The sequence below is a fragment of the Cyprinus carpio genome, chromosome B23 (assembly GCF_018340385.1).
Source record: "Cyprinus carpio isolate SPL01 chromosome B23, ASM1834038v1, whole genome shotgun sequence".
In the NCBI taxonomy this organism is placed as follows: domain Eukaryota; kingdom Metazoa; phylum Chordata; class Actinopteri; order Cypriniformes; family Cyprinidae; genus Cyprinus; species Cyprinus carpio.
This window is the reverse complement of record NC_056619.1, coordinates 9615454-9750593: the sequence shown is the minus strand read 5'-3', so window position 1 is coordinate 9750593 and position 135140 is coordinate 9615454. Positions and strand designations below refer to the sequence as shown.

At 36.7% G+C, this 135140-nt stretch overlaps 4 protein-coding genes across 9 annotated transcripts; 3 read left to right on the top strand and 1 right to left on the bottom strand.

Moving 5' to 3' along the window:
- The first annotated feature begins 4366 nt into the window (after positions 1 to 4366).
- LOC109046442 (40S ribosomal protein S21) lies at positions 4367 to 6609 on the top strand. The gene is made up of 6 exons (XM_019064185.2): positions 4367 to 4485; positions 4828 to 4910; positions 5109 to 5172; positions 5450 to 5521; positions 5899 to 5964; positions 6553 to 6609. The coding sequence occupies exons 2-5, from the start codon at positions 4861 to 4863 to the stop codon at positions 5956 to 5958; spliced, it is 246 nt and encodes an 81-aa protein (XP_018919730.1). The 5' UTR covers positions 4367 to 4485; positions 4828 to 4860; the 3' UTR covers positions 5959 to 5964; positions 6553 to 6609.
- Positions 6610 to 7481: 872 nt separating this feature from the next.
- LOC109046846 (acetyl-coenzyme A synthetase, cytoplasmic-like) lies at positions 7482 to 24381 on the top strand. Of its 2 annotated transcripts, XM_042751155.1 has the most exons (19): positions 7482 to 8268; positions 9231 to 9426; positions 10627 to 10718; positions 10842 to 10945; positions 11072 to 11144; positions 11812 to 11887; positions 12357 to 12465; positions 13472 to 13519; positions 16974 to 17111; positions 17201 to 17371; positions 17521 to 17654; positions 20305 to 20437; positions 20541 to 20597; positions 20934 to 21014; positions 21123 to 21231; positions 21316 to 21384; positions 21693 to 21869; positions 22882 to 22956; positions 23031 to 24381. In XM_042751155.1, exons 1-19 carry the CDS (start codon positions 8142 to 8144, stop codon positions 23156 to 23158), a joined length of 2097 nt encoding a protein of 698 aa, XP_042607089.1. In that variant the 5' UTR covers positions 7482 to 8141; the 3' UTR covers positions 23159 to 24381. The 2 variants fall into 2 exon arrangements, with proteins under 2 accessions (XP_042607089.1, XP_042607090.1); XM_042751156.1 differs by lacking the exon at positions 13472 to 13519.
- A 38464-nt stretch (positions 24382 to 62845) lies between these two features.
- On the bottom strand, positions 62846 to 115432 carry soga1 (suppressor of glucose, autophagy associated 1). Its single transcript, XM_042751237.1, has 14 exons — positions 114256 to 115432; positions 112065 to 112289; positions 104631 to 104789; positions 85299 to 85358; positions 83775 to 85088; positions 81789 to 81917; positions 80172 to 80297; positions 79801 to 80031; positions 77266 to 77412; positions 76962 to 77129; positions 72278 to 72538; positions 68260 to 68330; positions 66724 to 68176; positions 62846 to 66460 (listed from the first exon to the last, which is right to left on the bottom strand). Exons 1-14 carry the CDS (start codon positions 115120 to 115122, stop codon positions 66308 to 66310), a joined length of 5364 nt encoding a protein of 1787 aa, XP_042607171.1. The 5' UTR covers positions 115123 to 115432; the 3' UTR covers positions 62846 to 66307.
- A 6314-nt stretch (positions 115433 to 121746) lies between these two features.
- On the top strand, positions 121747 to 134940 carry osbpl2b (oxysterol binding protein-like 2b). 5 transcript variants are annotated; one of them, XM_042750081.1, is made up of 15 exons: positions 121761 to 121866; positions 122751 to 122814; positions 126000 to 126134; positions 128313 to 128436; positions 128647 to 128722; positions 129178 to 129312; positions 129571 to 129668; positions 129850 to 130032; positions 130968 to 131075; positions 131167 to 131256; positions 131605 to 131731; positions 132607 to 132729; positions 132916 to 133039; positions 133144 to 133234; positions 133309 to 134940. In XM_042750081.1, the coding sequence occupies exons 3-15, from the start codon at positions 126098 to 126100 to the stop codon at positions 133409 to 133411; spliced, it is 1419 nt and encodes a 472-aa protein (XP_042606015.1). In that variant the 5' UTR covers positions 121761 to 121866; positions 122751 to 122814; positions 126000 to 126097; the 3' UTR covers positions 133412 to 134940. The 5 variants fall into 5 exon arrangements, with proteins under 5 accessions (XP_042606017.1, XP_042606015.1, XP_042606016.1 ...); XM_042750082.1 differs by lacking the exon at positions 121761 to 121866 and adding an exon at positions 121956 to 121974; XM_042750084.1 differs by lacking the exon at positions 121761 to 121866 and adding an exon at positions 122083 to 122101.
- The last annotated feature ends 200 nt before the right edge of the window (positions 134941 to 135140 follow it).

The window sequence follows — 135140 nt, the reverse complement described above, 5'->3', positions numbered from 1 at the left end:
ATGTTTCAACCATGCTACCCATCAAATATTAAATATATACGTCTAACTCTACATAACGAAAGTTGATTTCTCGTTACAACGACTTAATTTTCTCGTGATCTCGACACAATGACAGTTTTTTTTGTGATTGCTATAATTTGTGCAGTATTGTTCATTATTGACATTTAATTAATTCATAAATGTTAAATGCTTGAATCAATATGACTATTTTGTGCATTAAGTTCTTGCTAGATGCATGAGTTTCACCAATGCGTTCTGTGTCATAAAATAACTGCTTATCAAAACCAAGGTTGACGTCACTGTATTCTGTTTGCACCTATATCTTTACCTAGGCGAAGCAAAATTTGCTGAAGTATAGCCTACAGTAAGAGTGCCTGGTTGTCCATCAGATGCCTGTCAAAGTTAAGTTCGTTACTATAGCAAACAGCTAGATCAAACAACCATTGTTAAAAAAAATTGTCATTGTGTCGAGATCACGAGAAAATTAAGCCGTGATAACGAGAAAACAACTCGTTATGTCGAGATCACGAGAAAATTAAGTCATTATAACGAGAAAACAATAAGGAGAAAAATAAATAATGCATGGCCGCTTAGAACTTCCGTACAATATTTATGGTACTTTTACGTAATTTTGTGCCCTTTTTCCTACGACTGACCTTTCTTATTTACCCCAGTCTGTCAACACATTGAGGGAACACCTGAAACAGATGACAATGTTTACTATTTTCTCTTTTTGCTTTGATAATGGATGTGATTGTCACACTCACTTTGCCTGGGGACAGTATAGCAGACTGAATATGAGAGGCAGCTCTCTGATTCCACTATGGAAACTATAAAACAGGCAATCCATCCACTGGAGACTGTAACACATGCAAATTTGTTTGGGAAACACGTTGGTGGTTCACGTCATTGCTTGATTCGGCTCACAGTCAATATAAATGCAGCTCGGCAGCCAAAAATAAGTTTTCACCTAATTCCTGGACTGTGGGACGAGATTAAAGCTGATCTCATGATGATGCCTGTATTGCTGGTGAGTAACCTGATGATTTTTACTTGAGAAACATTTGACTCCCTAGTTCTTCTAACACTTTTGTGTCTTTCTTTGTACTTCAAAACTAAGGATACTATTATTTAGGTGGTTATTATTTTAATTAAAATTAGTATTGTTGTTGTTGTTTTTATATTTATGTTGTTATGCACTTTCTATTTCAAATTATATCAAAAGTTGGTATATTATCTAGATTTAGGTGACAAGTATAGACGAGTAATGTACCTACCTTTATTTAAAATAATTAATTAATTAATTAATAAAGAGAGAAAGTATTTATGTTATATATTAAATTGATGCATTTTGTTATTATGCACTCTCTATATCATGTTATTGTCTCATTACAAATGTTGGTATGTTATACAGACTGTTAGGTGACTATATAAGAGGTTTACAAATTTTTACAAATTTATTATAAATTAGATTTTTTTGTTAGTTTGTTTGTTGATAAATATACATTTGTAAATATTTATGTGTGTATGTATATATATATATAAGTTTTTATAGATATAAAAATATTAATTTTTATAAATATATACATATAAAATAGTTTTTTTTTTTGTTTGTTTGTTTTTTTACTAATTTAAAAAAAAAATGTTGGAGGTCATATAACTGTCTGATTGATTTTCAGTTGATGTTGCTGATATCAGGATTGTCGAGCGCAGATTATAAGTGCTCCACATGCAACTGTACCGCAGCTGAATTTCAAAGTGTTGCAAAAAATCTTGGAATCCCCATTTTAAATAAGGGTATCAGCAAAACATCACTGTCTCCATGGACATATGAGTAAGTAGAGTTCCTTTTGTAGATCAACATCATTCTTCTGTTAATGCATGAACTGAAAATGTGTGTAACTTATCATTGTAAACTGTCACTTTTTCAGCTGCGCTGTGGATATTGACAGGATTCCTTTGTTCATTTGTAATGCTGTATGTGATAAGTCATGCATCAAGCTTGTGCATGCAAAACCAGCAGGAATCAAAGTGCGCATAAACACTTTTAGACGGTATCCTTGTAGCAATGGCAGCTACAGACTCTCTAAGGAGGATTACAGTTTGATTGTTGGATGCACGTGTATTATATAATACATTTTAAAGAAGTAATAAGCATGATAACAACTGTAAAATTGCTTTATATCTATAAATATATAGGCCAGTATCATTATACCTATGTCTATACCTCATATATTGTGACATTTAACAAAATACATATACTGTATATGTTACTATAAATGAAATGATCAGAGCAACTGAAATGAAAGACTAAGATAAACTGCAATAGCACTTTTTTTTTCTTCAATTTTCTGTGGTGAATGTGGCCCTCCAATAATGAAATATAAAAATCATTCCATAGCTAATATTAAATTAAATTTAAGCTAAAAAAATAGTACATTTAAGTACTATATATATACATATATATATAGATATATATATATATATATATATATATATATATATATATATATATATATATATATATATATACATACATATATAGTATATATGTATATTTATATATATAGAAATCCTGCACATCTCTGTAGTTGGCAAGAAATCCTGTATTTATTAAGGGTTCAATTGTGTAATTTTCTTGTTTCCTGTTTCCATCACATCTGTGCTTATTTATAGTTCTGTATTGTGTTCTATAAATAAATAAAAAGTAACCAAGCAAATCATTGCAAAAATGCAAAACTTTTTTTATTCCAATGGGGGGTGGGGGCAGTTGTGGTACTGATGCAGAAGAATGGGCTTCAAATGAATAACATTTATTTCATTGCATATTCTTCTTTTACTTAGATTTCTTTACTAAAATTGCAGATATGGTCATTTTGATACCTTCAGCAAAAGTAATATATGATTATCATTTTAGCCTTCTTTTTGATATACTACACAGATACTACAAATAGGTATGTGTATTTATAGAAGTGTGTTTTTTTTGCCATTCTCAAAAGATCCTATTGATTTTATGAAATATAAACACTCACCACCGCTAACCTCTTTCCCACATAATAAATTTGCATGAGATTTTTATATTTTCCGTCATGTCACCTGTACTAACAGTGATGATGCTTCAGGACAAACGAGTTCAAGTGTGCTCTATTAAGACATCATTGCTAGTTCACCCAAAAATTCAAATTTGCTGAAATGTATTCACCCTCAGGCCCTCCATACATGTTGACTGACCTGAGGGTGAGAAATTTTGCTCACCTATAAGGTGTAGAGTCAACGTGACCTGTAAGGCCGTAGACAGAGGAATGACTGAGAGGAATTCCCTTTCTATCATCGTAACTCATCTGACGGTGCGTGGCCAGGAGAGCACACCAGCTGTTCACATCTCCCACAGACTCTCGTAATGGCATTTTGCTGCAGGCCTTTGCAAGCTAGTATCTATTGTTTAGCATATGGTACATGACATCAAAAACAGAGCAGGTGGCAAATAGTGTTATTTTAGTAGGTTCATCCAATAAAGAGCACTCAAAAGAGGTGGTCGTGTACGTGGGATTGTGCATTCTTTTTTGAATTGAAATTAAATTCCAGTGAATTGTTGTTGAATTATGTTTAACGTGACATTTCAGCGACTGAATAGCTCGTGACATATAGGAATCTCTACAGTGTCTGCACAAGAATGCCCTGCAATGAACTCTGTACAATATAGACCTCCCGTATAATATTCTAGCTTTTAATATCTTTAATACCTTGTGTCCGTCCACCTTGAGATGCCCATCCTAAAGTCTAGCTCCTGCGGTCAGATCCATCCCAGACTTGTGGTCCGTTTGTGAACATGAAAATTCAACTAATTCCTCTTATTGAATAGATTCTCACAACTCTCTTTTTAATTAGAGCTCACTGTATCATAAGAAACAGACCTATACTTTAACACCAAAGTCAAGTCAGTGCTATCTTCAATACTATGTGGATGCATTCAATCTGTTTAAATGATTTTTGTGCATATGCATGTATGTATGCATGCTATTTATTGACTTGAATGAAAGTTTCACCTTCCTCTCATCTACTTAAAATAATCAGTGAATATATAGGCTACATTTAGCTATAACCGAATAACTCTCTTTCATTTGAAAACTTGTCCAGTATATTATAATTTGATAAACATGATGAAAATGGGCTGTGTTTGCTTTGATCTGATGTCAAACTTCACGAATTTATGTAGGCTATCACAATAATATCAGATTAGATTATACTGGACAATTAATATTCTTCATCCTAGTTTCCGTAGCATAAAAACGGATTTATTTCATTTTGCTTTTTATAAATGCAGTATTGTTTATCAATGATTATTTACAGATATTAGTTTGTATACTCTCCCCACCTCGGCGTTTCTGCTAAAATAAAGTCCTCGCACTCTTATTCTGTCTTTCGTGTTACGTCACTTCCTGACCTTTTCTCTTTCCTTTCCGCCTCGGCCATTTGTGATAAACGGTAAGAACGCCATGAGCTCTAGTTCACTATTATGTTTTTTACAATTTTGAGCTAACGTTTACAACATTTGTCTCATATCATTGATGCACTGGGCTGTTTTACACAGCGTGTGTCACGTATTCGCCGAGTAGTCGGTTTTCTGCGTGTTTTATTGTGAGTGAAAGGCAGCAGGGCTGAGTCTCTACACATGTGGGAGAGCAGAGCCCCTGTATTTGAGTTAACTAACGTTACCCACGGTTAAATATAAACCTCACCTCTGCCCCAGCTTGTAAAGAAGGGTGCTTTCGTGTGAATAAAGCTGATTTCTGCTTGGATGTGTCCTGATGTGATTGTTTGCCGCAGACTGAGCTGATTGACAGTCATCAGAGAGTCGAGATGCAGAACGACGCTGGAGAATTCGTGGACCTGTACGTCCCCCGCAAATGGTGAGTTTACGTCAAATTAAAGGTTTTTTTAAAGGAAATATCTTTTTTAAATATTTGTTTATTTAAATAATAATATGATATGTACGCGCCTGTCTGTTCGTTTGTATCTAGCCACATATTTAAAGGTTAAAGATTGTGTGAGCACACACGTTTATACGACTTGAGAATATTAAACACTTTGTGTGTGTGTGTTTCCAGCTCTGCTAGCAACAGAATTATTGGTGCCAAGGATCATGCCTCCATCCAGATCAACATTGCTGAGGTTTGACACTATTTTGACCATTACAAAACTAGTCTTTTTGTTTGTGTGTATATACACGTTATTAAATTATCAAAAAAATGCAGTTTAATTATAGCAAATAAAATGTATGTGAATATAATTGCTTAACAAAAATAAAAAATGTGTATTTTCCATTGACAAAACTGTTGGTATGTATTTGTAGGTGTAACACGGCAAAATTGCCACTGTTAGATGCCAACAGGTGTATTAGTCAACAAAGAGTTGTGGTTTTTAATGAGCTGCTGCTGATTTTTTACAGGTGGACAAGGCTACCGGCAGGTTCAATGGACAGTTCAAGACCTACGCCATCTGCGGTGCTATCCGTAGAATGGTATGTTCAAACACAGTGAAAGTGTCTAAGATGTAGAAGAATTTGCTTCTCAATCCAAACAGATTTGGAGATCATTAGAGTTATATCACTTGCTCACCAATTGATCATCTGAAGTGAATGGGTGCCGTCAGAATGAGAGTCCAAACAACTGATAAAAACATAATCCATCAGTTCACATCTTGAGAAGTGAAAAGCTGTGTGTTTGTTAAATTCATCAAGATATTGGAGTCGTGTGGACAAAACGATTAATTTTTGTGTGAACTGTTCTTCTGCATCCTTGTATGTAGTTTACTAAAACGTGAAATTTGAGATGTGTGCATATAAATGATTCGGTTACGTCTGGTGTGGTCTTGAGACGTATGCTTTGTCATCTGCAGGGTGAAGCTGATGACTCCCTCCTGAGGCTCGCGAAGAACGACAGCATTGTGGCGAAGTAAGCCCATGTCAGTAAACTGCTGCTTTTTCATCTCCTAAATTATTTTTCTGGCAGGTTTTAAATGATCTTTGAAACCACTTAAGTTTGTGGTTATGCAAAAAGATGCTTTAAACTTGCTGAGAGATTTTCCTGTTCAGCAACTGATATCTTAGTTCTTTAACCAGCGTCAGTGAGCACTTTTAGGAGTTAAGGGCATTGCACACTGACTGCATGTTGTGTCAGTCACGTTTACACACTGCCTCTGAAACTTCTGTCATTAAAAAAATAATAATAATAATTGGACAGGTTCGATTTTCTGCATATTTCACTTCCGTAGCAAGCAGTTTCAGAGGTGTTTGCGTAGAAGCAAAAGCCAGAATTGTATGCAAAGATCTTTACAGTGCAAATATGTCCTTCTGTAGAATACTTTGTATCGAAACCATTTTTAAGAGTCTCTTTAATACTGTAGAAGACTTCTTAATTTTAATAGCTGACATAATGACAGAATTTCTACAGTTGATTATAAAATGTGTGGTATACTTGTAGACCCATATGCTGAACTGTTTGTTACTGGTGGATGCTGATTATGCTTCTAATAATTGTTTTCTCTTTACAGGAACGCCTAAAAAGGAAGTTTCTTTGTAAAATAAAAAAAATAAAAAATAAAATTGGACAGTGTTCGTGTTTTTAATGGTGTGTGTGAGTCCATGAGAATTATTAATGGCTGCTTGTGTCTTTAAGGGGCATGAATAATTAATGATGAGATTTGAAATTTCAATTTTCAGTTTTTATATAATTGGATTCCATTAATTAACCGTTATAGGAAAAGACAACAAGCTGTGGTGTTAAGAGAGTATGTTCTGTATTTTGATTGGACAGGATATAGTTTCCTAAGATTCATTGTCTGTTATTAAAAGTTGCAAATGATTTGCATGTGGTGCACTGAGTGATAAAGCAAAGTTTTGGATAAGTTTTAACTGCAATAGAGAAAACAGAAAGATGGAGATGCTCAGTTTTGTATTTTATGGGAAAGTGTTGTTTTATATTTAAAGAATGGTAGGGGGTTTCTGTTGTGGGGTTGTTGTTTTTTTATATATATATATATATATATATATGCATGCATGCATACAGTACACACACACACACACGCTGGGCCTCCGTCCGGTAGAGGTCACGGTGAGCTCAGTGATGCTTCTATGGGCTGCAGCAGGTTCCTCCTCTAGAGGGCGTTTGGAGGCCCAGACCATCCTGTTGAAAACGACAACGCTGCATCAGAACAGTGTTTAATACTAATATCATCTACGATACAGATGAGCGCAAAGCCACGCCCTTTGCCACTGCTTTTAAATATTATTCGTTTAAAGATTCTAATTAAGCATACTTGAAAGTTTAGTAGGAGATTGCAATTGGATTACCAAAAATAATAAGAGTTATTCTTTAAAGGCGATGTTGTTACTATACCATGTTTTTCCGTACTGGAAGTTTCTTTCGAGTGAAAATGTTGCAAAATCCACTCAACGTATTGTTCAAAATAACAACATCCGGTCCATCAAAGGACTTCCGTTTCGCGTTGATTGCTCTTCTAGCCGTGTGCGGTATTCTACGCTTCAATGGCTGTCCTCCTGCAGACACACCGATGATCTGTAATCCACGCGTGGAAGAAAGACTAATCTCGTGCTTCATGCACGGCTGTTCTGAATGCATGTTTGATTCAGATAAAGGCTGTATTTCTTCTCTAATGCCGGGAATTATTTCCAGCTTTAATCGACCTCAAACAAGATAACCTCCAGCTGCAGGACCCTGCTGGCTGTCTGACAGCTCTCAAGTGCATCTAGATTTTTTATATATGTCGTTATATATCATCTGAATGTAGGACTTCTTGTAAATCCTAACTTAAGTTTATTTCGTCTACGATCGCCGGAGCAACATTTAAGTCTGTTATAATAATAATAATAATAATCGCAAATCCGGTTTTTAAACGCGTCTCGGACCGCTCGGCCGTCGTTAAAACCCAACAGCAGCAGCGTCTAGATTGAACTTTTATTTTGTTCAACATTTCAGTCTCAGATGCACACAGCGGCTGTATGGGAGTGAAACTCTCCCACACGGAAGTGACTTACACACACACGTTAGGCCAGTGATCGCTTGTGTATTTCTAAGTGAAGTTGTATTAACTTAGTTGCGTCCATTGAATTGGTTATTAAAATGATTCCTGACAAGGCACCAGGCGAGGATGTGTTACACGCTTCAGGAGACCTGAAGAAACAGGCGCACATCCCCAGCTTTGAGAAATACAAAGAGCTCTACTTCAGATCTGTCGAGTCTCCCGAGGGTGAGTTTCACTGGGCTGGTCATTAACGGGTTAAAAACTGCTATTTTGGCTGTCTCTCAAAGCATTGTGCACTTGATAGACAGCAGTTTTGGACATCAGTAACCCACCTATGATGCTGTATTTTTAATTTGTTTATTATTGGGTTGTAATTATTGCATTTAATCTGTTATTGTAGGATCTAACCAGCGGAACTCTATTTAGTTGTTCCTGTATATTAAAGGTGTTATTGTTAGTAGCAATATTATTAAAAGTTAAACATTACTTTTTACCCGCATGCACTTCCTAGAGAAAAAAAAAAATCACATTCCCTTGTAGATATGCTTTAATAAAACATTAACCCCTGTTTATATGAGTAAAACTGAAATAAAATATAAATAGGTCTATTTGTTTTTAATAATAACATGGTTGTTATTGCTTGTTATTGCAAATATGCTTGTTGTTTTATCATTAAAATACATGTTAAAAAATAAAAATTCATACTTTGCCCACATGCACTTCTTAGAAAGAAAGCACCACATGCCCTTAAGATGTGTTTAAAATCATTACCCCTTTATAGTAATACAAATAAAATATTGTAATAGTGTTTTTGTTGTTGTTTTAATAATGAATAAATATATTAACAATGTATTATTGTTTTCTTTAATTGAAAAAAAAATCTTAACTTAAAGTGTTTATACTAGTACAATTGACATATAATGTTTTTAATAATAATACTACATCATGAATGCAGTTGTTGTTGTTTTTATTTTTATTTTAATTATTAAAAATCCTTACTTGGCTCAAAAGCACTTCCTAGAAAAGGCAACAACACATTTTAATTTACTTTAATTTATTTTTTAAACATTATTCTGTGGACAGTGCCATTGAAAGCGGGGAGATTTGTCTATGGTTCTGCTCTGGATACACAAGTTATGAATCTGCTGTGCATTAATGTTCTGGTGTGTCCGTCCCGTTGTGTCCAGAGTTCTGGGGAGATGTTGCCAAAGATTTTTTCTGGAAGACAAAATACACCGGGAAGTTTCTGGACTACAATTTCGACGTAACCAAGGGTGAAATATTCGTGAAGTGCATGGAAGGTGCCACAACCAACATCTGCTATAATGTTTTGGACCGCAACGTCCATGAGAGGAAACTGGGTGACAAAGTGGCTTTTTACTGGTTAGTATTTGTGACGTGTGTAGTTTAAATGATTCGGTTTAGCCCGAAAGGTGTGCATGTGACATTATGGTTTAAATAAATGGTTTAGATCCCTTCCAGGTTACCTGAGTCAATATAATATTACTGGGCCTGAGCTATTAATACACTAAAATGGCAAATGTTGACAGACAGGGGTAAGTCCGAGCAAAACAACTGAGATAAATTCAGACTCTCAAGCTATTTTAGTAAATCATGGACGCTTGAATCAGGTCCTGCATGTAGCGCTCCACCCAGAATGAGGTGCGTCTGCAGTATTGCATCTTCATAGTTTATTTCTTCATGTGCATATCTGTGCTGGATGCTGCCCATGCAGTTCATGAGGACTTTTTTTGGCAGTCATTGAAGACTTTATGTGCAACAAATGTTGTCTGGGGCTGTTGCTAATTCTCTGCTTTCGCAATGCCAGTTTAGCAATTGTGAAGTTTTCAATCGTTTCTTGTTACGACATAAGTCCAAAAATCATTTCAGAATTCAGTTGGAAAGCTCAAGTGTGGATCTCTTCTGCAGTTGTTGTTGTTTGCCAAACTTTTCCTTTCTGTGTCAGAACACGGTTCTGTTTTAAGAATGTCAGCAGACATACAAAGTCAAAATAAAAAAGTTACTTATTTCCTGCAGGGGACATTTAAGGGCACTTCTCACACCAAAATAAGTGTTAGCAGAGGCTTACAGTAATTAAAACAGATTAGAAACAAATGTTGAGCATTAAAATGTAAAATACATATGAATCTAAGAGATGCACAAACATGTTTTGTCAACCTGCTCAGTGTCTGATGTTCAAACTTTGCTGTTTAACACGACGTGACTTGTAATGAATGAACTATGTTAGAAAATATGATTTAAATAATCTCATCAAAGCTCAACAATACTTCATTCAAAAACATCAAAAAATAATATAAAAAAAAAAACAGTAAAAATGTGAAATATTATTACAATTTAAAATAACCGTTCTCTATGTTTATATATTTAAAAATGTAATTTATTCCTGTGATGCAAAGCTGTATTTTCAGCATAATTTCTCCAGTCTTCAGTGTCACACGATCCTTCAGAAATCATTCTAATATGCTGATTTGCTGCTCAGTTTGCTGTGTAATATTTTTGTGGAAACTTTGAACAATTACTGTTGCTTATGAAAGTAATATTTCTGGACATTGTTTTGGACAGGGAGGGTAATGAACCTGGAGATGAAAAGACCGTGACATACAGAGAACTGCTTCAGCAAGTCTGCAAGTTTGCCAATGTCCTCAAGTCGCAAGGTAAAACACAAATGTTGGTATAATAGTGACCAGCAGCAGGTTAAAGATTTGACAGTGATGTTGTGTATTAAGGCGATGTCCGATGTCGGTCCCTTTCTCTTTTCTCTCTCTCTGACCTTGCAGGCGTGAAGAAAGGTGACTGTGTATCTATTTACATGCCCATGGTGGTGGAGCTGGTGGTGGCCATGCTGGCCTGCGCTCGGATTGGAGCGGTCCACTCTATAGTGGTCAGTCATGTCTCATTTAGATCTTAGCTGTGTTGACCAACCGGCTCTTTATAACACACATAAAAACAAAATACCCATACTTACAAACAACATTGTATTTACTCTATTTTTGTATTGACAAACCAGTTTGCTGGTTTCTCCGCTGAGTCATTGTGTGAAAGGATCATGGACTCTCAATGCTGTATTCTTATAACAGCAGGTAAGGAAAGCATGCCAAGAAAATCAGAAGTCATTTACTCAAAGTGTGTAATCTTAAAGCAGCTAATCCCAAAGTTAATCAGCTGCATTTCCATTTACTTTCCATTTCACATTGTTCACAAATCTAGGGATTACAGATTGAGTTAATCGTATTGCTATCAAAAGCTGGTTAGCCTGCGGCTGTGATTTTTATTTTTATTTTTGAGAAGTGACAGGGAGCTAAATGCTGAGATTGGCAAGTTTAGAAAAAGTTTTTGGTATAAATTTGACTCCATAATCCATCATTAAGTTGTTTTTAAAGGCTGGAAGGTAAATTAATACGTTAAGTTCATGGGCTCTTCGCATGGTTTATATATTGATCCATCTTGTTGCCAAATATCAGGATGTTTGCATTATCTGATTGTAATTGTAAAAGAGATGTTCCACTGAAATGATTAGTCTTGATATTAGACTTTTAGGTAGAGATTAAGTCTTTAAGATTGCATTGAGGTTGACACACAGTTCATGAGCTTATTAGAGGATTGAGAGTGGATCATAACCACAAAATACACATCTCAGCCATGATAAGACCAGCAATAAAAGTCTTTGTCTTTTCAGGATTATCTGTGAATATTAGATTTTAGGTAAAAGAAAAGTTAATAAAAGTTGTTTTATTGTGTGTTTCCCAGATGGCTTTTACCGCGGTGATAAGCTGATCAATCTGAAGCTTATAGCTGACGAGGCGCTACAGAAATGCAGGGACAAGTATAATAACCAATAGTTAACTAGTAAAAATAAATTGTTGTACAGTGCTTATCATATGTGCATGTCCTCACAGTGGCCACTTCATTAGGCTCAGTTTGTTAAACGTGGAAGAGCAGAAGTAAAGGACCACCAAAAATGATGCTTGTTTCCAATTTGGTTCACTAATACAGTTCTGATTCAGTTCCACTTTATAACTTTGGTCCCTGAATGATTCTTTAAAAAAAATATTTCAAGTAAGAAATACTGGACTGGACAGTGTTTGGAAAATGGCATTTACTAATCCTTTTAGGTTTCAACACAACTAATAACAAAATAGGAAATATTATTACGATTTAAAATTACGGTCTTAAGTGATCCTTCAGAAATCATTCTGTTTTGAAATACTGGACACCTAATTAAGTGGCCACTGTAGCAGTGTATGTGTCTCTTTTCAGTTCTCTTAATTCTTTCGTGTCTTTTACTGTGGCAGGTCTTTCACAGTGGAGAAATGTATAGTGCTCAGACACCTCACAAAAGAAGATGAGGTTTTGTCTGGGTCGCTGTCGCCCCCAGTGAAACGCACATGCCCTGATCTGCAGGTGAGCTTAACCCCTGCACCACAGCTGTACAGCTAACAGCCTTCACACTTTCCGATTTTTTTTTTATCTTAATTTGTTTCTTGCTCATTTGGATATCTCCACATTGCTACAGGTGTTTTTGTAAGAAGTCCTTAAGCTCACCAAGGCTGCATTCATTTGATCAGTAAAAACATTAATATTGTGAAATATTATTAGAATTTAAAATAACAGTTTTCTATTTTAATGTATTGAAAAATTGAATGTATCCATGTGACGGAAAAGCTGAATTTTCAGCATCATTCCTCCAGTCTTCAGTGTCACGTGATCCTTTAGAAATCATTCTAATATGCTGATTTGCTGCTTAAGAAACATTTCTGATTATCATTGCATCATCAATGCTGAAAACATTTGCGCTGCTTAATATAAATTTAATCTAAGTTTTCCTCATGAGAATATGCGCTAACCATTAGATTTGAATTGAACCACTTTGATTTGAATTTAAACGGTTTTGAGTTGCTAATGATGCGTTTTTACACCAGAGCCCTATGAGCTGACTTTCTAAAATAGGTTAAAAATGCTTTATGAAAATAAGTAGGCCTTCATGTATTATAACACCTGAATCAATGGAGAGCTGTCTATGTAAATGGGGAAATAGATTCAGATGAAAAAGTACTGCAGTATCCCTTCGTTCTGATTTCTCAAATGTTAACTCTTGTCCTGTGGAGTTTTGTATCGTCCTGAGTGTTACCGATATCTCTTGCTTATTTAACAAAGTTTCGTCACTGCTGTAAATCCATAAAGGCCTGGTGTGATCTCTCTGAGCTGTTGTGCTGAAGACCTTTGAATGTAGTATGTGTGACATTCCTCAATGCAAGATGACCGGTTTTAAAACCATAATTCTAATAATGTCAGTTGGACTTTTATGTGAAATATCTTTGGCATTTCATTTCCTCCTTCAATGTGGGTCCATGTCTGTGTGTCCTTTTCCTCTTTCAGTCTAAGTAACCTCTGCATTAACCCCCTTTAGCAGGAGAAACAGAAAGAAAGAGTAAGGAAGGTCCGTCTCCCCCCACAGGTATTTCATGTCTCCTTTGTGCATAACTTGTTTTGTTTAAACTCCTCCTGTCTTATTAACACGGGTTTGTGTGCTTTGGATGGCTTGAGACTTTTATTACTATCCTCACATTCTCACAGAACACAATGTGTGTGTGTCTCTCTGTGTGTTTGCTTTTGCAAATGCAATTTGCACCATTTGCACATGCATCAGACTTGGTGTTCAACAATAAGCATATTCTGATCCATAAGCTGGCACTGAAAACTGTTCACTGTGCCTAGTAGAAGTACTGATAGTCACATGTTTTAAATGATCTCCTCACCTAAACTTCCACTAGTGCATGATTTCATCACAAATGTATCTGGAAAGCTTTTATATCATTATAGTGAGTAGAGACTAATAGCTCTCTCTTGTCTTGTGTTAGCAGTTGTATGTGCTGAAACTTTTTCTGCTCAGACTGTCTAATGGATTTGATAGTTCTCTCTATGTAGTCAAACACTAACTCTCTCCTATGAGCTTAAATGAACTCGAGTGCACTGCTCACGTAGTGTTCCCTCAGTCTCTGAACTGTATGAACAACTAGATTTGTAGAGTTGTCTGTTACGTTCATGTCTCTTTTTGTTTGTCCGTTAGTGTTTTTGTGTTTTGTGTTATTAACTCAACCTGACATATTCATACTCTTTCACTTTCACTAATGCCAATGACTAAAACAAAAGCATATCTCTTCCTCCCCTCCCTTCACTTTGGTTAGATTGATCTGAATGAATCAAATAAGTCTGACTGACATAAATGCAAACATGAGCCTCTAAGTAACATGCTACATGCATTATTTGCATACAACATCCTTTATATTTCATCGTTTTGCTGCTTTCAAGTCATTCTGGAATGAGTGTATTTACAAGGTGAATGCATTTTTTTCATCTCAATGACTTTTCCCCTATACAAAAAAAAGCTCATTGTAATCTGAAAGGGTTAAAAAAGTACTTTTTTTTTTTTTTTTTTTTTTAAACTGTGTGGTTAAGCAGTCTTATGGTCACCTAAAACTTCAAAATTATTTCTGATAAATATATTGAGGCTGCAACTAAATATAAATATTAGTTATGAAAACTTGAACTAAAAAACCTTAAATGAAAATTAGAAAAGCTGTCTTGGCAACTGATTTAAAATGAAAACTGAACATATACCTAAACAGAAAATAGAATAAAAATAGTTAAATAGAGATAAAAATGGCAAAAGAACATAGAAATATAAAATAGAAATAGAAGTTTAAAAAACTAAAATGATAAAAGCACATAACAAAATTACTAAAACTTAAATTAAAATGAAAATGAAAACAACATGCCTAAATAAAAAAAAAAAAAAAAGCTAAATAGACAAAAAAAAAACTGTGTTCCCACGGGTCCTTGAAATCTATGAACATTTTTGAATTTGAAAAAAAAAAAAAAAAAAAACTCAAGGCCCTGGAAAGTTTTTGAAATACACATACATACAGGTCCTTGAAAGTGCTTGAATTTATTTTGTGCAAGTTTTCTGGAAAAAATTCCATATTATTCCCCCTGGTCCGCTAATGTGTTATTTCGCCAACACTTCATGGCCTATGCATATTAGCTTGCTTGATTTACATTAGTTACACGTATTTACGTGTTACATTAACTGTTTCCCGCCTGAGGTACTTTGACATGACATTTAAATTACGTTTACATTTAATCATTTAGCAGATGCTTTTATCCAAAGCGACTTACAAATGAGAACAATAGAAGCTTTTAGGCTCATGACGTTCACACTTGCACGAAACTACTATGATGGTACCTCAGCATTTCACAGACACGCCATGAAATTAATGTTGAATTGCTTTGCTTCTTAAGATGTTAACTCATGAGGCAAGAAAAACATAAAAGCATATTCATAAATCTTAAATCTTCTGGTTACATGAGCCTAAGCTCTTCCCCCATAAAATCCATGCAAAATAGGGTTGCCAACCGTTCTGTATAATACGGAATTGTCCTGTATTTAAGGCATCAGAGAAGCGTTCTGTATGAAAGCTATAAGAAATGAAGCTTAAAAAGACCAGTTTTCAAAGTTTATAAAGGTCCGAACCTGAATTCTTCAATATAATAAGGATTCAACTTTATATGCAAAATTGTTTTTAATAAACATGCTTATAACTTTATATAACGATTCAACTTTATATATGCAATCATATTCATTGTCATTAAGTCGTAATTGCATTTACTCTCTGAACTGTTAGCTACATAAAGTAGCCTACTGCATTTTTATGCAGCTAAATGCCCAATGAAGCAGTTCTCATGTACATATTTTCTGTTTCTGAAATAGTACTTCAATGTAACCTAGTCACTTCAACTTAATTGCAAGAATCTTGAATTATAACTGCAATACGCTGTTACAGCAGTGAATTTATATTACTTTATTTATATCATGCAGCACAAACGTCCTTTGTGTAACAAAATGTGTGCATATTTATGCCTAACAGTTACAGACGAACTACATTCATGTTCATATGCTGTTTTGTACTCATTTATTCACTAGTCTGTTGTGGCTTAGTCAGTTGAATGCTTTTTTGCATGGTTGTGTTTGACACATGAAAACTGTAACAATGTATCTTACAAGGCAACACAATGTAACCTTGCTCTCACTTGAAATGTGTCCCCACATTAAGTCCTTGAATTTGAGTTAACCAAAACTTGAAAACCCTTGAAAGATCCTAAAACTTTAATATAACAAATTTGTGAAATGCATGAAAAAAAAACAAATGACAAAAGCACATAACAAAATTATTAAAACGTATACTAAAATTAAAATGAAAATTCAACATATCTAAATGGAATAAAAATAGCTGAATAGAAATTTAAAAAAAAACTTATAACAATGACAAAAGCACATAACAAAATTGCTAAAACTTGAACTAAAATTAAAATTAAAGCTGAATGTGTACAAATAAAACTAATTTAAAATGTATAAAAAAAAGTGAAGTGGCACTGATCTGGTTGTGTAACACCAACATAATTGCTGCTGGTAGAGATTTCACTGTATAAAATGTGTTTGTAAATGGGGAAGTAACTAAAATGACTTTTTATAGATGATTGTGACATCAGAAAATATTACTCATTTAGCCAGTTTGAGACGGGCTACCAAACTACATTTCCTTTTATCCTCTGTGAAAGTATGAGAATGATAAAGCACATATAAGTATTTACACACTTGATGTACATACTTGGCTACAAGACACAACTGAAATCACTTGAACACACGTAATGTTACAACTACAATTTTGAAACAAAGTAGGGACTTCTCTTGACTTGAAAACAGCATTTGTTCTGTTCTTCTCAGACTGATTTGATAACATCAGGATCCTTAAATTTGGCATTGTTCTCTGAAGTGTGACACCAGCGAGAGTAAACACCAGTTATACGGGACGAGCTAACTATGAGCGCTCTCTGTGCTGTGATTGGTGCAGGTGCCGTGGAATCCTGAGGTTGATTTGTGTTGGCACTCTCTGATTGGTGGAGCATCAGAGGAGTGTGAGCCTGTCTGGTGTGACTCAGAAGACCCGCTCTTCATCCTCTACACCAGCGGCTCTACTGGGAAACCTAAGGTAGATCCTCCAAACAACCCAGTCCTCCTTCAACTGTGTGATATTTGCTTTTCATATACATCTCATATCTTTTTGTACCACTCCACTAGGGTGTATTGCATACAGTGAGTGGATACATGCTCTACACTGCGGCCACCTTTAAGATGGTGTTTGATTATCAGTATGATGATGTGTACTGGTGCACTGCAGACATTGGTTGGATCACCGGTCACTCATACATCACATATGGGCCGTTGGCCAATGGCGCAACAAGTGTGTTGGTGAGGGGGACGTCCTGATAAGCAATTTTTGTGTCAGAATTTGCATTTTGCCTTGTTTAGTCACTTTCTTTAATTGATTAAAACATATCGACTCATCTACGTAAGCATTTATCGTTGTATAATATGAATTTTTAATCTTCTGTTTTTAGTTTGAGGGTCTTCCCACATACCCGGATGTGAGCCGAATGTGGGAGATTGTTGATAAATATCACATCTCCAAGTTCTACACAGCACCCACCGCCATCCGGCTCTTGATGAAGTACGGCAGCGAGCCCGTTCAGAAGTACGTTTGGTGTCTGCTGTGTCTGTCCTAGATTTAGTACACTAGAGAGGCTTTCCACGGTTGTGAAAATGTGGAAAAAAATAAAATTTAAATTGTGATTTCTGAGCCTGAAACAGTCATGGAAATTAATAAAGCCTAAAAAGTAATGGGGGAAAAAAACGTATGCATATAGGAACATATAGGAAATGAAAATTACCATTCAAAAATTAGTAAGGGGATTTTTTTTAAATAGAAATTAAACTGTTATTCAGCAAGGTTGCAAGGCAAGTTTATTTATATAGCACATTTCGTTCACAATGGTAATTCAAAGTGCTTTACATGAAAGTAAAATAATCATGAAAAAAAATCAAAACAAGGAATTTAAAAACTTTGAAAATTATAAAAAAAAAATGATTTAAAATGAATTTAAGACAGATAAAAATAGAAAATTATTTTACATAAAATACAGTTCAATACATATACAGTGCAATACATAAAATACAGTGCAATACATAGAATACAGTGCAATCAGTTCGGACAACACACAGTGCTCATTCAATAAATGCACAGCTAAACAGATGAGTTTTGAGTCTAGATTTAAAAGTGGCTGATGTTTTAGCACATCTGATCTCTTCTGGAAGCTGATTCCAACTGCGGGCGACAAAGTAACTAAAAGCAGATTCCCCTTGTTTTGTGTGAACCCTTGGTATTTCTAACTGACTCGATCCTAATGATCTGAGTGGTCTGTTAGGTTTATATTCAGTGCATTAAATTGATTAAAAGTGACTAGAGACTTTACCACTGTTACCAAAGAGTTCTATTACAAATAAATGCTGTTCTTTTTTATTCATTATAGAAAAATGAAGAAAATCATATTACAGTTTCCACAAAAATATTAAACGGCACAACTGTTTAATATTGATAATATGAAAAGTTTTTGAGCAGCAAATTAGTGTATTAGAATGATTTCTGAAGGATCATGTGACACTGAAGACCATTACAGGAATAAATTACATTTTTACAATATATTAAAGTAGAAAACGGTTATTTGTATCTTAAATAATATTTTACAAAGGCTGCATTCATTTAATAAAAAATACAGTAAAAAAAATGTGAGCATTAGACAATATAAAGGCATCTTTCAAAAACATAAAAAGATCTTACCAACACCAAACTTTTGTTGTTAAAGGGATACTCCACCCCAAAATGAAAATTTTGTCATTAATCACTTACCCCCATGTCGTTCCAAACCCGAAAAAGCTTAGTTCGTCTTCGGAACACAATTTAAGATATTTTGGATGAAAACCTGGAGACTTGAGACTGTCCCATAGACTGCCAAATAAATAACAGTGTAAAGGCCCATAAAAGCTTTGAAAGTCGTCGTCAGAATACTCCATCTGCCATCAGACGTGCAATCTGGGTTATATGAAGCAATGGGAACACTTTCTGTAAGCAAAGAAAACAAAAATAACAACTTTTTTCAATAATTTCTTTTATTTAAATCATCCGCGCCACAAGGATGTGCTGTGTTCTTTCAAATAAAAGCTAAATACACGTAGAATCAGCGTATCCTTGTGGCGCGGATAATATAGAAGAGCATATGGTGATATGGAGAGACACAGAGGAGACTGTTGACAAAGGAATTGTTGAATAAAGTCATTATTTTTGTTTTCTTCGCTTACAAAAAGTGTTCCCGTTGCTTCATATAACACAGATTGCACGTCTGATGGCAGATGGAGTATTCTGACGACGACTTTCATACCTTTTATGGACCTTTACACTGTTATGTACTTGGCAGTCTATGGGACAGTCACAAGCCTCCCGGTTTTCATCCAAAATATCTTAAATTGGTGTTCCGAAGACGAACGGAGCTTTTACGGGTTTGGAACGACAATTTATAAATCTAAAAATGACAAAAATTTAATTTTAGGAATTAACATCCACTTAAAATAAGTTATTTATATAGTTTTTTTTTTTATTATTAATTAATTAAATTTCATTAGTGGAAAAGAAAAAATAGAAAGCTTGATAAACTTGCTTGTAGAATGTTTATTTTTAAATAATGTAAAATATTTTCATTCACATTGTGTACATATAGTACATACAATATCGTGTTTACAGTATAAAGTATAATGTTTAGGAATAAGTATTGACAGTATTATGAATGTGTATTAGTTATTGCCATTGCCTGGTAATCTGTTATGCATCTAGGACACTTTCTCCCATTTGATGATAAGACTTGATGATAATGATCATAAGTACGATTAAGATACTGAATAGTAACACTTGATAGTAGTCATCTTGTGTTTTATGTGATTGCTCTGTATTCTGTTTTGTACTCTGTTTGCTTACAAAGTCTGTAAACAGAGCAGCGTTTGTAAGTCCATTCATTGTGCATTGTGTGCTTTTGCATACAACTAGTGCCAGGATGTGCCATCTTTCTGACCTCAATCAGCAGTACACAACCTTGATACAGTATCAGATACATCTACTCATTCTTAATGACTTTTTCCCACATTTTACAGTAATCAAGCTTTTTTTGGCCCTGCATAAACAACTTTTTTTGTCTTTAAGACTAATCGATGTCATTTAAACTTAAGTGTCTAGATCATTTTTGATACATTCAGGTGTGCCTTAATTTCTGACCAGTTTTCATGTTTGTTGTCATCAGGTATAAACGGACCTCGCTGAAGATTTTGGGGACCGTAGGGGAGCCCATAAACCCAGAAGCCTGGCAGTGGTACTACAGCGTGGTGGGAGAGAAGAGATGTCCGGTGGTGGACACCTTCTGGCAGACTGAGACGGTATGAACTGGATTCTGACCTCTCAGAACAGAGCAGTAACATCAGTGTTGTTTTGAAACTGTCTACTGTAAGGTCACTTGTCTTTTGTTTGTATCTTCCTCAGGGTGGGCATGTGATGACCCCTCTGCCGGCCGCTACTCCCATGAAGCCTGGCTCTGCTGTGAGTGAACGTGATATGAATGAATAAATAAGTTTGGTGTTGGTCAGATGTGTTTGTATTTGAAAGAAGTCCCTTATACTCACCAAGTGACTCCTTTCACTAAGAGAAATCATTCAAATACTCTGATTTGGTGCTCAAAAAACATTTCTTATTATCAATATTAAAAACAGCTGGGCTGCTTGATATTTCTATGGAAACTGAAAATAACAGCATTTATTTGAGATAGAAATTTTTTAACATTATGAATGTCTTCATTGCCAAATTAAGCATAGTGTAGTACAGTATAATTACTTTTATTAATTTCTGTATGGTGATTGATGTTTTCACATATTGTAGACATTTCCCTTTTTTGGGGTTGTACCTGCTATTCTGGATGAGTCAGGGGAGGAACTTGAAGGACCAAGTGAGGGCTATCTGGTAAAGTGAATTTAGTGTTTTAGTTTTTCATGGTTTAAACTTCTTAATGCTAATGAATCGGTTAAATGTGAAATTCAAGTTTAAAACACAAGCGCCTCTCTTCCTCAGGTGTTTAAACAGCCTTGGCCAGGTGTGATGAGAACTGTGTATGGGAACCACGAAAGGTTCGAAACCACCTACTTCAAGAAATTTCCTGGATATTACGTGACTGGAGATGGTAATTCATATTTAGTTTTACTGTAAGTGGGCATCATATAACTGTGTGAAGTGCTTTAGTTAATGATGTAATGTGTCTGTCCAGGTTGTCGTAGAGATAAGGACGGGTACTACTGGATCACCGGAAGGATAGATGACATGCTGAATGTGTCTGGTGAGTAGAGGATGAGGACATTCGTTTGTTTATTGTTCTTTTAATTCAATTACATAATCCCAAAATTTCTCCTCTTTTGTAATTTCCCCAATGTGGCCTGGAGCTATAGATGCTGAAATAATGCAGATTAGTGAGTTTCGAAAAAAGCTAATGATGAAATTCAGGCCACACTTTCCAGTCATTTGTCTCTTGCCTGTTTTCTATCTCTACTGAGATTAAGAAAGCAATAAAGTAGGCTAATTACCAACAAAATGGCCTGTAATAGAGCAAAAGCTTTGATATATTGGTGGTGGATCTATTTCTTCCAGGGCACTTACTGAGCACTGCGGAGGTGGAGTCAGCTCTGGTGGAGCATGAAGCTGTGGCTGAGGCAGCGGTTGTGGGGCGGCCACACCCTGTTAAAGGCGAGAGTCTTTACTGTTTCGTCACCCTCAATGACGGAATCAACTACAACCAAAAGCTGGAGGGGGAGCTTAAAAAGCAAGGTGTGTTTACTTAAAGGAATATTTCATGCAAGAATTACGATTCTGTCATCATTTAGTCACTCTCATGTAAAACACTTTTCATTCCATTGATTATTCATACGCATTCCAAAGTTGGGTGAACGTTTCCCTGCGAATTCGTATCATATGAAGACCAATAGAAGGTCAGCGTGGACTCTTAGCTGAATTTTAAAAAAAAAACACTAACTTTACAGTAAAGTGATGTAGATTGTGTATTTTTACTTTTTTGGATGAATTATGTTTTTTAAAAAGATGCTTGGAAGTATGATGTCATTACGGCCTTTGCATTGTGTGGAGAAACTTTGCACGCACAAAATCTAGTGCATTTGAACTGCTCTTTTCAATACAACAAAAGTGATTTTAAACTGTCAAACCTTAATAAGGATAAACAAAAGTTTGTGTATACTGTATAATTGCTGTCAAAATTAGCGTGTTAACACAGGCAATTCATTTTTCCAGTTTAGCGACGTTAAAAATATTTAACGCAATTAATGCAGGGGCGGAGCTAGGGTTGGCCACGCCTCTCACAACTGCTGCTTCTTTCTCTTTTTTTCTTGACAAGAATTGCATTTATTTAAACGTAGAACATCGTTATGACTGCATCAAACAGGAGACTTTACAGACACACTCTCTACTTCGTAATCATTTCATATTAAAGCACGACTGAAACTACCAGCATGCATGTCAGATCCACGTCACGTTCAGCAGCTGCAGCTCTTAAAGTAATAGCAGCCAAATAACCTACTAACCAGCTGCTGTGATGTCTGTTTATCAAAGAACAAAAGAGGAAATTAACAACATCTGTAGCTTTAAGGATTCATCTATATTTAATATAGAATTTAGTGTTTAATAACTTTATATATTTGTATATTTCCTACTTGCTGAAGGACACAGGTAAATATGGCATTTATTATAATGGGTTTATGTAAAGAGGGTTTTTTTTCATGAATTACAAATAATGGCTTTCTTTTCACTTCCCTTTTTTCTCAAACAGTGAGAGATAAGATTGGTGCCATAGCTACACCTGACTACATTCAGAGTGCACCCAGCCTTCCAAAAACCAGATCAGGTATTAATATTGAGCTGTTTATTATTAAAGCCTTAATTTTTATGATGTTCAAGTGTTGTTCTTTGTTTTATTAGGTAAGATTATGCGTCGTGTCTTGCGGAAGATAGCGCGTAATGAGCGGGATTTGGGTGATGTGTCTACGTTAGCAGACAGCTCTGTCATTGAACAGCTGTTTGAGAACCGCTGCTGTACTGCTGTGTGACCACCAGGGGCATCCAACACAACGCCACCGTCCGGCCCCGACACCAGCTTCAGTTCTGGAGGGAAGAGGATGAGTCTGAGCTGTGGAGTTTAGGATAATGCTAGTGGGCAGACAGAACGAAAAAAGCTTAGAGATGTATTATTCCTAATGCAATTCACCGACTTAAAGTAATCTCTTGGAAACCCCAAGGTTTGGCATAGAGTTTTAAGGACCCAATTGTATGTTAGAAAACATTGTTCCCACCCTCCACCGAAAATTTATTTTTATTATGTTTATAATTTCCGTCTCTGTCTCCATGCATCAGTTCATTAATCTTTATATGACTATACTGTCTTGCTTTCAATGTGCCAACATAACCTCAAAACAAGTTTTTTGTTCATTTTTATTTTTTTTTTCACTACTAAAATGGGATTTAAGACTGTATATGTTCTAATTTTGTTGTGTACTATGTAATAGCGCTGTTTAAAATCTCTCTGCTTTGGTCAAAGGTTTCATTTTAACATTTAAAGCTACACATTGTATAGAGCTCTCTATACAAGCCAAAGCACACATTAATATTTACCAGAATAACATGGTATCATGAAGGTGTCACCAGTGTTAAAACTTAACTATGGATATTTTATTCCTGGAACAGTTTGCAACTTTGTGCTAAAAGTTTGTGCCTGAACTGATATTATATTTCTTCAGGAAAGTTATGAAAGCCCTACGATTGACTGCATAAAGGCTGTGTTCATTTGAAAAAAGGCACTTAACAGAAGTAAATGACATTTCCGACCATTATGTTGGTCTTGTTGTAGTCCTGATACTTAGACCTGTTCAATGGGCTTTCCATTTTATCAAATCATATTTCAAAGTGTTAAAATCAGTTTTTTATATTGTGAAGGTATCCTCTCAAGAAGCTTTTGTAGGAGAAAAGTGATCAAATTCCAGCTGTTATATGAGTGTAAGGTGCTCTCATGCATCAGTACTGTATCTCTGGACTGTGTTTGTTACTATTATCAGATTGATTTCTTCCAGCTTGGCATTAACTCGAGTTTTGGATATTTCATAGCTCTTAATGTGGATGAGTATTAGCTGTCAAGGCTTTTCTCAACCCTGTAAGCATTCACTAGCCTACATGATGAGCGACTGTTTATTTTCCTTCTCACTCATTTTCTTATAATCATTTGAGTAGAGCGATGTCTCAAACAGAACTGGGTGCATTAAAGTGCTGAAATTTTAAAGTGGTTTTTGTTCTCTTTCATGTTTATGGTTTCTGCATGTGTCCTTCCATTCTAGTTTTTATTTTATTTTCTGGAGGAGTTGCTTAATAAATTAAGTCATATTGACTTAATAAATAATCATTATCTGCTGATATTGAAAGAAAATGATACTTGTATTAAGCAAAGATAAAATGAACAAATGTGACAGTCAAGTAAAGGCAGTTTTTTTGATTCATCAAAGAATACTGGAGAAAAAAAAAGGTGTGAAAAACAAAATGTATCACAGTTTCCAGAAAAATATTAAGCAGCACATCTGTTTGCAATATTGATATGTTTCTTGAGCACCAAATCAGCATATCAGAATGATTTCTAAAGGATCACGTGACACAAAACTAATGGCTCATGAAAAATCACAATCACATGAATACATAAAAACAGAAAATAGCTATTTTTAATTGAAATAATATTTTAAAATATTCTTGTTTTTGCTACATTTTGGGGCAAATTAATGCCCCAAAGATTTGAATATCTTAGAAGATCTTACTGACTGCAAACTTTTAGTGTAAAGCGTTCAGGTTTCTGACCTTTTCAAACAGTTTGTTTACCAACCTAAAGTAGCATTCTTATATATTATTATTATTATTACAGTTCTTTTATATTATTCAACGTTTCATGCACCAAAACCACCCTTTCTCTGAATTCTGTTTTTGCTGCTGTACCTTTAAGACTTAGACTTCCATGTTGAATGATTTTGAACTGAATCAATTAATGATTCATTGTTTTGGGCTTTTTTTAATTAACCGGGTGATTCAGATTCTAAATTCAAACTGAATGATTCATTCACAAAATTCGACTCACTGAATCAGCCTATGGTCAGTTAAAAGCTGAACTTAAAGATTATCAGTGAATAATGACTAAAATGGTCATACAGGTTTGAAACACCACGAGGGTGAGTAAATCATGATTTGCTCTTTGATATGCATGTATACCTACGTACTTTACTATATTTTTGTACATATTCCAACTAAGTTACACATAAGGTCAACAAACCTCCACAAGATGGCAGTGATTCCAAACTGTTCACTTCAGGAACACAAAAAGAAGGTCCTCTCTTTCTACCAAGTATCCACAGCAGGTTTAATATAATTTTCCATTACATAAAACCCCTTTTCTGCATGAACTACACACATGTCCAGTTAATGAACCCATAGGTTCATGTTTGCTGGTCTTTTGCTGGGTGAAAAGCCCACTGACCATCTGTTATTCAAGCCGTGTGAAAGTGATTGAATAATTCATGCCAGACTGCTCAGTTTGCTGTCTGGGGATCGTGAGGATCAGAGGGTGTGTGTGTGTGTGTGTGTGTGTGTGTGTGTGTGTGTGTGTGTGTGTGTGTGTGTGTGTGTGTGTGTGTGAAGGTAGGGAGTGAATTAATGTTACTACTTTACTGTCCTCACATATGCGTTATAAACAAGAGATGATGAAGTGATATTTATATAACAACGTATGGTTTGATAATCATTTTAGTAATTGAGGAAACAGGTGAATCCATACATTTGGCTACAAGAAGACTGAGTGGCACTGAGCTAAAGTTTCTCATCCTATATTCAGCGAGAATATATTTAATATACAACATTTGTCTGCAGCTGGTGAACTCGTCTTACTGTCTTCACGAACCTCATGTTGATGTTATTGATTTTCATAACACCAGGCTGTGTGTAATTCTGCCCTGTATTCAGTTCAGTCCATTTCAACAGTATAATAACACTCTTTTACACACTTACACTTCGCCCTCTTCAACAGGTTTCATTTTCTAGTTTTTTTTTTTTTTATTATTATTACCACTTTATTTCTACTTCCTTTCATCTTATTGATCTTTGTTCTACTTCAGGGAGGCAAGAAGCCCTGTGTCAGATAACAGCTCAATATTCTCCAGGAGGTTTTGCTGTACGGCTGAAAGCTCTGCGGCGTCCTTGTCTTTTGTGTCTGTATGGCTGAAGGGCGTCAGGTCTCGTGTTTGTGTGGACTGGGATGCACTGCAGCGAGAGGCAGGTGAAAATCATACAGTTTAACATGCAGTCTGGTTTGACCTGAGGCTATTTCTTTGTTGTTGGTGGTGTTTTAATAAAAAAGAAAGCCCTTATGTTACTTCATTGACAGTCATAAGCAATTAAAAGCACATTCATTTTGGTATTCCATGTGGAAAATAAATGTCATATATATTTGTATATTATATAGTATATATATTTATATATAGGCCTAAAGTTTGGCTCAGTAAGTGATATTTATTTTGATACAGGTTTTTTTTTTTTTTTTTTGTAAAATTAATAAAAAATGAATGAAGAATGCATTAATTTGACCAGAAGTGATAGTTAGTACATTTAGAGTTTTACCAAAAAACTGCATAGTGATTTCCAAAAAAAATATTAAGCTGTACAGCTGTTTTCAACATTGATGATAATAAGACTTTTTTTTTTGAGCAGAAAATCAGGCTATTGGAGTGATTTCTGAAGAACCATGTGACACTGAAGACTAGAGTAATGATGCTGAAAATTCACAAGAATACGTTAGATTTTTAAAATACATTAAAATAGTAAACCTTTAAAATTGTAATAATATTTCACAGTATTACGGTTTTTACTGTATTTTTGATCAAGTAAATGCAGCCTTGCTGAGACTTCTTTCAAAAATCTTTTATATAATCTTATGTTATACAGAAACAATTTACATATATTTTTAATGTCTAGTTCATCCATAAAATAATTTTAACATTAAAAATGTGTAAATCATCCTTTTAGCAATAAGACTACTGTTCCAGATGGAACTGTAGCCCTATTAATACACAAAGAATAAAGCATAATTTGTCTGAACAAAATTTCATATATTTATAGTGTCATATATAAAAAGATAAATATGCACACACACACACACTGCTAGCTAGTGGGTGAAAAAAAATCATACATCAAAAGTAACATAAAATAAATAAATAAAAAGAAATGGGCCTACAGCGCTCCTTATCAGGCATCATGATAAGCACAGTTGTTATTTATTAATAAGTTCTTTATTATGGCGAGTTTCCCCCGAATCTTGACCCTGACTGACCCCTATGATGTCACTCGTCACCTGGTCAGTGTCTGTCAGTCAGTTACTCCGACGTCGAAGATGTCTGACAAGAAACGAAAATATCTTTTTGGCCATGAAAAACGACAAAAGAAGAGAAGCAAGAAGTTAAAGGTACATAAACCTGTAGGCTTAATTTTCCGATACCTGTATGGAGAATCTGCAGTCTAAAAGTCTTATATTGGGATGCAAACACTTACAGGGGGACCTATCAATGCGGTTTTGCGCTTGTGTTCTCCGACTTCGCGTGCAGCCGTGCTCGAGCGCAAAACCTCACAACACCCTCCCCTGTCGGTGATTGGTTGGAACACTATTTGTTTTGGTTTTGACTGGTTGGTGAAACCAGTTGTTTTTGTGTGCAGATCTCAGAGCCTAGGCTGCCTACAGAGACGCGTTTTTTTATGGCCTGCTTATGGGACAGGCAGCTAGCGGATCGTTAGGAAAGATTAGATGAATGTGATCATTTATGGTTGGGCCTTTTTTGGTCCTGAAATCGCTGATACAACCTTTAATTCAATTTTTTTGTTTTTTTAGCAAATTACTTTTTCCCAAGGAGACCATGTATGCATGTGCACGCACACAAATACACAAGTTTGGATTTTAATAGTTCTATTGAAATGTTACCTAATTCTTATTATTGTTACTATTAATCTTGTTTGTGGTGTTTTAGATGTTATTGTTAATTTTGTTTATTTGAAAAGTTCAAACCTTTAAATGTTCTATTTATTATTTATTTTATATAATATTTTATTTAAATGCTATTCTATTTGCTCTATTTCATTTACATTATATATAGGCTGTTGTTTGTGCCTCTTAAACTCTGGTGTCAATTAAAAATGTTTCTTTGATGGTCAGTGAAAATCACTTTATCAGTCTTTTTATTCAGCAAGTTCATCAGCGTGTGTTCGTTGCACTGCACTGCCATTCAGCTCAGTGGTGTCATAATTTTCCTGTTAGACATCAAACATGGAACACAACTCAAGAACTCAAGGTCTTTTATTGTCATTCTGTACATGTTGCCACATAAGAACGAAATACTTACTCAGGACCAGCAGCGCAAAAAAGATAATTAACATACAGCATACATAGAATAATTAAAACATAATTTAATAGACTAAAAAAATGTAAAAATAACATAGTAGATATAATATGTACAGTATAGTTATAAGGTAGTCATTGCTTTTCTTTAGGCCTTACTTAAAACGGTCAAAGGGGCCTCCTACCATATTTTGCTTAGGGCCCCCAAAGGTCTAGGGCCGGCTCTGCACACACACACACACACACACACACACACACACACACACACACACACACACACATATATATCTTTTGAATGTTTTCTACCATTAAATGGGCCACTTTGAAGCATATAGCAGTAACACAGATTTCTACAACTACAAAAGAAAGTATAAGTTGATAACTTAACATCCATAAAGATTCTTGCATATGCATTGATCAGATTAGCTGGCCCTGATATTAATCCATACACAATTAATTCATTTTGACATAAATGTCATGGTACTGTTGTCAGCTTCATGGAGGCCCCTCCACACCCCATATATATCTTCAGGTTGAGCCTCCTGTTGAAGCTGTCTGCATCGTTTCGTCTGGCAGGCTGTGGGACACCCAGGGTGGTCTCTAGGGTGTGTGTGTGTGTGTGTGTGTGTGTGTGTGTGTGTGTGTGTGTGTGTGTGTGTGTGTGTGTGTGTGTGTGTGTGTGTGTGTGTGTGTGTGTGTGTCTGTGTATGTGTGTGTTGGCCCAGCTGTCGGCAGCATTTGACCACTGAACATATGCGGCACGGATCTGCTGCCATTGTTTCTCCTAATGGGCCTTCATTATACACACACTTGTCACACTCTGGGATACAGACAGGCCTGGGACAGGTGGGAGAATGGAAGGTGGGAGAAAGCCGAAAAGATACAGAGCAAGGAACAAAAGGAGTCATGAGGGATGCGAGAACATGTACATGCTAAGAATGACAGAGATGGATTAACAGTGAGGACAAAAGGGCAGAATGATGATAAAATATAAGCTTTTCAGGGGGGAAAGCAATGGATAATTTGTTAAAATAGTATAATATGATAAGATATTGCTCCTAATAAAATGACCAGACTTTGTTGATTAATTTTGAAAAGGATAAATTGTCAACAGATTTTTATAATACACAGTTTTACCAAAAAAGGCCAAATAAAAATTACACAGGAATAACTGGAAATAATAGAGATGGATTAAAAGAGCAGAACAACGACAAAAATAGGATTTTTTCCACTGAACAAAAATAAATAAATTTGATATGATATAATACAACAACAACAAAAAATTATTTATAAACATAATATTTGCATATTAAATATCATTAATAGTATTATTTACAATAAAATGATCAGAACTTTGTGGGCTAATTTTGAATAATAGATTTTTAAAAGACATATGTTTTAACAAATTGTGATGGAAACACAGAAATGGGTTAGCAGTGAGGAGAAAAGGGCAGAACAATGACGTTAATTTTAAATAAAATGGCCTTGTGGAGTCATTTTGAATAGAATAAAATGAATATTTATAAAAGACATGGAGAAAAAAAAATAACATAAAAAATGACTATGTGTGAGCCTTTTTCTCATGAGAAAAATCTGTTTGCTCTCGATTTGGTATCATTACTGTCTGCAATCACTTAAGATATTAAAATGATCTAATTTGTTTTCCAGTATCCAGGTAATCCCCAGAAAGTCTCCAGTGGACTTTCCCATTCATTTCCCGGGACAGGGTGACAACAAGAGTGATGATATTCCCTCTAAAACCCACTTTCAACATGAGGAGGAAAAAGCGCCATTACCCATGACATCTTTCAGTTTCCCCTCTGCTTCTCTCCCTCTGTTGGAGTCAGAGGGGAACTGAAACTGAAAATAAGGCTGATAGAAAGAAATAGGGTAGAAATGGAGAAGAGGAGAGAGAGGGGTGCGTATGCTGCAGTACATAAACATGAGAGCAGCTGGTGATCTCAGCTGGAGATCTGCAACCCCAATCACAGCACAGACTGTTCACTTCACTGTCTGCCATCACTGACGGCCTTCCAGCTCACTAAACTCAACCGATACCGCAGGTGTTTCATAGCTGCTTTTAGACATGTAAACACTCCTGTAGCCCTCGTGTTAAATTACTTATCTGTAACTCTAGTGTCAGTGTAGACAGCTTTGTTGACTGTAATGTGATGAGCTCTGTTGCATCATTATGTCTTTAAAGGAAATTTCTGGATCGCTACATTCATAAAAATGCAAATGCAGTAATGCATTTACAATGAAAGTCTAAGGGGAAAAGCACTGCACCTAAATAACATTAAAATACCAGTTTCCTAAAGTATGAGTGTGATAAATTTACTCACAAACCTTGCAAAGTTAAATGCATTGTTTCAGCTGAACATGAACATGTAAAGACAGTAGGTAACCTAGATGTTACAGCATCTGTGCAAACTTACCTGCAGTAAATCATGATGTTTCCTCTCACTCTGAACCTGATGAATCAGCAGCTTCACTTTTGTGTATTTATACTTAAGAACAGACCCAGAGCTGTTGAAAAGTCTTATAAAAAGCTAAGAATTCAGTCATTTGGAATATGTGCTAATAAAAAGACGAGTGATTTATTTTAAATAGTTGCACTTTGGGTTCCCTTGCTGGGTTTCCTTTTTTCTCCTCACTCTGGGAGAAAGCGACCTTCAACGGCCAGTTGCTGACAACATAGCTATTCCAATGTGGCTATAATGGAATCATCTAGTTGGGAATTAGAGACAACCCCATAACCCAGACGCTTTTGCCTATGAGTTTTAGAAAGCATTTGAGTATTTAGGACATTTTCCACTTTGTGTCGGTGGGCAAAAGTAACAAAACCAGACCCACAAGAGAAGCTGGTTCTACTGTCTCTGTACACCTGCACAAAACTAACTGGTCTAGATGGGAGGAAAGTGGCAAGCAACACTTGCTCGGGCACATGTGCATGCAAATTACCCACAAATAAAGGGTTTTCACCTGAACTGTAAGGTGTGGTAGATTTGACTGTTCTTCAAAGACGATTCTTGTCAGAAAGCTCTGACCTCACAGTCACTGTGTAGAACTGACAGCAGCTGAGTACAAATTGTTGTCACAACTGTTTTATCTGCAAAGAAATCAACCCCTTAAGGCTGGATTTTATACCCTTACAAAAAAGAAGTTTATTCATGTGTGCTATTAGTTTACTTCTTTTAAACTAAAAATAGGAAAGTATGCTTTTAGTTTACTTTTTATGTACTTTTCAGAAATGGGCTTTATGTACTCCTCAGAAATATACTTAAAATGACATTTAAGTATACCGGACTTATACTTACAAAAAGTCTAAATATATTTGAGCTATACTTGTGCTCCTAGAATCCGTGTTTTCATTGTTATACGGTAGAGGGCGCTAGTACACATCTTCTGCACAGAATTTCCAAAAAAACACAAGTGAAGAAGAAAAAGAAACAACAGATACTAACACATGTAATCTAACACGATCATCTGACATTAAAAAAAGAATTGCTGAAGCTATAATAAAATGTTTTTCTTTACAAGCAGATGCCCTGTTCTTTCTTTGGATGTTTTGTATGTTCAGATATTCATAAAACAAAATATATACAAATCAAAACCTAAATAGGAACATAGTAGTATACTTAAAGTATGATGTAAAGTTCACTTAAAGAAAACTTATGAGTATACTTGCAGTATAAAACTACTAGTAGTTTACTGAGACTATACTTCAAAGTATAAAAAGTATTTAATTAGTAAACTATCAGTATATCTATAAGTTCACTTTTAGTATAATTGCAGTACAAACTACAAAAATAAAGGTAAACTAGTTGTGTACTCAAGGTTTGCTACTGTTATACTTAAAGTATACTTAAAAGTATACTTTTATATACTAGAAAGTGGGCCAATTTAGTCCCAAGGAGTATTGAAACAGTACACTTACAATTATACTACTAGAACACTGATATTTGTATACTTGCTACATAAAGAATACTTAAAAATATACTTGAACTTTACTACTTTTTGGAAAGGGTAGTCTGGACAAGTTGAGGCTATTTGCCAAAAGTAAGAGCCAGTCTGCAGGTTTTATTTAACAAATTTCATAGAAAATCATGTAGCATATAATCACAGACTTCACAGAACATTTTTGCTTTTATTATCACAGGACAGATCAGACATGAGAGGAAGCAAAGTGGAGAGAGAGAGGGGGGCGGGATTAGGAAAGGTCCTCAAGTCGGGATTCGAACTCAGGACACTCGTAGTGCATCGGCGCTGCAAGGCTTTTGGCAGATGATTTCCGTTCGATCCTATGTGAAGTTATTTTATTTATAATTATAAGTTTAACTTGTCTGAATATTCTCCAAGACAGTTTTTTAAAGGTGCACTCAGTGTAATGTTGAACACGCTATGTTATTTTGTCGCACTGGTTGATGTTATGTGATTAAACATGACTTTAAACATAGTTCAAAAATAGGCCTACTATTTATTTCCTTGTGTAAAATATTTGTAATTACAAAAAGAAAAAGTATCACGGAATATGTATGCAATACCATTTAAAAACACCATTACTGATGATCAATAGAAACAGATTATTGATCTACTGTATTGAACTCTGATATTATGAATGACTTCCAGAAAGTTTAACCTAGTGACTGTATGCAGTGTTACAGACCCAGACTAAGCCTGCACTATATTGACTGACACAGACATGGAAGCCCAATGCCGTGTCAGGAGTAGCCCTACTTATATCCATCCGACGTTTCTTACAAACCGTTCCAAGAAAGAAAACTTCTATTCTATTGCACCATCCATCTATTATTTCCAGCTTTCTCTTGTTTACTCTCATTGGTCTGTCTCTTCCTATCCGTCTCCTTTCATTCTGACTTCCTGGCTCATTAGCTCATGGGAAACATCTCTGGCTGTCAGCCTTAAAGTTGTCCATGCTTGTAAGAGACATTCCCTGGCTAGGAGACTCTGGTGTTTCAAGGCAATTGTTTCAGACAGCTTGAAGGCTGTGAAAGAGAGAGAGAAATAGTGCCTTTATTTTATGTTTTTATTATTATTATACATTTTTTACTTGTGTCTTAACTGTCACTTTTCATGAATGTATCCTTGCTGTCGATTTACAATGAGTATGTCAGTGGTTTATTTTACTAGACGTGTTGGAATTATAACAGTGTGTATGGAAGCCCATTTCCACCCCTAAATAAAACCAGGTAATTGCGACTTTTTATCTCAGAATTCTGAATTTGTTTTATTTTTTATTCAGTGGCGTAAACGTGCTTCCATAGTTGTGTGTGTGTAAAGAGTTTAGCAGATGTCACTGGTCACTGAGTTCATCAACCCTGTAATCGTCTCTGCAGCCAGTCAGCAAATTAAAATGAGCAATTATGTCTTGTGCATTGACTGGGACACAATTTTGTAATTAGAAATATTTATTAGTTTTCATACAGAGAAACTACTTCATCTGAAATGTTGCTGTGCAGTCTATGCCAAGTCATACTATGCAATCATGCATATTTATGGTGTTTATTTGTGCTGTACTTATACTTTAATAATCTTAAATATTCAGGATAGTCTCAGCAATTCCACAAGGGCTCAAGTGTGACTGTCTGTGAAGGTCGTTGTACTTCAGGAATGGGAGTTGATTTTGGCCAGAGGCAGTATGGGGCTTTGGCTTTGTTCCCTTTAGAGGCCTGTGAGACAGAAGTAATTAGGAATAGATTATTACGTTGCCTTCATGTCACCTGCACATCTGTCTTTGTGCATGTTAAGCCTGAAGCCATCTACATTTGCATGTATTTACCTCCAGAGGGTGATTTGATTGGACAATGGACTGGAAAGAGTGTTCAGGACTAAAGATGTCTTTGTGGCTCAGGTGAGCCGAGCTTCTCGGAAGTGTTTATGAATTATGGATGGTGTTCTTGCTGAAAGAACTAAGAGTGCTGAATTTTATCTGGCGTGAAGTAGACTGTCTGCATATCAACAACCGGTATGGGTCAACTATCATTATTTTTATTTAAATATATATCAATAAGTGATTTTTATATATATATATATATATATATATATATATATATATATATATATATATATATATATATATATACATATACATATATATATATATATATATATATATATATATATATATATATATATATATATATATATATATATATATATATATATATATATATATATATATACATATATATATATATATATATACATATATGTATATATATATATATATACATATATATATATATATATATATATATATATATATATATACACACATATATATATATATATATATATATATATATATATATATATGTGTGTATATATACACACATATATATATATATATATATATATATATATATATATATACATAGTTTCTCTCCCTATTCTTGTTGCCATTCTCAGTCCAACTTTTTTTCCAAAATGCTTTCCATGACAAATCAAATACTTTGCCATATATATATTATATATCATTAGGAATACGTTTGCTAATTTTAAAACTTTGGAAATACTAATTAAAACCCACTTAGCAAGACATAGATGTAGCTTGTCCTAATGTGTTATATGCTGTCAATAAAAAGTAAAAATTTCTGTTTATTAGATCAATTTTGTCAGGGTGTCTGAGCCAGGTGCTGTCTGTTTCTGTGCCATTTCATTTTTGTTCCCACTGTATCCATTTTTATATCTCTTTAATGTATCTCTGTCAGTTTCTTTTTAAACATCTGTTTCATCCCCATCAACTCATTTCTCCTGTCATTAACTAGCTTCACTTGGAAATCTGTCTGCAGTCTGAGTTTGTCAGATTCTGATAATAGTGCTGAGACAAGAAACCTGAATTTGATGTGTTCACACAATCACAACTCTGTTTTCCTTTGATTTATTCCTGTTTTTATCTTGCATGCCTCTGTATCTGTTGTTTTAATGTCGTAGTCCTTTATAGGATGTTTGAATCATGGATATGAAATGGTCCCATAAGCACTGAGCTGAAATCTCAACTGTAGCATTCATAGTTTTGTACAAACTGACAATTCTCAGTATGGCTCAAAAGATATTGATAAATTAATAAAACGTGTTCTTTTAAATGTATGGGACATCAATGGACCTCAAAGGGATGTAGTTTGAGAAATCTCTCATTCATTTTAATGCCAAGTGAAAAGGTGAAGCCATAAATTCTCAGTCTTCCCTCACAAACATTCAGATTGTTCCAGCTTTGGCCTAAAATTAAGCCTGACCAAAATGAAACAAGGCAGGGATGTTTATTGAAAAGTTCAGAAAGAAATAGAATTGTCAGATTTCAACATTTTTTTACATATAGCTTTGTGATAAATTATTGAGACAACTGATAAGGCATAGAAATTTTGAAATGTCTATACAACAGTGGTCAACGGACTCCTTGTTAAATTCTGCAGTCTGTGAATAAAGAATTGGCGTACTCATAAGTGTTTTAATCTGTCATTCTGTTTCATATACAAACATATGTGGGAGTCCAAAGTCTGAAACTGCAAATTTGAAAATCAAAATTAAGCCAAAGTGCTTAAGTCATTAAGCAAAACAAAAAAAAATAAATAACTCTTATATATGAGTTTTTCATCTGTAGGAAATTTAAAAATTCCTTTATCCAAAGTCCTGCCTGCAGAGACCAGTTGTCAGAAGAACTGAACTGTTGCTTTCAACCGAAGGTCATTTTGTTATGTTGTATATTTTGTCAGTAAGATTTTCTCTCTTTTTGAAAGAAATTAATACTTTTATTCAGTAAGTACACATGAAATTGATCAAAAGTGACATTTTTAATGATACAAGAGATTATATCTATTCATCAAAGAATCCTGTCAATATAGGAAATGTATCACAGATTGCACAAAAAGCATTTTTTGATGATGATAATAATAATAATAAATGTTTCTTGAGCAGAAAATCATCATATTAGAATGATTTCTGAAGGATGATGTGACACTGAAGACTGAAGTAATAATGCTGAAAATTCAGCTTTGCATCACAGGAATAAATTGCATTTTAAAATATATTTAAGTGGAAAATTTGTAATAATTGTATTCATGTTTCATAGTAGTACTATTTTACTGTGTGTTTTAAGAAATGCAGCTTTGGTGAAAATGAGAAACTTCTCTCAAAAACTACTCAAAAGAACATGTTTAATAATAATTATACTTCTTTATCATTATTCATGCTGTTGTCCTTGATGAGATCAAGTTCATTTACATACCAACAACAGCACTCGGATGTTGATGATATCTGCCACGTCTCCTGTCTGTGTTCCTTTAATGGCCCTCCTCACTCTGAAACTGTGAATTATCCTGCAGCTGAAGGGTTTTTCTGACACTATGGGATGCAAAACGAGGGGTTTTGGGTAATTAGCTAATTGTGCAACTGTCTGCAGCGCAGATGTGAGTCCTGAGAAAACAACTTTCCCTTTATGCACAACCAGGCATGTGTGCTGGGTTTGGTTAACTCTCTCTATTCAGCAATCTCTGAAACATTTGTAGTTGTTTCTAAAGAACAATAATAGGAACAAAAGCTGAGCTGTCATACCGTGTGGCACAGATAGGGGCTGCTGCAACTCTGAAGTTAAGTTTATTTGAAATGAATTTTCTTTTGTGTTTGGTTTAGGAAAAAAAAATGGAGTGAAATGGAGCTTGAATTGTGCCAATTGGATGAAATAACAGTGTTTAAAATTATGGGCTGACACTGTGAAGTATTGCTTGATGACAGATGCTACGTTTCCATTTCCTCTCTCTTTCTCTCCTCCTGCGTGAAGCAAAAGGCATTTTGCACAGGTTAGATCAACTGTCTGCATTAAACACATTTGCACCAGATATTCCCAGCAGCGGTGCCATCAGATATTGTGCTATGGGTAATCCTTGATATCACATATGAGTCTCTTAGAAACTGCAGCATTTATCTCAGTCAAACAAACGGCTGGGCTGGTGATTACAGTTAGAGGAGCTCACCCGTGGCAGCATGTCCTTACATGGACGCAGCTCTGTTGTTCTGCTCACTCACAGACTCTCAGCTAGAGCGTATGGGGTTTGTGCTGTTCTGTTGATGTTTTGTTATTTTGGAGGTGATGTGAACTCTGTTTTGGCCAGAAACAATGTAAATCTTTGTCTCCCTATCTCTCTCTCACTCGCTGTCTGCCTTACACACATACACACACACACACACTCACGAATGCATCAGATCTCCTGCCCTGCCTGTCTAGAGAATGCCAGGCTGTTGCCATGGTAACCAGGACACATTTGTGCTGCAAGCTCCTCCATCCCTGCTGAGCCCAGCTGTACAGAAAAAGAGCAAGACGGTATAGCACTACACCAGCGGAAAAACCTAGAGAAAGACCCATACAGAGTCATGGGAGACCATCAGAGAGTGTTTTGCCTGTAGACTCACTGCTGTTCTGTAGTGTATATAGTAAAAATTCTCATTGTTTATATATATATATATATATATATATATATATATATATATATATATATTTTATTTTTTATTTATGTTTTTTTTTGACATGGCACAGCAAAAATACCATAAAAATTTTCATTTATGGATTTTGTTAGAGCCATGAATGACTATATATTTTACGTATTTTTTTTTCTTTATATTAAGAAAGATTATTTTATGATATCATGTGAATTTGGCTAGAAGAAGAATAAGAGAGATGGAAGCGTTTTTTTTTTTTTGCGTATAATGAAAAGCTCAAATTTATGTTTTTGGAACCTGATTATGATTAATTGTACAATAGTTTTTGAGTTTGATTTATTTTATAATGTAACAACATTATAATAACTAGCCTACCTTACTAAATATTTAATAAGCAGCTAATTGAGTTTGAGGCAAAGGTCGTAGTTGATATTTATTAGTGAGAATTGACCCCCAATCTAAAGTGGGACCACTTTTATACTACAAGTTATTGTCACTTATCAAATCCTTTGTGCAACACCCTTGTGCAAACTGCAACGAATGTGAAACGGCTCAGATCACCATCGTAAATTTGGTTATTTGTTTATTAAGGTCTTTATGATATCTAAAATTTTGATACCGTATAAATTTAATAATTCTTGTCACCGGTGTCAACATTTCAAAAAATACCAGCCTAAATTAAAAAAAAAAAAAAAAAAACTTATTGCAAAAAGAAAAAAAGAAACTAATTGCAATAGGACAAAAAAACAGATAGAACAGATAAAAAAATGCTACATACATTGTATAAAGTAATCTAATGTATAAAAACACAGCACTGTGTAAATAAAATGTATATTTCTTCTTATTAAAGTTACAAAAGTGATTTAGTCAAGAGCAGTGAGAGATTTTTTCTCTTTTGTTGTGTGATTGACATAAATGACAGACAGCAGGAATATTAGACTGCTGTCACTTTAAGAGCTGCCTGTATCCATTATGCTGTTACACGTGTTTTCTTTCTCAGCTGTTTCACTCAAGACATAAATTGCTGTGTTTACGAGGATACTTCCAAAGACTGCATTTTGACACATACAAGCGTGTGTATTTAACCGTTCAAGTATAAAGTGGCAAAAATAACTCTGATAGTCTCTCAGACAGCGTGCGCATATAGCGAAATGAGTTCTCTTTCGCTGCTAATTGCATTTCAACGGCTTAAAATCACTTGTTTTTAAACCACGATGCTTAAAACTAAACAGTATTTATATCACTTTTTACCTCTGATTCACACAATGTCCGAACTGTTAGAACTCTTGTGAATATCACAGCAGCAGGCGCCTAAGGCTTCTTCTTTTTCTTGCTTGCTTTATGGTGGATCGCAGACTTATAAGTGCATTGCCGCCACCTATCTCTCAAATGGACCATTGACACTCTATCTACAATCTCAATTGGGAGTGTCAATGGTCCACTTGAGAGATAGATGGCGGTAATGCATTTATAAGTCTGCGATTCCACCATAAAGCAAGAAGAAGAAGAAGATGCCTCACGGGCCTGCTGCTGTGAAGTGCGTTCACAAGAGTTCTAACGGTTTGGACATCGCGTGAATCAAAGGTAAAAAAAAAATATATAAATACTGTTCAGTTTCTTGCACAGACCAATTGTTTTGTTTCTTTACACATCAATGTATTGTCACAAGCCACAGGGTTTAATTTGGATTTGTCTGTGCATGTTTTTTTTTTACTCTCATAGATTTTGTTACCATTGCCATGCATTATACGGCTGAGAGACTGCAACGGCTGGACTTAAATATCATCATTTGTGTTCTACTGAAGAAACAAAGTCACCTACATCTTGGATGCCCTGGGGGTATGCAGATAAACATCAAATTATTATTTTTGGATGAACTATCCCTTTAATTGTGTCTACCAGTATATCCCACCCTTTTTCAACACTGACAAAAATACCAAAAGTCCCACGTGGCACCTTGGTGTATTTTTTAACATGTATTAATATGGCATTCTTTAAGGCATCTTGATGTACAATGTAAATTTGTTGTCTCAAAACGATTTTTTTTTTTTTTTTTTTTTTTTGATATGAGAACGATAATACCATGTTTTTTTGGACATGTACTTTGGACAAGTATTTTGGAGAAACATAAGTATCATGGTGAATTAATATATTTTAAGGTATTACCATCTGATATCACTGTATTTGTACGCTTAACGCCAACAAAACACAAGCTTCTGTCTTATACATACAAACCAATCACAAGCCGCCCCTTCCATGATTTGCTTCTGTGCCATTTATACTGGAGTGGCATTTAGTCTTTAGGTTATAGCCTGGGGAAAATCATAAAGCTTAATAAACGCTGATGCAATTTCATCCTCTGTCAACTCAGTGCTGCGAGAGTGTTTGGTAAAACATGTCAGCTCTGATTGTGCAAATGAGCCACGTAATAGCCACAGGCAAAACTCAGAGATGAGAGTCATCTCAGCTTCACTGAACATCACTAATGTCTACCTGTACTCCACCACCAGTCTGACAGAGATTTATGACATGACAGAACCGAAGCCTGTTAGATCAACACCTTCAACCATTTACAACAACGTACACTGCGTTTGTGAAGCTGCATTATGGATTTGATCTGAATATGGGCTTCTAAACCCTCCCAAGTGCTCTGTTTATCACAACAGTGTGCAGCCGTCAGCTGAGCCATATGGCTGTGCAAACAATCTCATGCAGACGGCTGGAACGTGCTATTTCCTATTCAAGTCACTTGTCACCATGTCTGTGTGCTATTCAGATGCTGCTTGTTTGAGAAGAGGAGGCGGATCCCAGTCTGTCACTTAATTATTATTGCCTTATGAATTGCCATTTGTTTTGCTGAGATGTTTGCTTGAAGTTTCATATTGGGGATGTCATTGAAATCATGGCACTCTCGTAGTCTAAATCAAGTTGTCATGAGATGTATAATTGTCTCAGTGTCCTGCTGGTGGAGCTGGGTTCTTTAAGGGTTCTTGAAGGGTTAATTATAGACACAATGTGTTTCATGAGCCTTATACAGGCCCATCAGGCTGTCTTCTCCCTCTCTCTGTTCTTTTGTGTTTCCTTTAGTTTAGCATGTTCCCTGGAGTGGTACAGTGCAAGGTCAGCAAAAATATAGCTGAATCTTTTACGCTCACCCACCATCTTTCCCCTCTCTGCTTTCTCATACAGCTCTGACTCTTGACTGTGAAGCATTCAGGATGCTGTAGGTTTTAGCTTTCAGTTATACTGGAAGGCTTTTTGTGGGGAGAACTATGGGAAAGTCCTATAAACACATCCAGCATCAGCCCAGAGCTATATTAAACTCAAGCGTACACAACACAAGGGTGGAATCATGAAAATTTATTTATACAAGAAATAAGTGGTGTAAAAACCAACCCTCAGTTAGTGCACATGCACTGACACATTGAGTCGAGGAGCTTGTGTAAATGAAGGCTTTGACGGGTAATACAAGTTTGCATCTGGCTTGCAACATTTCCTGAATCCTTCTATTTTGTACCTTTACATCAAGGTTCTTAAACTTGGATCTGTGTATCACCGGTGATATGTGAAGGAGTGCATGCTGTTGGCTTATTGAAATAAATTAATTATTATAATTAACACAAAAGCACCAACACTGAATGTATAGCTTATAACACACACCCGGAGCAGTGGGTAGCCAATGCTGCGGCGCCCGGGGAGCAGTTGGGGGTTCGGTGCCTTGCTCAAGGGTCTCACCTCAGTCGTGGTATTGAAGGTGGAGAGATCGCTGGTTATTCACCCCACCCTCCTCCACGAACAATCCCTGCCAGACCCAAGACTTGAACCCACAACCTTTGGGTTACAAGTCTGACTCTCTAACCATTAGGCCACGACTGCTATAAAACTATATATAAAAAAAAAAAAAAAAATAAACAATTATAATAAAAAATAAATACATAAAATAAAAACATTTTTGGTAACTGAAATAAAGCCAAAATAAAATATAAATATTATGAAAAAGATTAAATGTTGGAATAAAACAACAAGGTTAAAGTAATACAGTTACAGAAAAAATAAAGCTAAACAATGTTATAAATATAAAAATGACTAAAGCACATATCAAAATAACCAAAAAATAAATAAAATAAAGATTGAAAACATAAAAAGATCATTCAAAATATTAATAAATATTATAATAGTATATTCATAGTAGTAAAATAATACTGAATGAGCTAAATTTATATTAAAGTGTTTCTGATGACTCATCAATAACTGTTACACTGTCAGTTATACATTAATGTTTATGTTTGTTTTAATTATATAAGAATAAACCAGCAGTCATCAGTAAAAGACTATTTCAAATTGTAGAGAATTTTATTTGGTCAGTAATTGTTTTGAGGTGGTTTTTCCTCAGTTTGAAGTGGTTGTGCCACCTGCCATTAAACAAGTGGCAAAAGGCTTTGACTGAATGAAAAATTGGATGTATATTAAATTAGCTTCACAACCAAAGGCAGTGTTTTATATACTGTTTATTGATAATTTACCACTATTGAAAGTCAATAAATATTCCTGCTGCTTTATAAGGGAAATCAAAATGAACTCCAGTGTCATTCATTAATGGCCTGTAGTGAACCTTCCTTGATCAAACACCCATAAACATACATTTATGTGTAGATATTAATACAGTGACTATGATGATGGACTCCAGCACATTCCAGATCACGTGAACTGTCTCCAGGTGCTTTGTTATTTTTCATTAGGCTTCTATCATGTTGTGTCTCAGCATGTATGATGCCTCTGTAAACGCCTCTGGATTCTGTTGTGTGATACTGGCCAGGTGCAGAGACAGTCAGTGGATTAATTCATCTCACAAGCCCTGCCTGGCACTGAGGTACTCTTTTTTTCTCTTTACACAATAGTAGAGGAGAAGTTTACCTCTATATACTTCCATTTAAGGAATCCTCCCTTGCATCTGGTCTAGATTGTAAACGCAGTGTCCACTGCTGACAGCATGATCATCAATCTCTCTAGGAATGTAGGATCCACACAAACTGTCCCTTAGACCTGGAGCAGCTGCAATATAATATGAAACAGTTCATCATGAAAGTAAGTTCTTGGGTGACTTCCAACCACTAGTAGCTTTGTATTGTTTGCAGAGAATCACAATTTGAACTCCTCCCCAAGTGAACATGAAAACACAGCAGCACGTTTATTTTGTTTTCATCTGAACGCAGCTGTGTGTGATTTTTGAGGGGCATCAAGGACACACTGATGCTTTCTGCTGATGAATAGACATGATTTTGCCACACACTCTGTTACATAACTGAGCACAGCATCTCTGTTGTCTCTGGAAGGGGTGAGGCTGTTGAGGTCAGTGCTCAGCACACACAGGGCAGGACACAATGTTATCTGAAAGACAGCAAATAAAGACACAGACATCGCCCTGTAAATTTAGGATGGCATTGCCCATCAGCAGACCCAGATGAAAGCTGCAGACTTTTCTTTTATTTTCTGCTCTGTCAGAAAAATATAGCTTAAAGGGCCTGATATGCTCACAGTTAAGTTCTTTATTGTTCTACGCTTTGGAGTAAATGTAAACACCTTTGCAGTGGTATACTGTTCCCCAGTGAACATCCCAATGCCACTCATGCTGCAGCATGTAAATGTGCGGCGCACTTTCATTTCAGTAACAAATAAATACACAACTAACATGACAGTGGTGAGAAAACAGCCAAAGAAAGCTTCTGATCATAGTAATCTGCAAATATTTGCACTAGCTCTGCAATTCGGCACGCCTATAAAGTCATGCTTGTTTATATAGCACTTTATAAATATAAATATTAAATAAATTGCTTTAAAGTAAGCAGCTTTAAATGGAAGCCCGTTTCCACCACATAATAAAAAGTAAAACAAGGTAATTGCGACTTTTTATCTCACAATTCTGACTTGTAAACAAGAAAAATTTTCGTAATTCAGACTTTTTTGCTCCGAATTTGCGAGATATAAATTTGCATTTGAGTAATAGTCAGAATTGCAAGTTTATATCTCACAATTCTGACATTTTTTTCTTGCAATTCTAACTTCTTTTCTCAGAATTGTGAGGTAAAAATTCACAGTTGCAAGTTATAAAGTGCAATTCTGAGGGGGAAAAAACTATTTTCTTAGAATTGCGATTTATACTGTATATTACAATTTTGACTTTATTTCCTTCTGAATTGCAAGTTTAAATCTCGCAATTCTGACTTTTTTCTCTTAATTGTAAATTTATAACTTGCGATTCTGGGGGGAAAATTAGAACTGGGATTTTATATCACACAATCATTCTTCCAGAGCTTTACCAAACCAAAACATGACAGAAAACCAAAAGAAAACACACAGCACTAAAAACAAACCAAACAATAAAACGAACAAATTTAGAGGTACAACAGCTTGTCACTGGGACAGTACAAGGACATCTATGTACCATATCTACCCCTAAAATCTGCATATTTGTACATTATGTACCTTTAAGGTACTGTTAGCTAAACAAAACAAAACAAGCACACAAGGGCTGAAAGATCTATATTAGAAAAATAAAGTAAGAGTATTTGCTGCTCATTCAGTAGATGTGTTGATGCATTAAGGACTTCTGCATCAGTCACACATAAAACCACCATCACAAAGCCTCAGAATTGCTTGTTTTGGGTTTTGGTAACTGGCATTTAAATGAATGGGGCTGATGAAAGCTCACATTACTGCTATAACCACCATCTCTGTCCTGCCTTGATGCTTTGTAGTTTTGCTAATGGGATGTTTGATGTGTGTATGAACAAGCACATTTCCCTGTTTATGCAAAACCGCATAAAGAGTTTGACTGTGGTAATTTATTAATATGTGAGCTTTTCTCTCTCTGTTTCTCTTGAAGGTTAAAGGATCTGAATGTATCTTGTACTGGGATGGATGTAGATCAGTCTGTGTCTCTGGCCTTTCCCTCCAAGCTTTTAATAATTAATAGTGTTCTGGCTGATCAGAGAGCAGTCTGCTGCTATAAATGGCCTGATCGTGAAGCTTTACCGTCTGACCAGCTCTGATTGATACTGAAGCCTGGCTTTAATCCACGACCCTTCACCTGTCAGGCTGTCCTGTCCAGGCGCTCTCCATGCCTCCCTTGAGTTTCTTCATGCTGTGCTCTGCTAGATGTCATGGCTCGTCAGTTTAGACCGTTTGTGCATAAATCACTGTGCGTTTGATTTCCGCCTCCAATCAGAAGACATTATTTACAAATATTCATTTAAACACGCTGTTGTGACAGTTGGATTTGCTAATCTGTGTTGACACACCAGACACTTTTTGAGCAGAAGGGCAGATGATAATCATGTTTTTAAGATTCTTTCACTGGCACAGTAAAGAAGGCTTTTAGGGGCCATCCAAAGCTCATTTGTGTGTTTGAACAAAGGAGCTGCTCTGTGTTTTGGAGGGAAATCTGAAAGAGGAGCTTGACACTGTGAGAATCTGAGCGTTTCACCAGTGAATTTCAAAGTGCGCTCAGTGCTTCTCACAAAACCACTGCTGCTACATTATTAGTTATACAGTTATATTTAACTTTATTGAATGACTGTTTTAACAATACATTTCATTCTTTCAATATTAATTACCCATAATGTTATACACATACCACATAGGATATACTTATTTTACAATTGTTTAATTTATATTTTGTTTTTCAGTTGAATTATAAAGTTCTGTGAAATTCACTGTTAAAAAAATCTGATTTTTTTTTTAATTTTTCAAAGTTGAGTGATCATGTTAATGCCAAAATTTTATACCACAATGTGAGTAATTTTATTTCACAGTAATGATCACAATAAGCATCACAATATAGTAATTTTTGCTTTAAATAAGGTCTTTGTGATATCAAAAATTTTATTCTATAGAAATTTCAGAATTCTTGTCACTAGTGTTAAAATCACAAAAAAAACCTAATACTAGTTGAAATAAATAAAAAAAATAAAATAAAATAAAAAAAAACTCACTGAAGACAAGCAAACAGTCAGCAATTAAATACAAAAAAAAACTAATTACAAACAATAGGACAAAAAGAACTACAGTTGAACAAAAATTAAGAAATGCTACATACATTGTATAAAGTAATCAAATGTATAAAAACACTGCATATTCTTCACTGTGTAAATTAAAATGTTCTTACTAAAGTTACAAAATTGATTTAGTCAAAAGCAGTGAGAGATTTTCTCTTTTATTGCTTTATTAACACAAATGACAGACAGCAGGAATATTAGACTGCTGTCACTTTAAGAGCTGCCTGTATCCAATATACTGTATTGTCACAGATGTGTCTTCTTTCTCAGCTGTTTGGTTTCATTTGCAAAGACGGGCATTTTGACACATATAGGTGTTTGTATTTAACCATTCAAAGCTTATAAAGCAGCGGAAATAACTCCAATTATAATATATAATAATTACATATCCAAAAATAAAAAAAAAACTTTAATACTCCTGTGCTCTGAACACCATCTTCACGTGCGTGTGCCTCTCTGACAGTGTTTAGACACCGTCTCTCTGACAGCACACGTATTTAGGGAAATGAGTTCTCTTTCGCTGCTGATTGTGTTTCAGTGGCTTAAAAATCACTTGTTTTAAAACTGCGAAGCTTATAAACACTCTTACTGTTGATGGTTAATCGTGTCTACTGATATATCGCCAACCTCGTATATATATATGGGTCAAAGAAGTGTAGATGTCCCATTTTGGTGTCTGTATCAAATAACATTTGCAAAAGTGGTTTTATACAGTATGCATATTAAATACAGGTAAAGTGTCTACTTTAATGTTTTAAATAAATTTATTTTATTTAAAAATGATTAAAAGCTTCTGGTTGACAAATGAGTAAAACCTATTGGTATTGTGCTGCTATACATGTGATATTGCTCATATATAATAATGAGTATTTAAAATGCAACCTACTGTATATAAATTTGCATACCACTGCTATATGAGCAATAGCAGGTATCACTTAATTTTTCTTATTAAAATATATAAAGGTTTATTTCACAGACCATAAGCATCTATTAAGAATAAATGTGTAATTTGTGAAGAGACTGTGATGCGAATTACTGTATGATGAATCATATAAAGTATCATTTGGAGTCTCAGAATTGTATCAGTTAATCAGTCCCAGTAGTGAAGATGATTCCCAGAAATGCCTCTGAAGTTCCAGTCATTAGGTCTGTCTCAGAGGTACAGTACAAGCCTGTATTGAACAGCCTGTGTGTTTTCAGCACTTTGTCTGATCTTCCAGAGGAGCATGGAGGAAGATAAATGTGAGGAGCAGTTCAGCAGTAACATATCTCAGTCTAATAGCTCCTACTGACCGCTGAGTGATAGCGTTGTTAATGTCTGTGTGGGATAAATAGCCAGGAAAGGGTGAAATTTACTATCTATTAGCCACCTTTCTCGAACAGTGATGAAAAGCCTGGTATTGATCCTACCTGGTAATCCTGTACAGGCATGCTGTAGTTTAAAGGCTTTATACCTGCACAATCTCTCAGGGTTACAGTATTATAGAGATCGCTTGATTTGCAGTCTGTTACAGTGTGTTTAATCTCGCTCATTTTGCCACTTAAACAGTCTCTGTCTTTTACAGTACATTAGCGGCATACAGAACATGTGAGCTTTTATATACCTCTTATAAATACAGTGCATTAAAGTCTTACTTTCATTTAGTAAGGGAGCATTAAAAGTGACATTTATAATGTTACAATAATGATGCTGAAAATTCAGCTTTGCCATCACAGGAATAAATTACATTTTAAAATATAATAAAAAGAAAACAGTTATTTTAAATTGTAAATATATTTTACTACATTACTGTTTTATTACTGGATTTTTAGCATATAAATGCAGTCTTGGTGAGCCTATGAGACTTCTTTCAGAAGCATTAAAAAAATCCCCAACTTTGAACGGTAGTTTATGTTTGATTTCATGCTGCTTTTAGTAATGGCTACAGGCAACCCACAAATGATTTCATAATTCTTTATTTCATAATCATATTTTTAGAAAAAAGCTCATAAAACCAATCTCAGCCAGCCGCATTATTTGAGGTATCATTCATATCTGTAGCTAAAATGGTGTGTGATGTGTTACAAGTTTAATGCTTCGAGCTAAAGGTTTAGAATAATTAATAGCAATAATGAAGCTTTTCTTTAGAAAATGCCACTAATAAAATCTTGACCTTGACCGATGCAATAGGCTGATTTCATCTAATTAAAGAGATTTATTAAAAGAGAAAAAGCGAGCAAGAGGAATATTGAGGTACCATCTGTCTTTATTGCATAGAAATTCCCTACTGAATGTTTGCCAGCAAAAACTAGAGTTCAGAGAAACCCAGACAGATGAAATAAAAGAGAACAATCCCAGCTGAGAGACGTCAGTCCAGCTCCCCTGGTTCTGTTATTGTTGTTTGTTCTGTTTTAAATGGTTGAACAAAATTTGAAAGGCTACCTTTGAAAATTGCAAAAGAATTCATTTACATTATATTTTAAAAGATAAATTATTGTATTATTTTAACTGAAATCATTAACTTTCAAAGTGCATATTATCACACTTAGTGCTGAAGGTCATAGTGACATTGAAACCCATTTGTGCTCGCTGTCTATTGATCCTGCTTGAGTAATTAATATGATATACATGTCTTTTTAGTAATGTAGGATTTGCAGCTGTAGATTGCTATGCTGATATTTATATTAGAAGTCATTGATAGTATAAATCTATGTGACATTTTATAGTGTCCTATTAAATTGTGGTTTGGTGGAACATTGACTGTGACTTAAGAATGGAGAATCAATGCTCTTTCTCTCTTATCCACCATCCATATTCTACACTTTGTCCCACACACACATATTTTAGAGATAAGGATGTGCTGATATTAAATGCTGAAGAGCGTGTCTTTCATGTCCAGTCAGTGGTTACTGCGGACAGTCACGCAATCAAAAGGTCAGTGACTGTCAGACAGGCCAGCAGCTGCCTGCACACACACACACACAGAGAATGTGTCCTGTCCTCCAATCAGAGCTCTGATCTGAAAGCATCACTGGTGTAGTGAGGTCAGGAGGGGTCGTGCTTCTTCAGTGCATGTAGATGACAAGAGGACGAGTAAACAAAAAGATATCAGCCAGTTTTATTTTATCTTTTAATTTTAAATACACTCACTTCATAATAAATAAATTTAAGTTTAACTACACGCGTTTGGTGAGACATAAAAGTGTGTGTGTGTGTGTGTGTGTGTGTGTGTGTGTGTGTGTGTGTGTGTGTGTGTGTGTGTGTGTGTGTGTGTGTGTGTGTGTGTGTTTCAGCAGTGCATTAGCACAGCCCAGCTGGTGGTGAGGACACCGTAAGAGGGACCTGAGGGGCACTTGACATTTTCACTTCCTGTTCTGACTAAAATATTCACTGCAGAAAAAGGTGTACCATCTTATTTAACTTTATTGCAAGTACTACATAAACAAAACAGACACACACACACACACACACACACACACACATACAGTGATGATGGCTACTAAGAAAAAATAAAAGACAGACTGATGCATGTTTTTTGTTTGTTTTTTGGGATAAAATTTTCACTTTTGTCTGCTACAATTTACAATTTTTACAATTTAACATTTCTGATTATTATTTATGTTGAAAACAGTTATACTGCTTAATATTTTGGTGGAAACTGGGATACTTTTGTTTTTAGGATTCTTTGATGAATGGAAAGTTCAAAAGATAAGCATTTATATGAAAGAGAAAGATTTTGTAACATTATAAATGTATTTGTTGTCATTTTTTTATCAATTTAATGTATACTTGCTGAAAAGTATTAATTTCTTAACAAAAAAAAGTCTTGTCCCTAAACTGTGTAAATTAATGTGAGATACAAAGCCACAACTGGAGTAGATGGCAAAATAGGAAAAAAAAGTGCACTTTAAATTTTGTGAAATATATTATGGTTATCAAATTTGCTTTTAAAACATTATTAATACATTTTTATAGGTAAAGTAGAAGTAAACTGTAAAGTGTTACAACCCTCTCTGACTGCTCATTTATAGTATTTATAGGTTTGTTAACATCTAAATGAAATGTTGTTGATTCAAATCCTATGTAATTTCTGCCTTTTGACATATTCAAAAAATCAATTATAAACCAGACTTAAAATTGTACTTATCTTTTACCTCAGCTGATTTTATTTTGAGGTTGGAGCTGATGTATGATGTTGATTTTACCCCTGCAGCCCGTTTGTAATTGTTACAACACTCGCCGCTCCTCTCTACAGGTGTTCAACATAAGTATCTCTGATCACACAGAAATAATGACTTTCATAGGAGAGGCTCGTTTATCATTTTTTTCTCACCTGTCTTAAAGCTCTCTTTCCCTCCCATGCACACTCTCAGATTCTCTTTCATCTTCAGCCTGTCTTATTCACCCGTCACCTTTTGCGGTTTCCGTTTCTTTGAGCTAAAAAGGCTTTCAGAGCTGAGCGTGTGGGGGCGATCATTTGATATATAAAAGTGCCAGATTACCAGGACTCTTAAGGAGACTTCACTGCTCTCTTATTCAGCATAAAAACAAGAGAGCAGCCCACACACCTCCTACATTTCTAACAGTGAAAGAGTCCTTACAGCTCCACCTCATCTCTGATGTGTAATTGAAGTGAATGTTGAATATCAAGTCTCCTCTAGGTATTATGCTCTCTTGTCTGATCCATCATTGATTGGATGAAGTCATCAGAGCTTAAACTTGACCATCACTCAATAATTTCTAATCAGTCACGATAGAGCCTAGAGATTTAGACTGATGTGTCACTTTGATTTTTTTAATGAGTAGGTGGATTTTGTAGCAATAGTGTCTGAATGGAGTGTGTGTAAGGACTGTTCATGCTTGATAGTAATTGATATTTTCTCTGTTTTACCTACAATTATTGTACGGCTTACAAAATTAACCCCTTACAGGTAGTCGACTTTGTGTAAACATAATGATCTCATTTTTATTTTCTGATAATTTGTTCATAGGTTTGGGTTTGGTAAGGTTTTTAAAAAAAATTCTCTCAAATTTATTTGATTTAAAATACAGAAAAACCGTGATATTGTGAAATATTATTACTTTTTGAAAAAAAATATTTTTAATTGTTTTCTTTTCTTTTAATTTAAAATATAATTTATTTCTGTGATGCAAAGCTGAGTTTTCAGCATCATTACTCCAGTCTTCAGTGTAACATGATTCTTTAAATATCTTATATGCTGATTTTCTGCTTAAGCACACACACAGTATAAAAAGCCAAAGCACTAATGTGAAGACATGACTTTACATTTCAATTTAATCTTAATTTGAATATTTTAAATAAAAAATACAAAAGCCAAGCACGAATGGACAGTCATTGTGTCCTTTATCATGAGAAGCAATCTGAAGAATAAATTTGCGTTTCAGTTCTGCAGTGCATTATTCAGTTATGTTATTTTTTGTTTACTGCACTGCAGATGCCATTAATTACTGAGATGCACTCATAATTAAAATCACTGAATGTTTGACTACCAACAAATAATGGAATAAATGAATGCATTTTAAGTCACAAGTGCTGTGCAATTGCATTTTGCATTTATGGATAGAGTTAAGTGAATATTATACATTTCCAGAGAGCTTTTGAAAATGTCAGATTTTATTATTATGATTATTAGTGCCTTTATTATACTGTTAAAAGCAGTGTAGGTGTAGCAGATTTTGATGTGTAGGTTATTTTAAGGTCATGTGGAAGGTGACCTGACTTACTAACGACGTTTGTTAAGGTGATGCAGCTATTTATCATATCGTTACCACCACCAATGAACGGGCTCGCACCGACGAATCCCCTCATGGGATTCTCCTCCATTAGCACTAGTGCATGCTGGGAAATATCTGCTGCTGTATCCTGCCACGTTGCTCCCTCCACGTTGACAACTGTTTCCATGGAAACAAGGACAGGGCACAGGAGGGAAATAGATGAGGGGTGCACAAAGAAAGAGAGAGAGAGAGTAGGGCTTATGTTCAGTTCCAGAGAAAGCAATCCAAGGGCGGCAGTATTGAACTGTGAAGTGGCTGCTGTTGGGTTTTCGTAAACAAAAGATGTGTGCGAAATAATAGTGTCTGGGGCAGGTCAGTAATTATCAATCATAAAAATAAAAGTCTATATATATATATATATATATATATATATATATATATATATATATATATATATATATATATATATATGATCATTTATTATTTAGCCGAAGAGCTCAAGATAAGACACTTAACTTATTTTTCAATTATGGATCATAATTATCACCAAATATTTCCCAGTTACAAATGTAAGTGAGAAAAAGCTTTTCTCACAAGACTTCATGTTTTTGTATGCAAACAGACGTGAGAAAGGACATGGTTTCTTTGCTGTAAAATTAGTTTCTAGGTACATTTCCACATGGATTTTTTTTTCCACATAGTAATTAACACTGTGTGAATGAAACCCCTGCAGATGAAAGCGCCTCCCTCTCGGTTTCCACACAATGTGCACACACACAAACACAGACTAGATTCCTGCTGTAAGTGAGAAGCTTGTGATCCAAAAGTGTTGACAGTGTGAATTCTGCTTTAGCACGGACAGCTGAAACATCTGCTGACTCCCGCTCCTTAACCTGTTCTCATGTGTGCAAACATAAACAATAAACTTAAAGGGCATTAAAAATTAATTAATGTAGAATCAAAGTAAAATATCATCACATTATCCGTAAGGTCAAATGAGGTTAATAAGCGTTATATCCTAGTGGTTAGTTATATGACCACTAGGATTTTTTTTTGTTTGTTTTTTTACTAAACACTTATGTTCAGTACTGTGAAACCTGAACTGTTGCTAAACCTGAAATTCTAAAACCACAAGTGCTGTTTATTTACCATAAATTTCAGATTGTAAAATTATAAAAAAAAAATATATATATATATATATATAAAAATGCCTTTCTTTTTGAAGTGTTGGGTTAAAGGTGCTCTCTGTGGAATCTTTCTGTCTGTTTACGACACTTAAGGTGCAAGACGTTGAAGGGTGAAGAAAATGTCAGAGAAAGAGAAACCGTGAAATGATTGCTGTTACAGTATGTGAGAAGACTGAAATGACGTGTTTAAAACACGGAGATTTGTAAGTGAGAGATACATTTCTGCATAGCATTTCTTCTTACTTTTACTTCTTGAATTCAATTCTAATGTAACACAATAACACCTGCGATACATTAATGGGCTGATGAACATTTGCATGTTTTGAAAAACACTCCAAAAAACCCAGTGCTACAGGGAACACACACTGGGTGTATATGAAAGTTTTAGTTAGTGGGTATTCGCCAGTAATGAGCTGTGACGAGTGTGTGTGATGGATGGGAGAGTCCAGGGACGGTTTAACTCACGGGCCTAACGGGCACGTGCCCAGGGCACTAGACTAGAGGGGGGCCTAGAAAAAATACTGCTCCTCCAGGAACACGATTTCAGCTGTGCCCCCTCAGGATTTTAAGCAAAGTTTATTTTGAATACAGCTTCCAAAAGACCAAAAATGGCTGAATAATATATTTGATACGATCAGAACGTTCAGTGCGGCACAGCATCAGCTGCCAAATTCAAATATGCATTATGCTTTGGCTGGCGCATAGCTAGACGCGTTTTTACAGTGCTGCGCATTATAACCAATCACACAGGATTCTGTTGAGTTTATGAATGCAATGGCCAATTTTTCAATTCAATTCAATTCAATTCAAGTTTATTTGTATAGTGCTTTTTACGATACAAATCATTGCAAAGCAACTTTACAGAAAATTAAGTTTCTACAATATTTAGTAGTAGCTTATCAGTGATGACTGTCAGTTTATGTGCATACTGCAGAAATCTTCAGAAAAATCAATAAAAGACGTAAACAAACAGATGATTAACACTATTAACAGCAATTATGCAATCAATCAGAGGCATTCAGATGAGTCTTCGCTGAAAAGCCCGTGTTTTGTTCAGTGCGCGTGCTCGCTGACTGAATGCTCATCATAAACAAATTGCAGATGTGTGTACAATGTAAGATATTCAGTCTCATGTCTCCTCTGCAGAGCCTGAGATTGTCCTACTTTAGCTGTAGCTATCACTCCTGCTATCTTTCTTTGATTCACTCTGTTATCAGCCCCAGGCTTTAGCATTGCTCGAGGTCAGGACAGAGTGTTGTATGTTGTCCTGTTCAGAGACAAAAACTGTACTGATGTGACATTGACAAATGAAATTTCTCTAATGAAGAGGGGTGATTAATCATAGTAGATGGCTGCAGGCCTGGTAAATGTTGATATCAGGTTTTATTTTTTTTGTTTTGTCTGGTGTTGGCATGTGTTGAAAAATGTAATTGTAAAATGAAATGCAAATGTAAAATTGCTGAATTCAAATGGTGGAAAGTCCTAATAAAAAATGGCTTTTTATAAATATTTTTTTCATAGTCCATTTCTGTCCTGTGACAGAATCATTTCAAGTCCTCTTGTCTCAACCCAGATACTTCCACTTGATTCTTTGTTTTTAAATTGTGATCGTAAAGCCATTAAAAGTTTTGATGGCAAGATTAACCAGAATTTTTTGTTGTTGTTTTTTGCTTATGTCTCTAGTACTATGACTAAAAAAAAAAATTTGTTGGCCCTTAAACATCTTGCATATCCATAGTATTTATGGAAACCTTATAAACTCAGCGAGCCTGAATGATTCATATAAAAACAAACAGATTCAGATGAAGAAAGAATAAACACATTATTATGTAGACTAATAATAGTTTATTATTTTAAACTAAATGTTTAAAAGCTAAATGTCAATGAAAGCATTTACCTTTTTCAAGATTTATGAAAATATTCAATTAGCAATGTTAACAAAAAGACTAAAACCATGTACAATGAAAAAGGCCAAAGCGTAAAGAACATTGTTTTTCATTATTTATGTCATAACAAATGTAATGCTCAGCATGGAGCGACTGTGTTTGTGACCGGTTCTGAATGACACTGTTAACAGGGTTACTGTGTTTATAAGGTGTCCCCCAGGGATCAGCTCTCGGCCCCCTCCACTTTTAATTTAGAAGCTTCAATTTGGATGAATAATCACATCATAGTTTCAGTTTCTATTGTTATACTCAACTTTTGACATGCAACTCCGTTATAAATTAAATGTAGGCATATTTTATTATTTAATAATTATTTTATTTACCATAAATAATATTATAAATTTAAATTTAGTATGTATTTGTTTGTTTGTTTATAGTTTTTTTTTTATATAAATGCAAACAAATTTACTGTTTTAATTATAGAAGAGAATATTGTTATTACAAATTTAACAGAATTCCAGGTGATGTAGTTCGTGCAAAGCTGATTAAGGTTATGATTTATATAGGTGTAGAAGAATGACTGATGTGGTTCAGCAGACTACAACATAGAGTTGACAGAGAGATGGATTTATCACACAAGCAGCTTCATGCCAGGTGCTTTCGTGGCATGAATGGACAGAAAGAGAGATGATTTAGGGGTCAAGGGTGGGTGAAACGAGCGTGGGGCTATAGAGGAGGGGAGATTAAACATTTCCTTTATCTTTTCGATGAGACGTAGCCCCCACTGTCACCTTCACCTCCCCCTCCTCTTTATCTCATCTTGTAAGTCAGGGATATTCAACATCTGAATCCAAAGCTCAAGGCCATAACTGCTATTCAGATGTTTAAAAGCAGGAATGCAATGTGAATTTGGCTTCATTTCAGATTTTTCAAAGGACTTTGGTGTCATGCAATGAAGTAAATATTTGTATGTTAGGTTAGTAACACATGTAATTTGAAAATACAGCACATGTCCTTCATGCCTATCTGGATTGATAATGACTTCACACTTATAAAGCTCTTCAAACTAAGAAAAGGAAAAGCTACAGCATCACATACAGCTACATGCTGCTGTTCACTACTGAAGCATTCAACCCTCAGAAAAGACACTTTAACAGAAAAATATAAAAAATAATTCACTCTTCTCATTTAGTCTTTCTGACTGAGTGGCCTTTTTGCAGCTGTATTTCATACAGCAAATGACCCTCATTCGAATGAAAGGACAGTGTGGATTGGGGATAATAACAGTTGAGTGTGTCTGTGAATTTGTGTGTGTGTGTGTGTGTGTTTGTGTGTGTGTGTGTGTGTGTGTGTGTGTGTGTGTGTGTGTGTGTGTGTGTGTAACGCACTGCAGTTCAAAGCAATTAAAACAATCCAAAAAATATAACACTTCCTTTCCCCTTTAGTTTAATTGCATGCACAAATTGTAGAGGTTATAGCTAATTCTGCATTTGCATTTTGCAGCTTTGTGTGTCTGTATTAGTATGCGAGTGACCATGACAAGGAATGTCTAATCCATGTGCAGCCTAGATCTTTAAATGCCCGCATTACTTGAATTTTGTATTTATCGATAACATATTGTGTCAGCTCATGCTCACAGAAAGAGAGGAGTAGCATCTGAAAACAAATTAGAAGTCATTAAAACACTGTCATTATTATCATCATGACCATCCCCTTTTGTGTCTCTCTATTGAGTTTCAGTCTAAATATGTCCACAGCAAACCTGTGATGAATTAATTATAAGGAACAGCTGGCAGCTCTCTCTACAGACTGTAGTCTGTGCCACCCTATCACGTATAGAAACTGCAGTATGTATTTATACATGCATTACTGTTTGAAAGTTATGGTCAGCAAGGTTTATTTTTTAAATGAGGTTGGAATGAGGATGTGTGTTCATAAAATGAGAGAGACACATATAACATTTGTACAATGTCCAAATATCTTTTCATTCGGGCACAGCTCATCAAATGTTAAGCAGTGCTCTGTTTCACTATTATATAATGTCCTTTCACTGAGTGTATAGAACAGAGGTGGTGTCAGCTAAATACATTATTCATTAAGATCTAATGTACAGCTCCACATGATCCAGAATGAGTACCAGAACCAGGGATATTAACATAGCACACTAACATAGTATGCATACTATTTCTACAGTAGGCTATATAATAAAAGAAAATTATGCATTGAATATCCATTTACCATAATAGCAAAACTGCATCACACAATGCGATGCACTTGACCTTTCATTCCAGTGTGATAGTTAATATACGTCCTGATATATTTCAGAACTTGACTCATTACAGCTAAAAATGTTAAAAGAATAGTTGACCCAAAAATGAAAATTTGCAGACAATTTAGCCACCCTCAGTTCATCCTGTGATTTAGGTAATTTTGTTTGTTCATCAGAACAGATTTGGAGAAATATAGCATTACATCATTTTCTCTCCAATAGTTCCTCTGCAGTGAATGGGTGCCGTCAGAATGAGACTCCAAACAGCTGATAAAAACATCACAATAATCCACAAGTAACAAGCACTTTTTCTTTTCTGAATTTACAGTATGAACACACTATTCTCACTATTTATCCTAAAAACTGACACAAATAGTGCATAAGTACAAAAATTAGGATGCACCTAATTTTCAGCAGATCTTCATTTTTGGGTGAATTATTCTTTTACACCAACATGCATTATGTAAACTAATTATCAAGCTTGTTTTTTTGTTTTTGTTTTTTTCCACGATACTGGATGCCTTATTAATGCTCATTTATAACATGATAAGGTCATGTAGCGTACTGTTTAAAACATTAAATAACAGAGTAGAATCCCTCCTGTTTATGTAGTGTATACTGAAAAGTATTTGAAAACGGTATTTATTCATTTGAATTCCGGATTAATAATCAACATCTAATATTATTTTGGCATATAACTGTTTACTTTATTTATACACATACAATATTACTCTGGCTGTGTTGAGTACTTAATGTATTACACAGAACAAATGCAATCCAGTGCCGTTTCTTGCAATCAGTGTGAGTGGGAGACACATAACTATGTGTTGCTTCATGTGATAATTGCATGAAGAAATGTAGATTTCCTCTACTATCCTAAGAGCCTCAAAGTCCCCTAGAGAGAGACAAGGATCTGTCTTTCTCTGGTTCTTGTTTTTTCCGTCTGCCACTTTTGCCATTGACCCAGATTTCCTGGCACAGCATGATGGCATGTTGGCAAGAAACAGAGAGAGAGAATGAGGGAGAGAGACAGAGGCAAAGGTTGAGTGAAGTTCAAACTAGTTTAATCCCTAAAAGTGATGGTGTTAACATATGGTTTATGGTTGTACCCTAACCTCTGGAGTTCACTTATGTAGTCTGAGCAGGGATTGGTCATGTAGATGCTAAACTGTAATCACACAATATAAGATCTAATTATGGGATGACGTTAATTACCATCATTTTGGTCTTGTGGTGGAGAATGAGTTGTTTTCCTGTCTGGGACTCTCCGGATTTCATAAACTCTCCATATCTGTTTATGCTGTTTTGTCTTTCCTCTGTCTTATCTTTTTACTCATCTGACCTGATTTTTAATTTCTTTTTATCACGCTCTGTTACAAATGAAGTCCTAACTAGTGACACGATGGACACCCAAAGGAAGATCTTTTTAAATAAAAACATTGTTTCTCTTAGAGAGTAATGACATTATATGGAGGGCAAATGGAAACGTTTGCCTTTCGGATTAATCTCCTGAGGGGAAAAAAAACACTATAGAGATAGAGTCTCTGAGACATTCTTGAGATCTTTCTTGTTCTCCTGAATCTCTAGGAGACTCTAAAGTGCTCAGGTTTGCCAAAGTATATCAGTATTATTTTTAGCATTATTTGTAAACTATTATAGTTTTTAATTAATTTTGAATTAGCTTGTATTTTTAGGTTTTCAAATTTTGTTTTATTTTAGTTTAATTGTTCATAATCCTATGTGCTTGTGTCATTTTTTTTTTTTTTTTTTTTTTTTTTTTTTTAAAGGCAAGTATTTTACTAGGTGGTGATTTGAATTTGTATGGCGTGATTCATATGAAAACATTACTTTTAGTAAAAAGTACAAAAAAAAAACATACAAATAAGATTCAAATAAATTACCCCCTGGTTCACCAAACTTAAAAAGTTTTTAGTTTAATTTAACAGACCATTCATCTGAGCTATGTAAAAACATCCTTTATGCCATAAAATGTTCCTCTGAGCATTTTCTATTACACTTTCACCTAACAAAACTGTTTTTAGTCACTGTGTTGTTGTGTGGTTAGCAAGCTTGTGTTTACTGAGAGCAGGTTTGATTTAGCACTCTCATACTTCATTTTTTTCAGTAAGTCTACTCAACCTGCTTGTTTTTCCCCACTTTCACTCTTAGGAAACACACACCCTTCCTTCACACAGAGCGCTGTGGCCAAAACACACCTCACAACTATCTCAGTGCACATTCCCTCAGAGTGGTGATATTTCCAGCTCAGGTTGGCTCATAATCTGCGGCGACTGTTTGCCTGCATCCTGTGTTTGTATTTTATCTGCCTTCCATCAGTGTGACGGCTGACTGATGTGATCTGGCAGAGTAATTAAAGCCGAATGGAACTGTTTCATACACACAAAACCCACTGGCTTCATTTGATGCCTGCCGTTATTTATTTGCTAATTCATTCTCCTTGTTGTTTCTTTAATTGTTTGCTTGCGAACATATGTAGACTTCAGATGCAAAGCAGACTGCAGAAGAAACGTTCAAGACTCAGGCCTATACATGCTTCTGCTGGCTCTTTTCAGTAAGTTTGCTGCAGTAAACAGGGACGCTCTTGTTTCTCCAGAATGACCTCTGCATTAGTGCGGAGTATGATTGATTTGGGTGGGGGTTTCAGTCTTGTGGGATCTCTGCGTAGCGGTTCAAAGCACTGAGCAGCTAAGCTTGAGAATCAGGTTTGGTCTTATGGGGTTTTACAGGCACGGCACTCTAGGATTTCAAGTACTGCTGCCTTAAATCTATGATCATTAAGTGGAATCGACAGATGTTTTTGCACATATTTATTCGTTTCTCTAAGAGTGACTTATTCTGTAGGTCTCTTTTCATCATCCTAGCTGTTTCTGATTCACCCTTCATTTTCCTTATGTTCAAGGGCACTTAAATAGCTAATTTATTTGCAAAGAGAGAAACAATTTATAACCAGTGGGTTTTAGTTTTAAAAGCCCAGTCTGACAAAATCAGACTTGACAGCTTGAACATTTGTCGAAAGTACTGAGGATGCTTTCAAAATGAATTAACTTCAGCCACTTTCCCAACCATTTGAGGGTTAAGAAAGGAAATAAAGGATGAATTTAGTGTTTACTGAATGTTATACATTTAAAAGATAAATGCATCAATCTGGGCACTTTGGGATCAAAAATGAAAATTTTATGTTTATCTGCTTACCCCCAGGGCATCCAAGATGTACAGTAGGTGACTTTGTTTCTTCAGTAGAACACAAACAAAGATTTTTAACTCAAACTGTTGCAGTCTGTCAGTCATATAATGTAAGTGGATGGGAATCACGGCATTTGAGAGTCAAAAAAATATGCACAAACAAAACCAAATTAAACCTTGTGGCTCGTGATGATGCATTGATGTGTAAAGACACCGAACGATTGGTCTGTGCAAGAAACTGAACAGTATTTATATAGTTTTTACCTCTGAATTTCACCGCTACAGCCGGCGCCTGACGTGACTTATAAGTGCATTAACGCCACCTATCTCTCAAGTGGACCATTGACACTCCTAATTGAGATTGTAGATAGAGTGTCAAAGGTCCATTTAGCTTACTGCTTTACATTTAAATGGCTGGTTAGCATTCACTAGAGCAGTTCGGAGTGTGCAGTTACTCTGAAACCCTCCACCTCCCCAGCTCCACCTGTATAGATCCACTATGGCTATATGACTATATGACTATATGCTTTAATTTATTTAATTGCATTAACATTGTCATATCCATTACCATGCTAAAATCTTTCTAGAGTTGTCATGATAGAAATATATTTTTGGTTTGTTATGTAGCTGGCAGAACAAATTAGACTATTATGCATTCTCCTACTTAAAGGTAGGAGCATGTATTATATCTATACCTGAACTATCTATGCTATTTGAGAAAGAAAATTTCAGTGCATTTTTACCAGGGCTTTGGCAGGGATTTACAAGATAAGCAGTATCATTCTCTTCTTACTCGACCTACAGGCTCCAGTGGCCACCTCAGCCAAGCTACTGATTTCCATCTAATCAGGTTGAGCTTACAGGAGATCTGACTCAGCATCAGAGCCAGTGAAGAGCTTGACTGTGCTATTTAAGGGGTTTATGTGGGAAATATAATTATCTTGAGTTTTGTGCATTCTTGTTGCATTTAAAATAGGTCAGGGTTTAAGATCAGTGCAAAATGTCTAACGATGGCCTTAGCTACCAGATATCATTGCACCGTCCACACCACATAAAAATAAACAAAAATATACCTAGGAAAAATATATATATATTGGGGAGGTCAATATATCCCTTAAAATTGCCAGAAAGATCAAATTATTATTTTAATGATTTAATAACTATAATTTAAAAATTATATTTTCAGTAACAACATAGTCTCCACTTAGATGATAATGAAACTCTAACAGTTATTTTGTTTAAATAATTATTTTCACAGGAGGAAATGTCACATAATGTAAGTACTGTATAATAAGGCTGAATAGACAATTTCTGCATTTCTCAGAAAATGCATTAACTATTTATGTATTTTTGTGTTTTAAGCGTGATATTTAATTTCGATAAAAGGAGAACTTAAGTCGAAATCATTGTTTTAATTCTAGATATTTACTAAATAGCTATAGCTTTTAAAAGTAAAACTCAGAAAAAGGCCACACATTAATTCTAAAATGTAGAAATGAACACAAATACAATCACTGATTTCAGCTTACTAGATTGTTGTGCTGAAGTTTGTATGGGCGAGACAGCTCTGGTTGCAAACTGTGTGTGTGTGTATATGTTTATGCTCAGCGGAGAATGAAATGGAATGTATTATTGCTATGCATCACAGCTTGAAAGCAAATACCCTCATGTGACATTCAGAGCCACAGCTTTTCCCTTACGGTTTCTTTTTCCCTTTTCTTCTCAGCCTCTTGTGCTGAATCACACCATGAATGTTAATGCCGGTGTCATCACACTGCGACAGGAAATCTCTCTTTTTGAATGATGCAACTGTTTGGTCACATCCTGTATCTGTGTCTCTCTCTCTGCACTCAGATTCAAATGTAAACTAGTTTATTTTCAAAAAGCGGGGGTGGGGGGATCTTGGCGGGGAGGAAAATGACCCTGAAGAAAATCACAGATGTTCTTCCCAAGTGAACCCGACACCATGCACACATGCAGCATTACAAAAATGATCGAGAGTTTCCTTTCGGTGGTCCCTTTATCAGCTAGCGTTGTGTGTGTGCATGTGTGTGTGTGTTATGTAGGAAGAAGAAATCCAGCTGGACTGAGACTCTCAGTCCACAGCTGGACATGAACCATTATATCCTAGAAGCTAGATTTAACACACCACTCCGTCACTCTTTCTATCCGCTACATTTTTTTCCACCATCTTTATTCCAAAGGGGAATAAAGAGATGAGTAATTTTCTCCACAACAGATGCATATACTTAAACACATTTACGCTTAAATTAAAAGAATGTGCTCAGTTTAAGACTCGATAAAATGACTTGACGAGTGCAGATTGAAAAGTTAAAAATAAATCACAAAAATAATTGCATGAATAATTTTAATGACAGCTGGTTTATTTAGTCTGTTGTACAAAAACAAAAAATCTATGCTAATTACTTTTGTCATAACATTTTAGATAACATATGAACAGTTATAGCAGGCTGATTAATTATCAGCTAATGTTAGTTTGTGAATTGTGAAAAGCAGCAATAATCTATGTAGTTCGCAAACAGATATAAAAAAGGACAAGAAATTTTCAGCACTTTTATTTTTAAAATGTTTCTATTTACACAAAATCTTCTCATGTGTTTAATTCAGGTGAGGAAAGGTACAGAATTCAAGCTCAAGTTGGCAGAGACATTCAACATTTCCTACACGAGGATAGAAAGAGTACAAATTGTGTATTTATTTACAGTATATTTGATTTCAAGTTAAAACATTTAGAAAGGTTTCTCAATGTCCATCTGTCATCATCTTTTTTCATTCGAAAGAGATTTCAAATGGAAACAGAAAAGAAATATACACGCATTCTCTTTATAATAATTTAGAAAACAATATTGACAAGAATAAGCAACAAGGTGTTGTATATATTGCTAGGCATTAAAACAGGGTGTTGTGATGACACAGACCAATATTGTGAACAGGAAGGCCAATCAGAGAGTTGCTCCCACGAAAACAACATCTTTAAATCTAAATCCACCAACCACATGACCTTTTAAACTTCTGTCACTGGTTTAAGAATTGCTATAAAACTGTGTGTAATTGGTAGCATTTACATTCTTCTGCTAAATTTTGGGAAATTTTCAAACCATCAGTAGGGTTTGATGTAAGACTTTAGCATTATGGGAGCGCTCAAATGAAAAGCTCCTGAACTAAGGTCATTCCCCCTGTTTTTTTCAGAGATCATGTGACAAAAAAAGAAGCATGAATACCAAGACTAAACGGGTTAAGGGGCACTTGAAGGGATGGTACACCGTTTGTCTGATATGTATAAGTGGGCAAAGCTACATCATTAGACTCAACTCAGGAAACATTCAAACAAGTTAAAATGGCTTATAAAGAAGGGTTGGACTGATTATATTAGCAGATTACACTCTTAGATGTCCTCAAACTGTATTTTGGCTTCTGTAATAAATTACAATATACACTCGAGATTGAATTTGCATTTCATTTAACTTTATGAATACAGACTTTGTCTCTTTTTTGCCTTTTTTAAAAAAACAGAGGGGTTCAGTAGCTAACAGCAGTCTTCTGAGAACATCTGTTGTATCACTGCCATCATTAGATGGTTCCTCATAAACCTACTCCTAACAGATATCTTGTTGCTTTAATTTTTTTAAAAAGGCACTCTAGTGACCTTCCAGATGAAACATGAATGGGTTAAACATAATGTAAGATACAGTTTTGATTTAAGAGGTAGCTGTGGGACATATGGCAAGGCTGTGACAGATAAAGAGGAGACATTGTCTAGGAAATAATAGGCTAGGTTTATAATATCTGACTGTTTTTTTGTTTGTTTGTTTGTTTGTTTGTTTATTTTTTCGCCAGACATTGAGAAATTGATATTCTAAAACTTTACTAATGCCCGATTTATAAGATGAATCACCAATTCCTTATGGCTCGAGAAATGCATACAAAAATGTTTCCTCTAATGTACTGTCATCAAATCTAAAATAAGCACCAGCGAAAAAGACTAAACTTTCTGCAGCACCACTCCAACTGGAGATTGGAGAAAACACATTACAAACATACTTGATGCAGGAGCAGATACAGGGAGGCACATACTCGTATTACGGTAACTGCATAGCTACATGAATAGTCAGATTATGGATTATATTTTGGGATTATCTGATAAAATCGTACTAATCTCAAAATCTCACTATGGCCAATTAATTATCATTCAGTGTTTCAGTCTTAAACATATCTCTGTTTATATATGTAATATCTGCATAACTGGTATATTGTGAGGCTTTCAAATGTGTTCTGGAAAATAGGATTATGGGGTTTAGTCAGGGTAGACGACATTCAATTTGGCATGAATGAGGCTGTAAGAGATTGACATACTGCTGCAAATGCCGCAATAGGGCATATAGGGTGTCCCATTTACCATTTTAGGTTTCAAAAGGGTGCTTACGAGCTCCCCTTTAGGCCAATAAGCATCTTTTATGTCCACTTTTGCTGAGCTTGCACTGATATAAACTATACAGGTACTACCTGACAGTCTATGCAGCATTATTTAACCAATACTATGCCTTAAAGGTTGACCACAAGCATTATATTTAGAACAAGGTCTCAGTTCAATAGGTTTTCTACAGTCACAGCTAATTTTCCCAACTCAAGTTGTGCAGAGTTTTTCTCATGTTCTCATGTTTTTCATTCCCATCAAATGAAAATTGGCGCCTACCCTGACTGAAGGTCCACTAGGTTTATTTCAGCATAATGATAGAGGATGAAGAGGTAGACACACAGAAAATAAAGAGGAGGATTGCAGAAGATGCACCTGGCAACATGTCTTCTGTAGAACTACAGGGTAAGAATAAAAATGACAATTACACTTTAAAATTCATGAGGACATCCTAGCCAGGGAATGGAGATTTACGTGTTAATGTAAATGTTCAAACACTTTAAACACAGTACTAAGTACCAAAGCAAACTGCTATCCTCCTACTCTACAGCTACCAACGTGCTCTTCGTAGACATCTTCAGACAGCATAATAAGAATATTACGTTTTAAAAAGGACTGATCCATAATGCAATATGATCAATCATATCATCCAGTCCTTTTTTAGAGAAATCCAGGGGTAGATTCAGAGTTTCATATTTTGGCTGGTTTGAAAATGGAACATGGTCCCAAGTAGTTGCAGAGTCTATATAGTGGATGAAACAAGCTAGTTTGATGATTGTGTTTAGAGAACATAAACTTAATACCAAATTGAGACCACACTTAATTTGGGTGATAACACCTTTCTTAAACACTGAAGGGAAAAGTGGTCCATTGTAGACTCAAAAAGTTGTGAATTTGTAGAATCCATCAAGGGCTGGTTACAGGACAATTTTACAGCTACTCCAAGCAATGCTGTTTGTAGTCAAAAGTAAGGGCCACTGGGCAGTTGTCAAAAAAACATCATGATCTTACGGAAGGCCATGTTGAGGTTCTTGGTTTGTGTAGTTCAGTTGCATGCTTTATGTTCCCTTTATATTTACATGACTTCATTAAGATCTGGTGTTAACTTGGTTTGGATTACTCAAGTTCTTAAACGGGGATTGAAATGGCTGGCTAAGCTGTCCTGGTGGCTGGACGAAGAACAGAGGAATGGCAGAGTTTAAGAAGAGGTCTGACTGGATGACTGTAGAATGGTGGACTTTAAAGGCATGTCTGGCTGGTTTACGCTGGAATGATGGACTTACAATGTGGAATCTGGCTGGTTGACAGTGAAATGGTGGACCTAAAGGAGAGGTCAACTCTTTCCCCTTCCTTGGCATTAAAGTGTGCTGGTTAAACTGAGATCTGGTTTGGAAACTCCAGATGCAGGAATTCTTCAAGGTCCCATTGTTGTAATCCTGAAGACTTTTATTGAAGGTATGAAGTATGTATTTGTTTGTTTAAGGGTGTGTCTGTGTGTATTGGCGTGTGTGGCAGTGTGTGTGGGGTGGGTGTTGACAGTTGTCTTCTTTGTGTACTTTTTGGGTGTCACAAAAGGTCACCCTCATTCTCATTCAATACTGGTATCGAATCGCTCCTCAGTTCCCATGGGTAACTCTTGCACTCGATGTTTGCACTGGCCATGGGTATGTCGTGTGGTGGAGCGGGAGTGGCGGGCAAAACAGGAAGTGGCAGTTTGTGAGCTGCAGTCACAAACTGAATCCTGCAAAGAAAAAAGATTTGAAAGATTTTAAGATATTTGCTTGATTCAGGGTTTATGCTTTCGAGGAAGAGGGGAGTTTGTATAAAACAGGGCTGGGCAATTTCAGTCCTGGAGGGCCACTGTCCTGCAGAGTTTATCTCCAACCCTAATCAAACACACCTTAAGTTGCCCAGCCCTGGTATAACACAATCAGAGGTTCATGGTTAAATGCAATCAACCAGATCGACAGTGGTGACACTAGAACTTGTATTAGACTGTCTCACCTCCAGGGTACTAGAGCTTGAGCTCATTGCATCCTTTCCAGTGGCTACAAACTCGTTTCTTTGTGTTTTCATAAACCTCTTATTGACGATCTTCGTGATGTTGTCTGTGCCAATCAATGCTCCAGGTAGGCATTCAGGCTTTGGTTCCTCCATGGTATCTGCTGGCGCAGTCCTGCCGCATACATTGTGGATAAACTCCTGGACCATGCCGTACTTCTGAGCTCCCGCTTCTCCCAGTCCAATACCTATGCTAGGACAGGAGGGTTTCCCAGCAGCTTGTCTTCCCGGGCATGGATCTGCTTTCCATAATGATTCAACACTTCCGGAGTGTTCCACCACACTGAATAGACTGGTTAAGCCATCATTGAGGCCACTAAGCACTGGGCTGTCTCGGGTTGTGGTGGAACGTGCCCAGGCCGAACCGCTCTGAGATCCACTACGGTTATGAAGATTCCATATACTGCGATCCCTTGAAGATGTTGAGGATGTCTCCAGTTTGGAGGAGGAAGTGGAGACCCTGCGGGTAAGCTTAGGTGAGCCATATTTCGGTGAGCAACATGGTCTATCTATGCGACTGTGGACTTTCTCTAGAGATGAAGAAATCTGTCGGGAGCGTGCAGATGAAAGTGAGGTGGATGGACGAGGAGACCATGCTTTCCCTTGAAGGCCTCTAGCTGTTGGGATGGGTCCATCGGTTTGTAGGCCAATGCTGACAAACTGTGCTGTTTGTGTTCCTGTACTTGAAACACCAACTGTCTGGCTCCCTGTATCTTTGCTGCACTTCCTCTCCAGAGAACTGGAGCGAATGGCCTGTCGCACACAGTTGGTCATCTCTTTCATGTCATCACTAAGGTTGCCTGAAATTTCCAGTCCGTGGAATGGTGCAGAACCTCCCGTCCGTCCCTCAAGCAGGTCTCTATGTTGCTGTGAAAGTGAGCTCAACCACTGCTCATAAGTGGATGAGGAAGTGGTCAACAAAGGTGCAGATGCAGCAGTCTGACCTGATGGATCTATCATGGCTGCGTCTCTAGATGATGGTCCTTGCTGAGGATCCTGCTGGGCCTTTTCTTTGACTGGCCTCCTCTCCATTCTCCTCACAGTTGGAGGGCTGTAATATATGCGAATACCCGTCTTATCTGGAGCAGTGTAACTTCTCTGGATGTACTCCTTGCTCAACTCCAGTCCAGGGAAGCTGCTGTTAGAGTTGGTGCTTGGGCAGTCCCATGTCTTAAACTGGTCACCTTTCTCTAGCATTGCAGAATCATTGGTCAGGTACTTCCAATTCTTCTTATTGAGATCACTTAAGTCGGTACGAGCCAGAATGGAGGCAGGAGCAGTAGTTTGATGCTGTGGAACATTGCACTCTGACACTCCGCTGACCTTGTGACCAGAAAGGAACAGACTAGTGTCCAGCAGACACTTAAATTCAGAGAGGCCAGAAATTGATTTGGTCCTGTAATGAGAATGGGGATTATTATAAAACAGTCACGTCTGATAAAACAAGGCACAGTTAAGACCTTAATCAAGTGAGTTTACCTTTGCAGTCCTGAACCACTGGTGGCTGCATCTGCTGAGATTTCCTTTTCAGATGTTTTATCATGCAGAGACTGAAAAGGAAATGATCTATTTTAGTGAAGTTTTACAGAGCAGCATGCCATGGTCATCCCCCCGCACAGTACTCACATTCATGTGGTATTACTGAGTCAGCCAATATTCTCTTTAGGAAATGAGATCATTCAAAACAGCTAGTTTCCTCTGCAGGGGTAATGATAATTGTATGTTTCACCACGTCTATGTAAATGACCCAAATTCTCTCAATGAGACATGGTATTAGACCTTTCTCATTCAGGATGTCATATGAAACAGAGAAATTAGAGCACTGAGCTGGACTGTCACAAAAAGAAAGACATAAGAGAAAGAAGGGGAAAAACTATATAGTCTCATCTCTTTTTCCTGCCTCATTACTTACAGTGTGGTAAGTACAGACACACTGACCACATTGTCTCAGGCTACTTTCCAATTGTACTATGCACACTGTGCACAGCCACATGGATATGCAAAACCATCAGTTTCTAGATAAATGATGGAACATGCAGAGAGCCTGTCGGCAGGCGCTCTGCGGAAATGTTTAGAGATACTGTCATATCCGTCCATTATGTGAGGTGAGCCCTAAGTCAGTGAAGGAAATGTGGGGATAAACTGTGTAAAATATGTCATGACGACACCCTCAGAGACCCAAATAAAACAACAGATTAAAAGGACTCATAAAAACATGAAAGCAAGGGAACAAGATTTGTTAATACACAACAAAGTTTCCAAGCCATTTAACCCTTAGGGGTTGACAAACGCAGATATGCGTTTTGAGGCATAATCTCCTGATAAGGCCAAAAATAACTTAAATTCCACTTTCAGTTTTGATCGTACAGATAAGAGCTATACATCAATCGAATCTGTAAAGGGTCTAATTTTATTTGTATACACACATAATAACAATAACAAAACTTTGTGCATTTATAATTTAAAGAAAACAAACAGGTTGCGCTGTCTGCAGCCTTAGTCTGTGGTGATCTTCATTTAGAAACGCGTCATTAAAATGAACTGTAACTCAGCAAATACTCAACACAGAGAAATGAGAGTGATATCTATAGAAAGCTTGACATGTCTCATCTTGTCTTATCGAAAACAAATATTCTGTGGTAAAGTAATCCATATGAAAACAACGTGATGTCCAGTCTTTCACGTCTCCCTTCATTATATCTAATGCGACCATGCACACGCGCTGAGCATGCTATTGAGATTATAATGGTCCACGTGAAGCATGTGGCATGTAAACGCCCCCATAACAGCAAACAAAGCAGCAAGTTTTTTACATGTTACTTGTCGCTTCGCGCTGAGAGGAATAAGACTGAATTCACAGAAAAGACTTGCTGTGACAAATAAGAAAGAATTCACCTCAAGAAGCATTAGATTATCTTTGGATTATTGATGCAGCGGTTTGACCCAGCAGAGATTATAAACATGAGTAAGTCTTTTTTTTTTATTATCCTAACTGTATGTTTTCACATAACCTGTACACATTTTACTAGTTAGACTTTTTTCAAACTATGATTCCTGACTAAATGTATTATCAAGTGAAACATTATAAAGTTTCACTCACAGCATCTAAATGTCTCACCATGCCAGGATGTTTTTTTTTATGCTCTATAACATAAACAGCAATACGATATAAAAAAAAATAAATATGAGTTATAATGTTACTAGCCTAATGTCATTAAGAATGGCATCATAACTCCAGTTTTACTCCAAGTATAACAATACTCATTATACCATTTAAAAGCTTGGAGTCAGTATATATAGAAAATGAAACTTTTATTTAGCACACAAGTGATGATAAAGACATTTATCATGTTACAAACAATGCTGTTCTTCTGAACTTTCTATTCATAAAAAAAACGGAAACAATCTCCTCTGCTCTTTTCAACATAATAATAATAATAATAATAATAATAATAATAATAATAATAATAATATATATTATATATAATAATAATTTTTTTTTTTTTTTTTGAGCAGCAAATCAAAATAATTTTAATGATTTCTGAAAGATCATGTGACTGGAGTAATGAAGCTAAAAGTCAACTTTGATTGTTCCTAATAAACTGTTTAACTACTCGCAAGTGAATCTCAAGTTATTTTGTGTGATAACTAAATATATTCTAAATACACTAAAAAAACAAATATACAAAATTTATTTTGTCCTCAGATTCCTTCTTTTAACTCTTCCCTCTCAGTCACACACCTGACTGAAATGCTCATTATGCAGCTCATTATGCGGGCCTTTGTCTTCTCAGGTGTGAATCACAGCATTATGCATGATAATTTTAGTTTTTCACTAACCACGCAAAAACGTTGCTTTCTCAAAAACACAATCATGTACATACATGCTGCTCACATATTATTGTAGCCTAGTTTGTGCTGATTACAGTGATATTAGACTTTAGCCATTTATATGTTTATAAGCAACTGAAAAAAAACACAAATATCAAGGCATGTCAAAACTTCTTCAGGCCCCCAAAACACCCTTGGGCCCCAGAGGGTTAATGCACTTGAAACTTGACCATAAAAATTCTGTTCACTGTTCGGTCATTTCCTCAACCTCATGTTGTTCCAAACCCATATGACTTTATTATGTGATGAATAGGGATGGGTACCGAGAACTGGAATTTTTTTGTACCGGTACGTAATTGGGTTGATACCGGAATACCATTATCGATACTTGCGTTGTTTTATCTCTGTATGCTTCAATGTTAATGGCAAATTAGAAGCTGCTGCTTGTCATTTCCCTTCACTGAATGATGTGGCCGACGTTTGCTCGATGTGCGTGTGATATCCATGGTACATGTGCTGTGTGTGTTTGTGTGCAATCTGTCATCGCGGCAAGAGTGAAACGTTCAAATGTCTGAGCTCACATTACAAAACTAAGCGACAACAGTGTCAGATGAAATGTATGCAGTTGAGTTATTGTGAACAAAGGAGGAAACACTAGTAATATAATGAAACATTTACTAACAAAACACAACATCTACCTCAAGCAATGCACTGTATTATGTCTCGCGGCTCCAGCTCCAACTGAAACTTGTGAGACACATTCACATCAACAGTACATTATTTCCACATGCTTTAATGCCTTGCTGGTCATTTGCGTGCTGTTCTAACGTGCTTATTCAGAGAGCATACTCCCGAAGCGACCGTACACTAAAAGGCTGGTCAAGCAGCACCTTATTACTTAGTTATCGTCTGATTGCGCTAATACTGTCAAAAACACACAAGATTTACATATAAACACAGTTAATGTCTAAAGTGAAAATAAACAGTTGAGAGAAAAACAGATGCGTGCAGCTCTTAAAGGGAACGTACTAAACATTCTGACACTTGTCATTAAAGGAACAGTTCACCCAAAAATTTAAATTCTGTCATTATTTCCTCAGTCATGTTGTATCAAACATGTATAAATTTTTATTTATTCTTGTGCTGAACATGAAAGAAGTAATTTTGAAGAATGTGGGTAACCCCACTGACTTTAATAGTAGCAAAAAAAAAACAAAAAAAAAAAAAACACAGCAACTGTTTAGTTTCCCACATTCTTCAATATAACTTTTTATGCTCAACAGAAGAAAGAAACTCATTCAGGTTTAAAACAACTTGAGAGAGAGTAAATGATGATACAATTTTCATTTTTGGGTGAACTATTAACTATGTTAATAAAAAAACTCAATTTTCACTTCATATTTTTTGCATCAAATATTATTGATAACAGTATTGATAAGTATTGGTATCGATAAGCAGTATCGTTATCGGTATTGATATTGATAAAATGTAAACGATACCCATCCCTAGTGGTGAACAACAAGAGAAATTCAGAAAAAAATTAGCTGCTTTAAAAAATAAACTTGAAACTTGAAAGACTTCTACAAAAAGAAATAAACAATAACAGATAGATAACAATTTAAATTTTTGAGTGAGCAAACCATTTAACCCCCATATGACATCTGACCTGTGTGCCTTTGCTCTGGGCTTCTCGTAAATGCTGTTCCCATTGACTTCTTTCCTGGTTGAAGTGCTCCAGAAGCTCTAGCCTCTCTCGGCTCCAGTTCTTCTCACTGATCTGCAGTTGTTTGGTGAGGTCCATCACAGCAGCATAAGAGTCCGCCAACAGGTGTTGATGCTCCTCCCGCTCCTTTTTTAGTGCCCCCTTGAGGTCTGGAGAATCCTTTTCACCCCCAGCCACAGATGCCTTCCCCATCTTACCCTCCAGCTGATGACAAATATAAAGTACAAAATGAGAGGGTGAGATAAAATGAGAACACTTGATGTCTGCAAAAGTGGAAGAGTAACCATAGAAACAGCCCCATTATACACAGTAAGCATTTACAGCTGCAGCAACCTGACATGACATTTTAGTTTTTTTGCCCTACACAATAGGTGTATATATTTAATACAATATAAATATATAAAAGTGCAATGAAAGAAATAGTCCAAAATGGAAATGTACTCATTCTCAGGCCATCCAACGTGTAGATGAATTAGTTTCTACATTGTAACGGATTGTGAGAAATTTAGCATTACATCACATGACTATAGTCCATCAATTATGGTTATGTGAAGCGAAAAGCTGCATGTTTGTAAGAAACAAATCCATCATTAAGGCATTTTAATGTGCGCTCCTGGCCATAATATGAATCCATAATCCATGTCCATCCCCTGCAGGCCTTGCACATCAAATCCACCAACATATTTGTTTAGAATGGTTTTTGCTTATAACCTGTTTTCACCAGAGAAAGCAATATTATGGATGCAGAACTCCTAGATAGAGGTATTTTAGCTAGAAACAACATGTTTTTATCAGCTGTTTGAACTCTCATTCTGACGGCACCCATTCACTGCAGAGAATCCACTGGTGAGCAAGTGTTGTAATGCTTCATTTCTCCAAATCTGTTCTGATGAACAAACAAACTCATCTACAACTTCCTCATGACCTGAGGGATTTTTGGCTGAAATATCCCTTTGAATATGCTTAAATTAATAAAAGCAATAATTATGTTTATTATTAAGAATAAAAAAAATAGAAAACAGTTCAACTAATAAACTGCAGTTAACAACTTGAATTGTACAGGCTCTATACATCATATTGGCTGTTTTACAGCTGCTTCAAACATGGCTCATCCAATTAGATTGTAATGATACTTGGTTTTATTTTGTATTACGTTTCCGGCAATAGTAATTATGAAGCCAGCCTACTCTTTATCCCCATCCTCATTTAAATTCCTTCTGCTCTCTCAGTTGGAGCTGCAAATCTACAGAACTCATTCATTTTTTAAGCGTACGCGAGTCAGGTTATTAAAACACACAGCCTGCTGGGAACTCATCAGACAATCAGTGACTAGCTTCTCACGCTGATAATGCCTAATGAGTTTTGCTTTGGATGGCAATGAGAGGTTAATGGGTTGATGTGGTTTATTAAACAGGGAGAAAGTTTTTTGTTCCAGATACCTCCTCATAAACCATAATGATTATAGGAAAGAAGAAGGATTCAGAAAGGCTTTTATTTCCATCAGAGTGTTGACGCGGCTTTGTGGATTGTGATTTATTTTAATCACTTTTGACTCACATTATAAATTAATAATAGGTGACAATGTGCAGCATCAACAGAGGACTTTATAGCATTATCCTAACAACATTACTGGTATCAATAACCTGTCTTGTTAATGCAGTGATAAATCATTTTCTGTGACAGGTTGTTATTAGTGACACAGAGGTTACAGCTAATACTAGAGCGTCAAATCCCACCTGTCCCATTCCTTGTATTATCACATGGCTTATTCTCTGAACCACATTCTTAGAAAAACAAAGGAAGTGCAGATAAAAAGGAGGAGTGGCATGGAGAAAGGGAGCCCTGTAATATCGACCTATCAGAGCAGTAATGGTGAAAGCGGCAGTCTAGGGTCATTAGGATCTCTGGAGAGCATAGGGCTATTGCTTTTGGTGCAATCTATGGTCTGTGTGCTTATTTTTTCTGCTGTAACCTTTACAACAATAAAGGGAGGAGAGTGAGTATTTTAGCTAATCTAAACACAACTGATTGCATGGCCTTGCTCTTTACACACTAATTAAGGCATCAACGGAGTAAACACACTTGACATTAACAAATATAGTCTAATGTAGTGCACCGCTGTATAATGAGTACAATGGCATGCTTGTCTTATAATCTTGCTTGTCTTATATTGCCATATTACCTGCTCTTTAGACACTTTCATTGCTATCAGCCACTGAAACCCATATTGGACAAGTGCCCCAGTGTTTACACTTTATTGGGAAATCATACTGCGACTGGCTTACTTACAGTTGTTTCTGTACATTAAACTGGTATTTCAACTGTAAAGATGGCACACCAACTAAAGTTTATTCAATACTCAATTGAAATAACCTGATTTTTGTAATAACCTGACAGATTTGACACATATTGAATTAAAGCTGCAAGCAGCGATGAAAGAGCCCTCGCACCCAAGCTCACCGCCACCAGGTGGCTTTAGGAAAACAGCTAACGGTGGGCATTGCATTTAAAGTGATAAATATAGGAGAAGTATGTCAAAGTCATTTATATGTGCCAAACTTCATACTGCCAGCTGATGGCGCTATGACTATGACTGAATGTTGCCATGTAGCTGTCTTCAGACCAGGACTTTTAACAAATCTGTGAAATTTGATGCAGATTGAACATGGTATGTTTGGAACATGGTAAATGTGATGTTGCCAACAGGTGGCGCTATAAATTATAACTGAATTTTGGCATGTAAATGTTTCAGGCCAGGACTCTTACCAAACATGATCAAAATTTGCTGTCAAAATTAACACTGGTGCTGCGCACCGATCAAAAAAGACACCAAAGTAGTTGCGAGAGCGATTCGAAACCATAAGAAGCCGTCTGTTCTGCTCTCTATAGCTCTCATGAATGTCACACAATGATCGACCTGCACAGTGAAAACAGCCAAAACCTGGATATTTTAGGCAATATTAAAATCCTGGCCGGGACGAGTCCCGTATGAATGGCGCATATGGCCACCCTTCTTAAATAAATGTAACATAGTTACTTTTGTTTACAAGCGGTTTTATTGGGGTCTTTCTGTGCTTGAAACACAAAGTAATTACATGAGCCATGATACATTTTGGTAAGTTGTACTGTTTGTTTGTTTTTTTTCAACAAAAATTCTGATGTTCATTTATGTTTATTTTGTGCTATAACTAGTAGTAAAGAGCAAGAGATGATCAGTTCACATCCCACTTAGATTCAACAATCTGTCAAATCACATTAAAGAGCATCAAAATGGCATTTATTATTTGAATTTTGTTATTATTCTCAGAATTTGTAAGCTGAGATTGTTTTATATCAAAAGTAATAAACCACAATGATTATTATGATTATTAGATTGTATGCACTATTCAAATAATGTTCAGTGAAGTTTTGTTCATGCATCAACTGATATTGTTTACCTTTTGTAGCATATTTCATGCACAAAATAGACACTTACACCGTGTCCTAACTAAACGCGATGCCACGATGCAATAAAAGATATCTTTTCCATGTTAATTAGAGGTTCTGACCTAACAAGCCGCGACGGCAACACACAAAATTTCTATTTTAGAAACGGTTTCTATTTCCACGACGTTGTGGCTGGAACAACAATATACATACTAATGAGAGTTATAATCTCAGGTACAGATTAAGTGCTTTATTCAATGTCAAAAGTTTGACTATCATATTGCGTGATGTTATAGCCAAAAACAGACAGTTTACCTCAGATCTTGAAAATAAATTAAAGCAAAGATGTACATTAAAACTGAACTCACTGCAAACCAACGAGTGTATTCCATAACAAAGATGGTATCAGTCCCTCAGTATGTACTTTTAATAATGTTAAAAAGGTTTATTCCATATTTGTTTCTCATCTGTAGCCCTCTGTTTATCAGACTGATGCACAAACAGTGTCTAAGTCCTCTTCCTCCCCCAGCTCATTAATTACGCCATTTAAGTAGACTGTAGTCATGAATGCATCTCAGAGCAAAGATATTAAACTCATCTTTCACCATCATGCCCAGAAACAAGCCTGTAAGCACACACACTTCCTCTCGCCTCCCAGTGAAATGCCACATTGCAGCTGACACAGTGCAGATGGCTCACACAGCTCTCTCCACAGAATACTGGTGCATGTCCTAACCAACACCAGATCAAATAACAAAATTACAGGCTACATCCAGCATCCTTTCAGCCTGTGTGACAGCAAACTGATCGCAATATATGTATCTGGCTTCAAAAGCTCTTCTCCAGAGGTTTCCAGAATGAATCTCCCATGAGGAATTACTGTAATAATCTGTGTATGTTAAATCAATGAATATGGTCTTGAGTGCAGGAGTTAAATTACCCAGTGAGATCAATGTTAAAGTAATTACTTTACACCTAGGTACAGTCCAAAGTACCTATAAAATGATTCACCTCTATGGACTCTTTCTGATTTTATTGTGTTACAAGCTACAATGTATTTAACAGAGGATTTTCCCACTTGACAAAGTACTCTGTAATGAATCTACAATTTTTTTTAATTATTAAAAAATTTCTTCAGAAACAAATTTTGGCACTTGAATTATGGAAAAGACCTGTTATAAATTCAGGTATTATCACTCACCTGAGTGATAATGCTCTTGAGTTCCATCCGTTCGACTTCCCATGATGCTTTAGCACGGGCAAACTGCTGCGTTAACTCCTGTGAACTCTGACACTCCTCGCGCAGTTCAGCGCTCAGGTCCTGTAGCGCCACCTTCAGGTCCGACAGAGTACTGCCGAATCCACCAGTCTGTTGAGGACAACAGGAGACGGAAGATGTTTACATTAACATACCCATGAAGCCTTGACCATAATAAGATTCAAATGTAAAGCATGTTAGTATTGTGCAGAAGTAAGGTGTTATGCCAATCTCTGTTTTAACCCACCTGTGGGCAGCTTTTCTCTGCCAGGCTGTGCTCTTTGGGTGTAGGGTTGAGTGGCTGCTCCTCAGCAGCTGACATCTTGTTGTCTCCATAGTGGGAAGACAGGCCATCTTCCTCAAGCAGGATACGAAGATCTTTTACACTGTTAACCTGGAAAAACATATTGGACTTAAATAATATTTACAAAGTACATGTTTCAAAAATTTTGCTGTCGGTCACATTCTGTAATGTTTGTGAAAGAACTCTCTTTCGCATTTATTTGATTATAATACATTAAAAACGGTAATATTGTGAAATATTATTACAATTTAAAATTCATTAGTCTAAAAACAGCTTATACTGAAGCCAATCTGCCAAAACGACAGCTTTTGGAATGTTCTACTGTATGATGTAATAGTGTGGATAAGCACCGCCTCCACAGAAGAAGATCAACACCTCAACATCTCTGCCTATTTAGCCCCTCCCACCGATTCGCACATGTAGTGTTTAGGAGAGAGGCAAACACGCTGGTCTAAATATAAACCAAACGATAAAGATGGCTCTGAAGATAACAAGATGCTGGGCAGTGCCAAGCTGTGGAAAAAACAGTCTTTGCTAAAAGACGACGCTGTTCCGACTATATTAGATCCGACAGTAGTGTCGCAACACACAAGTGAACACATTATGTGGTCGCTATTGCTTTGTCTCTTCTTACAGAATGCTTTATATGTATTGAGTTTTTTATTAGTTTTTGACCTAAATCACAGTAGAATCCACCTGTGAGGAATGTACACTGTCAAATATACACAACGTTAGCCAGTGGCTGTTCTACATTGAATTACACCCTGGGCAAGACACCCTTTGAATTAAGGTTTTTTTTTTTTTCATGTCATCACATTGTTTAGAGCATAAAGAAATGGTAAAAAAAAAAAAAAAAAAAAAAAAAAATGCTTTATATGCAATATGTTATGCTATGTCCTCTGTAGTGGACACTAGGACTCAGTTGTTTAAAAAATAAAATGACATGAAATTATATGTATAGGCAAAAACAATGGGATTTTTTTTCAATCACCTTTAACTTTTTGGGTTGCAGAATTTTTTTTAACCAAAATTTGTATAAAGATGATTCTTAACTATGTTATGAAAGATATAATGGAATGAATTGATACACCATTTTGCTTTATGCAATATATGGGTAAAATGGCCATAAATTAATATTCCCATTCAATGCAATATATCTATACACTGTATCTAATTTGCATATTAATGTGTCTTGGAGCAACATGTAATGAAAAAAGAAGTGTAACAATTGGGAACATTTTAATAATAATATTTAATATTTCATAGGAATATTGATGTATAATTTATTTCCATATTCACTTGTTGTGTCTCCCAAAATGCCTGATAAACATGATTTAAGTCCTGATGTCCTCTACAGTGGACATGTATGAAATCAATGCCCTGTTCTGTAACAGAAACCCCATAATGTTTTGACATAACATCTGAGATGTTGGTTTATGAAATAGGCCTACAATTTGAAAAGTAGTAATTACACAGATTTGAAAATTCCGTTGGCTAATTACAGGGCCTAACGTTAACCTAACCAACGGAAATAAATAATAACTGAACTTGTAACAGTTTTGTTGCAAAGCACAATATTATTGTGAAACTGTCCCCCGTGCCGCACCCTGCTCCCCTTTCCCCTTCTCACACAGCTTCTGTGCACGGCACCTTCCCAGCAAGCAGGGGCGCCAATTAGCCAAATCCCCAAACAGTGAAATGATAGATAATAGAAAACCGCTTCGTGGCGCAGAGGATTTTTTTATTTTTTTTAACTGCTCATGCCCCCCCATGTATCATGAAAAAATGCCGCCCCGGACGGCTGCCCAGTTCGCCCATGCCAAAAACTGCCACTGACGTTAGCCAATCATAGCAGTGGGTGTTTACTTCCGAGTCTACAATCCTCCACGCCTATTCAAACAGAGCATTCATAAGAGAGATTAAAAAACAACACAAAAAATAGCCTAACACCTAAAAAATAATATTTTTTTTGATGTAAAAATCTTGAAAACATAAGTGAAAAAAAGGTCAAATTTCTGCATCATTACTCCAGTCTTCAGTGTCACATGATCCTTCATAAATCATTATAATAGGGTGATTTAGTGCTCAGGAAAAAAATCTTATTATTAATATCAATGTTGAAAATAGTTCTAATATTCAGTATTTCTGTGATTAATTTTTCTTTTAAGTAGAAAGTTTAAAATAACGTCATTTAATTGAAAGTTGTAATAGAAATCTGTTGTAACATTATAAATGACTTTACTGTCATTTTTTATCAATTTTATTCACTAACCACCCACAATCCAGTTTAATTAGGCTCCAAATGTGAATGAATTGTGCCATGCAGACTTATGAATATGTTTGCACCACTTGCATATTTGCATAATTCCCTCAGAGAATCAGGTGATAAACCAATGCAAACAGTATGTGCAAACAAACCCGCGTTCAGCATGCACCATTCATTCCTAGTGAATTCACCAAATAAAAAAGGCTCCATACCTCTAGGATATCCTTGCTCTCTGTGTCTAGTTTCTTGCCGAGTCTCCACTGTTTGAGGAGCCAGCGCAGCTTGAGGCTGATGATGAGCAGGCTCTCTTTGAGCTGCTGTGACTCCTGCACCAGCAGGTTTCTCTCCTGACTCCACAGCTTTTGCTGCAGACGCGTCTGCAGGCTCAGACTCTGCAGCTGGAAGTCACAGCGGAGGAGAACCTTCTGATGCTCTTCCTGAAGCTAGAGAGAAAGAACAAGAGAGACATTAAAATTGTCTGGAACCAATCAGATTTTAAGGTTAGGGTTTCGCTTTATCAAGTGTTCAATGTTTCAGAAAGATCTAAATTAGCACAGCATGTACAGAATTAACGTGTTTGCACCTGAGAGAGTTTATGTGTGACGTTGTTGCGCGCCTGTCTCTCCTGTGACAGTGCTTCCTGTGCTCCCTGAGCTTTCTCTCTCGCCTCAGACAACAGAGCGTGCAGCTCGCCAACCTGCTCTGTCAGCTGGAGAACAACATGAAAACAGAGAGAAGGAAAGAGAATGCAAGTAATTGGTTAATGCTGTAGCTGCACAGTATTTGTAATGCAAATAAACTGGAACAAACTGCAAAACTTGCTGCTTTGTAAATGTCAAATGTTTCTGTGCTACAATGGCAAAATAATAACCACATCGTCTGATCATGGCATTAAGTTTGCAGAGGACACGGTCTGTATTATTTGTTTTTCTGTAAGACACAACCTAGTCCTAGAATAGTCGATTGTTTGGTCAACCAGATTTTTTCTTAGATTTTGTTTTGAATAGTAGTTGATAGTAGGTGCTTTAAATGGGATGAAGTTAAAGCACCACTGCTAAAAATAAGTCAGCAACAAGCATACACTTGCAGATTAACTTGTTTCTTGGGACCCCTGTGTTTAATCAAGTTAAGTTAAAAATAAATCGAACTTGTTTCTTGAGACCCCTGCGTTCAACTTAAAAATTTATATTAAGCCCTCTAAGAAACATTTCATATCAGGCTACAGTGGAAAAAAAAAACAAACAAAAAAAAAAAAACCCCTAAATATACATGACTTCTATATTTATGAACCCACCCTGAATTTCAAAACATGAGATGAGAGCTTGATCACAAGATCACAGTTGTCTCTTTTTCTTTGTGAAAATCACATTTGCTAGTAAGTGGAAATGGTGGATGATAAATTGTTTGGGTGGAAACTGTTGATGGCTGGAGGTTTCGCTGGAATGCTGCAAGGGCGTTTGGCACAGTGTTTGGGACACCAACTCACATAATGTGTTCTTTCATGATTTAAAGCTCGGCATAATGGACTATTTTTAATCATGATGTCAAAACTTTAAACTGTCTTCAATTTAAATACTGCATATTTCTCAGGAGTTTTTTTATGACATCTTGTGCAAATCTAACAGATCACTGGCCTTCCAAATTTACTGGAGAAAATAAAGAAGTAGGCCTTAGTCTGTACAGACACATCAGTTGTGTAATGTAAGAGCGTAGTGGGGTTAGGGCAAAACTAAACCATGTTGGCAGTGAGAACTATATTTGCTCATATCTCTGCATGGGTGAAGCGGCCTTGTTTTGATTATGAACTCATGGGTATTTTTATATTTTAACCACATATATATTCTTCAGAGTTTATGAATGTCCCATTTAATAGAATTTGCTGTCATTACCTAAACCCTAATTTCCCAATTCCCTATGAAAATTCAGATTTGAGTCTTCATTGTAGCTTCTGAGCTTTGGAAATTTACCAGTTATCAACTGAGAGAACTGAGAGCACCAGTAGTTCTATGGATTAAATGCATTCTGGGATTGCCTTATGTATGAAGGATGAGCAACATGCTGCCTCAGATTTTGTCCGAAAGAGAAAGCTTACAAACTGTCTAGGCAAACAATGGGATTTGGAACACAGCCATTGTGTGTTCAATTGTAAGACACTAGCAGAAGTGAAATGTTTTTGTGCGTGCATGTTTTAATATCTTACCAGATGAGAGTTTGTTTCCTTTAAGTCAGATTCCTCGTCTTTGTTGCTGTCTTTGTGGCTGTTGCTCTCCTCCTCTGCCTTGCACGAGTGAACTTTGACCTCACAGTCTGGCTGGTCTCTAGAGTCAGGCTGTTGCATGCATGCATGGGCAAGTTAATGAAGGAAAACAAAAAACAACAATAAAAGACGAGCATGATAGAAGACAGACGAGATCAAGAGGAATATGATGGAGGAATCAAAAAAAGGTGATGTGTAATATGGGTATATAAAACATTTGGAGGGATGTAAGGACAGAATAGACATATTTAAACAAAAATGACAAATGAAACATGGGGGGGGGGGCATAAAGATACCCATAAAGCACCAGCAAATAAAAACTCACAAGACAATGAAAAGTATGTATAGGAAAAACAGTTTGGTCATTGTGGTATAAGACAAAATGCCAAAAAGAAACAAAACAACAAGAAGTGAAAGCACCATCTTTGGTTTGAGGAGGAGGAAACAGGAAATGGGGTAGCAGGAAACAAAGGAATCATAAAGAGAGGGAGAAGAAAAAGAAAAACAAAGGAAGAAATGTTGCAGTGACCACAGGTCATGGTGCCCATGCAGTGAGGAAAAAGAGAGAGAGAAGGAGGAAGGGAAGAGTCTGGATTGGATCTCAAGAGTTGGGCCTCTAATGGAGCCTAAATTAATGCCTGTTAGATTAAACCTCAAATGTGTCAGAAAATGACAAATCTTTCAGTGTTTTTCTGTCTAATACAACAGTGTTGTATTGGACCAAAAAAAAAAAAAAGTCATTTTCTAAAAAAAAAAAAAAAAAAAAAAAAAAAACTGCATTATATACTTTTAACCACAAATGCTTGTCGTGCCTTAGCTCTGCGATGCACGTCGGTGACCTCACGCATTATGTAATAACTTTGCAAAGGTCACACGTGGTTAGTTCTTTGTCTGTGTACTCCTGTTCAAAAAGGTAGGGAAAGGTAAAAAAAAAACTCATCTGATTATCTCCTCCCACTTCAAAATCGTCTGACATTGTTGTTTTACCTTTTTTTGTAAAGGGCATTTGATTTTCTTTACACGTTCACTTTGGGTCAATACTTCCGCCTTACCAACATGACTACGAAATGGATGCAGAGCTAGTGCATCACATGCATTTGTGGTTAAAAAGTATATACATTTTTATTTATTTATTTTTTTTTTAGAAAAAGGCTGATTGTTTTACTAGATAAGACACTTATTCTTTGGCTGGGATCGTGTAGAGCCCCTTGAAGCTACATTAAAAGTGCAATTTGGACCTTCAACCCATTGGTTCCCATTGAAGTCCAGTATATGGAGAAAAATCCTAGAATGTTTTCCTCAAAAATCTTAATTTCTTTTCTACTGAAGAAAGAAGGACATGAACATCTTGGAAGACATGGGGGTGAGTAAACTTATCCTTTAAGAGACTGAGATATTATCTTTCTTTGAAAATATCTATGAATATCAAATAATGATTTTACACTTATTTGCTAACATGCATGGATTAGACAGCTTATTATGATTGCTTAAATAGTCAGGTCAAAAATGTATTGGAAACAGTCAAGTCAATATTTTATAATAAATTATTATACCAGTAAACAAACAAACAAACTTATACTATAGCGTTACATTTGAATCTACACATAAAATATCAATTACCAAAAAAGTGGATCCCTCAATCAAAATGAAAACCTTTACAGCTGGCCAGTTCTTTACCACAATAATGATGATCTACTCCATTAGAGGCCTAAATGCTATCCACTATGTGGCCTTATAATGCACTACAAGCATGCATTGTTATAGTGGTCAGCAAACCTTTCTAAGGGATAGGGCAGTGTAAATACAACTCAATGATCTAATCAAGCAAAGCAACAAAAAGTAAACTTGCTGGTAAAAACAGACAAAACTCCGAGCAAAAAAGAAAGAATAAAGATGCAAGGGAATATTTGACTAAGAGATTTTGTGTACCTTCTGTTGGGTCGTGTTCTGGTTGAACTGAGCATCTGCAGGGCATGAGCAATTTGCTGCAGGGTCTTCTGCCTCAGACAGCAGGGGCATCAGGGACATCCCTTCCACACGCTCCCTCTCTGGGGGCTGCCCCAGGGCATCCACCCTCTCACTGAGGGCCTGCAGCTGAGCCTGGAGGGACTGCAGTCTGCCATGCAGAACCTCCACCAGGGGCAGCGTGGAGCTCTGGGTCTGGCTCTTCTCTAGCAGAACTGGTTCTGCAGACTCGTTTGTCGTAATCTTACGATAGAGGGCATCTGGTGAGATACAGGAGGGGTCGGGTGACGTCAAAAGCTGAATGGCTGAGGTAACAAGTTGTGCCTGGTCACGGATGGCGAGAAGGTCTTTTATGCTGACGCAGTGAGCAGTATGAGTGTGACTTGTTCTTGAAACTTTCAGATTCTTCTCCTCCAGAATATCATTCTGCTCGTCACCAACTGGGCCTTCGCGGTGCGCCTGGCTGGGGACGCACTCAGCGGAGTCCCCTGCTTCAGCATCAGTCTCCAGTGCTGGACGTGTGGAGCCCTGGTTGGAGGCCAAGTCGCAGCGTTGAAGGTTGGACAAAAGCACACGGTTTTCGTACTGGAGCTTCTTTACTTTGCCGTTCAGCTCTACGATCTGAAGCCTGGCAGCAAGTAGTTCTTTATGGCTGGCTTCGTTTATACCAGATCCTCCATCTTCAGAAGCACCAGGGATGATCGTGGGTGAAGTGATGGTTGTGGATGACGACGGCTCTATTTCAGTGACAGCGGAAAGCTCAGACTTGTAGTGGTTGAGCTCATTCATCAACAGCTTGTTCTGCTCTTCCATTTCTATCAGGGAGCGCCGAAGCAGATCCGCCTCTTCTTCCACAAACTGGAGGTGGCGCTGTAGCTCCATCACATTCTCCGATGTAGAAAGCAGCAGCTGACTTCCGACTCCACCCGTGATGCCGACTCCACCCGGGGAATCTTGGATCTTCATATCATCCATTTCGGCACGAAGGCCGCGGTTCTCCACCTCCAACTCTACGATCCGTCGGCTTAGGAGGTTCGCCTCCTCTTCCACCAGTTTCAGGTGGACTTTGACCTCAGCCTCTCGGGTGTGAGGAGAATCGGCGACCTCTTCAACAGTAAGTGATGCATCAACATCTCCATATAGAGAGCGATACTTTGCCAGTTCCTCCCTCATGGCCTCGTTGTCTTTAACTATCTTAGTGAGTTTCTTGCACATGAGAGCTGATTCCTCTTTGGCGAAGTGAAGCTGGCACTTAAGGTCTGAACTGTCCTCTGGAGGCTGGAGAGGAAAATTTGCAGAGACCAAACAATTATTAGCCACTACAACATTAAACAATACACTCTCCCCTTATACCCCTTTTCCTCCGCCACTGTACTGTTGCTGGAGCCAGTGGCAAAAAAGGCCTTGCTTCACACAGTCAAATCGTAATAATATCACAATAGAAGCAAACTAAGTCATCAGATGTATTGTAGTATTAGAGTGTATTACCTGAGGCGATGCTTTTTTATCAGGCTTGTTGTTTGGTCTGGCACCTCTCTTTTTCATGTTCTAGAGGGAAAAGATTATAAATTAATTTAAAATGTGTAAAAACATGAATGAGTATGTCTTGTTATCCTCCCCTCCCCAGCCACTGCGCATCCACTCTGATATCATCCCATCACTTATTTCTCTCTCTTTGTGATATTTTCACTCATAAATCATAATTTGTCAGCAAACCAGCATGGAATTAAACTGAAACACACCACAGCGTGTGGTATTTCATTGTTTGCATGAAATAAAAAACTTCTCCACTGCAGGAAATGGAGATAGGAGGAGGACAGAGAGCTATTAGATACATTTTAAAATGAATAGTTGAGAGTCCTAGATGCTGATAAGTTAGTACAAGGTTTCAGCTGTGAGAAAGTACACAATATTCACAATATACTGTAGCACAATAGGTGAATACAGACAGACTGCTGGGTAAAATCCAATTTTCACTTTCTGTCATATGTGGGCTAACAGAATGGCACAGGTTAATGGCAATGCTGCTTTTAATGGCACTAAACTTAATTAAAATCAATAAATTTGTGCTGAAGGAAAATGAAAGCGTCGACTTAGCAGTGTATCAACCATTTTTGTGCCACTGTTTATTTTAATTTAATGTGGTTTGCTGAGTCTATGGGAAAGAAGTCTGAACATAATGAGATTATAGCAACGTCATTTATCCCACCACTAACTCCCACTGGCCTTGTCCACAAGGCCTGCACATGTAAAAGCTGTACAGTGTATATACATGCTGTGTGATGGGGTTTTCTTCTGTATATGAGTCCTCCAGCACAAACACACTCACTCACAGTCACTCTAGTGACTGAGTGTTTCCTACTCGGTGCTCCACACACAGTTATGGTAAAATTCCATCCACTCACAAAACTGATGCGATTTTGCCTTTCTAATACAACAGACGTGTTTCCCAAACAGAGTTTTTTTCTTTGACTCTGAAAGTTTCACAATTTCATATATATATAAACGTGCACAGAGTAAAAATAGGCATTTGCAAGAAAATTTGTTTGCCAACTGGCCAATAACTTATAAGGAACTGTGACATAATACACAGTTTAAAATGGATATTAAGAACAATATCCTGACCCTCACTGACAATTCAAATCAAAGACAATACAAGCTGTCTACTAAAGAAAACATCACTCATGACTCATGTTTTTTCTAACAGTGGAAGATTGAGGTGTGCAAATACGTTTTTTTCCTCCACTAGTCATGTGGCAACATGAATGTGGAATATTCCTCACATTCAGCAACCAACATGAAAATATGGGGAATAAAATCAATATGAGGAGTTTTACTATAGAGACTGACTGATGCTAGAATTTGAAACTTTAGAATTAAATGTTGTTTTTACTGGAAGGTCCAGTTATGATATTTTGATTATACGTCCCAAGATAAAAAAAAAATTTAAACATAAATTGATGTGTTATTAATAAGATCTATAGCATGTTTTTAGAAAAGAGTGAATTTTCATTTCATGCCGACTCGAATAAGAAGCATGATGTAAATGTTTACTCATGTTCATCATTGCATAACTTTGTATTGCGAGCACATTGAAACTCTCAATACAAGTAGTCAGTCATCGGATCACTGAATTGCTTATCAGCTACCTGAATTTCAACACCATGAAACCTAATGCAGGTACAGAAATCTGAGAACAAGCACACACACTGGTCTATTCAGCCGTGCCCTGATCTTGTGCCTGCTTGATTTATTCTTATGAAACACACTCATCCTCCAACACAGGCTGTAAGAAATAAGATGAAGTCATGGTACAGTCAAGGACGAAGAGTCACTGTATTAAATAAAACCCAATCCATCCTGAAGGAACAACGGAGAACTCGTTTATATACTCATTCTCTCTAATTTCACCTGCTCAGTTGACAGAATTATGAAGACTTGAGTTAGTGGAGTGTGTGAAACTGAGAGGTCATGCTCTACTTCACACACTTTTTCCTTCAAAATCGAATGAATGTTGCGTAAGAAAGACTGCTGAAACACGAGGCTGGATAGAGAGCTGAATGTTTCTAAAAGGATTTTCTTTTTTTAGAAAGGAGCATCATTAGGATTTTAATTATATCATCTATCTATCTATCTATCTATCTATCTACACACACACACACACACACATACATATATATATATATATATATATATTTAACTCTGTATGTATGTATGTATAGGGAGCATGTGTGTACACTGCTTCAAGGAACTTGAGTCTTCATGTGGAGGGACATTTAAATAGGTCTTTTGTGTGACAGAAAAATTACTGCACTTTAACATGGACATGTCAAAAGGCATCACTGAATGGAAGTGTTAGTTATTTCTCTGCTGTCTCTGTCATCACCAGAGGTTCCTGTAATCCTCTACAGCCCAAATGACTCCAGAGAGAGTCACACTTCATTTCCTTTCGTAAAAACAGAAGGTGACAAAGCAAGAACGCTGGGAGGAGAGACACATTGGTAAAGATGTGGATGGATTATCTATTTTGAGAATTGGAAATAATTCCATATCAGAAGATCGCTGTGTTTAGGTGATGATAATTGGGCTGCATGAATAAAAAAATAACACCAAAATCACAATATGGGTTTTCAAATAATGGCTTTTCAGCAAAAAATACATGCACTGCATATTGTAGAGTGAAGCACAGCACTGTGTTCAGTTGCATGTGAGCAGCTCATGATCTGGGGCCTCATTTTTAACCCTTGTGTACGCACAAAACCTGCTCTGAAAGAGGCATAAGCCACTTCCTACGCAAAAGGTGAGATTTATTAACTTGACGGGAAAATTTGTGCACCTGCATGCAAACTCTGACTCATGCGTACAGACTTTTCTTCCTGGAGAAAGAAAAGTAATGAAGTAAACAATGATTTTAAACTTTTTTTTTTATTTCATCATTTACATTTACATTAAATTTTCCACTCACATTTATGGAGATAAGCACTGAAATTACATAAAGTCATTACGCAGAAGTTAAACCAAAATTATATGAATTTAAACATAACCTATTTATAGTGGATGTGCCTGATTACTTTTCCTGTGGTATGTTATGTGTTAATGACAGCGAGGAGAGCTATAGGTGCTATCTTTAAAGTAAACTGTATATCTCATGTTATGAGAAAATATTTTTAGCGAGAACAATGATCAATGATGCGCACTTGCTTCGATATCGTGGCGGACACTGCTGGATTCGGTGGAACGGTCTATTGTCCGGTTTGAATAGGACCAATGATAATATCTTACTGTACAACCACAGCTGCACGGAGGTGTTGATGTCGTGTGAAGGCATCTCCACAACATTATGAAAAATACCACTGTATTTGAAGGATACAACTTGAAGAAAATGGTAAGATTTGCTCGTTGCCTATATTTTTCTACTAAAAATAGCTAAAAGATGTTCACCTTATCAGCAAAACTGCGTTAATTTAATGTAATTAGAATTTTTTTAGACAACTGAAATATTATTGGGCCATTTCTATTTTAAATTATTTTTCTGAGAACTATTTTAAATGTTTTTTATGGATATTTTGCACAATCTTCCCCTGACTGGGATTTATTAAGGGATTTTTGCGCAGCTTCTGGCGTGCCTACATACACTTTTAGGATGAAACCTAGAGTTTTATAAATGAGACCCCAGGTGTTTTCAGTATCTCAGACTGGCTTAGTTCACAGTAAATTTTGCAAAGAGGACACTAACAACGTGCCAACAGACAAGGCAGAGCTGGTTACTTTTGCTATAAAACAATGACTCAGCTTTCAATTTTTTTTGTATTTTTTTTTAAGATATTAAAACAATAAATACCATTTTGTGGCTCTTTAATGTGACATGACCGAGCGGCAAACTCTCTCTCGTGAAGCCAATAAGGAAGTGACTAAAACTGCAATTCATCGACTGGCCGCTTGAGGCTGGCTGCAAAAGGGAGTCAGTCCCATAGACTCCCCATGTTAAAATGCCCAACTTTACAGCAGAAAAAAAACATGTTTACAGCCTGGTTCAAAAAATGATTTTGGTCTATATAGCTAATTTTGCCCTTCAGGACAACTGTGAGGGGGGTGAATTTTTTTATAACTCATCCCTTTAAATTATATTAAGCCTTAAAGTTCTGCATAATTAAGGGCGTGGCCACTTGAGTGACAGCTGGATTGCCGCTGCTGACAATGCCGGCGCGCTAGGTGAGCGTGGCTTCAGCAACCAGCTCCCGCCTTTTTGCCCATTTTCGATTTTCCGGGAGAGTCGCGCGGTGACGCGCTCTGCCAAGATGGCGACGGCCCACTCTGCACACTTTGAGCTTCAAAACCGCTATTGAGGAGTCTATGGGTGACGTCACGGACACTACGTCCATATTTTTTTACAGTCTATGGTCATGACAGATTGCTATAGCACCTCAGTTCAAACGGCATGTGAACCGATCGTCGCTTTACCTTTAGTTATAGCATGAAATAAACATGAAAGAACATCAGAAGCTATCTTGTTTCAACCGAGGAAAGATGTCACTAAACACCATTTTTCAAGTTCAAGTCCACTGACTTTAATCTACTCTCCTGTCTGGTTTGTTTGTGAGACAAAATAGCAGATTCAGCTTTATGATTGGTCAGATTGAAAACTCCCAGTGAAAGGTCAATTGTTCAGATTACTTAGACTACCAGATCCCAAACATGAAAGTAATATCAGCCAAAAATTTTCCCGTTGTCTTGACTCAAATTACTGGAGGGTCAAATTCCAAAATTTTTACACAAAACTTGATTAAAAGTGCAAAATAATTGTAATTTTCAGCTGAATGCCACAAACAAAAGGTCATACAAAGTTTTATACTACTGTGTGAAATGTTGCTTGTACTACTGTGTGAAACTGCTTTACATACTAATTTAAACAGTGCATGGAGTGCACACTGTGCACCACTCGGAAAGCTGGACATAAGCACAGAGTTATGGTAAATCCATTTTCACATTGTATGTTTTTTCTCAATTCCCAGACCGCAGAGACACGAGTCCCCGACCGTTCCGGACTATAATGGGTTCCCATGACAACGGCTTTTGTGAGCAGTTCCCTGTAGAGTTCAATGGAACAAATTGATGAATAAATGGGGGGAGGAAGTTGGGAGAGGGAAAACAGGAAATCACAACCTTTCAAATCCATTTGACATGAGTAGGCCCCTCTCCTCCTGCACAAACAGGCAAAACAACTGCAGAAAATTACCACGCTTCCCCAGCTTTCTCTCTTACTAATTGTGCTAAAACACAAGGGTGCTAAAACCCAGATCATTATCATAGCATTTTTCATAAAGCAACTGAGATCCTGCAGGTGCTGCGTGTTTCCCACACAAATTCTGTCCCTCCGCACATGATTGGGAAATGAGATATTCTGTCGCTTTGATCCATGGCAACAGAATGTTTATTAGTTCACAACACTATGCCTTACAAATCTCTCCCCAAATACATTTCCAATCTTCTTTATATCCAAAATCTGTCCACAGCTTTTCTGTCCACATAAACCTGAGGCAACTCAAGACCAGAATCCACTTTAACCTAACTCTGTCCATTCTTATACACACATGATTTTCTAGCATGTTCTTTTTTACCCCGTTTAATGTTAACTAAGGTGTCCTGGAACAGAAATATGAGATTTCATCATGATTTACCTCTTTGTGATGCTTCAAATTAAACAGGCTATTTTGGGTACTGTACCTTTAAGACCTCAACATGTAAATGACCTTTTTTGTGATTGGCTAATCTCTATGTACTGTACACAATTACAGCATGCAGAACAGTAGAGTAAACATACAATGTACATCAACCACTTTACATTTAAAAAAAAATACAGAAAAAAATCCTAGTTTGCATGATACATCTCCTTTAATGAAGTCCTAATGGAGCACATATGATTAAATCACTCATACACACACACACACACACACACACACACACACACACACACACACACACACACACACACACACACACACATACACACACACACACACACACACACACACACACACAGGTGCAGGCAGCTTCTCTGCCTGCCAGGTTCTGCTGCTTGCATCTGTCAGCAAATCACTGTTGCCGTTTTACCAATGTGAACACAATGTGTCACATGTTGTGCTCATCCTGTTCTTGGATTACTTATTCAAGATAAAGATTTGGCATAAAGCAGCGTTTGCCTCCAGCTTTCTCGCAGAAGAGTGACATATGCTTCTGTCCACCCGTGAGCGGGTTGGTTCTTTTACATGATTATCAGAATGAGTGTTAATTAGTGCTGGGAAACACTTTTATAATTACACATGATGCCCTGAGGCCCATGAGAGAAATGCAGATATGTGTGCATGTGAGAAACAGAAACAGAAGAGAGAAGTGATGGATGGAAATAATGTTACATGATCCTTCAGAAATCATTCTAATATGCTGATATGATACACATGAATAGAAAGTTGAATAGAATAAATTATATGTGTGTGTGTGTGTGTGTGTGTGTGTGTGTGTGTGTGTGTGTGTGTATTCACAATTCACTCTTGAGTCGGGGGGTGGGGGGTGGGTGGGGGTTTGGGGCAAGAAAAAAAGAGCAAAAAAAAAAGTGCAAAAGAAATCTTTTTCAGATGTATGTATCAAAACAATGCTCTACCACGCATTAAAGCAGTCAATACAGTGCAGTCAAGAATAACTTAAAGAGGTTGCCTGCGTTAACTAAACTGTGGACTCTGACTCTTGTTGCTGCTTTGAATGGTGATGCTTCCTGTTTTAAGTGGTGTCACCTTACTTGGCCACATGTCAAGTCACTTTCACTTAAATTGTTGTTTCTAAAGTGTCTTTTTCCTGTGTCACTTGAAATGCATCTGTTTTGAAACGTTGTTACTAAAGGTGACACGTGAGGAAAAAATAAACAATGTGTTGTGAGGCTATTCTGTCATAAATTGCATATTAAATTACTGGTTGATATGTCCCGATCTCAAATAAAGTTTACGCACGCTTTTAGTCTGTGAACTGGATTGTGCTCAGGACGCGCACTGTCTCGTCAGTAAAGTCGGTTCTGTGATTAATAGTACCGGTAAATCTCCATGTGCTTTCAGATGGAAATTATTCAGACGCATTTAATACACAGAGCCATAGATCACCGACAGGCTATGCAATATCACGTTCATTAGATGAAATGAATTTGATTATGAATGCGATATTGTGTAGCTTGTCAGTGTTAGTGTTTTTTAATGCCATTTATGTTTTTTTAATACAGCACATAGCACTAGTCAACTAAATGAATGTAACATGGCAAAGATGAATGCACTTTTAGAAGCTGAATGTAAGGGAAATGTAATTTGTAATTTCTGTGGTTTAATGTGATGTTGTTCATGTTCTTGTTCATGATGAAATTTTCTTTTATTGTTGTAATTAATTTATAGCATTAACAAGATGACCCGTTGAATTCATTTTGTAAGTGATGACTGATGAATGTATTTTTAGTCCAGTGCCTGTATATAAGATTAGTATTGACCAAGTTCAGAGGCTGTCATATGTGGATCAACTTACTATGTTGTGTATTTTCATCAGTTTAAATATGAAAAATAACTTTCATATTGATTCAATGGATTTATTGCAATTGTTTGGTATGGTTTCGGTACAGCAGGGGGAAAAAACTAAACATATGTATATATTTTAATAAACAGTGATTTACTGAACAAATGGCTCTTTCTTAAATAATATAGCCATAGATCCTGGATCGGCGTTTAGAAAGACATAAAAAACAACAACAATGCATTTGACTTGAAGATTTGTATATAAAGTTGCTCAAGCATCTGGCAACACATTTAAAAACAACATATCCTACTTTTCTTACTATATCTGTTTATTGTAAAATTACCAAATTTCTGTGTCAATCCATGTTCACTTTATTTCAGCACGTGCAGCACAGCAAAAAATCTTTCATATCAAAAGTAACAATGTATAAAACTGTAAGTTTACAATGAAGTTCCACTTGTGCAAGTGATTAAAAGAATACTGTATTTGTTCAGTATACACATGCGTACCGAACCAAAAGACCCGTACTGAAAATCTTTGGCTATAATATGTGTTCCGTTACAATCTTATATACATATATATAGAAATATGTAAAAGGTCATAAAAAGGTCACATGGGTTGAGAAACTGCGTCCTTCCACCTCTACATGAGCATATTATTAATGGGGCTGTAGCATATGAAAATGTCTATTCTGCCTCTTTCTTTCTTTCTTTCTCTTGTGAGTTTAATCTCTAAGCTTCTGTTGTGTGCACACTTCACAAAAAAAGCCTTGGCGCCACCACAGCTAAGGACACCTCCCTCTTTCTTTCTTTAATCCCTTCATTTTCACCTCATTCTTTGAATGCACTCCAGTACAGCTGTTTCCATATCTTAGAATATCAATGATTTCAACATTTAAATAGAAAAATTAAGCATTAATTAAACCTGATCAACCATCTCACGAATATAGCAGGATGTAGACCTGTGAATACATATTGACAATCTGCCATCAGTGTGTTTTGTGCCATTTGGTAAAGTTCAAGAGATTAATGACCGAGAAACAGAGAAGAAAGTGGTGGTGAAGCCCACCTGTACTGAGCATCAAGTAATTGCTCCCAGTGTGGGCCAATCAAATCTAACTATAGCAGCCTGTTTCTCATTAACATCCCTGACACAGCAATCAAAAGCAGTCACAGTCTGTCTTACGTTGGGGAAATATCCAAAAAAATACTGTCTGAAGATCTCTTTATCTGTTACCTGAAATAAAATTGAAACAAAGATTCCATAGATATGACGGTCTTTACATTTTTCAACATGTAAACTGATAAAAAAAACTGACTATAAACCTGTTTAGAATCAGCCTGAAGGAATTGACCCCTTCATCTATGACCTGTCCTAGACACCACCAAAGCTTTGGATCGAGTATCTGTCCTTGTTTTCTGCGTGAAAGACAGTACGTCATAACAGGAGCGAAACATCCAGCTCCCCACAGCCACATAAACTGCTCTTTGTCTATGTTTCTCACCCTCCCATTCCAGAGGAATTCAATCAGGGAGCCCATGCGCTCGTTAGAGAGAATAGAAGGCACTTGACGCTCATTAGCGTGTCAGGTTGCGAACCGCATGTGCTCTTGTCAGATGAAAACTCTCCAAACATTCCCCTCATTGCTCACTTGGTTTGTTTTCTCATTTGTATTAAGAACGACATTTGTCATTCAGAGTGGGAGACTGAATTTGGAGGACGTTTTTGGAATATGTGGAAGAGACCGAAATAGGTCAGTGTCCTCAGTTTACAGCATAGCAAAGGATGAAAATATATGAGTAAGATTTGTAGGTTTGTAGACATCTGAATGGTCTATTCTTCACTTTTGCATTAGCAGACAGTCTGTACTTGTCTTGAACTAGAACACATCTCAGACTCAATTAAATTTTTATTTTTTTTAATTTGCGGCAAAGTATATCAAGAGAAACTTTCAAATCCCAAGAGGCTATATGAAAAATCTGAGAGCGGGCGAGTAAGAGAAAGAATTACTGAGCTGGAGAAAATATGATAGACAAGTACATAGCTGTATCATAGGATATGGGACGGAGGTTTTGAAGAAAGCCATTCATAAGCATGCCCATTCATCTCAATGGCAATTGTTTGGCTGGACCAGAATCTCCCTAGAAGCAGGCAATTTGAAAATGCACTCAATTCTGCAGTCAGGCTGATTTGAGCCATAAATGCTTTGTGAAAGGGCTGAATGCACCATAAGAACATACCCCAGTTCAAAACACTAGCGACAATCCTGAGCCGTGAAGTCAAATCTATTTCACTTTTTAAATGCATAATGGTGAAATAGTAAAACTTCTACTATAATATATATAAGTATTATTGATTTATATGCTTTCCAAAATTGCTTAGTCAAAATACACAGATAGGGTCGTCAATTGAGAAGGATGCGATATGGTGTAGTATCGGCATAATACCAATGCTAACAAACCGCTTGAGGAGGAACCTTATATATTTAGTTTTTTTCTAGGGTTCACTAACTTATCTCAAGCATAAAATTTGAGTATACATGAAATAAATAAAAATACATGTGCATTGAGACAGCTACAGAGTTGGTGATGAGTGACAACAGGGATAAATATAGTAAATGCACACTCAGTTGATTTGCTATTGCCGTTAAAGCTCCGAAGGAAATGTTTTCGATAATGTTGCAGCAAGCTATTGAAAAATCATTACTAGATTACTGAAATGGTCAAGTATTTAGATGGTCATTAGAGAGAAACAGTCAACAGACTTATAAACCAGATTATTTATCCAAGAGCTGTGTAATTGGATTGTGAGGCATTTAATGACTTCTTAATCAATGCACTTTCTTTATTAATGAAGATAATTGTCTATAGTACATAAATAAACACATTGCACCTCAATCAGTATTGAATGGATTTGTTGCCAAATACCACTGAACTGTTTCAGCTAAACAAAGTGGAGTATGAATTCATTATGATAGTGTGATGAATCAGTATGTATGCTGGTTTAAGGAGTTTAGCTGCACAGTAACTCAAGGCATGCAGAAAATATATAAGTATACTGTGCACAAGCAGAGAAAACTGGGGGTAATACATGTATGTACAATGTATAATGGCACGTTATTGGCACATATATCTAAATAAATATGACTTACATAAAATTAAACCTGGCTCAACACATATTATATGGGATTTTTTTTTTTTTTGTCTGTACACTCCTTAAAATGATATTTAAAAAATAATTTAAAGGGATAGTTCACCCAAAAATGACAATTCTGTCATTAATTACTCACCCTCATGTTGTTCCAAACCCATAAGGCCTTCGTTTATCTTCGCAACACAAATTAAGATATAGGCCTTTTTCACGGTCTGCGTTCGAAAACCGGAAGCTTCAAGTAGTTGTGTAAAATAACTTCTGCTGTAGCCTGCATGAATGGCAATGTCCATTGCATGAACGTGGACCTTGAAAAATGCCTATTTTTGATGCATTCCGAGAGCTCTCTGACCCTCCCATAGACAGAAAGGGTACTACCACGATCAAGGTCCAGAAATGCAGTAAGGACATCAGTAGTTCAACCGTAATTTTACGAAGCTACAAGAATACTTTTTGTGCTCAAAGAAAACAAAAATAACAACTTTGTTCAACAATTCTTCTCCTCCTCATCCAGTCTGCTGTGGCTTACCTCCATTTTGGGGAGTATCACGACGCATGTGATGACACTTGTCCGTGTTGACGTAAGCAACAGTGCAATGCGCATGTGTTGTTTACATGAAGCGGAAGTGCATGAATGCGTCTTGATACTCCCCAAAATGGAGGCAAGCCACAGCAGACTGGATGAGGAGGAGAAGAATTGTTGAACAAAGTTGTTATTTTTGTTTTCTTTGTGCACAAAAAGTATTCTTGTAGCTTTGTAAAATTACGGTTGAAAATACTGATGTCACATGGACTACTTTACTGATGTCCTTACTACGTTTCTGTGCCTTGATCATGGTAGTACCCTTGCTGTCTATGGGGGGGTCAGAGAGCTCTCAGACTTCTTCCAAAATATCTTAATTTGTGTTCCAAAGATGAACGAAGGTCTTACGGGTTTGAAACGACTTGAGGGTGAATAATTAATGACAGAATTTTCATATTTGGGTGAACTAACCCTTTAAGCAGATTTTGCTCCAAAATGTTGAATTCCAGGGTCACTTTCAGCTTTTTTCTTTCTGAATCTGGTATATACTGTGCAGTATGTAGTGAGGACTACAGTAATAATCTGTTCTAATAGAGCTGAAGGTTCTCCTGGCCATTATCCCCTCAGGTTATTGGTCTAGACAGATTACATTTATAAGGTGAGCAGGTCACTGGACTACAGTAATAAACCCATTCTACTGAAGAGATTTGCTGACAGTATAATTCTGATGTGTGATTAAGTAATCAATCTCACTCTCTTCTCACTTCTCAGGTCATTATAACTAAAACAGAAGATCCTAACTACAATCACACTTCACACACACAGCGCTTCTCCAAAAGCAATTTAGAAGCTTTGTCTGTAATGAACCCATCACATTTACAGATGACTCGTGAATCTATATATAAACCACAGGATTCCCTTTTTGAACGTGCTAAAATAACAAGAGTCTGCAGATTCCAACAAGCCATAATGAATAACCCTTCAACAGATCAGTGAGGTGTACAGACGCAGATGAATATTGATAGTTAGTCTTGTGCAAAGGCAGTGAAGCAAACACTGTTATCCATGCTCTATATAAATCAATGCAGCAAAGTGAATGCACATGCTGTTCTATAGCACTCAGTGTGTGTGTGTGTGTGTGTGTGTGTGTGTGTGTGTGTGTGTGTGTGTGTGTGTGTGTGTGTGTGTGTGTGTGTGTGTGTCATGAAAGTGGAAGATTGTTGGTTGACCCAGATAAGGTTCACAGGACAAGGAGTTCCCAAGAGCCTGGATATGAGGAGACATGTCTTATATAAGATCTGTCTCATACTCAAAATCAAAGCTACAGCTTACTGATCTGATAAGGAAGAAAGCGGAGGATCTGAGATCTAACCACTTAGCTTCACCTAAGGGACCTGTGAATTCGATCAGAGGGCAGGAGGCACTAGTAGTGTTGTGTAATGATGTAAAGGCCTGAACATGTGTGTAAATCTGGTAACAGGAATGAGGACTTGTCTTCTGTATGAACAAATGCTTCTTTTTCACTTTTTAACATCTCACACACTGTAAACAACATATATAAAAATGAATACATTGTTCTGAATGGCTTGATTCAATAATATGGATTTTTTTAGCGTAATCAGTAGCATTGCAAATCAAATTCATTTAACCTCAGTCCTGGGAAACACAAGTGGATGGGAGCTGCATGACACAACTGAAATAGCACTGTAGATCAATACAAGCTCTCTGTGAGAAAAAGCTATTCGCACAGTTGTTAGAAATATTTGTGCAACAAACACACTTTCAGCTGATTATAAATCTTATCGCTCCTGTTTAAGGTTTTAAAATACTTTTTTATTAAGTTTGGGGTCAGTAAGTTCTTTTTAAAAGGCATTTATTTGATCAGAAATACAGTAATTTTGTGAAATATTCTTACAATTTAAAATAACTGTTTTCTATTTTAGTATATTTTAAAATGTAATTTATTCCTGTGATGTAAAGCTGAATTTTCAGCATCAATACTCCAGTTTCCAGTGTCACATGATCCTTCAGAAATGATCAAAAATCACAAATCATTTGCTGCTTGAAGCATTTTCTATTATTATCAATGCTGAAAACAGTTGTGCTGCACAATATTTATGTAGAAACTTGTGCTGTCAAACGATTAATCGCGATTAATCACATCCAAAATAAAAGTTCTTGTATATTATGTAAAGAAAAACTTTTATTTTGGATGCGATTAATCGCGATTAATCATTTGACAGCGCAAGTAGAAACCATCAGGATTCTTTAATGAATGACAAGTTCAAAAGAACAGCATTTATTTGAAATAGAAATCTTTTGTAACAATATCAATGTTTTTTCTGTCACTGTTTTCGATCAATTTAATGCATCCTTGCTGAATAAAAGTTTTTTTAAAAATCATATTGATCTCAAACTTTCCAAAAATATGCGTCAATATATGTGTCAAACAATTATAAAAAATAAATAAAATGAAAATAAAATAAACTATTCAAACAAGTAAACAGGCTAGTATGTATTGTCTGGACAATATTTGTAGCCTACAAAAAGATTGTCAGCAGGGAACCTGACAGATCTAATCCGGTCCGACATGCTAAACTTCTTTCAAACAGCTGATCTCAGCTGGTTTCCACAGACACAGTCTTAATACATGACATGCTGCTCACCTAATGCAGTTTGTGTGGAGATGTATCCAGGAGACAACACAATTACCCCGCCATTAAAAGCAGAAATAGACCAGCCAGTTGGTCTTGCATGTGTGTTTTGTGTGTGTGCATGGGTTTTATAAATGACCTACAAGCGCTGCAGCATTGTCACTATCAAATCTAATAACCTCTAGCTGGATTATATGTCTTTCTGTATGTGTTTGTGTGTGTCAAGCTTAAGGGTCCAGACATCAATCAAACACACATTTCCCTTTCTGCGCTTTCTTTGTCTGTCAGTTCTGCATAGTGCTGAGCTTCATAAAAAAGAGCTTGCCACTCCCTCCCAACATCCTCTTATTGTTTGTTTTGCCTGTGCCATTTGTTCAGTCGTGTAATTCTCAAGTGGAAGCAGATTACAAGCTCTCTGTCTGATGTGTACAAACATACACACACATACAGAGCTAGTAAGTGTTCGTATCGTGTAACATCAGAGTTTGGGTTTAAGACTTTCATTTAAATGTGCAAATCTAAATCCTACCACTGTGACTGATGTCAGATCATGTAAGCACTGACATCCCAGACACTTTTAAAAAATTAGACCCTTTGTTACCTGACCAACACGGGTCTGGTGATCTGACATTCAAAAATTGGCTTCTTTTATCCAGCCGAGAGCTGGATTTCACACAGCGCGATGAGAAATGGTTTGCTGCTCCGAAACACAGAACATATATTATATATATTTTAGTTTTAAGTTATCTCGTGTCCCACTGACCTAAAGCGCGATCTACCAGCATTGCCTTTGCGATCCACCTTTTGGGCACCCCTGGTCTAACCTATATAGTGCAGTCCAGGCCTGAATGTGTGTGTTCATGAGTTTTGCATGCTTCAGTCTTGCGTGTCTTGTGTAGTTTGGTTTTTCATGCAGACCTTTACTAGAGCATGAAATCACCTCTCACTCCCTGAGGAAAGAACATGTTCTCTGTATGTGGATGTGTGTCAGATTTAACCAGGGGTTGGTTGCACTTCCTGAAATGCAGGAATAGTAGCCTACAGGTAAAATAATAAGAATGGTGTTTGCTAAGGCAATCCTCAATATTACTGTTCTTGCTCATACTCATTCAATAGATATTTGGACAAACCTCTAACTCCAAGTGGTAACTCTAAGGATATGAATGATTGTGAAAAATTAGTGCACTTAACTGTATTCGTTGTGTGTGATTTTAGTGTACATAAAATCTTAAAAGTGTGAAAAAAAACTGTACTTGCAGATTTGAAGCTTTACTTTAAAGTACATTTTAAATCATTATGTTTTAAAGAAGTATGCTTTGATGAGTTGACTAACAACTTAAGCACGTTAAGTACTTAATTTCAACGGTACTGTGTTATTCAATATCACATATAAAGTTTAAATGTATTTAATTGCAACTTCATTAAAAATGCATAATTACTAGTTTCATAGAGAAATGACATTTAAAGTATTTTTAGTTTATTATAAATGCTTATCAGTACATTTGGCAGCACATAAGTAATTATAAAAATATGTACTTAAGTAGGTCAAAACAGCACTCTAAATTTCAAATAACTGCATTTGTAATAAATGTAATCTATAATGTATTTTAATTTTATAGCAATTAACATGCAATTATGCATCAAAAACAGCCAGTTAACACTTAAATATATTATTTTAAATATATAATTTCTGTAAAAAATATTACTTTTAAAAGTATGCTAAAGTGTACTTCTTTTTCACAAGGGACGTCTTGGTTTTTTAGAAAATAAACATATCCAAGTCACATTTGTGTGAGTGTATATGTGTGCGTTTCCCACTTGCTTTTATTCTCTATTTTTCCCATCATATTCCAAACCAGTACAAAACTTCAAATGCCATGTGCTGTACAGGTCAGACCGTACAATACAGAGAAACACAGCAAACACAGCTGCCAAACCTTCCCAGACTCAAGACCTCACAAACTAGCAGCAGCAATTGTGCCTCCATTTAACTCTCTTCTTTGTGTTATTTACAGCAATGTAAATATCGGATACAATGAAAACTGGATATTGTAAATATAGTCTGAGAACACTCACTTTATTATGACTGTGTGCGTTGTGCATTCATGAATCTAATTCATTGAATAGTATTATAATAGACAGAAAAGGGCCATTTGAAATGCACCACTATAACCACACAAACAAGTACTACAAAGTTTTATGGTACAGGACATTCTACTAAGGTTTTTGGATCACTTATGTACCTTCAAAGTACAGAGAAACATGTACCATGTAAACACCATTGTACATGAATAGAGTGATCCTTCAGTACCATGGTACCACCAACACTGTAAGAGAAAAGTAAATCAATTTGTCTTGAAATGTCAAGGCTCATATATCTGGAAATTATTTCTTATAAAAGCTCACAGCACTGTGCTTACTGCCTTATGACTGTTCTCGTAATCATCAAATAGTCTGTGAGTCAGCGGGTCAGCGTTTCATTACTCTACTTCTGAAAAAACAGTTACATGACCACCTGCTAAATCCCACATCATCCCTCAAACTTTCAGGGAGTTTTCGGCAAACTCTGAATATTCTGGATTGCTCAGAATTCCTCAAAATCTTCCCGTGCTTTTCCCAACAAGGGGGTTTTAAAGATTAAATAGCCCTGATGCATGACTCCTCTGACTGTCCAGCTGTAATTTTTCCTCATCTAGTGTTTGTTTCCATCAGAGCATAGTTAATGAACCCTGCTTCAGAGACCCTGCACTTCCTTCCTTTCTCAGGGTTTCCCCTTCAGAGCAAAACAAAGATAGGAGCTTCCTGAAAAATATAAATAAAAGTTCAGTCAGCCTCATAGGACTGGTTCCTCTAGCACAGTCTAGAAGGGCTCTGGATCAACAAATAAGCTGTATGTGGATAATGCCACTAATACATGCTGTTTTTGAAACACATTTGGGCTCTGAATGATAAATGAACAAATGAGCTATTGGTATGAATGTGCATTTGGAGAAAGAAACAGCAGTAACAAGGCTGCACTCTTATACTAACCTTTTACTGTACCGAAGCCTATTAAACACCTGTAAAACAGGCCCTATAAAACAGCCCCTCCACATAGCGACCACCATCAGAAGCCATAAACACACACAAACACACACCTCTTACACTCACAGCAGCAGTAGACATGTGAACCTAATCACCCAGCTGCAGTACCGATCGATACCCGCTCTGTGTTAAATGAGGTATTGAGAAAGAGTTTGAGAACGAAGGATGGAGAGCATAGAAGGAGAACTAAAAGCATTTGTAGGATGAAAAAAAAATGAAGATTTTTGGGTGTGGTGCTATCTAGGTTAAAAATCCTATATCAGCAAGCTTTCATTTTGAGTGTTTATTTTTGTGTCAGGAAGGGAGGTCTTTGATGGTGATCTGATGACATCAGCGTGTTCTCACTGACCTATTAAAAGTCTGAGAAGTCTCTTTAAAAATAAAGCGATTAGTGATCATGGTAGAGAACTACCTCTACTTGAACTATAATAACCATAGTAATACAGAAGTTAAACAAGTAGCCTATAAAAGATGGTGTTACAACAGAAAATATAACACAAAACACCCTAATAAACAGCAAAATAACAAATAAGATAAAACTATTTAGATAACATTTTAAATTAAATTAAATAAAATGTGATGTTTCGTGCAAGGAATTCTGGGAAGGAAATTTCATAGTATTTTACAGTAAAATATCATATAATGCAATGTTAAACCACTTACAATGTTTCACCCTACAGTTAACCTGGTAAGGATATTTTTACAGTTGCATTTTTTCCAGTTTCGTTTTTGTGCACCTAAATGGTGCTGATCAATGTTTGTAATGATAGAGCAGATACATTGTCTATTGAAGTAAAAAAAAAATGATGTAAGTTATTAATTTCACGATTGACCCATTAGAATTGAGTTTTTGTTCTAATAACTGTTTATACATCTCTTTCATCCTGTACTTTGTTGCATGTCAGAGTGAGATATCGTGTTCAGCCGGATCATCAGATCATCTTCTTTTACTCATAATGATCCATCACTTCTTTCCATTCTTTGAGTCATCTGTTGTCTGAAAGGCTCTACTGGCTCTTTTCTGAAAGTTTAGTTGAGGATGAACTCTCGCTGTGTACCATAAGTGCCCGCTATGCCAAGAATTCAGTCCTCAACAACAGAGAGCGGCACGCATCCTGCCCTGGGCTTTCAGCCAATAAGAACACAGAGCAAACCTGTGAGCCGACCCAAAGCAGAGCAGCCGAGCGAATCAGAGCGCTGGCATTGACTATCACAGCAGTATACAACACCCCGTAAAATGATTCTCAAAGAAACGAGCAAACCGACCAATAATGACCGTTGCTTCATATAATAATGCATTCATCACTTTTTTCATCATGCAGCAGACGGTTAATAGAGCACAGACCAACCATTGAGCCAACCTGCCAATGATCCACTACTCAGAACAACAAAGGAACATTTATTACCGGAAGAGTGAAGGCCAAAACAGAGAATTAACCAGACACAAGGAGCATGCTTTATGTTCCTCCTCGTTAAACTGTCAGTAGAGAAAATCTAATGCTTAATTCATGTGCTCCCCGTCCACCTTCAGACCCACCCACCCGAGCTGACATTTACACAGAGAAAGTCAACAGATCGGTCCGAGTGAAGAGCTCTCAGCTCCTGCCGTAACACACATAGAGCTTTGACTACAGCGAAGTTAAACGAAAGTGTCAACATTAAGAGTTCTGCCCCAAGCCAAATCAAGTACAATATAAACACTTTTCTTTTCAGAAACCTTCCCTGGAGCTCCTAATGAAGCCTTTTCAGAGAATCTGAAACTAATTAATGATCCTTTTTTCCCCAATTAGCAACTTCTTACAGAACTCACACTAATTTCCATCAATGCAGCTAAAATAACCAAAAACGGATAGTTCCAGCTCCAAATGGCCAACTTGTGGCCACATACAGTGATTTGTGATTTAAATCCTTTATTAATCAATACAATTAGGCATTTGAACTACATTCCCTGACAAAATTATTTCTTATTTAGGTTATTATTATTAGTGGTGTATTATAAGGCAAGCATAATTTTTATGATGAACAATACCTCAAAATACAGATTCTTTTTTTGCTTTTTGTCATAGAGATTTAGAGGTGGGTTCAATAAGTAACCACCTAGCACACAACACATAGCAATGCTTTAACAACCACACAGATTAACTTTATCAACAACATAGCAATTCAGACCACCCAAGCAGAATCTTTTCTTTGGTTTCATAATGCACACCACGCTTCTTTCCTGTGGTAAAATTCACAGCAGCTCATTGTGTTTCCCACAAATTTGAGATGTGTCATGCTTCAAATATCTTCAGCTCATTTTAAAGCCCACTTGCTATCTACTCAACATCCTGAAAGCTTCTGGAATGATCAGTTATCTCTCACCTCTCTGGACTTCTCCATCTCGGCTTGCAGGACCTGCTTGGCCACCTCCAGATCCTGCAGTTTCACCCTCAGCTCCTCGTTCTCCTGCTCCAGACGAGATCTCTTCTTCTCCACAGTGTCCAGCTCATTATGCAGACGGATGGACACGTCTTTTGCCACCTGAAACAACCACAACAGTTTTTATGAGGGGAGCATTAAAAATATCCTTTGAAAAAAAGGTACTCTGTGAGCTGCCTACAGAAATGAGCTTAGTGAAAAATAATAGGCAAGAGAATGAAAATGTGTTATATTTAAATATTACAGAAATGGTAATAAACATATTTCATTCATGCTGATAAATACAGAGAACTTCTCAGTGTACTGCTAAATACTGATTAAAAATACTGCATGTTGTAATTAAGTAATTAATCCTATCATAAAATTTTTCCTCTTTTTTTTTGTTTTAGCTATGGTTAGTTCATAAGTCTATGATTCATGTCTCCCTGAAGATAGAGGAAAGCTCATTAAAAGCGGTTGATCGTAATGCTGCACTAACTTCTTAAGGAGGCAATTATCGGTGTTGGGCAAACAAAGACAGAGAATCCAAACCCATCTCTACCACACACACATGCATACTGGTGCTTGGACCATTTTAGCAACACAAGACTATTTGTCATTACTGACAATGTGTGTATGTTTCTATAGGGCACATATTATGGAAGGATGTAGGTTTGTGTGAGAGGAACGAGGAAACTGAATGGGGTAAATGAGGATTGTGAAGGGCTAAGAGGAGAAACACAGCCCCTGTTTGTGAGGGAGGGTTTTCTCCTCTCTGTGAGTCTGAACCACAGCCAAGGTGCAGCTGGGTACCCACAATGCTCCACTGTACCAACACCACGCTCTAATTCATATCAGATCCCTCCATTTCTCATTCTTTCCTTTTCTTTATTTCACCAACAGCCTCTCTGCCTTGTTTCTTAGTCTTTTTCAGTAGTGTTACAGTAGTTCACAGTTGTTTTCGTTTCAGCTTTTCCAGCACAAGCTACTTTCCCCAAAATGTTGTGCTGTGGGATGATAAAATTGTGTTTGCTGTTTTGCTGTTGCTTTATATTGGACACGTGCATTAAAAACATGATTTTACAGCAAAAAATAAAAAATATTACACTACATTATACTACAGTATATGATGAAAAAAGGTGAAAATTATATTTAGAATATATAGGTTATGTACTAGTACTATGTACTATATATAATATTATTAAAACTACCATTTTATAAGTAAAAAATTGCAAGTAAAAATGCACTATTTATTGACATATTGACTATTTACTGACAAACAATAATAGGGAAGACATCTGTGTGTGTGTGTGTGTGTGTGTGTGTGTGTGTGTGTGTGTGTGTGTGTGTGTGTACATCTTCCTATTTTTTTATTAGTTATGCAATTTGTATTTTAGTTTCAATGTTTATTGCATTATACGTTTTATGTAAGTTATTCCAATGGTGTTTTGCCACAGTTCCTGGAAAAAAAAATAACTTTAATGAACTGTAAACATTTTTTATACATCAATACCATTTTGGATTGTATATTAAAATTATATCAAAGAGATATAGAGTTATTAAATGTAAAATACACACCATTAACTGTAAAAACACCATCATTAAAGCAACCACAGCTTTTTTTTTTTTTTTTTTTTGGTAACTATAACAAGAGTTTTTATACAGTATCACTCTTTCTATAGACAAACAGAAAAGCAGGATATAAATCAATGTCACCATTCATGATATAATATTAAATATGTTGCTAAACCACAGGCCCAGGGTTTTATGGTAATTGCACGTCTGTATTGTCACACAAAAGCTTTAATTATCAGAGCTCAGAAAGTGTCTGTTGGTCCAGATTATTTGCATTCACTCCTCCTCCATTCTGTCTGGAAGCCACCCACCTGCCTTTGTCTGACTATGTCACCGCCTGTTGTTGCTTTTACATGCAAAACGAGATAAGACACTTCTAGATCTACAGGGAAAGGGGCAGTGAAGCACTGCAGTGTCGTGTGTGTGTATGTGTGTGTGTTTAGGTGCTTAGTTGGCCGCCTCTCTCACCACACAAGACCCAGAAATCAAAGGAGTGTAATGACCCATCAAAGACTAATAATGGCTCATTTGCATGTGACCATGACTGTTTGTCAGCAGAACTTGTTTAGATATGAAAATAGCTCTGTGGAATTTGTTTGTATTTGGGTTAGTTTGTGTGTGTGTGTGTGTGTGTGTGTGTGTGTGTGTGTGTGTGTGTGTGTGTGTGTGTGTGTGTGTGTGTCCTTTCTGATCCTGCTTTTCAGGATTGCTCCGCCTCTCTGCTGTGCAAACGGTCGTTTTAAATGACTTCCCTCCAGATCTGTATCTGGTTGCATCTGCGGGACAGCCACCCGGGCACATTCACACTATAAACTCAGCCTTGCCCTGCTTAGAAAAAGCGAACTGCCCTTTGGTTAACCTGTTAGCACATGCAGCTCAGATGAGCCATATAAAGACAGTCCAAGGGCACCAAATAATGTTGTGTTGAAAGACACCCATTAACACAGCTTCACTACATTTTTAAATGGACTGACACTTTAAATGCAGCTTCCAGCCATATGTCACTCTTATGTCAGTTCATTTTACAAATCCTGCCTTTGAAACTCACAAGTGAGTAACAAAGTCAACATAAAACGGCATTTTCAAACTATTTTACTTTATAATGTGATATATTTCTGAGTAAAAAAGGATATTCAATGAGATAAAAGTAGGGCAAGTAAATGGAGACTTTAGCCTAAGTCTCCTGCTTCTCAATTTTTTATTCTAGAAAGAAGACCCTAGTTATCTCAAATGTGCCTCCTCTAGAGTTTCATCTCAGCTTAGGAGCTGGTTTTTAAAGCGGGGCTTTGTCTTGCTCTGTGCCTGTTTGACATGTGAATGCAGCACAAGGATGATTATGCATGTGCGCTCCTCACATAGATGAGCCAGCTACATGATGAGGAGGTGTTTATTACTACAGTATGTGTCTCTTTCTCTCTCCTCTTATCTCAAGGATGCTGCTGCTAAGCTGATATCTGAGCCTGCGAAGGCCAAACTGACCAAACAGTATTTTCCTTGCTTATCATCATCTGTCACCATCACTTCCTCTTTATTATTCTCCTTCTGCCCAAAATGATTTTTTTCTGCTCAGAGGTTGCTCTTATATAGCTTAAGACTAACTGCATGTCTCATTAAGCCCACAAAATACTTTAATATTTGTGTATGTGCTAAAACCAACTACAGCAAGGTCACATGACTTTAATGTCACCTTCACTAAGCTTTTAAATTTCTGTAGTCCTTCTGTAGTTCTGTAGCCACCCCCTTTTTCAAAACAAGTAAACCTTTTAAAAATGTTAAAAGAGTATAGAGCTATAAATTAAACTAGCAGAGCTCAAAAAATGATCTTGGATAAATAAGTTTATATATGAGTTACATAAGTTTGTAATGAAATCTCTCACTTTTGTCTCAGCAAATCTGAACATAGATTGAGACATTGTTGACATCTGTAAAGTCTAAAGGAGATAACTAGGGTCTTTTCCGTTTTTTCTTTAAACATCTGCATCCTCCATTAGGACTGGGCGTGCAACAACAGAAATGTTGCATGACATCCAAATTTAAATAACTGCTATCAGAAAAGAATAACAACTCTGTTAGCTGTATAGTACATCAGGCACTAGATTTTAATGGGAGTGATTCAGTTTTGACGCACTAGATGATCAGAATTTCATTTCTGATATTTGTTGTCTACAGCTGGAATCATTCTCTCTGTTTCTCAGCTGTTGTTTTGCATGAGCACATGACTGGAGAAGCTCAGATGGATAACAGAGAGAGAGAGAGAGAGAGGAAGCTCCGGTGTTCCTCCAAACCCAATTTCACAAGCCACAGCAGCTGATGAGAAGGTGTGGAGCTGTTTTCCGTCCTTCCCCTGACAGATCTGGGAGACATTGCTCTCATTGGATGAGAAATGAGGCCAGTGCTTCAGAGAGCAGGAAATGGTGCAGAGATCTTACAAACATTCAGATCCTCCACCAACCCTTTTCACCCCCTCCCCCTCCTGACCATGACATCATCCCAAGAGACCAGAGAGAGATGAGAAGAAGTCGAATATGGGAAACTCGTATATGTTAGTCCAAGGGGAAAAAAATATTTGTCTTACACAGCCTCTTGGTCAGAACATCGCTGACCTCTGAATAGAGTTCATTCATAAGGAAAGTACCAAATAATAACTGATACGTGGGTCATCTCAGCCCCAAAAAGTTCTCAGAAATCAGTGTAATAGATTAAGGCCAGATTGATTCATAAGCAAATATTCTGTCATTTTAAGATAACAGATTTTCAGAATTCAAAAGAAATGGTTCATTTGTCTTCATTGGCTTTGTTGAGTATTTGATTGCGACTGGTTATTTGCATCCTTCTGGGGTAATCAATTTCCTAAATATCTGTGCTATATACCCCAGATATTTCTTTTCACATAATATAATATTTCCAACTCATATTAGCATTTCATTTCCAATTATTAATATTTTTGGTAGGTAAGTCAGATAATAAGCAGGATAATGTACAGTCAGTCGGTCATTATTGCAAAATATACCAAAAAAGGACGATCTGCTTAACATCACGGTCCCTTTCGGTTAGATTCAATCAGCCTAGCAACAAGACAAACATTGAATCAATCTTCTGAGGTCATTTTCACTAGTTGATAACATTTGGCAGCAGTTGTGTTTGTATGAAACAAGGGAATGTGTCTGTGGTGTGAAACGAAAGACATAATAGTCTTTATGTCTTTATGTTGCCAAGGACGACAGTGAATATTGAAAAGAGATAGACCACAAATCTTAACTGAACACTGCAGTAAGTGTTACACAATTAAACAGAGGAGCATCTTGCTAAATATATGCACTGTATTACATTTCTTCTTTTATTTTTACTGTCTTAATTATAGTGTTGGGTATCGAGTTCGATACTTTTTAGTCACTGATCGAATTGCTTCAATACCATTGAGTATCAAAAAATATCTTGTCGTTCAGTACCAAATTTTGATACCTAAGGGGTTAATCTCATTGACGTCAGTGAGCCAATAAGCATAATGCATTCTTTGTGCCACATCAAGTGCTGGCGATTGCGATCTAATGTGTGTTTTGGCCATATAATGTTGCTGAAATATGCTATTTGTAGTCTTTTATATCAAGCTAATCGCTACAACTGCTTAGCATTTCTCATGCATTAAAACTATTTATTGTGTTGTTGGTTACATTTCATTCCTTTGTGCACTGGCTCAGGAGATGAGTCTTTAAGTCTGTCAACAAGCTGAAAAAATAAAAAAAGTTTTTTGAGGTGAAGTGTAATGTAATCTTGTTCAAACAGATTTCATAAAACTGCCTGGTAATGAAAAGTAGCGTTCAGGAATCAGTATCGAAGTCAAAGTATCTGTATCGATATTAAAAGAATTTGAACAATACCCAGCCCTACTTCATTATTAAATGTATATTTGATTAAACATGTCAAGAAAGTTTTATTACAAGCACTTTTTAAATTTTATATTGAAACTTCTAATTGGAATTAAAACATATTTATATTAAAAGTTGACATAAAAACGGCCTTAAGTGCAATGTGACTGTTCTTATACAACTTAGTTGATTATTAAATAAAGTTGATTAATTGAGGTTTATTGTCCGTTTGGGTTTTAGTCTACTTTAAAACTTTATTGACGGTTTCTGTATTTTAATAAAAATTCAGTTTGTTGCATCACTTTAAAGTACTGATTGTTGCACAAGTTGTTCTCATAACCCTGTAAGGTTACAAGAAAATCCGTGTTAGCACTTCGATTTGCACAATGTTTTGTTGCTGTGCTAAGCTGAATGTAAAGAAGCAATGTCCTTCCTCCTTAAAGCCTATAGCATGCCTGTCACAGCGATAGCAATAGAGTATTTCAACCAGTTGAATGCACAAGCGCTGTGAAGATCAGTGTAATATGACCTGGCTGTGGAGAGACAATTGACCCTGTGTTAGGAGACTCCTGTCAGCAGTTAAAGAATTCAGCAGAGGCTAAGATGTTTTTTCTACAGACACATCCCCCTCCTGTGTTTCACGCCACATCGATTGTGTTCTGCAGCCTCTGATCTTTACCAGCTGTGTCCTGAGTGGTAAAACTTACGTATGTGACAGTGTAACTTCTTATAGACCAACACAGCCAGTCTCAGTAGCACAAAGAGGAAATCACTCCCTCTGTTACTGCATACAAATCAACCTTGTAAAAGAGGAATACAGTGCTGATGGGAATGACATCATGGTTATTTCTCCTCTCACTGACAGACCAGAGAAAGGAAGTATTGTGTCCTCAGCCATGTGAGACAGTTGCCTGTGTGGTGCATTACACGCTGCCTAAAGCATGATCTAACAGTCTACCGCAGACGTTTGCATCATTGGATATTTTATGAGATTCACTTCATTCAGAGAGTCCCTTGTAAAAAATAAATACTTTAGCAAAATATATTTTAAGTGCCGATTATATCAGACACTTCATTGCATGTTATTTAAAACTAAATTCAAATGTAATATAATTTACATGTATATTAAATGTACTTAAGTAGGACTTAAGTGACATCTCTATATAGTACATCTCTGTAATTTTATAATTTTATGGTTAAAGTGTGTTACTGCATATACTGACAAGCATTTATAGTGAACTACAATATACTTTTTTGTCATTTTGTGTATTTAAATATATTTGTAATTACACATTTGTAATGATGAAGTTGCAATTTAGTACATTTAAAACACCAACTGTAATATCTAATAACACACCACTTTTAAAATTATAATTAGCTTTTTTACATTGCTAGTCAAAACATCAAAATAAATGTACTTCTTTAAAGCATGAAAAAATATTAAGTGCACTTTTAAGTGAACTTAAGTGTGTTTAAGAAACAGTCAGCCATGAAAGTGTGCTTGTTCGATCTGGCCTACTAATATCCCGTTCTCATTACATTGTATTATGTACAATTTTTCTCTTAAAATTCATTCATGTTTAATTAATTCTGTTTTATGTGTTTATGGTTTAATTTTTATGTACAGCACTTCGGTCAGTCTTGTGGCTGTTTTTAAATGTGCTTTATAAATAAATGAACTTGAAACACTTAAATGGCCTCTTGTTTCATTAAAATTGTATTATCTGCAAATACGGTTTCTTAAAGCGTACTTTTAAGATTTAAAGATCACATTCAAAACAATTAGGGTAAGCGCACCTCATTTCCACAAGGTGTTTGAGTCAAACTCAACTTAAAGATCAAGCAATCACTTGCTAAACACAGTTAACTAACAGAATACATTTGGAGGCTTTTATCAGTAATAAATCACGCCTTCACACCAGCTGAATTTCTACATCACACATTAACTTGCTCTAACCTTGACATCTTGCTCCAGTGTTCGGATAAGCTCCCCGTCCACCTGTCCGGTCTGGGCCACGCGGATGCTGCGTCTCTCTGCCTTCTTGAGGCGGTACTGCAGGATGCGGCAGGTTTTGTTGGCCTGATCCAGCTGCTGTCTGAGCTCCTGGAGCTGATAGACATCCTCCTCCATGTACATGTCCCTCATCTCCAGCATCTCAGAGCGAAGCTCCTCCATCTCGTCCTGACACACACACACACACCCAATGCATCATTTTAGAAATGACTATGCATTTTGCAAGCTTTTTCAAAAACATACTGGACATTTTAGTTAGACATAGACACTGATCTGCAGGGCTGCCACTGGTGTCTCCCAGGATCAAGGGTAGCTGAAAAGCCACTTGAGGTCATGTATGTATTATGCAGCATTATGATTTTCCTCCAGACTCTTTTACTACACAGTTTACATAACAGCGCCATGTTTAGAAAGCAGTTTTGCTCTAACCCCAAATAAACTATTAATGCCTCAAACAGATAAAAATGCATTCAGCTTTCAGAGGCTGATAGATGCGGTGGGCCACCGCGTGCTGCCACACATTTCCAGTGAATATAGGTCAACTACTGCAGCGTGCATCACGTGCTCGGCGCGCGGATAAACAATGGAGTGAAAAGTGGGCGCGGGCGCAGCAGACTGACTGACTGCTGCAGCATCTGTACAAACAGCTGCATTATTCAAGCAACACGCGCGCAGGAGCAACTAGTCAATAGCCTTTTTAACGTTTTTATATTAGGCATGGCAAATTAAATAGAATTGGTTCCGTCATGGTCTTGTGATAGTTTATGAAAACCGAGATTACAAAAAAATCACTGTTTATCTCTTACATATGACTCATAGTATTTCTGGAGAAATGACAAACCCATATGATAGTAAACAAGGATCTTAAATATATGCCTTGTGAGAAGAATAAATACAGTGTTTCCAGTTTCAGGGGGAAGGAACATAGACATTTAGATAATGATGTATGGCGTAAATACAGTATTATACTGGTTACCCTGTGACTAGTTTCCACCAGAAAACTATAGTTATACAGTTATTTAGACTAACTGCACTGTAAAACTTGTTTTTCAGCATAATAAAAACGTCTTGTTTCTATGCGTCTATGCGTCATTTCTACTGTTTTATGAATTTCTTAATTTCATTCTCTTGATTCCGTAATTCATTTCTAAGTGGGCTATAGTGTACAAGTTTGCAATAATCTAGCATTTTCATTTTTAATGGGTTACATTTTTATAGTGTAGTAATAATCATGAAATAATTAAAAGTTTCCGAAATCTTTTTATACTAATATTGCATTTCAGGTGTACTGTAACTCTACTGTATACTATGGAAAAATGTTAAAGGTCTTTAAAGGTTCAGCAGTGAACCTCTCTGTGTATCAAGCACCGTTTTGGTTATGTTTGGTTCTTATGATTGTTATTTTGGAGGTTTTGATGTTGCATTAGCCTATATGTGACCCAGGACCACAAAACCAGTGATAAGTAGTACAGGTATATTTGTAGCAATAGACAACAATACATTGTAAGGGTCAGAATTATAGATTTTTCTTTTATGTCAAAAATCATTAGGATATTAAGTAAAGATTATGTTCCATGAAGATATTTTGTAAATTTACTACCGTAAATGTATAAAAACGTAATTTTTGATTAGTAATAAGCATTACTAAGGACTTAATTTGAACAACTTTAAAGTTTATTTTCACAATAAAATTACATATTTCAAACATCAGAATCCAAATCTCAAAACAAACATACATCAATCAAATATTGTCTTATCCTAACAAACCATACATCAATGGAAAGCTTATTCAGCTTTCAGATAATGTATAAATCTCAATTTCAAAAAATTGTCCCTTATGACTGGTTTTGTGGTCCACGGTCACATACAGTATGTTCTTGAGAACAGTGTTTTGGTTCTTGGCTGTTTAAAGCACCAACACATAGATGATTTCTAAACAATTAGACAATAACATCATGCTGAACCTTAACCTGAATGTGGCAACTAAGATATTTTGGCGGAAACTGTGGTTGCCATGGTGCTAATTTTATTTAACAATATATATATATATATATATATATATATATATATATATATATATATATATATATATATATATATATATATATATATATATATAAAAAATCATTGTTACCTTTAAATAATCATTCTCCGACCTGAGTTCCTCTATTTCCCTGACTAATTCCTCATGCATCCCGTCCATTAATTCCTCAGTCAGGTCGGAAAACGCCAGGGACGTGCTGGCGGGCATCCTGCTGTCGAACGAGGTGAGCGAGCGCTCGTCGCCGGGAGAGACGCTCCCCTCTGCGGTCTCCATTCCCAGCGAGAGCCGCTCTTTCTCCACGCTGGTCTTGGTTTGTCCACTTTTGTCCAACAGTCCATGATCAGCTGGCGCTTTCTCGCCGTCGATGCCCCCGCGGCTGCTGGTCTCGGTGTCGCTGCTGAGCGCATCTGTGGAGACTTTATTCTCTTCGGAGGCGCAGTCGGAGAGCTCCGAGCTGCTGTCGGTGGGTGAGAGTTTCCCCGGAGCGCAGCCGGAGTCCTTGCTCAAATCATCCGATCCGATGCTGGCGTCCGAGACTTTTCTCCGGCCGCTTTTATTAGACTTTACGATGCTCTTCTGAGCACCGGGCGCGGACAGCGCGGGTTTGCCGGCCGGTTTACTCTTCTCTGTTTTTGTCTCCTTCCCGGTAACAGGACTACGTCTGGACACGCGGCCGCCTAAATATATGGCCCCCGGTTTAACGCTCAGCGTCGGCGTGCCGATGCCGCCGCGGATTTTAGTGAGGGACCACCCGGGCACATCTTTGGGTCTTGCTGGAGACGGTGCCCGGTGTATTTTCTTTTTCTCGGTAACTTGTAGCGGCTGCGCAGGCTGCTGTGGGGACGGCTGCGGCTGCTCTTGTTCTCCAGTGCTGCTCTCCATTTTCTGCTTTTGCCTCTTCTCCTTCGACGAGACAAAATGCGTCGGGGAACCGGTGTCAACCTTTGTCTTGGTCATTCATTCCGTTTACGAGACCCGAGTATAGATGAAATGTAGGCTACCTCCTCCTCTCCTCAAACACAGAAGCTGAACTGGTAAACGCTTCACACTAGACCAGCCGACACCAAAACCTTTGTAAATCCAAAAGAGAATGTAATTGCTTGGCTTGAGATGCTTCTGTTTTCTTCTGTTTACCACGTCTGCGAGATATCCCCCGTGCGTCCTCAGTTTTGAACTGCGGCTGCTGCTCTGCTGAGTGTCGGCTGGAGGGTTAGTTCAGTTGGGTTTCTTTCTCTCCGCCCAGATAGCGGCTCTGACCGTGACGAATGGATCTGGAGAGCCTCGCGCGCAGAGCACTACTGCCACCAAGACACGGCACGTGAAAAAGTGATTAGATTTTTTATGCTCTTCTGTATCATCCGCGCCACAAGGAAGCGCTGTTTCTACATGTATTTAGCTCTGATTTGAAATAAAACAGTGCATCCTTGTGACGCGGATGACACAAGAGCATACACAGCATACATTGATATGGAGAGACACAGAGGAGACAAAGGAATTATTGAATAAAGTCGTTATTTTTGTTTTCTTTGCTTACAAAAAGTGTTCCCGTCACTTCGTATAACCCAGATTGCACGTCTGATGGCAGATGGAGTATTCTGACAACGACTTTCATACCTTTTATGGACCTTGACACTGCTATTTATTTGCCAGTCTACAGGACAGTCTCAAGCCTCCAGGTTTTCATTTTAAGTAAGTGATTAATGACAAAATTTTCATTTTGGGGTGGAGTATCCCTTTAAAAAGATAAGGAGATTAAGTAAGTACAATTGTTTTTTCTGTAAATGCACTTTTTTTTAATTAACAAAACATCAAACAAAACACACACACAAAAAAAATCTTTATCAATATTCTCAATAACGAACAAGGAGAGGTCTTTCCACAGTTTGGGGTAATAGCAGTGCCAAAACAAATGCACTATAGTCTCTGGGTGCTGTTTGCAAAAAGAACAGTTTGTATCGATATCTGTTTTATATTTAATTAAGAAAGTATTAACAGGATATACAGCGGGTAATAAGTATTGAACACATCATCATTTTTCTCAGTAAATATATTTCTAAAGGTGCTGCTGACTTCACCAGATTTTCACCAGACATCAGTAACAACCAAAGTAATCCATACATACAAAGAAAACAAAACAAATAAGATAAGAAATTAAGTTCTGCGTAATAAAATGGAATGACACAGGGGAAAAGTATTGAACACTGGATTTTTGGTTATAGTTACTTGATGATAAATACATTTTTCTGTGCTGAATACTGCCTCCTGCAGTGGTATGGGAGGCTGAATGATGAGGCAGGAATGTGAGCACAGGTCACATGCCCCATAATTAGTCTGTAACGATGTATTTTTTTTCAGAGACTGTCCTCCTAGCTGAACACTAGAGCCTTATTAGGAGCCCCTTCTGGGACCCTGACAAAGGTGGCGCTCCCCGAACTTCGCATTAGCACAGTTAACACATAGTGCTGAAGACAGGGCAGAGAAACTGGTCGCTGGCTGTGCTAACTGAGCCGTTCTCAATGCTACATGAAAGAAGAGGACTTATCCCAATCCTCCAGAGTCTTTGAGATGGAGGCAGATCAATGAGAGGCTTTTCTTAATCTTTTATTGATTTATAAAGAGGAACAAGCCTTTTATTCATCCACAGATGATGCATTCCTGTGTATGTGGAGTGTATGCTTCTTTTTACAGCAAAAGCAAAACTTGCATTATATGTCAGAAATGTGTGCTGATGGCATTATTTGCTTAAAAAAAAAGAAAAGGAAAAAAAAAACGCTGTAAAACATATTTATAGTACTTATAAATAAGACCTTCTGAATGGATAATGGAAAACTGATTGCATTTGATCCTGTAAGACAACAATTATCTGTGCCGTGTTGAAGCGTTTAGGGATTTTGTTACTGTTATGACTGTAAAGGCTGTCAGCAGCCTTGCCACACTAGACTGAGGAATGCAACACCCACAGGGAGACACAGAAAATATCCCTTGTGCTGCTGGATATTACATATTCTATTTCATGGTGGGCTTAATTAATGTAAAACAGTATTTTATTCCTCTGTCCTATATACTTGGCCTAAATAACTGTGATAATGATACTAACAGGATTTCTGCTGTTGTTGCTCTGTCTCTGAGGACTGGGACCCCGCAGTCCTCTGGTTTCTATGTAATGTTTGTGGTGGCGACAATGACAGAAGTGGGTTCATAAATCCTTTTTGGTCTTGTCTGATGAGAAATACATCTTGTGGACTCTACATGCACATAGCTTGACTTAAGAATTACTTTAAGAATTTTTTGTTTATTAAAAATGATGATTCAAATTATTTTATATTAATTTAATAATTATTCAAAGAAAAAAATAAAGAAGAAAGAAAGCATGTATTTGCATAGCAGAAAACAATGAGAAACTGAATAAAAAGCCCATCTCATCACTACAGTGTTGATGATTTTTTTCTCTCTCTCTAATTTTTCTCTATATACTTACCACCAAGGGTCACCAACAGGCACTTTTGATGATTTAAATAATAAAATACTACTAATAAAATAAAATAAAAATAATAATAAAATAGAAAATTAAAATAAATAAATAAAAAAATAATTAAAACTCTTAATTTTTAAAATGGATATTTCTCATAAAATAATTTTGTATTTATTCATTTTATTAAATAAAGCAATCTGTAAAATACACAACAACCAATGTTTTTTGTGATAATTGTTGTGTATGTTAGATCAACTATGATCTAATGTAAAATTAATTTTGCATGAATATTATTTGCACAATAATAAAGACAAATATTTGTATATTTTTATAATATTTGTTTTAAAGAATGGGGGTTGCAACACTGTTACGCATATTTAATGTTAACAATTGACATAAATCAGGGTATTAAACTTTATTTAAATATGTGTGGCATATTTTGGTAAAGGGGTTTCAGAAATTCCAACCTCACATAAAATGAACAGAAAACAAATCATCTTGTATTACTTTTTTTCATGATTTCCATGCATGACCATTTGCTAAATAAAACAAACAAAAAAATTGCCTAAATTTGTACAGATGTGCAAGACCAGTTTCTGTGTTGTTCATGGGATAAAATACAAATTGGTTCTTATAAAAACAAATTTCTAATTTGTATGTCAAAGAATAGACATTAATGCTAATTTTAACAGACCTTTAATGTGATTTTTCAGCTAATGTATCTTAACGAGGGTTGATATGACATGAGCTCAAAGCAAATCAATCAACAGATGTTTTATGTACATAAACTGACAGTCACCACCGATAAGCTACTACTAAATATTGTAGAAACTTAATTTTCTGTAAAGTTGCTTTGCAACGATTTGTATCGTAAAAAGCGCTATACAAATAAACTTGAATTGAATTGCATGTTTTGTGTTAATTTAAGCACTAGTGCCACCTAATGGCCACATCAAGCAAACACAACACGTTTATCACTTCCAAGGTTAAATCAAGAGGATAAAAAAAGATCAAACCTTTACAGAGAAATGACCCTTGCCTGATACCATAAAGTGTATTGTATATATTATTGTTCACATTTGCTTCCAGGTTTCCTATTACTCTTGTCTGACCGTGATATAAAGATTTGCTTTACACATACTGAGTCAAAGTCCTGCATCAGCGATGAGAGGGCAGTTCTTTCTGTTCAAAGAGAAACAATGCCATGTTGTACAGGGTCAGTGGGTGTAATTGGCGTGTGTAATCCTGGATGAAAGAGTCCTTTTTACTGGAGTTGTGCTCAAGTCCCACTCTTTGGTTCGGTGAGATCTGTTGGAACAACAGTGCAGGACTAATTGAACCCTGATGGTGTACAAAACAGCAGGATGGTTTTTGATGAAAAGTTTATAATTTGTCTCTACCACAGTTTTTTATTGCTGACAGCTGACTGGCTGCTCAGTTCTGGACGGATGAATATGTGGCTCTAGGCTCTAGACAGCTCAAATTTATCTCTGGATACTGTATATTTTAGCCATCAAGGCCAGTATGTCAAAGGGACGTCTGTTTCCAACCTCTCAGGGCTGTTTGTCTTTGTCAGCCTCAGAGGTGGTTTCCAACATACAATTAAAGTGGTGAGGTCAGGGCAGGTCAGCCGTGCTGTACTGAGCTGCTCTGGGAACAGTGGGGTATATCAGTGACGTCTGCCTTCATTATTAATGACAGTCATAAAACAAACAGACCAAATTTGTATCAATAATTCACAAGCTTTTCATTACGCTCATAGAGATTGCAGTATTTGTGGATCATAATACACATGCAGATGCAGGTCAGTGTTAACCTGCTTCTCTGTACTAGTTTACATTTTCAACAGTGACCTCTAGTAATGACTTTCATATAATAAAGTAATATGAATTCACTCATTTCTTGGAATGAACATTTGGCGAAATTGAAACTGGAGTAGCCTGAAAGCTGGTTCAAAGAACAGACTGAAATGTATGATAAGCAAGGTTGTGCTGTTAGGTTAAATAAATTGATGTCAAGATAATGTGTAATAAATGACTGGAATGAGAAGCAGTTATGGGTGGGTGTCATTCAGAGAACTAAATGTTTCAAAATTAAGTTATATGTGTGTGCGTGTGTGTGTGTGTGTGTGTGTGTGTGTGTGCGCGCGTGTGTGTGCGTGTGTTCCATTTATATTAGAAATTTATTAAATTAAAATATGACATTAAATGATATTATATTTAAATTGAATAATATATGCATACAAATTTGTTTAAAATTTATATTAGAAATTAATTATATTAAAATATTATATAAAATGTTATATTATACAGTGGGGAAAATATTTATCTGCCCATTTACAAAGAAATGAAGGGTCTGTAATTTTTATGGTAAGTTTATTTTAATGGCTAGAGACACAATACCAACCAAAAAATCCAGAAAGAAAAACACATTATATAAAGGTTAGAAATTGATTTGCACTTCAGTGAGTGAAATAATTATTTAATCCCCAGGCAAAGCATGAGTTAGTACTTGATGAAGAAACCCTTGTTGGCAAGCACAGAGGTAAGACGTTATTTGTAGTTGGTCACCAGGTTTGCACACATCTCAGGAGGAATATTGGTCCACTCCTCTTTACAGATCCTCTCTAAATCCTTAAGGTTTCTTGGCTGTTGTTTGGCAACTGGAAGTTTCAGCTCCCTCCACAGATTTTCTACAGGATTGAGGTCTGGAGACTGGCTCGACCCATCCATGACCCATCTTCAGTGTTCTGGCTGAGGGAAGGAGGTTCTCGTCCTAGATTTTACAGTACATGGCCCGTTCATTTCCTCAATATGGTGAAGTGGTCCTGTACCCTTAGAAGAAAAACAGCCCCAAAGCACAATGTTTCCTCCTCCGTGTTTGACTGTAGGGATGATGTTCTTGGGGTCATAGTCAGCATTTCTCTCCCTCCAAACACAGCGAGTCCAGTTAATGCCAAAGAGCTCAATTTTGGTCTCATCTGACCACAGCACTTTCTCCCAAGCCTTCTCTGAATTATTTAGATGTTCTCTGGTAAACTTTAAACAGGCCTGTACATGTGTCTTCTTGAGCAGGGGGACCTTGCGGGCGCTGCAGGATTTCAATTCATTGCGGTGTAGTGTGTTACCAATGTTTTGCTTGGTGACTGTGGTCCCAACTGGCTTAAGATCAATAACAAGCTCCTCGCGTGTAATTCAGGGCTGATCCCTCACCTTTCTCATGATCATCCTTACCCCATGAGGCAAGATCTTGCACAGAGCTTCAGACCGAGGCCGACTGATGGTTGTTTTGTATTTTTTCTATTTCTGAATAATCGTCTCCTTCTCACCAAGCTTCTTCTGATGGTCTTGTAGTCCGTTCAAGCCTTGTGCAGATCTACAGTCTTGTCTCTGACATCCTTTGACAGCTCTTTGGTCTTGCCCATGATGGAGAGAGAGGTGGGAATGGAAGATACAGATTGTGTGGACAGATGTCTTATACACCTGAGGAGCTGACATTAGGAGTAACTTCTTAAAGTGACAGGACTAATCTGTGATCCACATGCAGGGCACACAATCAATCTGTGGGAGCCAGAATTTTTGAAGGTTGGTAGGGGATCAAATACTTCTTTATACTTGTATATCGTAAATAATAGAATAAATTTTCTTTTGTCATTATAATATTAAATTAATGTAGTATTTATTTCATACAATTTCTCTTGAAGCAGTCTTCCTTAAATTATTCTGCTTATGCTTTTTTAAAATTTTTAACTTAATTTATTTCATTTAATTTCATTATTAATTTAATTTGGTAGCAGTACCAGGTAATACCTGCTTGAAGTTAAAACAATAACTGTAACAATGGAACGTTGTGTTACATTTTGTGCAAACTACAGTGACTTTTTGGTCCATTTTTGTAATCAAATCATTAAATCGTGTAAACGTTTATTCGCTATTATATATGAAACATGTTTATTTATTGTGTCCCATATTAAGTCATTAAAATATAAAAGTTATTGAGCTTAAGTGAGCGAGTGCTGCATCATAAACACATTATTGCGCAACTACAACGCAAACGGTCTTGCTCTGACGTAACCCGTCAGGCGACGAAATTCCCGCACTATAATTGGCCAAGAGGCCCGTCAATCATATCGCCCATATTTGTACTTCCGGCTGTGTGTCAGCCCTTCAGCAGCAGCAGCAGCAGCAGCATCCCTGCCCAAGAGAGGCGAAATCCGGCCATCATCACAGGTAACGATTCTCTTATTTAAAAGTAGCTCTTTGGACTCATCCACGCCAGTATGTGAAGCTTTAAAGCAACGCTTTCCAGCGGACGAAAAGCCCTCGCGCCGCTGATTAGTAAGTTTGTCAGCTAGCTGCTGGAGCTTTAGCCGTTAGCCTCTGTTTACAGGCTCCGTCTGCGCCTCCTAACCTAGGGAGCTGTCTACACGCACAACACTTTTGAGTGAACAGCTGGCAAAACTCAGTGAGTAACGTTAAACCAGAATGTCTTAAAAATGCTGTCTAGTTAAGCAGCTCCCCAGTTTTTGAGACACAGCCCAGATTATTTAGAGTGAGAGTCCTGAATGTTTTGGTTTTGTTGTCATTTTTCCACGCAGTTATTCACGTTTATTCACATATTCTGCACCGACATGAACAAGTCTGTTATTCCCTGGGGCTTTATACACCAGCATGTTACAAATTTGAAACAACTTCCTCAGTACACGATTGGGAACTGTCTTTACTGTAAAACGATTTTTTAATTTTCTGTGAGTCATTCCAAACGTCCTATTTTATCAAAACTGTCAGAATTACTTGAATACTGTCATGTTGACTTATGTAGGTTCCAAGGCTTTTAACTGCAGCAACGATGTTTATGTCTGATAAAAACTAATGCCATTTCTATGTAGCTTAAAAGTCGCGCCAGTCCATTTCTGGTGTTAAAGTGGGTAAAAGGGTACAGTATTGTGAAGGGGGTCTGTCACGTGGACCACTGAGCGGTTATTGCTTTATTTCTGTTCCTGAGGTGTTATGTTGTGTGTAGCTTGGGGCAAGGCTGTAGACAGATATACTGTAGAGGAGTATCAGGCCACATTCCAGAGAGTAAAGCAAGGTGTCACTGCTTTGTTTTGTAGATGCGTACATGGAGATTCCCGACACCGCCTTGACTTGCTAACTGCTAGTGTGTGTCATTGTCAGGTATGTGCTTGCACCTCTCCCAAGCAGACTACATTCCAAAGGTCTCAATGAAACTGTGAGTAATGCGAAAGACTGTGATTCAACCCACTTCTGAAATCTTGTGGGTGTTTGTGTGTTTCCCTATAGTCACTTTATTAGGCAGTCATGCCCTGTCAGGTATTTCCTCTCTGCCACAAATTTTCACAGATTTGGAATGCGCATCATTCCTAATAAACTTTAAATTCTTTTTATGGCTTTATGAGCATTTGTTGAAAATGTGCTCACTCTCAGGACATCCAAGATGTAGATGAGTTTGTTACATATTTTGAGAAATTTAGTATTACATCACTTGCTCACCAGTGGATGCTCTAGAGTGAATGGGTGCCGTCATAATGAGAGTCCAAACAGCTGATAAAAACATCACAATAATCCACAAGTAATGCACACAACTCCAGTCCATCAGTTAACATCTTGTGAAGTGAAAAGCTGCGTGTTTGTAAGAAACAAATCATTGAGGCATTTTGACTTTAAACCATCAGTTCTGGCCAAAATACCAGTCTATAATCCATAATGCTTCCTCCTGTGTGAAAGTCCATCTCCTGTTTTCTCACACTGCCATCCATCAACTTATTTGTTTAGAACTGTTTTGGACTTTTCACTTGATCTGTGCATATTTCTCTCCTGATGACAGGATTACTTTTTCACTGGAGAAAGCAATGTTATGGATCGAAGATGTTAATTGATGGACTGCAGTCGTGTGGATTATATTATCAGCTGTTTGACTCTTATTCTGACGGCACCCATTCACTTAAGTGGATTCATTGGTTAGCAAGTGTAATGTTAAATTCCACCAAATATGTTCCTATATCTGGTATCTACATCTTGGATGCCCTCGGCCCCTCAGGGCAAGTACATTTTAAGAAAATTAAACTATTCCTTAAAGTATTTTAGCCAGTTTTTTTAAAACCATGTTTAAATACATTTAAATTCATTAAACATGATAAATGCACAATAAATTCTGCACTCAACTAAGTGTAGAAAACCCAAGTGATTCTGTCCAGTCCTCCTTATGGGAGATTATTACAGTAGGTCCAATCCATTCTGTCAACCCTTCATTTACCAAATTTCATTTCTATCCCCTGGTTCAATCAAACAGGATTCTGTTCAAATGCAACAGGACTCATTACCACACCTGCACCTGAGTCTTTATTTTTCATGCAGACACACTGTGCGTGATTATCGGTTGCCACAGCACCCACATTCGGTCGTCTCTCGCTCCCGGGAACGCTGTTCCCAGATCAGAGATCATTACTCTAGCACAACAGCGTGTCTCGGGGGACGGCTGAGACGTCTGTGTTATTTGAACTTTTCAGCTGATTGCAGAACACTTGTTTTCTCATGTAGGTGAAAGTGCATCAGAGATAATGTGTCAGATTCTGTTGAAGACCTTGAGCAAGACTGCCTCTCTCTTTGTCTGTCGTCTTTGATTTCAGAGGACTGATGGTGTCTCCTGTTGACCCTTTGCTTATTTTGACATTAATTTTTGCTCTGTAATGCCTGTTACCAAATAAGGTTGTATATGAAAAATTTTCCTATTATGTTCAATGGAGATAAGAAAGTAGTACATATTTGGACCAACATGAGAGTGAGTTAATGTCAATGATGACAGAACTTTTTTTTTTTTTTTTTTAGATGAGCTATCCCTTTAAGATAACATCTCACACCTTCACATCCCTTTTCTTTGAAACCCAACCATCTGCATTTTTGGAAAACAGTTAATGTTAAGAGTTGGTCTGACCTTGATACAGACAGCTGAAAGTTGTCTTCCACGCTGCATTTACACTCATTTCCTACTCTCTGATTTACTCATGAGTTATCCGTGTGGCCTGACCCCTGACTTTTCCCTTTTAAAAACTCATAGATAACCTTGACCTTCACTGAGGCAAACAATTCCCATTGAAAACAAGCATCACATGGTTTGGGTCATCAGAAACCAATTAGGCCTTGCAAAATGGTTGCGATGCTTTTGAATAGCTGTTTGAAACTTATGCTGAACAATGAGTTGATTCATACGTGCAAGGAAAATAGATTTTTAATATCATTTGAATTAAAAATCGAGTGATATTTGTTTAATCAGACTTTATATTCTAGTGGAAACATCAGACTTCTCCAATCGTTTAGTCCACTTTAACCTTGCACCTTTCTTAAAATCGACTGCAAGCTCACATTCATTTTGAGTAAAACTTGCCATACATTAAAATTCAATCAACAGCTGATGGATGAAACACAGAGAAGCCCTCGGTCTGCCTTTTTTTTGTGCAGTAATACATTATGCTCTGATGTAGAAAAGAAAGAGCTTTGTCATAATTTGAAATATATTTCCTAATATTGCAGATTGGTTGGTCTAAAGTCTAATGTCTGATAAGGTCTATTATTAAAAGGCAATAAACATTGCATAACACATACTTGTAGGTTGGCACCTTGCTTTGCATATCTGATCTAATAGTGGGTCGGCTCTCTGACTTTTAATTTACTGTGTGAGATGGCCAAGAAGTCATAATGGTTAAATAAAGAAGTGTAGCAGTGAAGAACTCTTCAGTACTGCTTGATTTGTCTTTGCTTTTCGTGTTACTTAAAGACTACAGAGTTGTCCTGGGGCTGTAATAAAACTGTTAATTGCACTCCAGTAATTTGTGCTCAGGGAATTTGCCGAGCACGAATGGTAATCTACTAGAACAGACCGGGAAAGACATTCAGCAGGCTTTCTTTAATTAACTCTGCAGTGGCTACATAAAGTTGCATAGCTGGTTAATAGACTTTAACTGTGCTAGAAGCGTTCCCTCAGGTCTCGTCTAGACTGAGATAAGGCTGTCCCGTATGTGTCACAGTACAGGTCTGTCTGTCAGGTTACACTCTTTGGAAGTAGGCAGTCCAAAGTTCAGTTCTATATCAAATGCGTTCCTGCATACAAGCCCATGGGAGGAGACCCACACTGGCTCCACCTCTCAGTTAAAGTGTGGTCGGCTAGTTTCAGTCAAACATGACGGATGAATGGGTGCATGAATGTAGGCTCTAAGATCATTGGAGGAACAGGTGAACAATGGGATTTTTGTCCATTTCAGTGTTGTTGTTTTTCTTTAACTGACTCCATGGTTGAGTTGTTCTCTTGTTTGAGAGTCTGGTTTTGACTTTTTGTCTCTCCACAGGTGTCCCTGTTTTGGATGTGGTAATAAGTCTCCAGAGGCAAGAGAGTGAAAGAGAGACCATGTTTTAGAGACCTCTTGTTGGCAGCCCATTATCTACAATGAACAATGAAGACGAGTTCTATGATGCCGTCACAGGTAAGACATTTTAAATGGCACGTGATGGTAGGGCTGTTTTTGAAAAAATAATCAGTAGTAGTATTAGTGGTATTTAACGAAGTGTCCATTTACCTCTAAAATGTGAAATCCTAAAAGAACTTAGAGGGATAGTTCACCCAAAAATTTAAATTAAAAAATGTCATTCCATACCCCATAAGACCTTCGTTCATCTTTGGAACACAAATTAAGATATTTTTGATGAAATCCGTGAGCTCCCAGACCCTCCCATAGACAGCAAGGATCCTTAGATGATCAAGGCTCAGAAACGTAGCAAGGAGATCGTTAAAATAATCCATGTGACATCAGTGGTTCAACCGTAATTTTACGAAGCTACAAGAATTTTTTTTGTGCGCAACGAAACCTAAAATAATGACTGTTTGCGCTTTGATCTGCACATAACCAATGTATCTGCATACATGCGTTGCATATGTTGTTTACGTATGTGATACTCTCCAAAATGGCACCAGGGTGACACAGCGGAGACGAATAGTTGAATAAAGTCGTTATTTTAGTTTTCTTTGCTCACAAAAAGTATTATTGTAGCTTCGTAAAATTACTGTTGAACCATTGATGTCACATGGATTATTTTAATGATCTCCTTGCTATGTTTCTGAGCATTGATCGTGTAAGGATCCTTGCTGTCTATGGGAGGGCCAGAGAGCTCTCGGAATGCATCAAAAATATCTTAATTTGTGTTCTGAAGATGAATGAAGATCTTAAAGGTTTGGAACGATATGAGGGTGAGTAATTAAAGGCGGGGTATGTATTTTTTCAAAAACGCTTTAGAAAACTGAGTCGGGCACAGTACCAAAACAAACTTGTAGCCAATCAGCAGTAAGGGGCGTGTCTACACACAATGGGGATGAGAGAAAGAGCGCTCAGTGCACAGGACAGACATTAGCTGAGCCGAGTGATGACAGAAAGATAGAGATGGAGGATAAAAAAACACAGCTTTCAAGCGCTGGAGAGAGCTCAAGGCCTGCGATCGGATGCCGAGGTTGCTTTCTTTCTTCTCGATAGGGGAGTAACATTGGTTTTGATTTGTTTCACAGAACTGATATATGCTGGCTTTTGCTTGAATATGCTTGTGTGTCATAATCGTTGCCTGGGTTGTGTACGTATGTGTGGGGCGGAGCTATCAAAATAGGGGAGAGAAATAGGTGCACGTCTGTTTTAGTGATTTGAAATATCAACATTGGCTACCAGAAATCACTTACCCCACCTTTAATGACAGAATTTTCATGTTTGGGTGAACTATCCGTTTAAATTGATTCATGATCGGAAGTTGTTTGAAACCACCTCTGTGACACAAGCCCATCCAGAGCTGTCACATGTCATGAAAATGTTGACATTTACACACAGCAGTATTAAACAGCTGTGTTTTTTTGAAGACAGTCTAATTTGTCCCCTATTGTTAGTGTTTTGGCCATTGTTGACTTTGGCCTTCGGTCTTGTGTGTTTATGACAGAGTGGCTGCCGTTCTGGTGTCGGCTTACCACAGTCTGTTGATGAATTCAATTATGTAGTGCTGTGTTCAGATGGTCTGATGGCTTCTGTCATTGCTGAGATGAAATGAGATGAAAATAATGTAATGAATAAATAAACAAGGCAATACGGACCTTGGCAGGCCATTGCGCTGTGCTCCTGAAGTCTGATATCAGCAGAGTCGCTCATATCAGATTGTACAAAATGTGAAGGAGATGCATTTTAGACCATGTTATTAAATACTGATATCAGGTGTACAGAAGATGTTTGGTGAGGTGTTCTGCATTTAATGCTCCAAACATTTTAAGAGATGTATTTGTAAGGGCGATATCAATGAATATATCAGTTTTTGATCAATATATATTTTATATGGAGCTGCTTAATTTAGGAAAAATCTTTTAATTTCTTTCTTTTTTTTTTTTTTTTTTGTAAAAAAAAAGAAAATCCAGGTTTGTTGTGCCTGGAAATAAACAACAACAAAAAATTAATAAAAAAAAAAAACGATTAACTATGAATTATTTCGATTAATTGCGCAGCCTTGATTTTATATATTTAATATAATTCATTTTGAAGAATAAAATGTTTATTTATTTTGAACACTGTAAGGTTGCAGTCATGCATCTCCTGTCTGTCTATCTGTCTCTCTAAATAAGATGTGCTTGTGTGTCCCAGGCTTGGATTCAGACGAGTCGTGTGAAGGCACATCAGAAGGCAGTTTTAAAGATGCTGTAGTGTATGACGGTGCTCAGAAGAACAATGGAGCGGTTCCTCAGGAGAACGGAATTAAGAAGCACAGGTACAGCCAGATTCCAGCGCTGTGACCCATTTGATCTTTGTCTCTGCCTTTAATCCTTCTCACTCTCTCTCTTTTCTTTCTCAAGATTCTTATTGTTCGTCTTGTCTTTACAGGTCATTCTCGTTCATTTATAATCTGTACATCTGCATAGTTCTACATATTAGTACACCTAATGTTTATGAATGGGAAAACATTCTTCTTCCCTCTTAGGTCGTCTCTTCCTGCCCCTATGTTCTCCAGGAATGATTTTAGTGTGTGGAGCATTCTCAAGAAATGTATTGGACTGGTAAGGATAACTAAATAATCATTTTAGCAGCAAGCTTAGTGTGATTTCAATAATCTTATTTTTGTGGAATATTGCCATGTTAATTTTTTCTGTGAACCTCGTTATTTTTTTAATTCATATGGCCCTGTAATCTTCAATCAAAAACTTCCCCTCCCCCTCGAAACGATACCTGTTCTCTGATGACGTGAGAACGGGTCAGTAATAATCCCTCGCCTCCAGCAGCTGTCACTCATAAGAGAACACTGCAATTACAAACGACAGTGACCCAATCAATTCTTGATAGACAAACCCTGTGTTTCTTTTCTCATTAAAGAAGCTGTTTATCTCTGATATGCACTACAATAGGGAAGAAAAACACATGCAGTTTCTATTAGTGAAGTAGTTTGAAAGCATGACTCGTGAAGTTGTCGTGGTGTTTGGTCCTGCTCAGTCTGTTTGCTGGTGCTGTTCCCTAGGAGCTGTCCAAGATCACCATGCCCATTGTGTTCAATGAGCCCCTGAGCTTTCTACAAAGAATCTCTGAGTATATGGAGCACACATACCTCATCCAGAAAGCCTGCTCGCAGTCCGACTCTATAGAGAGGATGCAGGTGAGATCACACACACCTCTTAAAGCAGAGGTCTCAAACTCAATTCCTGGAGGGCCACAGCTCTGCACAGTTTAGCTGTGGCCCTCCAGGAATTGAGTTTGAGACCAGTGCATAAAGGCAGATTGTTGTGCTTGGATTTTAAAATTAATTTATCATTTCAGTATAAGCTAGGGCTGGGTCAATATCGAGATGAATCATAATAGACATTAAATTGTGAGGCAGTTGGTGAATTACAAACCTGTTTTTCTGTCCCTTTTGACGGTCGCTGCATTTGCTGTGTCTGCAGTCGCTTCTCAGTGGGATAGAACTGGAAAACCTTTCAACCCGCTTTTAGGAGAAACCTATGAGCTCACACGGTAAAGACACATCAGCAGAGAGTTTAATAACAAACTATGCTGATAAGATTTGAGGATGTTGTTAAATGTGGGTTAGATCAGAATTGGTCTGGAGGGAAACTGGCCCCTGTCATTTATGTAACTCTACTTCTCCTTCCTCTTAACGCTTCCTTCCTCTGCTCTTGTTGGCTTCTCTTCTCAGAGAGGATCAGGGTTTCAGACTGATCTCAGAGCAGGTGAGTCACCATCCGCCAATCAGTGCTTTTCACACTGAGAGTCTGGCAGGTGACTTTGTGTTCCACGGCTCCATCTACCCCAAACTCAAGTTCTGGGGCAAAAGTGTGGAGGCAGAACCTAAAGGGACCATCACGTTAGAGATTTACAAGTGAGTGTGCCATCTGTAAGTGCACACACGTACAGAGTAGACCATGATAGAAGGATTCCCTGGCTTATATTTGTTTTGATTTTGATTTGGTTTTGCTTTTCATTTTTATTATTATTATTATTATTATTATTATTGGAGGTGGGGGGTTGGGTTTTTTCCTTTTTTATATTTTGCTTTTTTAGTCTGGTTTAGCTTTAAATGCCTTCTTTTTTTTTTTTTTTTTTTTTTTTTTTTTTTTTTTGGTTGTTTGATATTTTTAATGTAATGGAGTGGGGTGTGTTTGTTGTCTTATTTTTTTGTTTTGTTTTTTGCTGTTTTGTTTGTTTTGGGATTTTTGTTTGGTGCATTTCCCCCTTTTTTGTTTGTTCTTTTTTTCTTTAGTGCTTTTTATTTATTTGTTTTATTATTATTATTATTATTATTATTATTATTATTATTATTATTATTATTATTATTGTTGTTGTTGTTATTATTATCATTATTATATTTGTTAATTTATTTTTGCCTTTTTTGGGGGGTGGGTGTGCTGCTTTTTCTATTTTATTTTATTTTGTTTCATTTTGCTATGTTTGCCTGCTTTTTCAATTGTTTTGTTTTTATTTGGTTGTTTGATATTACATTTTAATGTAGCTAATGCTGAGGAAGGGTTGCCTTTTTTGTTTTGTTTTGCTTTTGTTTTTGTTTTTGGTTTTTCATTTGTTTGTGTTTTTTTATTACATTTTTAATGTAGCTAATGGTGTTTTGTGTAGATTTAGCTGACTTTCTTGCTTTTTTTGTGTTCATGAAAAGGTTTATTGATTGTGTGAGTGAGATTTTTCTTGGATGAGTCAGTGGTTGGATTTGAGTGCTAAGGGTTCTGGGGTTGCCGAGTAACTGCTTGCTCACTTACGTGTGTGTGTGTGTGTGTGTGTGTGTGTGTGTGTTTATCCTCACAGGCATAAAGAGGCATACACATGGACAAACCCTTTCTGCTGTGTACACAATATAATTCTTGGTAAACTGTGGATTGAACAGTACGGCACTGTAGAAATTGTCAACCACAGGTAAAGACTGTTCAGTTTTTATGACCCATCTATTCTATTGTGAATTCACATGGATATGTCTGAATTATTAATGTGATGTTTGATTGGTTAGTACTGGAGAGAAGTGTGTGCTGAACTTTAAACCCTGTGGGATGTTTGGAAAGGAGCTGCACAGAGTTGAAGGTTACATCCAGGATAAGAGGTGGGATCCTGACTCACTTGATTTAAATGAGGAAATTGTTTCACTGATCAATATATCAGTTTTTATACTTGCACCTAGCAGCATTACACAAAAGAGCAAATGTTTTGTGTTACCAGTTTCATTGTAGAAATGCACTATTTGCAATCAGTCTTTTTAGGATAATGACATGACTGATATGACCTCATACTTACAATTAATTTCTTGAAAACAATGATGATCTTTAAGATTTTAAAGTTTAGAAAACAGACACCTTTGACACCCGTGACATTAGGCACTGAGTTTCTTTATTGTTTTTTTTATTTAATGAGCGCATGTTTCCTGTTCTTTTCCTGTGCATGGCACATCCAGTAAGAAGAAGCGCTGTGTGATCTATGGCAAATGGACCGAGTGTATGTGGAGCGTCGACCCACAGGTGTACGAGGCCCATCGGAAACTCGAGAAGAAAGGAACAACGGACACTAAAAAACAGAAACCGGTATAAAAGATAATAGTTGACCACTCATGCTGCTTCTGCATCTGACTGCTAATGCTTCCAGTAAAACTAAAGCAAAGCTCTCTCTGTGTTCAAGGTAACAAAGAGAGAGATGTAGACTAGTATCATTAGGAGGTGTAGACATATTAGACTCTCTCTAGTGATCCATGCACATGCCGTGAATAATGAAGTGTTGTTTTAGGGTTACTGAACTGTTTGTATTGGTGTGTGTGTGGTTTAAATGTATGTACAGAAGAGCTGTGTGTAGGTGTAGAGAGAGCAGGTGTGTTAAAATACTCTTCATGCCTCAGACCTTTGCCTCTGTTCATTTGTCTATTTAAACACGTGTCTCATTACATGACAACACACCCAGCTGATTGCTATATTTAACAGTCAATGAGTGTGGGAGCTTCTGTGTGTTTTCTGTACGGATGCATACATTGTGACTTAAAAATGGTCACTATCATCCTCGTCTCATTCCAAACCTGACTGCCAATTCCTCTCCTGTGGAACATAAAAGTAGATACTTTGAGAAATATCTCTAAAATGTTTTTTTTTTTCACAGGATTGAAGTGAATGGTCACCCCAACTTTTTTCCAGAATATCTTCTTTTGTGTTTTGCAGAAGAAACTAAGTAACCAAGTGACACTTATTTCAAACAACGAAAGCCCGAGCTGACTTTTCAAGCCAAACATTTCACAAATATAACTATTTCATTTTAAATGATAAGACACTATATGCACTGGAGGGGGCACTTGGTTTGATATCGTGTCTAATGTGTTTATGCTCTTCTTGAATACTAGGTATTGTGTGAATAATAAAAATGAAAGCATATTAGGGAAAGTTATTGTGTTTAATCGATGTACTTGCACCAATAGGAGGAGCCAGAATCCGTCAACGAGGATGCCGATGAAATGCCTGAAGTACAGGAGACTGTGGCAGTAATTCCTGGTAGCACATTATTATGGAGAATATCATCAAGACCGCCTCATTCAGCAGAGGTACACACACACACTGTTATGTTCATGTTCAGTATCTCTGCTGTCACTTTTGATCAATTTGACACATCCTTACTGAATAAACAAATTAATTTCTTACAGAACTTACATTTACTGACCCCAAACTCTTAAACAGTAGTGTAGTAATGGTGCTCTACCTGATTCCAAACCCCTTCTCTTCACTTCTAGATGTATAACTTCACTAATTTTGCCGTGACGCTGAATGAGCTGGAGCCTGGCATGGAAGGAGTGCTGGCACCAACAGACTGCCGCCTGCGGCCTGACATCAGAGCCATGGAGAACGGCAACATGGGTAATGAAGTCATTAAAACCCAAAACCAGCGCTACAGCGCCCCCTGCTGTTCACGCATGCTAACCCCTTACATTTGATATCTTTGGCTGTGCGTGTTTGTGCAGATGAAGCCAGCAGAGAGAAGGAGAGACTGGAAGAGAAGCAGAGAGCAGCTCGTAAAGAGAGGGCCAAAGATGGTGAAGAGTGGTCGACTAGGTTAGCGCTGCTCCTTTTTTTACTGTTTTTACTGTTATTTATGCAATATTTTTAACCTCTCCTACTGTTTTTAGGTGGTTTCAGTTAGGCACAAATCCATATACAGCATCACAGGACTGGCTGTACACTGGGGGCTACTTTAATAGGAAATACACAGACTGTCCTGATATCTACTGATGAGGAGGTGCAAGTTCAAAGAGGTTTTGTCACCTCCTCCCTCCCTCTCTCTCCCCGTCTACAACAACCCTCTTCACGATGCACCATCAGCAACGATAGCGCTTATGCTCACATTAAACTGAGCTGCCTCCATCTTCCGCACTTGCGTTTATGATTGTTGTTTTTTTTTGTCCTTTGGAAGCGTCTTCTCTCACTTCCCATCAACCCTGTAGGTTTTCTCAATGGAGGAAAGCATCGAAACAGCAGTAGGAGAACCGATTTGCCTTTTTTCTGCCTTTGAACGTACAAACCCCTCATCAGAGATGTTGTTATATCACCAATAAAATGTGACTCTGAAGTGCTTTGGCCATTTTCCATGTACAGTAGGTGTTTAACATATGAAAACTAATTGCAGATGTTTTGAGTTTGGCAAGCACTGAGCCACCTCTGATCCAGCTGTATGTAGAGCGTGAAGGTGGTGAAGAGTTAATGAAATAACAACAGTAATAATGTTTAGAGAATGGTGATGAATGTTAATAATGAACTTTGGGTGAGTGAAGGTGTGTGTGTGTGCGCGCTTGTGGCAATTAATGTAAAAAGCCATAGATTTTATTTTAATTGGTACAATATTTTGCCTTTTGGATTTACAGATTCAGATTAAATTTATGTGAAATAGCCTCATCACGCGTATGTTAAGGTGAACCGTTTTAAAAATGGCCTCAAAACTCTTTTTGTTTTTTTCCTTTCACTTGGTTGTTTCCACAGAGACTCATGGGATGTAAAATAGGCTGATTGTACCGACATTCAATAAGGCTTTGCTGACATACTGTAAATGTACATATTCATATTTCACAGTTTTTCTAATGTATTGGTGTCTCACTAAATTGTTCCTCAAGCACTATTAATTGAATTTGTTTTAAGTAAACTCGGGTGTCATGGGTTATTTTATTCATCAGCATTAGCATCTGTTATCACTGTTCTCAAATATAGACGTGTACACTGTGTATTTGAGAAACTAACCAAATCTATGCAACCCATTAAACTGCTCAAACCCCACAGAATAATGAACGAACAGATTATGGCAGCTTATGGAAGTGTAAATATAACATGCATCTTATTTGAGAGAATATTTCCTGCATGCAGATGCCATGAAAAGTATTTTACACCTGAGCGGGTTTGAAGCACAGCGATGCAACCATTGTTACTCTTCTCGAGTACACAAACGTGTTTTATTTCCCGCAGTGCCAGACTTTCAGTGCACTCTCACTAGTACTTCATCTTGAGCTGTTTGTGCCCCATTTAACGGTGATTCATTTGAATATGTTAGACATTTTATTAGATTTTCTAACCACCTTTCCCCTCGTGTGAGTACTTAACGTAAACAGGAATGTCTAAATATAGTGTGTGTCTGTTAGATACACACGACATTCAGTACACTACTTGTTTTGCATCCTGTATTGTATCTGTTACTTCATTAAATGTACATTTAATAATTTGAAAACTAGCGTTCTAAGACTAATATCCCACAATTAAACTATGGATTTTATTTGTATGCGGCTTTGTCGGTTTATTGTGTAAGTGGACATATTTTCATGTATGAATGTCTGTGTGTTCCGAGATGTTGCACATATTGTAGCTGTCTAGCAATCACAAGCACATAGCTCCTTATTTTGTGCAATGGTTTATTTTTATTTTATTTTTGGATAAATGTGTCGAAAGGTATTTTCTCTGTGAGATGGGGGTTATACTT

Bases quoted from the DNA above. Each gene is read 5' to 3' on its own strand.
- LOC109046442 (XM_019064185.2), top strand. From the start codon at position 4,861: ATGCAGAACGACGCTGGAGAATTCGTGGACCTGTACGTCCCCCGCAAA. The intron at 4,911-5,108 runs GTGAGTTTACGT...GTGTGTTTCCAG, and splicing joins CTGTACGTCCCCCGCAAATG to CTCTGCTAGCAACAGAATTA. The intron at 5,173-5,449 runs GTTTGACACTAT...GATTTTTTACAG, and splicing joins TCCAGATCAACATTGCTGAG to GTGGACAAGGCTACCGGCAG.
- LOC109046846 (XM_042751155.1), top strand. From the start codon at position 8,142: ATGATTCCTGACAAGGCACCAGGCGAGGATGTGTTACACGCTTCAGGA. The intron at 17,655-20,304 runs GTACGTTTGGTG...TGTTGTCATCAG, and splicing joins GGCAGCGAGCCCGTTCAGAA to GTATAAACGGACCTCGCTGA. The intron at 21,015-21,122 runs GTAAAGTGAATT...TCTCTTCCTCAG, and splicing joins GACCAAGTGAGGGCTATCTG to GTGTTTAAACAGCCTTGGCC.
- soga1 (XM_042751237.1), bottom strand. From the start codon at position 115,122: ATGACCAAGACAAAGGTTGACACCGGTTCCCCGACGCATTTTGTCTCG. The intron at 104,790-112,064 runs GTTAGAGCAAGT...TGGTTGTTTCAG, and splicing joins CACTGGAGCAAGATGTCAAG to GTGGCAAAAGACGTGTCCAT. The intron at 80,032-80,171 runs GTGCAAACACGT...CTTTCTCTCTAG, and splicing joins TCACACATAAACTCTCTCAG to CTTCAGGAAGAGCATCAGAA.
- osbpl2b (XM_042750083.1), top strand. From the start codon at position 126,098: ATGAACAATGAAGACGAGTTCTATGATGCCGTCACAG. The intron at 131,076-131,166 runs GTAAAGACTGTT...TTGATTGGTTAG, and splicing joins GTAGAAATTGTCAACCACAG to TACTGGAGAGAAGTGTGTGC. The intron at 131,732-132,606 runs GTATAAAAGATA...TTGCACCAATAG, and splicing joins ACACTAAAAAACAGAAACCG to GAGGAGCCAGAATCCGTCAA.